General features: G+C 46.8%; 1 protein-coding gene across 1 annotated transcript; it reads right to left on the bottom strand.

Moving 5' to 3' along the window:
• Window positions 1–16423: 16423 nt before the first annotated feature.
• PLCD4 (phospholipase C delta 4) lies at window positions 16424–117232 on the bottom strand. The gene is made up of 17 exons (XM_040358180.1): window positions 117130–117232; window positions 92171–92326; window positions 81565–81620; window positions 76640–76798; window positions 70092–70320; window positions 54397–54526; window positions 48981–49212; window positions 43887–44088; window positions 40641–40785; window positions 35807–35959; window positions 34239–34403; window positions 32187–32343; window positions 30727–30843; window positions 29476–29654; window positions 24965–25100; window positions 18500–18649; window positions 16424–16904 (listed from the first exon to the last, which is right to left on the bottom strand). The coding sequence occupies exons 3-17, from the start codon at window positions 81584–81586 to the stop codon at window positions 16789–16791; spliced, it is 2292 nt and encodes a 763-aa protein (XP_040214114.1). The 5' UTR covers window positions 81587–81620; window positions 92171–92326; window positions 117130–117232; the 3' UTR covers window positions 16424–16788.
• Window positions 117233–121896: the final 4664 nt, after the last annotated feature.

The raw sequence follows: 121896 nt of genomic DNA on the forward strand, positions 1-121896 counted from the left end.
ATGGAGTTGGCTCACAGTCATGCTGGAATAGAAAATGATCCATCCTCAGCAAAATGTTACTACAAGGTTGGAAGAGCACCTTATCTCAATCATTTGGAGGGGTATTCACATACATTTGCCTATATAGTACATATCGCCTCTGGGGCTGATCATGTGATTATAGCAGGAAGGCCCTCCCACTTACCTCCCCTACAGGAAGCTCACTAACAGGGATTATATCAGTTCTTAAAGAGCAGAAGCAGGTAATAATTCACAGTCACCTTTGTTACTAGCCATAATGTACGTCGTTCAACTGGAGTGGATTTTTTCTGCAAAATAATTTCACTTTAAGGATTTTTTATTTTATTTTAGCCATCAACAGGCAGATATTTGCACTAGGTTACAATACTTTTGGATTAAGTTAATACATGATCAGAGTGGAGATTGGCTGTTAATGTCCTCTCTACATAAAATGTTACCTGGTTTATATGAAATAGTCTAAAAATGTTGAATGTGTACATTTCAGGAGAGTGTCATGGTTGAAGATATTTTATATAAAGTTGTTATAGTGGGGGAGTAAACGGATGAAGAATTTCACTAAATAAGCTGAGACTCCGGTGGGTGTAACAAGATGTCCGCTTGCCGCCTTCTCACTATACTGTGGAGGAGTGCGGGGTGTAGCAAGATGGTGGCGGCGGAACGTCACTTCTGTTACACATTCTGACGGGTCGCCTAATCTGACAAAACACTGGCTCCTTTCTTGTACTGAAACGTCTTGCTCTGATTTCACTGCACACTGTGAGCTTCTCTCAAGAAGATGCCGCAAGCAAGATCGATCACGCCTCATTTCCTGGCTGGAGGATATCCAGCATCATCTAGCCCACCCCTGTCATTGATTAGATGTCAGTTCTTTTATTCATAGAGGCTCAGCATCACGTGGGTGTTACCGACCTACTTACCTAGCTACTCTTTTTCAGACTTTAACCACTTAAGGACCGCCTCCTGCACATATACGTCGGCAGAATGGCACGGCTGGGCACAAGCACGTACCTGTACGTCCTCTTTAAGTGCCCAGCCGTGGGTCGGTCCGAAGCTCCGTGACCGTGGACCCAATCGCCGATGGAGTCCCCGCGATCGGTCCCGGAGCTGAAGAACGAGGAGAGCTGTCTGTAAACACAGCTTCCCCGTTCTTCACTGTGGCGCTGTCAGTGATCGCGTGTCCCCTGATATAGGGAAACACGATCAATGACGTCACACGTCAGCCCCGACCCCCAACAGTTAGAAACACATATGAGGTCACACTTAACCCCTTCAGCGGCCCCTAGTGGTTAACTCCCAAAACTGCAATTGTAATTTTCACAGTAATCGGTGCATTTTTTATAGCATTTTTTGCTGTGAAAATGACAATGGTCCCAAAAATGTGTCAAAATTGTCCGAAGTGTCCGCCATAAGGTCGCAGTTAGGAAAAAAAATCGCTGATCGCCGCCATTAGTAGTAAAAAATTGTTTTTTTATAAAATGCAATAAAACTTTCTTTCTCGTACATCACGGGACACAGAGCGGCATATTCATTACTATATGGGTTATATGGAGTACCTTCAGGTGATGGACACTGGCAATCTCAAACAGGAAGTTGCCCCTCCCTATATAACCCCCTCCCATAGGAGGAGTACCTCAGTTTTTTCGCCAGTGTCTTAGGTGTTGGTCACGGAATAGCTTGCCTCCATATCCTTAGGATTTTGCAGGCTAACCGGATCTGTCAGAGTGCCGAAGTGGACAGTACCCGGGCCCCAAAATCCGTGGGGTTTTGCCTATAATGCCCTCTCTGGAGGGCTGGACCCTGGGCCCAGGACTTGGAGCTTTTTTCCAAAGCCAAAAGTACCCTGTTTGCCGGGGTGCTATATAGGTCCAGGACAGCGGTTCCTTCCAGGACCCCAGTGCCTGATGGTCTACTACACTACCCACGGAGATGGGAGAAGATTGGACTGTGTTTGCTTGCAAACGTCTGCGGCAATGGAGCAGGGAAGGGTGGGGAGCCTGCGGAACTTGGTTCGACAGCGGGCTCCCCAGGGGTGATCAAAAAGGGGGGTAGCCTGAGTATGCTCTGCATGGGCACCTTGGTCACTATGTCTGTGTGTAGACAGGATGATCTGACCCCCCCCCCCCTCTCTGGTTCCCCTGTCCAAGTGAATCTTTGCTGGCTACCTGCTGGTCAGATAGGGTCGTTTTTGAGACCTATTCTGGACTAAAAAACTGAGTCCTTAGAGTCTCTGTTGTGTCTACCTGTCCGGGGGTTCAAATTTGCCGCCCTGCAGCCGTCGGCACGATCCTCTCTCCCTGCTTCTGTGGGCCGCCTGGGGCGCGTCTCCATGTGTCTCTCTCCCCTGACAGGTGCGTGGGCACGCCAAAATAGAAAGGTTTCGCGCCGTTCGGGAGGGGGGAGCGCGCAGGAAGAGGCGTGCCTTCGCCTCTGTTAAGAACAGACAGGCTACGTTCATGGCTCAGTCTGAGCTGATCTGGAGGAGAGAGGACGCAGAGCGGCACTCCGGTGGACCCACGGTGGCAAGAAAGGGGTAGTACATCCTAGGCTTGGCCTATTTTCTTCTATTAAGCCAAAAAAATTCCCCTTTGCAGCAGGTGGAGGCTGGCAAAGAGATTTGGTGGGGCCGTATGTTGTAAAAAAAAAAAAAAAAAAAAAAAGAAGATATCATATTGGAAAAAAAAAAAAAAAAAAAAGATTTTATTTTGATAAACATACTCGGCCTCACCAGGGGTTTTGGACACTAGTAATCCTGCTGTTCCCTAAACCTCTTAACTATTTCCTAGCTGCAAACAGTCAGTTGTTGCATGCAGGGGTACCTCGGTATTGTACCATGGCTCCCAAAGGCTCAGGATCAAGGGGGACAAAAAATGCCAAAAAACAAAAGGGCTCCCCCTCGGATGCTTACCTTCATGTGCCAATTTTTCAGCCACATCAAGTATTTCTACGCTTCTCGGTGGCCTCAACGTCATTTCCAATTTGTGGCGCTCCCTTCGGGTTGGCTACGGCCCCCCGGGTATTCACGAAGGTCCTAGCTCCAATCCTAGCCAATCTAAGGACCCAAGGGGTCACGGTCCTGGCTTACCTGGACGACCTCTTGGTCGTAGACCACTGTCTCCTGGCCTGGAAGCGAGCAGTGGCCCTCACAGTTCAGTACCTCGAGAGGTTCGGCTGGGTCCTAAATCGAGACAAGTCAGCATTCCTGCCCACAAGGCAGCTGGAATATCTCGGTATGAGATTGGATACAGAACAAACAGAAGGTGTTTCTGCCCTTATTAAAGGTCAAGGCCATCAAGGAGCTAATACAAATAATTCTAAGCAAGAGAAGGCCAACTGTTCGCCTATGTATGCGGCTACTAGGCAAGATGGTGGCCACATTCGAGGCGGTTCCATACGCTCAAAGCCACACTCGCATCCTGCAGGCAGCCATCCTGTCAGCATGGAGCAAGAGGCCTCAGGCCTTAGAAATTCCTTTGCCACTCTCACCAAGGGTGCGACAAAGTCTATCTTGGTGGTTAAACCCTCAGAATCTCCTGAAGGGAAAGACTTTCAGTCCTGTGACCTGGAGGATAGTAACCACAGACGCCAGCCTGATGGGCTGGGGGAGCCATTTTGGATGGTTGCACTCGCCAGGGCACTTGGGCAGCGGCAGAGAAGCAGTTGCCCATCAATATCTTGGAGCTCAGAGTTGCTCGACTGGCCCTCAGGGCTTGGACGTCCAAACTGCAGGGGTTCCGGTGAGAATACAATCGGACAATGCCACGCGGGTGGCGTATATAAATCACCAAGGGGGAACCAAGAGTCTAGCCGCTCAGAGAGAAGTGAGCTTAATTCTCTTGTGGGCGGAGGCCCATGTGCCCTGCATATCGGCTATATTCATTCCCGGAGTGGACAACCTACAGGCGGACTTCTTGAGTCGCCAGACTCTGTTGCCGGGGGAGTGGTCTCTGCATCCACAGGTCTTTCAGACACTCTGCCAGAAATGGGGAGTGCCGGACGTGGATATCATGGCATCGAGACTGAACAAGAAGCTAGACAGGTTCATGTCCCGCACAAGGGATCCCAGAGCCTGCGGAACTGATGCGTTAGTTTGCCCTTGGCATCAGTTCAAACTTCTTTATGCATTTCCCCGCTCCAGTTACTACCCCGCCTGCTGCGCAGGATCAGGGGTGGAGCACATACCAGTCATCCTGGTAGCTCCAGCATGGCCAGAAGGGCATGGTATTCACTAATCCTAAAGATGGTAGTGGGAGACCCTTGGACTCTTCCTCTACGGCCAGAACTGCTATCGCAAGGTCCGATCCTCCACCCTGCCTTACGGCATCTAAATTTGAGGGCCTGGAAGCTGAATCCCTGATTCTCAGGGGTAGAGGTCTGTCTCAGAAAGTAATCTCTACCCTAATCAGGAGCCAGGAAAACCGGTCTCTAGGGTGATTTATTACAGGGTCTGGAAGGCCTATGTAGGCTGGTGTGAGTCCAAGCGATGGCTTTCTCGCAAATTTACCATCGATAGAGTATTACGTTTTCTCCAGCTAGGAGTGGATAAAGGACTGGCATTAAGCACAATCAAGGGACAGATTTCAGCTTTGTCAGTGTGGTTTCAGCGGAGACCTTCCTTCAAGGGGTCTTACGTATTAATCCTCCAGTTAAATCCCCGCTTTGTCCGTGGGATTTAAATCTTGTTCTGTCAAGTTTACAGAAACAACCTTTTGAGCCGTTGGCTGAAATTCCTTTGTTTTACTGACAAGGAAGTTAGTATTTTGGTCGCCATGGTTTCCGCCAGAAGAGTATCGGAACTGGCAGCCTTATCCTGTAAGGAACCATATCTTATTTTACATAAGGACAAGGTCGTTCTCCGCCCTCATCCTTCCTTCCTACCAAAGGTTATATCCAGTTTTCATCTAAACCAGGATTTGGTATTACCATCCTTCTTTCCTAAACCTACTTCCAGAAAGGAAGGGTTGCTGCATACCTTGGATATTGTCAGGGCCATGAAGGCCTATCTTAAAGCTACAGAGAAGATCCGGAAAACAGACGTGTTGTTCATTTTACCGGATGGGCCCAAGAAGGGGCAGGCAGCTGCAAAATCCACCATCTCGAGGTGGATTAAACAGTTAATCACTCAGGCCTACGGCTTGAAAGGGTTGCCTCCTCCGTTATCATTAAAGGCTCATTCTACTAGGGCCATGGGCGCCTCCTGGGCAGCACACCACCAGATCTCTATGGCTCAAGTTTGCAAGGCCGGCAACCTGGTCTTCTGTCCACACGTTTACAAAGTTCTACCAGTTGGACGTAAAAAGGAATACTGATACAGCCTTTGGGCAGGCAGTGCTGCAGGCTGCAGTTTGAGACCCTCGGATTCCGGGGCTCCTCTTTTGAGATAATTTAAAAATTATTTTTCTCAACTAAGTTGGATTTATTATGATTTGAGTATATCTCTAAATTAAATCCTTTTGTCTTGGGAAGATGTTCTCCCTCCCCTCATTGTAAGCATTGCTTTGGGACATCCCATATAGTAATGAATATGCCGCTCTGTGTCCCGTGATGTACGATAAAGAAAAAGAGATTTTTAATACAGCTTACCTGTAAAATCTTTTTCTTGGAGTACATCACGGGACACAGAGCTCCCACCCCTCTTTTGGGGACCATTTTGGGAGGCATACTGCTTGCTACAAAACTGAGGTACTCCTCCTATGGGAGGGGGTTATATAGGGAGGGGCACTTCCTGTTTGAGATTGCCAGTGTCCATCACCTGAAGGTACTCCATATAACCCATATAGTAATGAATGCCGCTCTGTGTCCCGTGATGTACTCCAAGAAAAGGATTTTACAGGTAAGCTGTATTAAAAATCCCTTTAGTGTTAAATATACAGAGGGTGGGGGTTGGTGAAATCATGTGAACAAGGGGTAGAACAAAGAGGGCATATTAAGGGCAGGTTAAGGGGGGAGTAAAGGTGGTAGTAGGCGGGCGGACGGAGAGGGGGGAGCATAGAGGATTATATACTTTTTTTTTTTTTTTTTTTTTTTTTTTTACTCACTTCTATTTTTTTTCTTTTTTTTAGGGGTTTTCCCTTTTTTTTTTTTTTTTTTTTTTTTCAGTTTGTAAGGCACTGGTTTTGCTACTAGGGTCAGTAGCAATACAACAATAATGGCATTAATAACTAATAACTAAATACACTTAATACACTCTAATACACTCTACTATCAAGACACAGACACACACAGCACATAATGCACATAACGCACAATTCAACAGGAAAGTCGCACACAGATTATAAACACCAACATTAGACACAAATAGGTCACATTAAGGGCACAATAGGCCACAATAGGCCACAATGGGCCGCCGCTGTGGGGCACAAGGTGGGGGGGTCTGATTGTGGGCCCAATCGCAGAGGTTCCACCCCCTTTTTTTTTTTTTTTTTTTTTTTTTTTTTTTTTCTCACCTGCACTAACGGAATACTACACAGGAATGTATACGCCCGAATTGGGGGCCACGAATAAGGGCTAGTGGGATGTGGCTTTTTTTAGAGGACACAGCACTCTTTCTCTAGAAAGGTTTTTTTTTTTTTTTTTTTGTTTTTCTTCCTCTCTCTTCCTCTTCCCCTCCCCCTTTTCTTTCCCCTTGTATGCGGTATAGGTAGGCGTATGAGTTTGCGCGTTAAGGCGTAAATATATACAATATATATACACAATATATACACAATCCCCGATAAGCCACCTACCTGTAATGATCACATGGAAGTTAAGACTCAGTTGGGAGGGGGAAAGAAAAAGGAAAAGTCCCCCCCCCCTTTTTCTTCTCGTTTCTTTTTATCTATTTTTTCTGTCTGTTTTACGCGGTAACCATATCATTTTGTCTATCCCATTCGATTAGAAGGGGGAGTGGGGGAAGAGGGGGAAAATGGGACATGTATATGAGCGCATATTAAATGTATGCATAAATGTATATAAATGTATGTAAATGTAAATTTATTTAAATATATATCCCATAAGTTAAACATACTAATGTACTAGTAAGGGGATAGGGGGAGGGGGGTAAAGGCAGAACATGTAAAGGAGGGGATGATGTAGCAGAGAGCAAAGTGAATGTAAGGATTACTATTTGAATGTTTGGTTGGTGATAGCTCTCATGCTCTTTTGTGAATCTTGCTGACCCCCATCTTGTACTGTCTCTATATGCCACCCGGGCATGATGACATGTAAGGAAAATGGGTTTATTTTCCTCTCTTTTCTTTTTTTTTTTTTTATTAGAATGAGGATATGGGAGCCGGCCCCTCAGTACTCCTTTCAGTATCCTTCTTTTTTCTGTTTTTTTCTTTTTCTCTCTTCTCTTTTTTTTCTTCTCTTTCTCAGATGAAGCGAGGAATATAGAGCAACAAAGTGCAACATAGTGCATTATGACTATTGTTTCTGTTTTAAGGAGTCTAGAAGGGTACCGTGGAGAGGCCCAGCTCCAAGCTCTCTCTTTTTTTTTCTATTCTGTGGCTAGCTTGAATAGTGGTTCCGCTTTCTTTTTTCTTGTTTTTTGGTTTAGAGCCAGGGGAACTGCTGTTTTGTGCTGAACTTTTATTTTTTCTCTCTTTTTTGTCTCCCTCCTGGGGAGGAATACTCGCGCACGCCTGTGTTCAGAGGCCCTCGGATACCGGTTCAGCTTTATGGTGTGAACAGGCTCTTTGAGGGGGTTGGGACGCAGGGGGGCACGGGTTCTACCTGGGGTACACGCCCCTAACCATAGGCTGACGCTCAAATACCGTGTATACGGTGAGTGTTAATTAGCAGATTGCTAAATATTAGAGTTTGATCCTACTCTTTTTTGTATTTTTTTTTTTTTTTTTTTTCTTCTCTCCCTTTTCCCTCTCTCCCATTCCCCCCTCCCGCCCATATCCTCCCCAATACGACTAAAGGGAATTGAGATGGAGGCTTTAAATATTCTGTCACTGAACGTAAAAGGATTGAACTCACCAGAAAAAAGGAGGGTCCTTATGCATGACCTGCAAAGACTAAGGGTAGACATGGCATATATACAGGAAACCCACTTCAGAGAAGATAAAACCCCGATCTTAAAAAACAGGTTTTACCCAACTGTATATCACGCTACAAATCAAGAGTCAAAGTCAAAAGGGGTATCTATCCTTATAGGATGGAGAATTAAGTGGACATACACGGATATGATGAGAGACACGAAAGGGAGATATCTATTTGTGAAAGGTAAAATAGGAGGAATCGGGGTAACATTTGCCAACGTATATGCACCGAACGAGCAACAGGAAACTTTCCTGGGTAAAACGATTAAACGTCTTCAAGACTTCTCAGAAGGTCACCTGATACTGGGAGGGGACTTGAACATCCCGCTAGATCCCAAGATGGATACATCAACGGGAAAGTCATCTATCTCTTGTGGGGTTAGAAATCGTCTCAACCAAACTCTATTTAAAAACCAGTTGACTGATATATGGAGATTGCTACATAACAAAGAAAAAGACTATACATTCTACTCTTCACCACATAAAACCTACTCTCGAATAGATCTTTTTCTTATCCCACATGCCCAATTACATTCAGTACGATCAGCTAAAATAGGATCTATTACATGGTCAGACCATGCCCCGATTTTTCTGGAATATGAGATACAAGATTATAGACAGACTAGATCTAACCAGTGGAGACTAAATGAAAGTCTATTGCAAGACAAAAAAACTCTAGAAGAGGTAATTAAAGAATTGGAATGTTACTTTAACACCAACGATACCCCGGAGTGCGATCCCGGAATTATCTGGGAAGCACATAAGGTGGTCATTAGAGGGGTTCTAATTAAACATGGGTCTATAATAAAAAGGGAACGTACGGAAAAACTGAAAAAGTTACTGGAGGAATTGGCCATGTTGGAGAGTAGACATAAGCAGGCAGGATTTACAACAGGAGAGGAAGAGGTGGTGAGGAAAAGAAGGGAAATTACAGATCTTTTGTACTATAAAGCTCAAGCAGCAATACAGAGGTGTAAAAAGTATGCATACGAATCAGGAGATAAGTGTGGGAAGGGATTGGCTAGATTATTACGTGAACAGAAGACGAGTAACTATATCCCATGTATCAAACCATTAAAGAAACAGAAAGTTTTTAAACCAAAGGATATAGCGAAAGAGTTTCAAGAATATTATAGCTCTCTCTATAATATAAAAAGTAAACCCCCGATCAAAGGAAAGATCGACCAGTATCTTATGGAATCAGCAATACCAAAACTAATGGAAGCATATAAAGAGAAGCTAGATGCCCCTATAGTTGAAGAAGAAATCAAAGTAGCAGTTAATTCAATGAAACAGGGGAAAGCGCCTGGGCCCGACGGGTATACGGGTCAATACTATAAAACTCTATTCCCATCGCTATTGAAATATATGACGAAATTCTTTAACGCACTAGGGACATCAGCTAGCTTTACGAAAGAAACTTTACTGGCCTATATTTCGGTGATACCGAAAGAGGGGAAAGACTTGAGTTTGTGTGAAAGTTATAGGCCGATTTCGTTACTAAATTTAGACGTGAAAATCTTCGCTAAGATCCTGGCAAATAGAATACAACAATATATCCCAGAACTGATACATTTGGACCAGGTGGGATTTGTCCCCACACGGGAAGCACGCGACAACACGATAAAAGCCATTAACTTAGTACAGATTGTAAACAAAACACAGACACAATGTGTACTATTAAATACAGACGCAGAAAAGGCCTTTGACAGGGTGAATTGGAGCTATATGAGGGCAGTTTTACAACATGGAGGTTTTGGAGATAAAATGATAAAATGGATACTGTCTATGTACTCTGGCCTGACGGCCCAAGTTCGGGCCAACGGAATAGTATCAGAACCCTTCCAGATATGGAATGGTACAAGACAGGGGTGCCCCCTGTCCCCGCTCCTCTTCGCCCTGTCGCTAGAACCCTTCCTGTGTACCGTACGCTTAAATAAAAATATATCAGGAATACACATAGGAAAAAACCATTGCAAAATATCTGCATATGCAGATGACATGCTGTTCACACTCACGAAACCACTGATCTCTATCCCGAACCTAATGAGGGAATTCGAGAAATATGGCTCTCTCTCGAACTTAAGCATTAACTTCAATAAATCAGAAGCAATGGGAATTAACGTCCCACAAACATTAATAAATCACTTAAAACAAAAATGTAAGTTTAAATGGACAGAAAAAGCATTAACATACCTGGGTATACAACTTTCAGGGAGAGTAGATAAGATTTTTGAATTAAATTTTCCACCATTGCTTCAGAAGGTGAAGATACTACTGGATAAGTGGAACCAGGGGTTCCACACCTGGTTAGGCCGATGTAATGTCATTAAGATGAGTATACTTCCAAAAATCCTTTACTTATTGCAAACATTACCAATCCATATCCCAGCGCAGTTTTTCAAACAATGCCAGAGAGTCATCTTCAAGTTTATTTGGGCACACAAAAATCCCAGAATACAAAGAAAACAACTAATGTATACCAAACAACAGGGAGGTCTGGGAGTGCCAGATATACGGAAGTACTACTATGCTGCCCACTTGAACAGATTAATAGACTGGAATAGGCACGCAGACACTAAACTCTGGGTACAAATTGAACAATCCCAATCTAAAACGCCATTAGAAAGGGCACCATGGTGGTATGCTTCATTTCCAAAAGAACTTAACAAAAACCCGATACTGGGAAATACAGTGAAGATATGTGTAACAGCTTTTTCCATGATGGGCATGGACCCTAGGACCTCTCCACTATACCCAGTACTGGGAAACCCCCTTTTTCCCCCGGGAGATGAGGATGGAGTTTTCCGAGACTTAAGGGAGGGGGGGTGTAGACAGGTAGTGAGTTATATACGAAGGGGAAGATGGCTCACAATAGCTGAACTGATGGAACAAGGGGGGGGATTCCATCTAAAGTTTTGGAATGCACTCCAGATGGTTCACTTTTTGAATACATTACCAAACCCAGGGGTTTTCAAAAGACCAATTACGAGAATTGAAAAAATGTGTAGCGAGAGGGGAAGATTACAACATACACTATCATTATGTTATGATATATTGACACAGTCAGGGAATCATCCTCTGAAATGTGTCCAGGATTGGGAACAGGAACTAAAAAAGGTATTTAGCACGGAACAGCGACAATGCATATATAAACGAATACATAAAACATCAATATGCGCAAGGACACAGGAGACAAATTATAAGATATTCGCGAGGTGGTACAGGACACCGGAGAGATTAAACAAAATCTTCCCGGAGGTGTCAGATAAATGTTGGAGGTGCCTGGGGAATAAAGGGACGTTGTTACACATATTCTGGGACTGCCCTTTGATAAGGAGCTTTTGGCTGGAGATTAAAAGGATACTTCAGATATGCTCAGAATATGAGATACCGGAAGATCCAGAATTCTACCTCTTACATGTGAACCAAATACAAGAGAAAGCATATAGGGAGACAAGTCTAGGTCATCTATTAGATGCTGCAAAAATGTGCATAACAAAAAAATGGAAGTCCTCAACATCACCCACAATAGAGATGTGGATAAATAAAGTAAAAGAAATCAGTAAATTAGAAGAATTAATACAAACAGCACAACACCAAAAGGAAAGATATTTAAGAATTTGGACACCCTGGAAATCTTTTATAGACTCCAGGGCTTGAGGGGGGGGGAATGGGGGTGTGGGATAATGGAGAGAGTATGGGCGAATTTTTTTTTTTTTTTTTTTCTCCTTTTCTTTATGGTTTTGTTCTCTTTTCTGGTTTATATATCTTTTTTTCTCTTTCTTTTCTTCTCTTTGCTCCTCTAACAGATGGGTAGGAGTGTTTAGGATCACATCCATAGGTTAGAGGGGATACGCTACAGAACGCAGTGGCAAGGTCAACCTATGTGAATTGTATATATATATAATGAAGATGTGTACAACAACAGTATCTTAAAAGTAATAAGCACTGCTATAATTGTATAATGTATAATGTTTTATTAATGTGTATCTAAATAAAACAAAATAATCAGAAAAAAAATAAAAATCCCTTTATCCCCTATTTTGTAAATGCTATAAATTTGGCGCAAACCAATCGATAAACGCTTATTGTGATTTTTTTTTACCAAAAATAGGTAGAAGAATACGTATCGGCCTAAACTGAGGAAAAAAAATGTTATATATGTTTTTGGGGGATATTTATTATAGCAAAAAGTAAAAAAATATTGAATTTCTTTCAAAATTGTCGCTCTATTTTTGTTTATAGCGCAAAAAATAAAAACCGCCAAAAGAAAGCTCTATTTGTGGTAAAAAAAGGACGTCAATTTTGTTTGGGAGCCACGTGGCACGACCGCGCAATTGTCTGTTAAAGCGACGCAGTGCCGAATCGCAAAACCTGGCCTGGGCCTTTAGCTGCATTTTGGTTAAACAAGTGTTTAATATCACTTTAATACCCATCTGGGGGCATTCTTGCTGCTCCTGTTAAATTCTTTATAATAAAATATAAATCAGCAGGAGTGGTGGGGGCTCCTTTAATAGCCACAGCAGGTCAAGAGCAAGAGATCTCGTTGTAAGTCTGCAAGCGATACAAAAATCTATGAGGCAGTTTGACTCTCCGGGACCCATCATTTCCATTTTGGGTGGACTGGTTCTTTAAAAAATGTTTTTTTTAATCAGTTGTCACAATTAAAGCTGAACTCCGGGAGAAGCAATTATTGTCTAAATCCATTTTAATGTGTATTCTTCTTGAATCTCGGTGAGCTTTGTGTATTTCTTCCAGATCTGTGCAGAAATCCAATGTGAGACTTCCTGTAATAAAGACCGCTCACTGCTGCTCTCTCTCCTTGTGCAGGGGGACTGGTCTTGTCTCCGCCCCCTCCTGTAGAGAGTGGAGTCTGCTGGGCCCAGCCCACAGCTCTGCTCTCTCCTTGTGCAGGGGGACTGGTCTTGTCTCCGCCCCCCTCCTGTTGTTTTCTGCAGGCAGCCTGTAGTGGGTGGGGCCTTCTGGGCCCCTCCCACAGTTCAGTGATGATGTCACTGCTAATTTTACAAGATAATAACCATTGGCAAAGGCATTTGCTGCAGACAGAAGATTTATATGCTTTGTGGCTATTGAAGAGTATATTTCAATTAAAGTTTTTGTGCCCGGAGTTCAGCTTTAAGGCTACACCAATCTAACTGGGTTGTGTTATATATTTATTGTTTTTTTTTTTTAATTAAGTAACTTAATTGAACTCTGCATTAAACAAGACTGAAAAATACCTGGATGTGTGTTCTTTCAGGATTTTTGGTTGATATTCTGTTTCTATCATTTAACCGCTTCTCCACCGCCGGCCGTCATATGACGACCGGACGGTGGAGCTCTCGTTCTGGGCGTGCGTCATAGGACATCCTCGCCTTCCTGAGCCACTAGGGGGCACACATGCTGCCAGCAGCGTGCACGCGCTTCCGCCGCGTCACTGGGAACCCGATGCGCGTGCCCCGGCGGCCGCAATGTCCGCTGGGCACCCTCGATTGCCCAGTAACAGAGCAGGACCGTGGATCTATGTGTGTAAACACACAGATCCACGTCCTGTCAGGTGAGAGGAGACCGATGGTGTGTTCCCAGTACAGAGGAACACCGATCGGTCTCCTCCCCTTGTGAGTCCCCTTCCCCTACAGTTAGAATCACTCCCTAGGACACATATTTAACCCTTTGATCGCCCTCTAGTGTTAACCCCTTCCCTGCCAGTCACATTTATATAGTAATCAATGCATTTTTATAGCACTGATCGCAGTATAAATGTGACTGGTCCCAAAAATGTGTCAAAAGTGTCCGATCTGTCCGAAACAATATCGCAGTCACGATAAAAATGGCAGATCGCCGTCATTACTAGTAACAAAAATAAATACAAATGCTATAAATCTATCCCCTATTTTGTAGACACTGTAACTTTTGTGACCTTCCAATACACAGAGCCCCCCCCCCCCACCTCCTAGCACCCTCCTAATTCAAGAGCTCCTCCCACCTCCTAGATCCCCCCCAGTACACAAAGCTCACCCCGTCTCCCTACCCTCCAGTACAGAGCGCCCCCCCCCCCAAGAACAGACGTACCCCCTATTCCCCATTGCAGCGCTACCCCACCCAAGAGCACCCCCAATATACAGATCCCCACCTCCTAGTACCCCCAATACACAGATTTCCTCTCAACTCTCCTAATACACAAATCTCCCAACACCCCCTTGCACCCCCAATAAACAGAGCTCCCCCACCTCCTAGTACCCTCTCAATACACAGAGCTCCCCCCCCCCACCTCCTAGCACCTTACAATACACAGACCTTCCCCAATACACAGAGCTCCTGTCACCACCTAGCACCCTCCTAATACACAGAGCTCCCCCCACCTTCTAGAACCCCCAAGACACATCGCTCCCACCACCTCCCAGCACCCCTAAATACACAGAGCTCCCCCACTTCCCAGCACCCCAGTATGCAGAGCTAGCACCCCCAAAACACAGAGCTCTCCCCACCTCCTAGTACCCTCTTAATACACAGAGCTCCCCCCAACCTCCTAGCACCCTCCCAATACACAGGCCTTCCCCAATACACAGAGCTCCCCCCCCCACCTCCTAGCACCCTCCCAATACACAGGCCTTCCCCAATACACAGAGCTCCCCCACCTCCTAGCACCCTCCCAATACACAGGCCTTCCCCAATACACAGAGCTCCCCTTACTGCCTAGCACCCTCCTAATACAAATAGCTCCCCCCACCTCCTAGAAACCCCAAGACTCCTACCTACTTAATGTCTGTTTACCGGCACTGTCATCATTGTAGGGGCCCCAGAGTATTACTTTGCCCAGGGGCCCATGATGCCTTTTAAGACGGCCCTGTGTAGTGCATCTCTGTAATACATCATTATTTCACCTATGTTATGGTGCATGTGCCAAAAAATACCCGTTGATCTGCTCCTAACTTCCTGCAGTGAGCCATCAACACTGCCTCCTTATGCACTGAAATCCCAAGTACTGTAGCTATCCCTGCCTCCTACTGGACTACAGAACTCCTTCACCTTATGTAATAGAGATGAGGCAAGGAGGAGGTGTTCTGTAGTCCAGGAGAAGAGAACTGGGCAGGGCCCCCAACTACTTGGGATTTGAGTGCAGCATATCCACTTCCCGACCCGCGTATTGTAAATGTACGTCCTCTTTTTAAACATGGATATCTCAGTAACGGCAGCAGCTGCTGCCACAACTGAGATATCCATGTTTTCAGCGGGCAGGCCGTGTAAACGATAACGGCGGTCTCCGCGCCGTTATCGGTGGCGGGAGAGGGGCCCCCCCCCCTCCCGCCGCTTTTCCGCGCCCTCCGCCGCTTACCGGAGCCGTCGGTAGCGGCGGAGGAGATCGGATGTTGCCGCCTGGAGAGTGAGGACTTGAGTGAGGGCAAGATGGCCCCCACCCGTCCTCATAGCTCTGCTGGGCGGAAGTGACGTCAAAACGTCAGTCCCGCCCAGCCTCTTAAAGAGACAATTTTTTTTTGTCATTTTTTTAAATGACAAATTTTCCTTTTTTTTTTTTTTTTCTTGCATTTAAGCCTAAATATGAGATGTGAGGTCTTTTTGAGCCCAGATCTCATATTTAAGAGGACCTGTCATGTTTACATTCCTTGTAATAGGAATAAAAGTGATCATTTTTTTTTTTTTTATATTTTAGTGTAAAAAATAATAAAATCAATAAAATCAATAAAATTAAATAAAAAAAACAAAAAATTTTTTTTTTTAAAGCGCCCCGTCCCGACGAGCTCGCGCGCAGAAGCGAACGCATACGCGAGTAGCGCCCGCATATGAAAACGGTGTTCAAATCACACAAGTGAGGTATCGACGCGAACGTTAGAGCGAGAGCAATAATTATAGCCCTAGAGCTACTCTGTAGCTCAAAAAATGCAACTTATAGAATTTTTTAAACGTCGCCTATCTAGATTTTTAAGGGTAAAAGTTTGACGCCATGCCACGCCACAAGCGGGCGCAATTTTAAAGCGTGACATGTTGGGTATCATTTTACTCATCGTAACATTATCTTTCACAATATATAAAAAAATTGGGCCAAATTTATTGTTGTCTTATTTTTTAATTAAAAAAAGTGATTTTTTTTCCAAAAAAAGTGCGCTTGTAAGACCGCTGCGCAAATACGGTGTGACAAAAAGTATTGCGATGATCGCCATTTTATTCTCTAGGGTGTTAGAAAAAAATATATAATGTTTGGGGGTTTTAAGTAATTTTCTAGCAGAAAAAAACTGTTTTAGTCTTGCAAACACCAAATCTGAAAAACACCTAAGGTCTTTAAGTGGATATAGAACAGGTATTTTTCTGTATAAAAACAATTGCTTACGCTGTTATATAAATAAAAATCACACCGATTCAGAGCAGAGAACTCAGATAGCGTTTAATACTTCTTGGTTTATCAACACTTTCTTGCACTGCGAGATCAATAACACTGTTCATACTGCAGGGGGCAGCGTAATAGTCCATAGTCAATAACATTAGCGATGCTAACCAGCAACAAAAATAAAAACAGTTTAAATAGAATAGCACCAGAATATACACCTGTACAATAAATATTAGGTAAAAAATAACTAAACATATTTATACATATATAATATATACAAATTAGCGTTCTCTAGGGGGTGTGCAAAATGCAGCTGGACAAACAGCGATGAAGCTGGGCGTTCAGGACTGGCGCCGAGGCTCTGCGTAGAAGACATCGAACGTCAACAGGAGTCTTTTAGACCTCAGTACCCTGAACGAGACTTGCCACGTCCATGATACGGATAAAAACAAACAGGGAGGCCGGTGCAATCTTCATGCCGTCTTTAGATAGGAGGTGAATATGGCGGTAACCTGTGGAATGGGGCACAAGATTAAAAAAAAGAAACATTTTACAGAATATTTAAAGACTAAAGTGGATGTAAAACTCCTCTCTTCCTTTCTAAACTCCTCCCATAGTGCTGATCTATAAGGATATAGATGCCTCCTACATGTATCCTTACCTGTCACATGTCTCCCCTCTGTCTGTTATGAGAACTGAAAAACTGCAAATTCTGTGGGTGGGTCTGTTGTCTGGAGCTCGGTGGGTGGGGTTGTGATGTCAGTAGACTCCCCGCCCACCTCTACACTCCCTTTGTTAACAAGCATTTTCTCCTGTGTATTCCTTACACTGAATTCTGCTATGATCACCAACATCCAGTCAAATGCCAGAGAAGTAACCACATGACTTCAGAAAAGGAGTGGGGGTGGGAATTAAAAAATAATGCCACACATCGCCTCTGTGACCCGCTGCCCCACCGAGAAAAGGTAAGGGGATTTAAACTGGCAGTATTTGATGGGCACACTGGCAGCAGTTGATGGGCACAGTAGCGCAGTTGATGGGCACAGTGGCGGCAGTTGATGGGCACAGTGGCGGCAGTTGATGGGCACAGTAGTGGCAGTTGATGGGCACACTGGCAGCAATTGATGAGCACACTGGCAGCAATTGATGGGCACAGTAGCAGCAATTGATGGGCACAGTGGTTGCATTTGATGGGCACAGTGGCTGCGTTTGATGGGCACAGTGAGCCGCCACTGGATCCTGACGTCATCAAGACCAAAGCAGAGTCTATAGCCCTGCATTGTTTTGAAACCGAGAGTCAGTCCAACACCAGTGTGGGGGAGCGCCGCCTGCTGGAGGAGCTGAGGATCAGATACCGTATTTATCGGCATATACCGCGCACTATTTTGCCCTGAAAATCAGGGCAAAATCTTGGGTGCGCGATATACGCCGATACCCGCTTTCCCGCCACGAGTTTGAATACTGCGCCGGCATATACCGAGCGCAGTACACTCGCGAATCTTCGGGCAGTCTCGGCGCCTCTCGCACTGACGTCCTGAGCGTACAGGACGTCAGCGCGACAGTTGCCGAGCCTGCCACGAGTGTACTGCGCTCGGTATATGCCGGCGCAGTAGTCAAACTCGTGGCGGGAAACGAGCGGGGAGGACGCCGCAGAAGGACGCGGGACCCGCCGAAGAGGACCCCTGACCCGCCGAAGAGGACCCCCGACCCGCCGAGGAGGACACCGACCCGCCGAGGAGGACACCCGACCCGCCGAAGACGGACGCCGGACCCGCCGAAGAGGACACCCGAAGCCGCAGAAGGACGCCGGACCCGACGAGGCCGCCGATGGACGCCGCGCAAGACACCAAAACTGTAAGTACAAAAAAACAAAAAAACTTTTTTTCCACAGGATTGGGGGCCACTTTAGGGGTGCGCGGTATACGCGGGAGCGCGTTATACCGCGATAAATACGGTAAGTAAAAATGTTCCCCTTGTCCCCTAGACAAAACAAGCAATTAACTCTTGCAGTGCAGGCACAGCCCCACTGCAAGGGATCTTTTTTCCTAGAGTTAGGCTTTAACTCCTGACACCACTGACAAGTCAAACCCAATGTGATGTTGCTCACCTGATTTGATACTCTTGAAGGGTAGAGTATACTGCCCAACAAAGTCATTCCTTGTGGTCTTGTCATAATCCTCCACCACAAACCTCACCAGGGCCAGCTCTGGAACGTGGATTTTAAAATGCAGCTTTTCGTTCCACAATGGGTTAAATCCTTTGAATGTAGAGGGAGAGGAAAACAATGTTAATTTACCATTTCAATGGGATGTAAATTTTCTACAGAGACACATCTATAGGAATTTGTGGATTACCAAGATATAGACGTAAACACACGACTGAGACATTTTTTTACAATTTTTTTTATTGGAATGTAAATAAAAGTTACCCTGACATCCCTAAGAAGATGTGCTGTAGGACGAAACACGTAGGGGCGGAGCCAACCAGTGACGTCATCACGCCGGCTCGGACAGGCGATGTTTATCAGTGTTTTGCCTGATGTATATTCCTCCCTTTTGAGTAAACTGATTCTTTGCCCTGGGTGAAAGAATGTCTGACTTTGCCACTGGTGTAGCGATTTTCTAATCGGTTTATTAAAGAGAGGTACCTCTCTTTAATAAACCGATTAGAAAATCGCTACACCAGTGGCAAAGTCAGACATTCTTTCACCCGGGGCAAAGAATCAGTTTGGTGCCCCCCATATTGAGATAAGATTAGACTGGAAAGTGAGAAACTCCCAGGCCACAGCTGTTGAGTCATCTGTCTGTCCCCTCACCAAGTGCTCCTTTCCCCCTACCCATGCTCCTCTAGTCCCGCCCTGCTCCTCTGCCCCCCTGCTCCTCTGGTCCCACATATGCTCCTCTGGTGCCCCGTGTTCCTCTGTTCCCCCCTGCTCCTCTAGTCCTCCTGTGCTCCTTTGGTACCCCCTGCTCTGCTGGTTCCCCCGTGCTCCTCTGGTCCCCCATTCTCCCCTTGTCCCCCACATACTCTGCTGGGGCCCAGAAGGTGGGAGCAGAGGAGGGATTTTTTTTCCATTTTCGAGGTGTAGGCACTTGTTGTAGATTTAGGCGGGGTTGGGGGGGCTGTATGGGGCCCCATGATTTCTAACCGTGGCCCTCGACTGGACCCCCATGAGCACACCTATGAATACCTGTATAAATAATAATGCATTTAGCTGTCTGCAATTAAAGCATTTTGTAAGTCTTACTAGTTAACAATTGCCTGTATAGTGTACAGCAGGGGTAGGCAACCTCGGCACTCCAGATGTGGTGAAACTACAAATCCCATCATGCCTCTGCCTCTAATGCCGCGTACAGACGGTCGTTTTTTGTGATGAAAAAAAATGTTGTTTTTTGTAATGAAAAAAAACGACGTTTTTCAAACTTCATTTTCAAAAACGACGTAGCATACACACCATCGTTTTTTCCAAAAGCTCTAGCAAAGCGCAGTTACGTTCAGCACGTACGACGGCACTCTGTTCCATTCAAACTCGCGTCCTAACTTGCTTCTGAGCATGCGCGGGTTTAAAAACGTTGTTTTAAACGTCGTTTAGCCTACACACGGTCATTTTTTATGACACAAAAAACGACGTTTTGAAAAACGACATAAAAAATTCAAGCATGTTCGAATTTTTTTTTTGTCGTTTTTTTGAAGACATAAAACGACGTTTTGCCCACACACTATCATTTTAAATGACGTTTTTTAAAACGTCGTTTTTTTTCATCACAAAAAACGACCGTCTGTACGCGGCATAAGAGTCATGCCTGTGATTGTCAGGGTCTTGCAATATCTCATGTGACATGTAGTTTCAAAACAGCTGGAGGGCGGTGTTGCCAACCTACCAGATTGAAATTTACTGGCACGACACCCAAAATTTACTGGCGCAGCCACGTTTTTACTGGCATTTCACAAAAGTTACTAAATTACATATTTAGGTGCACATATCAGTATTTAGGCTACAAACAAGTACTCTAGGGTCTAGGCAAATAGCAATGTGATTAGATATTAAGGTAAAAAAAAATTGATAAAATAAGGGCAAATTATTTAGTCACATCACCCCCTGCCTTCATCCCCCTCTGCCACCAACACCCCCTGCCTTCACCCCCCTTCTGCGGTGCTACAATCTCCCTCTGCCTCCAATCTCCCCCAGGCCCCCTGCCTCCAATCACCCCCTGCCTCCAATCACCCCTCTGCAGTGCCACCAACAACCCCTCTCTCCATCCCCCACCCTCTGCGGTGCCTCCAATCTCCCCCTGCCTCCAATCTCCTCCTGCCTCCATTGCCCCCCGCCTCCACCCTCCTCTGCGGTGCCACCGCAGCCACCATCACCCCCTGCCTCCAATCTCCATGCGCAGTTCCAAGCCAAACCGATCTCGGCTATTTTTGCTGGCACATTCCCGCAACCACGGACATTTACAAACAGAGGGGGGGGGGGGTGCCCGTTTTTACGAACTGTCCGTAAAAATACGGAGGGTTAGCAACACTGCTGGAGGGTCGAGGTTGCCTATCCCTGGTGTACAGTATATGATCCCTTGTTCCACTGTACCCCTAAAGCCAATGGTGCAAGTAGCAAATGGCTCCCTAGGCATTGGTCCTGGCCCAGCCCCTCCTGCACCATGGGCCATATTCTCGTAGATCGGCGCATATTTACTCAGGTGTAGCGCATCATAGATGCGCTACGCCGGCTTAACTTGGAGAGAGCTCTCCCATATTCCCGTACCACATGCGTCCTACGTTGCGCTCGCGGAGCTGAAATGTGTCGGCGTAAGTAGGCGCAAGTGACGGTAGGAGGGATGTGGGCGTGAAGAATGCTAATGAACCGTGACCCCATGCAAATGATGTCCAGACCGAACGGAGCATGCGCCGGACGTGCCCCGTCCTCCGCGCATGCGCAAAACAACAGTAGTCGTAAATCCCTGCTGAGTTGGGCCGGCCCAGTGCATAAAAGCGTCACCACATGCGCCCAACGAGTGCAAAGTGACTCCATTTATTCTGTTGGTGGTGTCCGTGAGATTTTGTTCTTTAGCTTTGCAATGCCTGGACCCAGGAAGGAAAGGAGAAAAAAAAATTTCAGCCAAGATGAGAGGGCCATCATAGTCTCTGCCATGGAGAGATACGATTCAAGACTCCATGGTGCTGACAGTGGCAGCACAAGTAAAACAAAAAAGGAGGAGATCCTTAGGAAAGTGACTGCCCAGGTCAATGCCTTAGGCCATGAGGCAAGGACCCCCCAGGACATTCTTAAAAAAATGAATGACCTGCGTGGTGTGGTCAGGAACAAGATGGCCATCATTGCAAAGCATGCCAGGGGCACAGGAGGGGGGCCACCCTGTTCTACCCGGCTCACTCAAGAGGAGGAAGTGATTGCCCACTGCCTTCGGAGGGAGCAGGTGGAGGGCCTGGAGGGCCATGACTCAAGTGAGCCACCCATGAGGACAGGTAAGTGTGTTTTATCTTCTATCTGGTGTGTTGCATGTGTGATGGGGGTGGTGGGTTATGTGACAAATGTGTGGGTCCACCAACATGTGAATGTTTTTTGTCATCCACAGGTGAGCAGGATGAAGCGGGGCCATCCAATGCTGCCAGTGGCCGTCACAGACCATCATCCACTGAGCAGTCTGCTTCTGTGACTGACCTCCTGGGAAGCCAACAGGCCTTGGTGGAGGGGAGTGGTCAGTCCTCCGCGCAGGAGGTTGTTGAGGAGGAGGTCCAGGAAGAGGTGGTCCAGGTCCTCACCCTATGCAAGGGGCCCAGCCACTCCTGTCCCCAGGAGGGCAACCCACAGGACAAGGGGTGCGGCAGAAATGCTGCATGAGAATCTGGCCAGGCAGCAGGACCAGCAAAGCCGTCATATGGGGGAAATCTTGGTGGAGTTGAGGCGCCTGTCCGACAGCTTGGTCTCCTTGGGAGCAGTACCAGATGCTCTCCAAGATGTGGCTGGAAACAGCGCAGCCACAATCACCAGCCTGGGTGAGCTGCAGACTACAACTGCCGAACTTGTGGGGGAGGTCAGGTGCCTGCGAAGGGCTGTTCAGGCCCAGACAGCTACCCAGGAGTCATTGCTCACCCGCATAGCACTAGCTTTGGAGGGCAGACAGGCAGGCAGGGAGGCACCTGGGGATGTTCCTCCACCTGGAGATGTTCCTCCACCTGATGCCCCAGCTCCCCCAGGCAAGTGAGGGCCAGGAACCTGGGCACCAGGCGTAGCCCGCGCCGGGGCAAGTGATTATTTATTCTTCATTTGCTCTGGTTAAGAGTTTTATTTAATATTTGCTCTGGTTAAGAGCTTTTTTAATTATTTGCTCTGGTCAAGAGCTTATTTTATTATTTGCTCTGGTTAAGAGCTTTTTTAATTATTTGCTCTGGTTAAGATCTTATTTTATTATTTGCTCTGGTTAAGAGCTTTTTTTTTAATTTTGGGTGCTGCACACAGGCAGTGTTGCAGAGTACAGTGTGAATGGTGTGTGAATGTGGGGTGGTGACATTCCTGCCAATAAGGGGGGTCACCCTAGGGCGCTGGTGATAAGTTCTCCCCAGGTCCGTATGAATGACGTATGAATGGACAGCAACATCATTGGGGCCTTGACGCGGCGTTGCTGCTCCTTAGTACCGTGCGGTGTACTTCGGTCTAATCCAATGTTCTGTGCATGTGGGGTGTGTGTTAGGGACCACAGTGGTGTGCATGCGTGCATTTTCTGTGTGCCATGTTTAATGTGTGTGTTTAACGTTCAAAGATTCGCTCCACGAGACATCTCCTGACTGCTGTACCATCAGCAGACAGGGTAGCCTCGGTTAGGGGGGGACATGGTGGTTGGGGGGTCAGGTCCTCACGTAGGTCAATCTGCAGGCCCTTTCTCACTGCGAAGTTGTGCAGCACGCAACATGCAGCGATGATTTGGCACACGAAGTTGGGGGAATACAGCAGGGTACCCCCAGTCTTATCCAGGCATCGAAAGCGTGACTTAAGGAGGCCAAATGTTCGCTCAACCACTGCACGGGTGCGTGCGTGTGCTTCGTTATATCTTCTCTCTCCTGGTGTTTGCGGATTGCGGAATGGAGTCATGAGATGAGGTCCCAGGGCATATGCAGAGTCACCTGGAAGGGAAAAGACAGGAGGATGTTAGTCATGCATGTGCCCCTCGTGATGTCTGCATCATGGGGGGGGACAGTCATACCTGACACCCATGTCACTCACCAACCAGCCAACTGTCCCCATACACATTCTGCTCAAATTGTCTTGGGATGTCACTTTGCCTGAATATAAAGCTGTCATGGCTGGATCCGGGGTGTTTTGCACGGACGTGCCATATGAGGCCATGTGCATCCACGATCACTTGGACATTGATGGAATGCCAATGTTTTCTGTTGCGGTATATGTGCTCGGTCTCGTGGGGGGGCTGTATTGCCACATGGGTACAATCAATTGCACCCACAGTGCGTGGGAAACCATCAATTAGGCAGAAATCTGTCATTGCCTTCAGCCGCATGTCCTCCTGGGTGGGTCTGATTATGTGGTGCGACATGCGTCGGAGTATTGCGGGGACAACTTGGTGCACGCATCTACTCATGCTGGTTTGGGATATCCCAACCACGTCTCCACTGGTTCTTTGAAAAGAGCCTGTGGCAAGAAAATGCAATGTTGCCAGGACCTTCACCAGTGGCTGCACTGCATGGGATCGTTGTGTTGGGCTGCTGATGTCATTCTGCAGGGCTCTGGTAATTTCAAGGATGGCATCAGGGCTGAATCTATAACGGTGATACACATCCACATCAGCCATGCCAAAGAGGCTAATGCGCTGTGGGTAGATCCTCTCACGTGCCCTCCTACGTGCCCTCCTCCTTCTAAGTGCCTCTTCCTCCTCACACACTAGCAGTGCTAAGACCACGCCTGCCCCTGGCATGTTGGCATACGAATGTGTTGTCCGAAAAATTTGGTTGCTCAGCTCGTCCGGGATGGTGCTGCTGTATTTGCTTTTTTCAAGCTAACTTACTCAGGTCTGGAGCAAAGTTAACCGAGCTTTATAAGGGGTAACTTTCAGCCGGACAATCGTCTTACGCGCACAGCGCGTAGCCTAAGCCGATCGCGCGTAGGTTCGGGAATCAGCGCATCTACATCATTTGCATATTTGAATACTAATTCTATGGCAGCCTAGGATGCCATCAGCTGAAATATACGCCTACGCTGCGTAAACTTAAACTAGTTAAGACGGACAGGAGTAGCCTGATTTCTGGCGGATCTGGTTCTGTGACTACGGCGCATAGATAGGACGGCGCATCTTTACACTTACGCCGCGCATCTCCATATACGCCGGTGTAACTTGTTTGAGAATATGGCCCCATGTGTTTTACTATTCGCCCATTGCTGTGATGGTCATAACCACAAAAAGAAATAGGAAAGACTCAAGAGTGGTTGGTAAGGGGGTGAGCCATTGGCTGAAAACCATTGCCGCATTGTCCAAGCCATTTGACCTCTACAGTAATTCAAATGAAATGAATAGATGACCCGATGGTGGCGACACTCCACATAACTCACCATTGTTGTCTATATACTTGGTTTCCTGCTTCGTTTGGTCGATGGGAACACCAAAGATCTCCACTCTTACCAGAGGATCTACAATGGAGCCTTCCTTACTATTCTCCACCTTAGGCAGCTGCTGAGCGCTAATCACCTGCACACAAGAACATCATTGTCAAAATGATATATAAAAATAAATAAATTACACAGAATCTGGTCATTAATGTTTTTACAAATAATCAATTAATTTAAGGTTTATCCAAAACCAAAACTTTTTTTTCCCTTTGTGTTGGATTGAGTAGGGAATAGTTGGGGACCCCTATCTGTGTCCCCACTGGGGAAATTCATCCTTTCTACTTGTCCCAGTGACCATTATCACCAGGAATAAAAGTGATGGGAAATCCAAGATTTTGACTTGTGACCAGAACAGAAATAGAGGTGAAATCTTCCATTGAGGATGCTTGTTGCTGAGATATCTATGAGAGGATTACCTTCAGTTTGGAGAGATTCCCCCTGTAACAGGCACTCTGCGCGCCTGTTACTTCCTGCTAATCAGGCGCTTTCAGCGCCATAGTGCGTTCCACTCTGGAACGCATACAGGGCTCGCGCGATGACGTCATCGCCCGGCGCCGTGTGCATTCCAGCTTGGAACTCGGAAGTGCGTTGTGATGTACGGCGGTCATTTGAATTAGTGCTGATGCACTACGCCTGGATACAACTGTTCCCTGCCTATAAAGGCATTAACTTCACATAGGAACAGCGTTCTATTATTGTCAGCCGTTCCGGCCACGCTACAACATTATGGCCAGCTAGCATTAGAGCCTTATTGAGTCCAGGCGGCCTTCGCTCCCCATGCTGCTACACCACTCCAGGCAACAACTACCTCTTTAGTGCTATTGCACCTACTACTACACAGCATTGCTGGGAACAACCTTTGAGGCCTTTGCTGAACACCCTACACCACGGATCCCTATCTCCTCCATTGAAGTCTGCGAACGGATAGGTAGCCATTCTATCACTTGTAGTCCTATAAGAAGATCTACTGCTAGTGTACCATCTATTACAACTATGTTACTAAATATGCCTTGTGGATATCAAGATACTTATTGGGATATACTGCTGTGTTAAGGACTGTTTGCTAAGGAGTACCTTAAAGGGTGAGCAACCCTCAAATTACTTGTGCAATATTCGCCTCATATGTGCAACTATAATTGCCTGAGCTATCTTGCCTCTCAATGCAACTATTGTTACCTGAGCTATAATTGCATCTCATTGCAACTATTGTTACCTGAGCTATATTGCCTCTCAATGCAACTATTGTTACCTGAGCTATATTGCCTCTCAATGCAACTATTGTTACCTGAGCTATAATTGCATCTCATTGCAACTATTGTTACCTGAGCTATATTGCCTCTCAATGCAACTATTGTTACCTGAGCTATCATTGCCTCTCATTGCAACTAGTGTTACCTGAGCTATAGTTGCTTTTCAATGCAACTATTGTTACCTGAGCTATCTTTGCCGCTTATATGCAACTATTAGTAGTCGCTACAACTTCTATCGTTACTACTTGTACTCTCAAAGTACCTAATTGCTGCTCTTACGCAACTATTAGTTGTCACTACAACTAATAGTTGCGTAAGAGCAGCAATTAGGTACTTTGAGAGTACACGTAGTAACGATAGAAGTTGTAGCGACTACGTGCTGACATAAGTGCTACTATATAAGGGCTTATGCCCTAAAGTTGCGGAACATGTTCGCCTAAAACTTTCTACGCTAAGGGCTGACGTATTCTATACCTTCTCCCTTAGTCGCCTAATGCACAACGCTATGTTATACTCATAATCACTAGCGTACAATTGTGCATTGCAATCTTTTAGTACATAATATAATTTTAAACGCTAAGCTCTGGTCGCGTGTTGTAATGCGTCCATTCTTAGTAGCTCAACACCTTTCTTTATGTGACACAGAGATGATGTATAGATCCCCCAAACTCCTGTTGCGAGGAGTGACGCCTGGGGCCCAATACTGAGTTGTCGCATAGAGAATCGCATTGAAATCCTTGCATCCGCAGTTGTGGTTCACTTCGTTCACCAGTGCTGTTACACCCCCTCATTTCCTGCTTTGTCTTCAGGAGAAGAAGTAAGGAGAAATCTCCCCCAAGCAGTGCCGGATTAAACTCTGTGGAGGCCCCTAGTCAGTCGTAACATGGGGCCCCCTTTCGCAGGTTTCTTGTGAGCCCCCTTCAGTGCCGGGGTCTCCAAATTAGGGCAGGTTTTCTAGGCTCCCGATCATGAGTATGAAACCCTGAGCTGTTGGTGACAGCTCGGTCTTTGTGGTGGGAGTGTGTTACGGGGTACGCTTTCAGCACAAACCACCGATGTGCATACAGTAAAACCTTGGATTGCGAGCATAATTTGTTCTGGAAATATGTTCGTAATCCAAAGCACTTGTATATCAAAGCCAATTTCCCCATAAGAAATAATGGAAACTCAGATGATTCGTTCCACAACCATTTATTCATAAGCCCATCAGTTTATAGTTCATATAAAAAGATTATAGCAATGTGATAGATTGTGTAACCATAAAATGTCCGTCCACAAATGGAAGCCTCCACAAGGGGATTAGAAGAAAAATCCAGCAGGAGCTCCAGAGTGTAAAAGAGAAGAGAGGTGCCTCTAAGTGTAGCAATATGGTTACATTTAATGAAGGTACAACATTTAGCAACTCACATGGTTGATGATTAAAAGAGGCCCATTTAAGTATCGCAGGGATCCGGGGTAAAGCGATCCGCATAGACCGTCCTCTGCACCGCAAGCTCTCACCGATATCAGTCTGCAATGGTGACCGGGAAGACTACCCCGCAGTAGAGCGATCTAAAAGCGAGGTGCTAAATGTTGTACCTTCATTAACCACTTGCTTACTGGGCACACATACCCCCCTCCTGCCCAGGTAAAATTTCAGCTTTCGCTGCGTCGCTTTAACTAACAATTGCACGGTCGTGCGACGTGGCTCCCAAACAAAATTGACGTCCTTTTTTCCCCACAAATAGAGCTTTCTTTTGGTGGTATTTGATCGCCTGTGCGGTTTTTATTTTTTGCGCTATAAACAAAAAAGAGCAACAATTTTGAAAAAAATACAATATTTTTTACTTGTTGCTATAATAAATATCCCAATTTAAAAAAAAAAAAACGTTTTCTTTTCTCAGTTTAGGCCGATACGTATTCTTCTACATATTTTTGGTAAAAAAAAAAAAATCGCAAGAAGCGACTGGTTTGCGCAAAAGTTATAGCGCCTACAAAACAGGGGACAGAATTATTATTTTTTATTATTTTATTTTTTTACTAGAAATGGCGGCGATCTGCGATTTTTATTGGGACTGCGACATTATGGCGGACACATCGGACACTTTTGACACATTTTTGGCGCCATTCACATTTATACTGCGATCAGTGCTATAAAAATGCACTAATTACTGTATAAATGTGACTGGCATTGAAGGGGTGAGGAAGGGGTTAAATGTGTACCCTAATTAGTGTTCTAACTGTGGGGGAGGGGGGGTGACTGGGGGGGGGGGTGACCGATCTGTGTCTCTATGTACAAGGGACACAGATCGGTCTCCTCTCCAGAGAAGGGACGCTGTCTCTGTGTAAAACGGCAATGAGAGATGATCTCATATGTTTACATATGAGATCATCTCTCATTGGCCGCACAGATCGCATCGCAAACGGCCACTCTGATTGGCCGTTCGCGGCGATCTGTGATTGGCTGTGTCCAAGGGACACGGCCAGCACAGCAGTTCCCCGCTGCGCGCTCAGGATCGCCCATGGTAACCATATTGCTACACTTAGAGGCGGACGCCCATGGTAACCATATTGCTACACTTAGAGGCGCCTCTCTTCTCTTTTATACTCAGTTGTGACATAACGCTACTTGTATATCAAGACATCGCTTGTTTATCAAGTCAAAATGTATTAAAAATTTAGCTTGTCTTGCAAAACACTCTCAAACCAGTTACTCTCAAACCAAGGCTTTAGACCCCTTTTACACTGGGTCGATTTGCAGGCACTATAACACTAAAAATAGCGCCTGCAAAGCGACCTGAAACACCCGCTGCTGTCTCTCCAGTGTGAGGGCCACGAGGGCTTTCACACTGGAGCGGTGCGCCAGCAAGACGATGAAAAAAGTCCTGCTAGCAGCATCTTTGGAGCGGTGAAGGAACGGTGTGTATACCGCCCCTCCACCTCTCCTGCCCATTGAAATCAATGGGCACCGCGGCTTTACCGCCAGCAAAGCACCTCTACAGAGGCAGTTTGCAGTGGTTTTCACCCTTTCTCAGCCGCTAGCGGGGGGTAAAAGTGCCCCGCTAGCTGCCAAATAGTGCCACGAAATTGATGGTAAAGCGCCGCTAAAAATAGCCTTGGAGGATAGCCCACTTCCGCGATGCTGCATATATGGGTGACGGGTTAACATACCAAATGCAGAACCATTTTACTTTCTGACTGTAGAACAGCTGGGAAGTGCCTTACCTGTATGGACAATGTGACCGGAGAATAGCCCTCGGTGTCCAGAGGCTGATCCGGGTTGTAGTTGGTGTCTACGCTTCTCATGAAGGGGGGTTTCAGGACATAACCGCAGCGAGCGTTCTGCTGGAAAAGTCCATCGTTCAGATCCATCTCCACTCCGGCTGTCTGGAAATTCAGCGCCACTGAGGAATCAAAGGACAGTTCTTAGTGCCACTTACATTAGCTTTGGCTGCAACAAGGCTTTTTCTACTCCCTTTTATATGTAGTATGTGCATATTTTATAATTCGCGCTACACTCTCTAGAATTACAACTAATGAATCTGAATTAATTTGGATCATTCTTTATGCCATTATGTTATTTCGGATGCTTCAAACATTAACAAAAGGCCCAAACTATCGCATCATGTCCTCTGAATTAAACAAATTAAAGCGGAGTTCCGGCCACAATTTCACTTTTTAAATATAAATACCCCTGTAATACACAAGCTTAATGTATTCTAGTAAAGTTAGTCTGTAAACTAAGGTCCGTTTTGTTAGGTTGTTACAGCATTTAGACACTTTATAAAATAGAAATTGACTGGGGCCATCTTAAGTGTGGGCATCATGAAGCCAGACTGTATGACTTCCTGGATTTCAGCCTTGCAGACCTCGCACATGCTCAGTGCTGCACAAGCAGTGTCAGATCAGGTTTCAGCACCTGTGCTGTCCAAGTCACATGATTCTTTGAGACTGGGGAGTGCACAGACTCCTGGAAAGTTACACCCACTACATTCCCAGGAGTCTGTGCGGTGTAGGTTAGGAAGCATTAAGCACCTAGGTGCAGGAAGTGGGAAGATTAACTATTCTGCCTAGCAACAACACTTTGAAGGCATCTAAAAAAAAAAAAAATTTTCGTAAAGGACTAATGACATTTTTTTAAAACTACTGATGTAATGTTATATTTATGGGTGGAACTCCACTTTAATACAAATTCATTTGTTGTTTTCATTATAATTTATTTCGGATTCTTTGAAATTTGTTACTATTGTGATTCGGAGATTCGGATACATCCAAATAACGAAACTTCCATCTGAATTTAGTTTCATAACAAAACAGATTGCACATATCTATTAATGTTAACCACCAGGTGACAATAAAGAAAAAAAACAAAAAAAAAACGAATATCAATGAATGATATGCTGAACATTTATAAAAAAAAATTCTTGGGTGAAATATTCCTAAAATTCTTATCTCCTGATGGAATATGAATCTTACCCATTTGGCATCCAACATTCCACATTTCCTGCGGGTTGTAGTTTGAAGAGTCCGTCCTGAGCCCAGTGGGGTAAATCCGCGTCAGCTGCCAGGCGTTATGTCGGACAAATTCATTACCTAATCAGAAAATACAGACCTCTATTAGACTACAGAATAGGCAAGGCAAAAGATAAAACTACTAAACTAAAAAAAATAACAAACCATTATAACTATATCAAAATAAAGACAAGAAATATCTGTATAAATGTATTTAAAGTGTATATCCATCAAATAACTTTTTTTGGGAACAGTTGGGAGAACCCCGGTCAGGTTTTAATTGCTGAGTAGGAAGATTGCTTGATTTTTCACTCTTAGCATGTACATCTAAAGGGATCAGGCCCGTCGCTACAGGACAGGCAAAACAAACAATTGCTTGGGGCCCCGAGCTGGCCTGGGGCCCCCAACTTCCCCTTCCCAGGCTGTAGCGTGGCCGAGCTTGTCTTCCTTCCACCTGGAGACCTGTCAGTCTGACCGGGTACCGCACGTGGTACAGGAGATTCAGTTTTCTGTTCCCGGCCGGACTGACAGGAAGTGCACACTGAGTGCTCACTTCCTTTCAGTCCGGCCGGGAAGACAAGAAACTGAATCTCCTGTACCACGCGTGGTACCCGGCACTATCTGATAGGGGACTGGGGAAGAGAAGCTCGGCCACGCTACAGCAGCAGCCTACAGGGAAGAACGGGAGGTAAGAATAGAAAAAAAGGATTTTTGTACTCACCGTAAAATCCATTTCTCTGAGTTCATAGACGGACACAGCCTTCATTGACCTCTGGTAGGAAGAAGCATAACCCTAAGGTCAATGAAGGCTGTGTCCGTCTATGAATGAAAGAGAAAATAAATTAGTGTAGCATTAACGTAGGCTTTGCATGCGGGGGGGAGGGGTGCTTGGGGCCCCCAAATTCCTTCAAACGGCCCTGAAAGGGATGTGTTGTTTCATATAATGCTTGGGGAACAGCAATACAGGAACTGATGCCAACAGTAAGCACCCCAAGAGAAAAAGTGTTGGATGGCTGAGAAAGCTTATAGCAGTGAGAGGCGGGCCAATGACAGTATATATCGGGAGGAGCGGGGAATTGACGGATGATTGAAGCCCTTCCAACAGAAAATGAAGGCATGCTCAAGACCAGTGGCGTCACTAGGGGGTCAAGACTGCTTCCAAGGGTTACATTGCAAGTTTGCAAGGAATTGAGAGTAATCAGTTTCAAGAGATGACTTGCTACAAGTGTAGAAAAAAAAAAGGTAAGGCTGGAGATCAGCTCTCTGCTCATCTTCCCCATTGAGTCCAAAGCATTTTGCCAAAATGGCGAAAATTTGGTCAAAACCATTCTAGCAAGTGTCAGATTAGCCCATTGGCAGGTCAGGCTCTGGGTATTCTGTGTATTCCGTACATGTTGGAAAAGACATGCGTCCATCTGCCTCACCTGGCTCTCGGACGAGTTTCCTGGCCTTGTACTCGGTGAAGGAAGACATTTCATACAGCTTGTAATAGGTTTTCGAGTGTTTGAAGTTCTCAAACTGAACGCTCTTACAGTAAATGATGCAGTCAGACAAAGCCTGAGAGAGACGTTCTTTGGACTTCTGTAAAGAGAAAAGTAGAGAAACATGTTGGCATAATCCTAAATAGTTAGTCCACCCACAATTGATATTTTATATTCAGTATATGATGGAAAGTTACATCTTTAGATTTTATTTTTAATATCTCTCAGGAGTTCTACTGGTGAGATCTAGGCACTGAATTCCCAGGTCTGTACACTTGCTGTGCAGGGGTTTCTTTAATGTTGATTGGACCCTGGGCAAAAAATGTCTTGGCCCCCCCATGTAATTTTGCTCCCCACCTGCTCTGAGACATACAATAAATATCAGCTAGACTTAAAATCAGCTTACTGTATCAGATCAGGCAGTGATTGTGATTTGTTGCCAGAGGTTACAGCATATCATTCCCACTTACTGACTGGTCGCTAGAGGTTACAGCACACATTACGGCTCACTGATTAGTTGCTAGAGGTTGCAGCACATGATTTCTTCTTGTTGACTTGATTGGTTGCTAGAGTTTACTGTACAGTAATACTGCTCACTGATTGGTTGCTAGAGGTTACAGCACATATCTTCACTGCAGAGGGGCATGATATACATATGAATGCTGCCTTTATTTACATATGAATGTCGCCAGCCTCAGCTATTTACATATGAATTCTCCCGTTATTTACATATGAATGACGGTTATTTACATGTAAACACAGGGTCTGCAGGTGAGTCATCTGTACACAACAATAGGGCAGAGCTAGGCAGCATTAGTAGCAGCACTTCACACTGAGATATCTGGACACAGCACAGGACCAAAACTATAAGGGACAAGGGAATTTAAACTGGGATAGTTGGCAAGTATCAACAATGACAGCTGCCCCTTTTGCCCTGCCTTAAAAATGGCCCTGTTGCTGTGCCCATTATAGGGGGTTCTTTTCATCCCTGTATGGAGTTCCTGGGTCTGTACACCTGATGTGCCCATTATGAGGGGTTCCTTCAATCCCTGTGCTGAGTTCCTGTGTCTTTACATCTGGTGTGCCCATTACAAGGGCTTTCCAGCAGCCCTGCACTTAGTTCCCATGTCTGCATACCTGTTGTGCCCATTATGATTGATATTTTATATTTAGTATATGATGGAAAGGTAAACCTTCAACATTTTTTTGTTTATATCTCTAAGGAGCTCTATTGGTGAGATCTAGGCACTAAATTCCCAGGTCTGCACACCTACTGTGCCCATTATGAGGGGTTCCTTTCATTCCTGTATTGAGTTCCTGGGCCTGTACACCTGCTGTGCCAAATATTATGGGTTCCCTCCATCCTTGTGTTGAGTTCCTGGGTCTGTACAGGTGTTTTGCCCATTATGAGCGGTTTCTTTTAATCCCTGTGTTAAGTTCCTGGGTCTGTACAACTGCTGTGCCCATTATAAGGGGTTCCCACCATCCATTGAGTTCCCGGGTACAGTATACACACCTGCTGTGCCCATTATAAGGGGTTCCTTCCATCCCTGTATTGAGTTCCTGGGTCTGTACATTCGTTGTGCCTATTATGGGGGGGGGGAGGGGGTCCCTCTATTCCTGTGTTGAGTTCCTGGGTCTGCACACCTGCTGTGGCCATTATGTGGGATTCCCACTATCCCTGGCCTGAGTTTCCGGGTCTGTACACCTGATCTGGTCATTATGTGGGATTCCCACTATCCCTGGCCTGAGTTTCCGGGTCTGTACACCTGATCTGGTCATTATTGGGGGTTCCCACTAGCCCAGTGCTGAGTTCTGGGTCTGCACACCTGATGTGTCATAATAAGGGACTCTCACCATACCTACACCTCTGGTCTGCACCAGTTATTTTGTCTTTTTAGGCAGACATTGGTTTATGTACCGTACCTTATACTGTATAGACATCATTTAAATAATTTATTGTTCAGAAATGATGTGTGATAGCTTTGAACATGCCTTTAGAGTCCTCTTTTCTTCATTTCGGCTGTTTTCCTCCTCTGTCCCTCCACTGTCCTCCTCGTCTGATAGATCCCCAATATAAGAGCCTTCACGCTGTTCCCCCAGACAGTCCTCCAGACTCCCAATTTTCTTCCCTTTCAGGAGGATTTTACCACACAGCTCCTGGGCAAAGCAAAATATATATGTTATACATTGTCAGAGTTTTTTCGGTTAGGTATACAACATTTTTTAAAAAATAAATGTATTTCCAATAGTTTTTTTATTAGGATTTTACAGATTTAAAAAACGCATTTAACCACTTAAGGACTGAGCCTCTTTTTGAGATTTGTTAAAAACAATTTTTTTTGCTCGAAAATTACTTAGAACCCCCAAACATTATAAAAAAAAATTCTAACACCCAGAAAATTACTTAGAACCCCCAAACATTAATAAAAAAAATCGAACACCCTAGAGATTAAAAGGGCGGTCGTTGCAATACTAAATTGTCACATTGTGCAGCAGTCTTACAAGCGCACTTTTTTTGGAAAAATTATTATTTTTTAATTAACAGTAAAGTTAGCCCATTTTTTTTTTTATTGTGAAAGATAATGTTACACCGAGTAAGTTGATACCCAACATGTCACGCTTCCGCTCGTGGAATGGCGACAAACTTTTACCCTTAAAATCTGCATAGACAACGTTTTTTTTTTTTACTGGTTGCATGTTTTGAGTTACAGAGGAGGTCTAGGGTTAGAATTATTGTTCTCGATCTAACGATCGTGGTGACACCTCACATGTGTGGTTTCAACACCGTTTTCATATGCGGGCGCTACTCATGTATGTGTTTGCTTCTGCACGCGAGCTCGGCGGGAACAAGGCTGGTTTAAATATATATTATTTTTTTCTTATTAATTTTACCTTTCATTTTTATTTTTTACACTGCTCTTTTAAAAAAAATGGTGTCACTTTTATTCCTATTACAAGGAATGTTAACATCCCTTGTAATAGAAAAAAGCATGACAGGTCCTCTTAAATGAGATCTGGGGTCAAAAATACCTCACATCTCATATTTAGACGAAAATGCATAAAAAAAACCCAAAAAAAATGTCCCTTTAAGAGCTATGGGTGGAAGTGGCGTTTTGACGTGGCTTCGGCCTGCTATGGTATGGAGACGGGTGGGGGCCATCTTCCCCTCACTCGTCTCCATACCTAACACCGAGAAGGACCCAATCGCTTCCGCCGCTGCCGACGGCTCCCGTAAGCGCCGATAAAAGTGATCTTGCTGCGAATCTGCCGCAGAGACCACCATTATCGGAAACCGGACCGCCGGCTGAAGAAGAGGATACCGGGGTTATGGCAGCTAGCTGCTACCATAACAGAGATATCCCTCTTCAAACAGCCGACGTATTCCGGCGTGCGGCGGTCCGGAAGTGGTTAAGGATGTATTATTGATTACAGAGTTGTATTAATTTTTTCTTATATATATCTGCCTGAAGTTCATACAAATATATAACACAGATACATTTTAATGCGATCAGATGTTTAAATAATAATAATACAATTTTTTTTTTGAAAAGTTCACGTACCTCAGGGGAGGGTAAGTGAGTAGGGATCCGCCCATCCAGAGTGGATGTCACAAGTTGTTCTCCCAGAATGCTCTTCAGGTGTTGTGCCATGGTATCTTGCTGTTCCACACTGCAGTGGTTTTCCAAGGACAGAATGACCGGAAATTTGGATGCCTAGGTAAACACAACGCCATAACCCCCTGAGTGCCAGTGCTGCTCCGTCCCGTCCTGTTACACGTCTACCACTCTCCTGGTGTTACTTTTCACCACCTGTTCATTAATTGTAGATCACTTTTAAGGGGCCATGTAATATTTATTGGGAGGACGGATTGGCTTTCCTCCGTCTGAGCTGCGGCTCACCTGATAAGCGATGGTGACACTGATGGATACTTTCGTCTGGGGCAGGGAAGCTTGGCCATCATCCTTTCGCTATCTCAAATCAGCTGGCACCCATTCAGGCTGCCCATGGGTGAAGTCAGGAGGTCTGGCATGACTCCTGTAATGTGTAACCTAGCTAGACTCAGTGGGCCAGATCCACAAAAGGGATACGCAGGCGTATCTGCTGATACTCCGTCGTATCCCTGTTTCTATCTATGCGGCTGATTCATAGAATCAGTTACGCATAGATATTCCTAAGATCCGGCAGGTGTAATAGTTTTACACTGTCGGATCTTAGGATGCAGTACCGCGGCCGCCGCTGGGGGCATTTCTTGTCGAAATTCCGCGTCGGGTATGCAAATTAGCACATACGGAGATCCACAAAGGTTTTTCCCTTCGTTAATTCTCCGTAAGTGTTAGTTTGCCGTCGCAAAATTAGGGCTGCTTTTAAAAAGTGTAAACTTAGTACACCATGTAAAAGTATACCCTTCTTTCCCGCGTCGCTGTCAATTTTTTTTTTTAAAAATGTTTTTCCCGCCGCATCTCTTTTTTACTCGTCACGATTCACAAAACTCGGCGCAACGTAACGGAAAGCACGTCGGGAGCATGCGCAGTACGTCCGGCGCGGGAGCGCGCCTAATTTAAATGGGACTCGCCCCATTAGATTGGGCCCGCCTTGCGCCCAGTGCTTTGTGGATCGGGCACTTAGGTAGAAATTTTGCGGCGGTGTAACTTAAATCGGAACATTTAAGTTAAGCCCGCTGGTTGTGGATCTGGCCCAGTGTACCTGTCAGAACCAATGTTCAGCTTTTTTGTTGCAGCCATAATCCAATTCAGTGTAGTCATATCAAGTAACTGATCATTTACAATCAAGAAATTATATTTTACCATCTCAGATAGTCCTCTACAGTTTAAAATGAGGCCTGTGTTTTTATTTGGCGCCATCTTAAACTCAAAATGAGGCTTGGTTCTTTTGGGAATGCATCCATGGCATGTGGAGGATATTTAGCGCATGATGGCCATGCATAGTGATCCATGCCCTGAAAGATGTCAACTCTGACGAAACGTGTGAGCGGAGTCTGAAGTGGAAAAAAAAAACCTCTGACGAAATGTGTAGGGTGGAGCCACGCTACATGACGTCATCAAGCTATTCAACTCCTTGGTGGCTGAATATATCTACCCATATACTGTATGGCTTTCCCCACCCTCCCCTAACCCCCCCGCCGGGAGAAGACAGTGGCCGATTCCCCTGTCAGCACTGCCTGTGTTGATGGGGGAATCCTGCAAATTCGTGTATTTCGCGCCTTAGTAAAACTGGAGCACAGAATCTGGTGTAGTTGTACATAGCTTTTAACTTCAGCTTGTTCAATTAAAATGGTTGTAAACCGTTCCATATACCCGGTGACGTGACTGGCCTCAGGTAATACACAGAGATGAAACAAATCCTCCTACATAAGTTGTACCTGCTTATCTGCAGTCTTCTCTACAGCTGTTCAAAGTGCAGAATTTGTCTGAGCTTTAAAAAATGCACAGGGCGGGTAGCTGAAGTTGCACTCTGCAGAGCTCAATGAGAGTTGATTAAAGGGAAGAGACACAACCCTCCTTCCTTCAAACAGTACACAGGAACAGAGCTAGGGGCTGTCAATCGCAGGCTGTGTTCTGGAGCTCCTTTCTCTGTCACCTTTTATCTCTTGGTGTCAGGAAGACTTGTGATTCCTGTAGATAGCAGAGGAAGGAGGCAGCAGACAGAAACGACACCTATGCCCTGTACACACGATCGGTTCGTCTGATGAAAACGGACCGATGGATTTTTTCATCAGATATCCGATGAAGCTGACTTTCATCAGTCTTGCCTACACAGCATCGGTTAAAAATCCGATCGTGTCAGAACGCGGTGACGTAAAACACAACGACGTGCCGAGAAAAAATAAGTTCAATGCTTCCGAGCATGCGTCGACTTGATTCTGAGCATGCGTGGATTTTTGACCGATGGATTTCCCCACAGACGATCGTTTTTTTCTATCGGTTTTTTATCCATAAGAAAAATTTAAAACAGGTTCTATTTTTTTTCACCGATGGGAAAAAAAACGTTGGGGCCCACACACGATCGGTTCGTCCGATGATAACGGTCCATCGGTTCGTTTTCATCAGACGAACCGATCGTGTGTACAGGGCATTAGTGCTCTGGATTGAAACAGGTGCACACTATAGAGCGATATGCTTTGTTCATTTTTCAACCACTTTAAGCTTTGACAATAAAACCTGGACGCTGATTGGTTACTATTAGGCCCCATACACACGATAGAATTTATCCGCGAATACGGTCCAGCGGACCGTTTCCGCGGATAAATCCTCTCGTGGATTTCGGCGGATTTTCATGCGATGGTGTGTACACACCATCGCATTGAAATCCGCGCCGAAATCCTCTGGCGATGACGTGTCGCGCCGTCGCCGCGATTATGACGCGGCGACGTGCGCGACGCTGTCATATAAGGAATTCCACGCATGCGTCGAATCATTACGACGCGTGCGGGGAATCCCTTCGGACGGATGGATCCGGTGAGTCTATACAGACCAGCGGATCAATCCGTTGGAATGGATTCCAGCAGATGGATATGTTGTGCATGTCAGCAAATATCCGATCTGCTGGAATCCATCCCAGAGGAGATTTCTCCGCGGAAACAGATCCGCTGGAGTGTACACACCATAGGATCTATCCGCAGAAACCCATTTGCTGGGATTTATCTGCGGATGGATTCTATGGTGTGTACGGGGCCTCAGTGTTGCTCACGAATATTCGTATTGCGAATATTCGGCTCGAATATGGCATATTCGAGTATTCGCGAATATATCGAATTTCGCGGCCAATATTCGCTATTCCGAATATTCGCATTTTTTCAATTTTATTTTTAAAACAGATCACATCCTAGTGATCTCCATCGACGTCTAAAAGCATTGCTGGTATGATTAGAGACACTGGGCCGAGTAGCTGAAGCGATCATTTTATATTGCCGAATATTCGCAATGCGAATATTCGGCAATAGGAATATTGCGCGATTATTTTCTCCGCCCTTCTTTTGCATCAGAGTTCTCCTACCACAGTTGTTAAAATTTCGCTATCATTTTCGCATCCGCATTAGCGAAATTTCGCAATATTGTTTTTTGGATAAAATGTCACGAATATTCGATTTCAGAATATTAGCGAATACTTTCTCCGCCCTTCTTTTGCATCGGAGCCAATCAGAGTTCTCCTACCACAGTTGTCGAAATTCCGCAATCAATTTCGCATTCGCATTTGCGAAATTTCGATAATATATCACGAATATTCGATTTCAGCATGAGCCAATCAGAGTTCTCCTACCGCACTTGTCAAAATTTCGCAATTATTTTCGCATTCGCAATAGCGAAATTTTGCAAAAATTTAATTTGGATAAAATATCACGAATATTCGATTTTAGCGAATATTTCTCGAATATTCGGCTATATATTTGTGATATATCGCGAAATCGAATATGGCGTATTCCGCTCAACACTAGTTACTATGCACATCTGCAACATATTCGACCTTCACCAGTTTTAGTAAATCCCCCCCAGTGTTTGTTCTGTTGACTCTGGCTGATCGACTTGCACTGAGAGAGGAGCAGTGAGGCCCAATGACTGTATAGCACTTCTAAGCCAGGAATAAGGGGCCAGATTCACGTAGAATCGCGGCGGCGTAATTTATCCTAGATAAGTTACACCTCCGCAATTTTTCATTGCAAGTGCCTGATTCACCAAGCGCTTGCGATGAAAACTACGCCTGCGGCCTCCGGCGTAAGGCGGGCCAATTTAAACGGGCGTGTGCCATTTAAATTAGGCGCGCTCCCGCGCCGGACCTACCGCGCATGCTCCGTTTCCGAACTCCCGCCGTGCTTTGCGCGCCGCGACGTCATTTTTTTGAACGCCGACGCGCGTAGCGTGCTTCCGTATTCACGGACTGGCTTACGCAAACGACGTTGATTTTTAAATTTCGACGCGGGAACGACGGCCATACTTTAGACAGCAATACACTTGCTGACTAGAGTTAAGGCACCAAAAAAAAGTGTAACTGTGCGATGGGAAACTTGACTACGGACGACGTAGCGAACGCGAAAAACCGTCGTGGATCCGCCGTAGCTCCTAATTTGCATACCCGACGCTGGTTTACAACGCGAACTCCCCCCAGCGGCGGCCGCGGTACTGCATCCTAAGATGCGACAGTGTAAAACAATTACACCTGTCGGATCTTCGGGCTATCTATGCGTAACTGATTCTGTGGATCAGCCGCATAGATAGAAACAGAGATACGCCGCTGTATCAGGAGAAACGCCGTCGTATCTCATTTGTGAATCTGGCCCAAGGTTTTGGGGTCCCCCCCCCATATTTATTCTGACAGGTTCCTTTGACGCATTTTGTTATTTTGGGAGTATAAGTCTTCCCTCTTTCTTATATTACACACCCTGAATGCATACTTGTTGATGACTGACACCACGTCACGAAAGAGGATTTTGGAAGTAAAGGTGTGCCCGTGATACACAATGGGTTCTCCATTGGGGCCGTCCCAGGTGTCCACCTCCACGCAGCGGCAGCCTCTCTTCAGTGCCCTGTACGGGGAAAACATGACATTGTAGGATATGTGATCATATAAGCAGAGCTTTTCATAACTTTACATTCCTGAGATGCCACAATATACACCAGTGGTCTCCAAACTGCGGCCCGGGGGCCGGATGCCGTCTTTTTCTTGCATATATATGGCGCTTGGGGCACTTTCCTCCCACTGACACCAACAACGGAGTTATATTCTTACACTGACATCAGCAATGAGGCACTACTCTTACATTGACATCAATGATGGGACACTATTCTTCCACTGACACCAATGATGGGACACTATTCTTCCACTGACACCAATGATGGGACACTATTCTTCCACTGACACCAATGATGGGACACTATTCTTCCACTGACACCAATGATGGGACACTATTCTTCCACTGACACCAATGATGGGACACTATTCTTCCACTGACACCAATGATGGGACACTATTCTTCCACTGACACCAATGATGGGACACTATTCTTCCACTGACACCAATGATGGGACACTATTCTTCCACTGACACCAACAATGAGGCACTATTCTTCCAACGGAAACCAACAATGAAGTCAAATTCCTGCCATTGACACATACGATGGGACACTAGTCTTCAACTGACATCAGCAATGAGGCACTACTCCTCCCATTGACACCAACAATGAGGCACTATTTTTCAACTGACACCAACAATGGGGCACTATTCTTCCACTGACACCAACAACGAGGCACTATTTTTCCACTGACATCAGCAATGAAGCACTATTCCTCCCATTGACACCAATGATACGGGATTATTCCTCCCACTGACAACAATGATGGGGCACTATTCCTTCCACTGATACCAATGATGGGGCACTATTCCTCCCACTGATACCAATGATGGGGATTATTCCTTCCACTGACACCAATGATGGGGCACTATTCCTCCCACTGACACCAATGATGGGTAATAATATATGTAAACAATAATGTAAATATAATTGTATCCTTACTGATAATGTAATGCAAAGCAGCGACACAGATCTTTGCCTACCCTTAGTAAAAGCACTTAGCCCACAGTACACAAGCACAGGCTAGGAACACAGTTAACCCTTTAATTGCTCCTGATGTTAACTCCTTCCCTGCCAGTTTCATTAGTACAGTGACAGTGCATATTTTTAGCACTGATCACTATATTAGTGTCACTAGTCCCCAAAAAGTGACAAAAGTGTCAGTGTCCGATTTGTCCAGCGCAATATCACAGTCCCGCTGTATGTCGCTGATTGCCGCCATAACTAGTAACAAAAAATAAATAAATATCCCATAGTTTTATGCAAACCAATCTGTAATGGAATGGCCCGTGACACCCAGAGACCTTTGAAGGATGTGGGGTACTCCTGTGCCAGCGTCACTAATGACTCTTGAGTCTAGGGTCAATTCATGTTTTGCAGGATATCTTGGAATATTACAGTTTGGTTAATGCTGACCCCCAACCGGTCAATAAGAGTGTCTACTTCAATGTTTAACCTAGGCTGTTGAGGTGCTAACTAAGTCTGCTACTGTAGTGATGAAAGCTGTGATTGCATTCTGTTGTGCTAATTAGGTCTGCTCCTAAGACATTCCATTGTGTGATGCTAATGACACTGTTTGTGTGAAAAGTCTATTGATGATAGATATGTGTTGTGAGTTTGCAGTCTAAAGGTCAGACGTCTGACTTAAGGAATTATAAAGCAGGTGAGAACAGCTTGGCGGAGCCAGGCTGTCTGAATAATGTGTAGTAATTAGCCCATCTGAAGGTGTATTGAAGCCCCATTGTGTGTTGCTGGGGGTGAGAGTTTCATTTTCCTTGTAACTACTGAAGCATGCTTTGTAACTGTATAAAAACCTGAGAATTTTCCATTAAAGCGTTCATACATTTTAAAACCAGAGAACAGAGCGTATGTCTCGTTTATTCTGGGAAATTGGATGGATCGTGTCTGATGTCTGTTGGATGGTTGGAGTGTCAGATAAGCTGTCGTGGTTGATGGAATGGAAATCGTAAACGGTGGTGACCGTTACACAATCATTATACGCTTATTGGGATTTTTTTTTACCAAAAATAGGTAGCAGAATACATATTGGCCTAAATTGATGAAGAAATTCTTTGGGCCAGATTCTGAAAGGACTTACAAAGGCACAGCGCCATGTACGCCGTCGTAAGTCCTAATCCGACCCGTCGTATCTATGCGCCTGATTCTTAGAATCAGTTACGCATAGATATCCATTAGATCCGACAGGAGTAAGTCTCTTACGCCGTCGGATCTTAACTGCATTTTTTTGTTGACCACTAGGTGGCGCTTCCGTCGAATTCCGCGTTGAGTATGCAAAGTAGCTAGATACGCGAATTCCTGAACGCACGCGCGGCCGACGCAGTAAAGGTACGAGGTTTACGTTAGGCTTTTCCCTGCGTATAGTTGCCCCTGCTATATGAGGCATAAGTGCGGCGCACCAATGTTAAGTATGGCCATCGTTCCCGCGTCGAAATTTGAAAAAGTTACGTCCTTTGCGTAAGTCGTCCGTGAATGGGGCTGGACGTCATTTACGTTCACGTCGAAACCAATGACGTCCTTGCGGCGTACTTTGGAGCAATGCACACTGGGAAATTCCACGGACGGCGCATGCGCCTTTCCGCAAAAACGTCAATCACGTCGGGTCACAGTAGTTTTACATAAAACACGCCCCCCTGATCCAAATTTGAATTAGTCGGGCTTACGCCGGCCGATTTACGCTACGCCGCCGCAACTTACGGAGCAAGTGCTTTGAGAATACAGCACTTGCCCGTCTAAGTTGCGGAGGCGTAACGTAAATCAGATACGTTATGCCCGCACAAAGTTACGCGGGGCTACGAGAATCTGGCCCTAAATGTTTTATTGGTTGTGTTTTATAGCAGAAAGTAAAATATATATATATATATTTTTTGAAAAATTGTCGCTCTCTTTTTTGTTTATAGCACAAAAAATGTAATGGATCAGCTTTTCACCTACATTGTATGATAGCATAGGATGCAGCCGAATGACTCTGAAGTGGAAAAAAGGCACAACATGCTGTGACCCCAGACAGTAAAGGAAACGGGTGTACTATCACTCACCGGATGTAGCCCTCCACACTGCTCTGCCCCCGGAGCTGGTCCTCCATCAGGTAGGTATTATGGGAGGAGGAGATGAAATAGCGGCACAGTGGCTGCGTCATGTCCTGGTAGAGCAGCGTGTGGCTCACGTTAAATATGGATCCCTCCGCAGACAACAAATATATGAGAAAGCCGTCAATGCTCAGAGCGTGGAGCTTCTTCGCTACAAAGCAGAAATATATCTGCATTAATGAACTTGTCTCAGTTTAGCTCAAATAAAGCCAGGAAACATACAGATGCAACTGACACATTGCTAATTCCATAAATCTACCCTGCTACCATAGGCGTGCGCACAGGGTGTGCCAGGTGTGCCTGGGCACACCCGAATCACCTTGTGCAGTGCAGATTGCCACTTCGTTCCTCTTCTCTCCCAAAGGCTGCTGCTGCTGCTGGCACACACTGGGGAAGTTTTAAAAAGAGTGGGGGAAGGGGCCGGTAAATATATAATTTACCGGCCCCTTTCCTTTGTGAATAAACACAGTAAGTGATCGGTACCATATGTGTTTGAGCTTTGGAGTGCACACCCTAATGCAATAGGCTGCGCACACCAATGCCTGCTACCCTAATCTCTCACAGCTGGACATGTGACCAGATGCCCAGGTATTTGTCACCTGACCTTTGCTGAAAGGATTTAGATCAAGGGTAGCCAACCTCGGCCCTCCAGCTGTGGTGAAACCAGGGTTTTTTTTCAGGGGGAACTTGGGGGAACTCAGTTCCACCACCTTTGGCTCAGACCCATTGGTGCCTGCTCACCACAATCACTTGTAAACACAGAAGTCTGGTTTCTGTGTTTACAAGTGACAGATCTGCACTCTGTGTGTAACCCCCCTGAACTCTGCACCCTGTATGTAATGCAATCCTGGTATTTAATGCCCCTTTAATACCCTTCTACTGTTTGTGAAATCTGAACAGGGTCGTGATTGAGTTCCTGCACCTATTTTCTGAGAAAAAAAGCTCTGGGTGAAACTACAAGTCCCACAAGTCCCATGAGACATTGAAAGACCCTTAGGCATGACTCTTAGAGGCAGAGGCATGATGGGATTTGTAGTTTCAGCACCGCTGGAGTGCTGAGGTTGCCTATCCCTGGTTTAGATGCTTGGTGGCCTTGCATAAGCAGGCATTTGGTCATATGGCCAGTTTTTGTCAAACACTAGACCCAAACTATGTCAATAACCATAAACAGTAGCTTGACCTTTTGACATACAGTGGAACCTCGGATTGCGAGTAACGCGGTTAACGAGCGTTTCGCAATACGAGCGCTATATTTCTAAAAATCCTAACTCGGTTTGCGAGTGTTGTCTCGCAAAACGAGCAGGAGTCAGGCCAAAGCGGTGTGCAGTACCGCTTTTGGCCTGAGTTGGGGGGGCCGTTCCGAAATGCATGGAAAAGCCAGAGGACAGTTCGACTGACCTCGGCAAACCTCAGAAAGGCTCGTCAACAGAGTCTTTCCGAGGTGTGCCGAGGTCAGCCGAACTGTCCTCGGTCCTTTCCGGCTGTTTTTTCGAGGCTCTCCGGCACCCCCCCGCCTCTGGCCACATGCGATATTGCATGACATTGAAGTCAATGCGGAACTAATTATTTTCGTTTCCATTGACTTCAATGGGGAAACTCTCTTTGATATGCAAGTACTTTGGATTACGAGCATTCTCCTGGAACGGATTATGCTCGTAATCCAAGGTTCCACTGTATTTGACCATGGCATGGATGAATATACATTGTCCTCTGGTATTCGGAGATGGGAAATTTTTCCCTCAAAATAAACTGATGTAAAGAGTTGATGGAAGTAGAACGTGTTAAAACCCATGTGAAAATGGCTAACAAACAATCTAAATTAGCCAGCAGCACAAACTGGAAGGGGGTCTTCTTGGGGCAACATGAAATGTACATTACAAAAGAACCAGATCAGCATACCGCTTTCGTTCGAAGGCTTGAAAGTCCTGTTCAAGGAGGAAATTGTGGACCAGCTATAACAGAAGCTAAGTGATTTTTAGTGTGCCCTTAGTGCATACATACAGCTGGCATTTGGTCACATGATCAGTTGCCCTGAAAACCCTGAGCGCACAATTGAACATGACTAGTATTTGATTTGATAAAATGGGGAAATAGATGCTATTGTGCAATATTGAACAATGGAAACTGTTGGCCAGGCAGTGTACACATTTTAAGCTATTGCAATTGTTTTCGAGGAGCCTTTGTCAAACACTGGACCCAAACTATGTTAATAAAGATAAACAATCGCTTGACCTTTTGACATATTTGACCCATGGCATTGTATAATACTACTGTGTCATCTGGGGTTCGAAGATGGGAAATGCTTTCCTTAAAGAAACTCATGAATGACTAATGCCGCGTACACACGACCGTTTTTCATGACGAGAATTTTTTTTTAAATTGGTTGTGAAAAACGGTGGTGTGTAGGCTCCAGAGCATTTTTCTCGACGTGAAAAATGCCCGTCATAAATTTAGAACCTGCTCTATGTTTTCTCGCCGTTTTTCACGTCGTCCTTTTTCACGTTGTGAAAAGTGGTCGTGTGTAGGTTTTAACGAGGGAGAAAAACCGTGCATGCTCAGAAGCAAGCTATGAGATGGTGGAAATTAGCAAAAGCAGCTGAAAGGGTGGCACCATTCGAATGGAACTTCCCCTTTATAGTGGCGTCGTACGTGTTGTACGTCAGCGCGCTTTGCTCGAGCATTTTTTTCACAAACGTGTGTATACAAGGCAGGCTTGAGAGGAATCACGACAAATCACGTTGAGAAAAACATTTTTTTCCATGACATGAATAACGGTCGTGTGTACGTGGCATAACATACAAAAAAAGCAGCACAAACTGGAAGGGTGTCTTTCAGCTTGGGATGACACAAAATCTACACTACAAGAGAACCAGATCAGCATACCACTTTCATATTGCATGCTTAATGCCCCGAAGTCCTGTTCAAATTGTAGACCAGCAATAACAGAATCAAAGTGATTTTTATTGTACTCTTAGACCCCTTTCCCACTGAGGGCGTTTTTCAGGCGCTATAGCGTTAAAAATAGCGCCTGCAATCCTCCCTTAAAGGGGTGTTCCAGTAATTTTTAATGTTTATTAAAAGTCAGCAGCTACAAAAAGTGTAGCTGCTGGCTTTTAATAAACATACACTCACCTGCTCCACGTTCCAGCGACGCGCCGGCCGGGGCTCCGCTCCTCTACCCCCTCTCCGGCCGGCGTCTTCATTCTAAGTGTGGGCACCGGACCGTGACATCTTTCGGCTTCACGGCCGGGCGGCGCTGCGCCATCCAATTGGACAGGCGATCGCCTGGGACCTGTCACGTGTCCCAGGCGATCGCCTACAGGGAGGGGCTGCCAAAAGGCGATTAGACTATTCGTCTTAGTCCCACTCCTCCTGAAGCCCCCACTCCCCCCCAAAAAAATTAAGGGGGCGAGGAGTGGATTAAGCGGAAGTTCCACTTTTGGTGCTCCTCACACTCCAGTGTAAAAGCCTGAGGGCTTTCACAATGGAGTGGTGCACTGGCAGGGCGTCAGAAAAAGTCCCACCAGCAGCTTCTTTGGAGCGCATTAGCAGCGGTGAACTCACCGCTGCTAATGCGCTCCTGCCCATTGAAATCAATGGCAATACGCTGCTGTAGCAGCGCATTGCCGGCGTTATTAACCCTTTCTCAGACGCTAGCGGAGGTTAAAAATTTACATTTTATTTATGATTATATAAATGTTTTCCAATTACATTTGAGCCTCTGAAAATGGGGAGACTGTGTATAAAAACGGTTGCAGTTCCTAAAATGTGATATTTACATTCAAACCCTTGATTTAAACCTGAAAGTCTGCACTTCAAATGAATTTGGATTGTTTTGTTTTAATTAAATTCTGGTGGCATACAGAGCCAAAAGTGCGAAAATTGTGCCTGTGTCCAATTATCTATGGACCTAACTGCATATACTTATACTTATATAAGATACAGTAAAACCTTGGTTTGCGAGCATAAATGCGTTCCTGAAACATGCTTGTAATTCAAAGCACATGTATATCTAAGCATTTTTTTTACAGGGTATAAAAGAGAAGAGAGGCACCTCTAAGGCCGGGTACTAACGAGCAAACATGTACGATGAAACCGGTCCGTCGGACCGTTTTCACCGTACATGTCTGCCAGAGGGCTTCTGTACGATGGCTGTACTAACCATCGTACAGAAGTCCGCGCGTAAACAATACGCGGGGCGTGTCCGCGTCGCCGCCGCGACGATGACGCAGCGACGTGGGCGGGCCTGCAATTTAAAGGCCTCCACGCATGCGTCGAAGACATTCGATGCATGCGAGGGACGGCGGGCGCTCGGACATGTACGGTAGGTCTGTACTGACGACCGTACATGTCCGAGCGGGCAGGATTCCAGCGGACGGTTTTAAAACACGTCCAGGAATATTTGTCTGCTTGGAAAAGGCCCGGCGGGCAAATGTTTGCTGGAATTCGGCCCGCTCGCGCCTACACATGACCAAACATGTATGCTGAAACTGGTCCGCGGACCAGTTTCAGCATACATGTTTGGTCGTGTGTACGGGGCCTAAGTGTAGCAATAAGTTGCTAAATGTTGTACCTTCATTAAATGTAACCATCTTGCTACACTTAGAGGCTCCTCTTTTCTTTTTTATACTCAGTTGTGACATGACGCTACTCTTATATCAAGACATCACTTGTATATCAAGGCAAAATTTATTAAAACATTTAGCTAGTCTTGCAAAACGCTCTCAAACCAAGTTACTCTCAAACCAAGGTTTTACTGTACAAGCAAAACAGCTATAAGCAAGTGTTTCTAGGCACACTTACATCATCACCTCTGCCAATGAGCGATCCCTGCTCCTTTGCTAAGTGATCTACAGAGAGCTCTGTACTCGAGTTTGGTTTTCTCTCACACTGAAGTAAACCGGGCTGGGACCACCTCTTACAACTGTCCCCGAGCAAGATACAGAGCACTCAAACTACACAAAGTGGACCAAGAGGGTGATCCCTATCTGGGCACAGTATAAACTGCCAGTGTGAGGGCACCCATAGTCACTGTTATCTCACCGGTCTCTGAAGGCTCATATCGAGCAATAAGGTCCATGGCAAACTCCTCCGGGTTCTCAGACTCCAACTGCTCTTGACGCAGAAAGTCCACGAACTCCAGCAGTGTCAACTTCTTGCCGTCCTTGGAGAAGTCTTGAAATATCTTCAGGACCTCATCACGCTGTGTCAGAGCTTTGTAGAACAAAACAAACTCGTCCCCCTCCAGAGTGCCAGACTCTGATTTATCGGCCATCTGAGGACATTGAAACAAAGCATTTCATGAGTATGAGAGTGAATGTATAGGTCCCAAATGTCCCTCATTTCGAGGGACTGTCCCTCTTCTGTACCTAGATCCCTCGTCTCCTAATTTTTCCTCAGTTGTCCCGCTTTTTGGTGTAATGTACAGGGGGGCCCCGGGTTATGAACAAGATAGGGACTGTAGGTTTGTTCTCAAGTCGAATTTGTTTGTAAGTCGGAACAGCGGCGCAGGAAAGAGCAGTGATCTGCAGGCTTCACTAGGCCGCACAAGGCCGCGGCCACGACGGGCAGGCCACCGGATCATACCAGGCCTGTGGATAGGCAGGCAGGATGACGAAGGGGGCCCCTTAACTCGCAGCCAGGCTAGGATGTCTTACCCCAGCAAGGCACAGGCCAGGAAGCGGCCACGGGTGTGCGGGATCGCCGCAATACAGGCACAGGACACAGCAAGGTATGGAGAGGAACAGGCAGGCAGGTAATAAGGTTGTTTTTCAGCGTTTATGTGCAAGGATGGCTAAGGGTGGAGTGCAGGATTCTTGGAGCTCCTCACTAGTAGTAGGAGTCGTTCGCAACTCGGATGTTCGTATCTTGGGGACCCCCTGTATACACCTTCATTACAATTTACTCTTTAAAGTGGAGGTTCGCCCTATAAAAAAATTCTAACAATACATCCAGCCCAGTCCTCCATATAAAATGACACTGACCTTTTTTTTTTATTTGCCGTAGATAGCGTTTAGCCGTGGAATTCACTGCGGCTTCCGGGTAGGGAATCCCGCGGGAGTGGTCGTTCCTATTGTCATGCCAATTGATTGACATGCTAAACGACGGCGCACACAGCGCGTCCACGACTTCCCGAAAGAAGCTCGGGTCGGCTCGGCTCTATTCGGCGCCTGCGCACCGGCGCGGAATAGAGCCGAGCCGACCCGAGCTTCCTTCGGGAAGTCGTGACGCGCTGTGTGCGCCATCGTTTAGCATGTCAATCAATTGGCATAACAATAGGAACGCCCACTCCCGCGGGATTCCCTACCCGGAAGCCGCGGTGAATTCCACGGCTAAACGCTATCTACGGCAAATAAAAAAAAAGGTCAGTGTCATTTTATATGCAGGACTGGGCTGGATGTATTGTTAGAATTTTTTTATAGGGTGAACCTCCACTTTAAATACAAGGGGCCGGATTCAGATAGATTAGCGGATCTTTAGATCCGCGTAATCTATCTGATTTACGATCCGCCGGCGCAATTTTGCGAGGCTAGTGCATGATTCATAAAGCACTTACCTCGCAAACTGCACCGTCGGATCCTAACTCCCCCCGGCGGAATGCAAATTCCGCGGCTAGGGGGAGTGTACAATTTAAATCAGGCGCGTTCCCGCGCCGATTTAACTGCGCATGCGCCGGGGCGAAAAAGCCCAGTGCGCATGCTCCAAATGACGTCGCTACGACGTCATTGTTTGCGGCGGGTACGTCGTTTGCGGCCATCGGTATTCCCGATCGCGGTACGCAAACGACGTAGAAAATTTAAAAATCGGCGCGGGAACGTCGGCCACACTTAACATTAGCTACCCCTCATAGAAGCAGGGGTAGCTATCCGCCGGAAAAACCTGAACGCAAACGACGTAGAAAACGAGCGACTGGCGGGCGTACGGACGTGAATCGGCGGTTTTCCTCATTTGCATATGCGACGGGTAAAAAATCGCGACGACACCTAGTGGCCGGCGGGAGATTACAGCCTAAGATTCGACTGGTGTAAGTCACTTACACCAGTCGGATCCAAGGGAGATCTATGCGGAACTGATTCTTATGAATCAGTCGCATAGCTCCGACGGTGGGATCTCACAGATCCGACCGTCGGGTCTCACAGATACGACGGCGGATCAGGAGATCCGCCGTCGTATCTATTGATGAATCTGCCCCAAGAAGTGTTATACTACACTAAACCTTTCATCTCATCTCTAAACTAATAAATGTATTATTTTTAAAAGTCAGTATATTGGAAAAGTAGTGGTCATACAAGGCATTTGTAGGTTCGACCAATAATTTTAGCATATCAATTATTTGTGATCCCCCTATCTGTGGGGTGTGGTCAGGGTGTGTCCTTTGTCTACATAACTTGTGCTATAAGTTGTTCCTCTTCTCATCACAGAAAGTTGGAAGGTTTGAACAAAAATTATAATTTTTTCTTTGGATAGTATCAGGAAAGATTAAAACCCCTATCAACCTATTTTTGCAGTCTGTGTCCAATTGCCGAGATTCCCTTTCACTTTCTTTCTTGGAGACACAACAGGTAGTGAAAGAAAGTCTCTACCAAGTCAAGCTCTACAAAGTACGGGATATCATCTTTTTTTACAGGGCCATGTTAAGTCCTCAGCACATACCACTGGGAGATATGGAAAAATCAATTCCTTATAGGAAAATCTGAGTGGCCCATGGCTGTAAGAGGGCCCAGATCTTGGATAAACCTATTTCTGTCATTTTTATAGCTATGCGTTAAAGAGCAACTTCACTTTTAAAGTTGTATTTTAATAAATCCCCCACCCCATGGTGTAGCATGGGGGAAGCTGGTGCGGTTGCCCCAGGTGCAACATTTAGAGGGGAGCAGGAGAGCAGGCTCACGCTGGATTTAAAGAGTGGGCTCAACATAGGTGTGTGCAGGGGGTGGTACCCTGATCCAGGGGCAGTGCCAGGGAGGTGCTTGGGTTCATCCCCATCTCTGCGACCATCTGTGTCTTGGGGTTATGTTAAGGTTCAGGCCTAGGGGTTAATTTGAGCTTTAGGGATAGATGTTGGTTTGAGGGTAAAGCAAACATGTGAAGGAAGAGGTACTAGGCCCACAATTTACAACCACCTTCTGAAAATTCTACATGCCTGGCTGCTGTGCTGACTCGATGTCTTCAATGTTTTTCATTGACCCATAACAAGAGTAATGTGCCTGTCTTTACAGTCTTTTTCTGGTTCAAATGGGTTTTGTATTCCCATACATGTCCGACCGTGTGTACGGCCTAGCGGACAGGTTTCCTGGCCTAGCAGACAGGTTTCCAGCGGACAAAAGTTTCTTAGCAAGCTAAGATATGTCCGATGGTTAGTACACCTAATCGGACATGTCCGCTGGTTATGACGTGTAACCAGCGTCCTGAAATCCCGCGCATGCGTCGAATTGATTCGACGCATGCGTGGAAGCATTGCACTTCCGTGTTTGAGAACATCGGTGTCTTCTACGTCACCGCGTTCTCTGTCCGCAGGGATTTTGGTCTGATGGTGTGTACACACATCAGACCAAAAGCTCCCAGGAGACATGTCGGATGAAAACGGTCCGCGGACCGTTTTCATCGGACATGTCTCCTCGTGTGTACGGGGCCTAAGGGAATGCAAAACCTACTTGAAGGTCCAATGCAGGTTGGAAAGAGGCCAACTCAATGAATTCTAAATGATTTTAGAAGCCTTTTATAAAAAACTGTTGCCCTCAACACAAGTCTAAAGCCTATTCACACAGGTCCTGAGGAAGGTTACTGAACATGAGCAGGGTGGGACTCATTTTATTGCTCCACCAAGGACCGAATATCATGAATTTGGAATTTGGATGTCCTAAGTCAAATCCGAATCTCACAAATGATTTGGGTTTATTGATTTCCCATTTTGAGGAAGCTTCTTCTTTTACCTTATGCCTCTTCTGCTTCTGCCTGACCACCCCAAGAGTGATAACAGCTTTTAAATGACTTCCTCTTCCGTTGCTTCTGTCTGTATTTCTACAGCTACGAACTGAGTACATCAAAACCCATTGGACAACATTTTCAGAACGGTTTACAAGTAAGGACTTTATGAACCAACAGGAGCTGCTACTGAGGTAAAACCCTTGGTACTAGAGATAAGCTTGGGTTTCTTCCTCCAAACTCATCTCTAGCTGAACTCCAACCTCATGCTTTTTTTTTTTACACCAATAAGCTACAGGCTGGGTCATTCCCACACTGAGGCTCCATTCACACCTCCGCGACAAGATACGCCACGTACGAGGCGTATTTTGCCGCGAGTGTGTAACTTTTTTTTTTTTTTTTTTTCTACAAAGCCTTGCCATTGCTTTGTATGGCCGAACGCCAATGCCGCCTGAAAAAAAGGGTCCGGGACTTTTTTTCAGGCGACAGGCGTACGGCGTCTATGAGATGTGAACCATCTCCATAGACAGCAATGGGAATTCTCCCCTCTAGCGGCACAAGCGTCCGGCGTCGGGCGTTTTGTCGCCTAGATGTGAATGGGCTCTGAAGCCTGCCTCTTTGTTTATGTGGGCTCCAGGGCAGGTTTATTGGAGTTAAAAAATAGTGCGAGTTCAGAGTTCGGTTAGAGATGAGTTCAGAGGACACCCAAGCTCGTCTCTACTGGGTAGTACAATACCAAAAATCCCACACCTAATATTAGGGTGACCAGACATCCCTGGTTTCCGGGGACAGTCCCCGGATTGAGGACACTGTCCCTGGATTGAGGACCCTGTCTCCGAACCAAGTCTGTCCCCAGTTTTTTTCCCGGATTGGATTTGAACAGGGGCTAGGGCAATTTCAGAGACAGTCAGTGCAGAATAAAAAAAAAAAAATCTGAATTACACCCCCCCCTGCTCCTACTAGCCTAGAGGGGGGGGGTGTATTTTTTTCCATTAAACTGTGCCCCTTTCTGATGAACATTTGCCCATTCATCTCCGCTCGCATGTTCTTCTGCCTTGATTCAGATCCCGGCCAGCCGCCTGTTTATCTTCTTGCCTTCCCTGGAGGAGTGATATTCCTCCGCTCCCCACCCAGTAGTAGCCGGGGCCCGGAGAGTAAGACTTGACAGGCTGTGAGCGCGCGACGGGCAGAGAGTCACTAATTGCAGCCATTACTAGTAAAAAAAAAAATATGTCCCCGGATTTCATTTTAAAAATCTGGTCACCTTACTAATATCCTAGACTGCATCTCAATTTTACCAGATTTTGGCCCAATCATCTCATCAGGCAGAGCTGCCAGGAGCTTGCCAAACCATACCACACACTATTGTATAACTTGCTGCTTTGTAATACACATTTTTGAAGCCTGATTTGGATTCTCAATGGGACTATCGGTTCTGAAATGTAGAATTTCGAAGGTGCTTGAAAACCACAACTGATCAAACTTTTCAAAAGTTCTCATCTCTACTTAGGAGTTACAAGAAATTATATTGTACCTGAAAAAGGCGATAGGCGTGATGTTCGCTCATGTCTACATTCATCATTTTCAGCAGATCCTGGACCTCCTTGAAGTTCATCCTGCCATCATTGTTCTTGTCGGCCTTCTTAAACCAGTCCCATATCCATCTGAGTGGCAGGTCAAGGTAAAGGCTGGGTACTTTAATAACAAACCACCCACACTCAATCACCAACTGACCACTGTTATCAATGAGATGGTCTTTAAATTCAAGGAAGGGGGCTTCAAAACTACAGTCTATGCTTATCGGAAACTTCTACAAGGAGAACTATGGAGGTTGCCATTACTATAATTTTAAAGCTAGTTTAGGCTTTCACACTGATCCAGTGTTTTTCAATAAAATCAGCAAAGGAAACTTCCATTCTCTCTTATATGTGGGCTCCAATTGTACAGAAAGACCTCCATATTTCTCATATGAAAGGTAAACTTAAATTGTACATGAAGACCTCAATTTGTCTCTATCTGTCTATAACTGGTTTATTCCAATTGTACAGAAAGACCTCCATGTTTTTCATATAACAGGTATACTCCAAATGTACAGAAAGTTCTGAAAAAGCAGATTAAATGCACTTATAATTAAGTGACTTGGTCAGCACATATCATCAGTTCAAATCATCTCAAGGAATCCTAGGCCATGCCAACAGATTATTATTCTTATTATACAGGATTTATACAGCGCCAACAGTTTGCGCAGTGCTTTACAACATCAGGGAAGACAGTACAGTTTCAATACAATTCAATACAGGAGGGATCAGAGGGTCCTGCTCGTTAGAGTTTACAATCTAGAAGGGAGTGTCAAGTGGAACAAAGGGTAGTAGATGTGGGGGGGTGATCAGATGGACAAAATGAAAATACAGTTGTTGTGGGTAGGATAGGCTTTTCTGAAGAGGAGGGTTTTCAGGGATCCTCTAAAAGCTAATAGAGAAGGAGATAGGCGGACAGATTGGGGTAAGGAGTTCCATAGGCTTGGAGAGGCTCTGGAAAAGTTCTGGAGACGAGCATGGGAGGAGGTGATGAGAGAACTAGAGAGCAGGAGGTCTCGAGAAGAACGAAGAGAATGATTAGGTTGGTATTTATAGACTAGGTCAGTGATGTAGCTGGGGGCAGAGTTTTGGATGGCATTGTAGGTAGTCATTAGTATTTAGAATTTAATTTGTTGGGTGAGCGGAAGCTAGTGGAGTGATTGACAGAGAGGAGTAGCAGATACAGAGCGGTTGGTAGCGGGATGAGTCTGGCAGCAGCATTCATGATGGACTGAAGGGGGGGGATAGAGTATGCAGAGATAAGCCAATGGGAAGGGAGTTACAGTAGTCTAGGCAAGAGATGACCAGGGAGTGAATTAGGAGCTTGTGGGGTCATTGGTTAGAAAGGGGTGTATTTGGAGATCTTACGGAGGTTGAGGCGGCAAGATTTGGACAGTGATTGGACGTGGGCCTTAAAGCAGAGTTCAGAGTCCAGGACTACTCCTAGGACCTTGGCACGTGGGGATGGGCTTATAGTTGTGCCATTGATTTTGACAGGCAGATCGGGAAAAGAGGCACGTGGGGGAGGAAAAATTATTAGTTCGGTTTTGGATAGATTGAGTTTGAGGAAGTGGTGTGACATCCAAACTGATATATCTGATAGTAAATTAGTAATAAGCGAGCAGAATGAAGGAGCGAATTGAGGGGCAGAGATATAGATTTGAGTGTTGTCAGCGTAGAAATGGTATTGGAAGCCGTGGGAGGCTGACCCAGGGAGGAGGTGTAGATTGAAAATAGGAGAGGTCCAAGAACAGAACCTTGGGGGACCCCGACAGAGAAAGGAAGAGGAGAGAAGGAAGTAGAATTGTAAGTAACGCAGATACTCTCACTATGTAGCCAGAGAGGTCCCAAGTCAAGATGGATACTTTGTGGTGGACACTGGGAGGACCAAGTGGAAGAATCTAAAATAATGTCCAAAGCTGGAGCAGAAGGGTGACCAAAATTGCATCCTAGATGGTAAAGTACCTCCAATTTACTGACATACTTTGGGGTCTTGTCCCTTCTCTGGGGTTCTTTCTGAAGAAGAGACATGGCCCTGAAACATGTACAGTGATGATATCACCACTACTGTTACAAGGTAAAAATTTGGCTTTGCAAAGGTATCTGGTGCACACAAAGTGGAATCATGTCCCCAGGGCTGTAGGATTTCGATCGAGGTGTGAAGGAATGTAATTAACATAATGATAATCATAAAAATGCCTATTGTCTTATGTGTATACATGTTTCTATTCAATTCCTTACTTATTATATAGCATACAGCTTTACGGCTTTGCTTTGGAACTAGCAATGGCAACTACACCCTGCTGCCCACGCACTGAATGAATGAGGAAGTGATGAAATAGCAAGCTTCGGACATCAAGTTCCTGCATTCTTCTTCCAGCCAATTAAGATGTGCTTTTAGACTGATTACATTTGCATAGTAGTAGTGACATATACTCTATCGTTCTATGGCCCGGATTCACGTATCTGATTTACATTACGCCTCCGCAACTTACACGGGCAAGTGCTGTATTCTCAAAGCACTTGCTCCGTAAGTTGCGGCAGCGTAAATCGGCCGGCGTAAGCCCGACTAATTCAAATTTGGATCAGGGGGGCGTGTTTTATGTAAAACTACTGTGACTCAACGTGATTGACGTTTTTGCGGAACGGCGCATGCGCCGTCTGTGGAATTTCCCAGTGTGCATCGCTCCAAAGTACGTCGCAAGGACGTCATTGGTTTCGACGTGAATGACGTCCAGCCCCATTCACGGACGACTTACGCAAACGACATAACTTTTTCAAATTTCGACGTGGGAACGACGGCCATACCCCAGTTGAAGTCTTTTTGAGACGAAACCGGTAGGGTGATTGATCCTTGCATCTCCACTGCATTTTTTTGGAATACTCCATACACCTATCCAGGGTATCCAAGTTTTTTCAGTTTGCTTTTTTCCTTACATGTGTGACTTTGATAGTTTTATTTGGTTTTATTGGAATTTTTACTGAATTTTGTCACTTTTGTGGAAATTTGGATATTTTTTATGAATTAAATCATTTTTTACACTATGAGGAGCACCTCTTCTTCTTTTTTTCTCCTTGCGATTGGGGGTGTTTGAGCAACCATCATCAGCCGATTGTCTATCCAGCTATTCCTCCAGGACAGCGGAACAAAGTTTGGACTACCCCGGCCCAGGAATACTACCCTGAGGACATCCAGACCAGACAGACGGTCATTCTTAACATTGTTACGCCGCACTTATGCCTCATATATCAGGGGCAACTATACGCCGGGAAAAGCCTAACGTAAACGTTGTAACTTTACTGCGTCGGCCGTGCGTACGTTCGGGAATTCGCGTATCTAGCTAATTTGCATACTCAACGCGGAATTTGACGGAAGCGCCACCTAGCGGTCAAAAAAAAAATGCAGTTAAGAGCCGACGGCGTAAGAGACTTACGCCTGTCGGATCTAATGGATATCTATGCGTAACTGATTCGAATGCCCCGTACACACCATCACTTTATGTGATGAAAAAAAACGAAATTTTTTAAAACGTCACTTTAATTGACCGTGTGTGGGGGAAAACGTCATTTTATGTCTTGTAAAAAACGACCAAAAAAAATTGAAGCATGCTTCGATTTTATGTGTCGTTTTTCAAAACGTCATTTTTTACTTCACAGAAATTGACCGTGTGTAGCAAAAAACTTCGTTTAAAACGACGTTTTTTCACCCGCGCATGCCTAGAAGCTACTTATGAAGCAAGCTTCAATGGAAAAAGTGGTGAGAACGTAACCTCGCTTTGCTAGAACATTGTGAGAAAAACGATGGTGTGTAGGCAACTTCGTCTTTGAAAATTGAAGTTTCGGGGGCGTGACCGGAAGCCAGCCTGGAAGGAAGCATCCCTTGAGAGCTCCTCTCCAGCCCGCAGCACTTAGGCAGAAAACCGGGGGATTCTGCAGCCATCCATGGGCGGATCGCGGACCACCAGATCCACAAAGGCACGGGGATCGTCCCAACCCCCGCCAGGCTCCTCCACGACCTTCGAGCGCTACTTTAAGCCACCCGAAATGCCGCCGGGTGAAGGGGACAAGATGGCGCCGGACGCGGCCACGTTCAGCATAGGGACATCTCCCCCTCGCTCGCCTCAGACCTGCCATCCAGAGCCATCCCCGACCCGATCACGGACCTCGGCCTTTTCCGAGAGCCCGGATGGCTCCCAGCAACGGGTGAGTGGATCCCCGCACCCCTGCCCCCCGGCCGCGGACCATGCGGCACAGGCCGCAACCATCCCCGACCCCCGAGACCGGGACACCCAATGTACAGGGGCCTTCCCCCGTCTGCTCCGCACCGCCCCGGATCAGGACTTCCAAAACGGGGCCCAGCTCTCCCCCTCTCCCACGTTCACCGGGGAGGACTTTCCGGCTCTCCAAGCCCCCACCAACTCCCAGGCCTCCATGAGCTCCTCAGAGCAGGGCAGCGTCTCAGCCAGTGCTAGGCCTCAATACACCTCCCCTGCAGCCAGGGGACAGATCCATCAGGCCATCCAACCCGAGGTCGGAGATCGGAGAGGGATCTCTCCCCCCTCATATGCATCCATGGCCAGCAATAGCACCCCGTGGCACGGAGGGGCCCCCACCTCACTGGGGGATCAGGCTGAGGCCTGGTCCGCACCATTGGACTCATCCCATCAACCCCCCCCCCCCCCCCCTAGAGACCAGAAGGCATGCAGAATCGGTCTCCAGCCACCGACCGTCCCCCACCGATCCACTTTATAACCCGACCGACACCAGAGGAGCTCCCCAATATCCTCCACCGCCATGGCAGTCCTATATGCAGGCCTTCCCCACGAAAGAGGATTTCAAACAATTGATTGAAGATGTTAAGGCGACATGCCGCACTGAAATACAGGCCCTACACACAGGCCTCAAACACTTAGCTGACAGAGTGGAGATGGCGGAGGAGGAGATACAAGAGACTAAACTGGCGGTTCACCGCACCCAAACCCAGGCGTCAGACCATCACCTTATGCTCAGGGATATGCAGCGGCACATTGAAGACCTGGACAATAGGGGGCGCTGCAACAATATCCGCATACGCGGTCTCCCCGAAGTCGACGGGGCGGAGGACCTCCAGCTGACCCTCCAGAATTTATTCAACGACATACTGGGCGCACCAGCTGACAAGCCCATTGAGATGGATAGAGCCCACCGAGCTCTTAAGCCAAAGGGTCCTGCCTCCAAACCGCGGGATGTTATATGCCGTGTAAACTCCTACCCGATGAAGGAAGCTATAATGCGTAAAGCACGCCCCATTCGCAACTTAATCTTTCACAACAACCCATTACAGCTCTACCCGGACCTCTCCTGGATCACCCTGCAGAAACGACGGCTACTACAACCCCTGCTCCGTACCTTACAGGACAGAGACATTGTCTACCGATGGGGCTTCCCCTTTAGCTTGTCCGCCACCCACCAGGGGAGCTCTGCCACCTTGCGTTACCCGGAGGACCTAGACGCCTTCTGCAGAACCCTGGACATCCCCGTCCCCCAGTTGCCGGATTGGGACCTTGTGGCCACGCCGCCCCCTCCACCAGTGGTCTGGCAGAGAGTCCCCCCGCCCAGACGCCCCAGGGGACGTGACCCTGCCCGAAAATCCCCCAGGCACAGCCCCACTTGAGACGGCCGCCTTGGCCACAAGAGCCGCCCAGAAAGCTACATGAAGCCCTCTTGACTTATTTTTGTTGTTATTCTGTTACTTTACCCCCCGGTTGCCCCAGCCCTACCTTAACGCTACACATCGGGCCTGTCTTGGACGAGACACCGTAGAGGCTGCCCTTCTGATTACGGACCCCCCCCATGGCTGATAGCCTGAGAGTTCCTTCCTTCCCAATCCCCCTAGTGGAATCTCTCCACGCCACCCCCTTGCCCCCCCGACCCACATTTTTGGACATTTTGGTCGGGAGGTCCTTAAGGAACTGTTGGGACCCGAGGGCCCCTAGGCCACTCGGGCCCCCGTTGTTGAATGTTGATGTGTGCTTTTTATGGTCTTTTGCTCTCATCTTTCTCTTTCTTTTCAGACACCTCTCTCTCCCCTCCCCCGCAGGCAGGACCCGACGGCGCGTCCAGGTGGCTGTCGGCCCGGCGGCTCCTCCACTCGCCCTCCCAGAACCAAATGCAACGCACCTGACTCCAGCTAAGTATGAACCACGGTCACTCCACCCACAGTATGGCTAAGTTACTATCCCTGAACGTCCACGGGCTCAACTCCAACAGATAACAACAAAAACCTGGGGATTGCCCAGGGAAAAACCAAGCCTACTTACCGACCAGCTAGCAGACAACCAATTAACCTGTCTAACACTATGCGTTAAAAACAGGGGTCTAGTCCGCACGCATTTGCAAACGCATGCGTGAGCCACAGAGCCGCGCCAAGGCACCCTGTAATATCTGTGGTCCTAACACTAAACAATAAGTGTCCCCACAGTGGAGGCACATGCATTTTAATGGATAGATAGGGGCAGGTGGACTGAAGGGGAGCCACCCCTTCTTAAAGGTACAAGAGCACACCAAACACCCAGCATATAGCACAGTGGCTGCAAAGGTGTTGGTGCACTGCTGGACACTACAAGCACCATAGGTGAAACACAAACATGTCCACCGCCCCCATCTATAGCTGGCTATCGCAGTAAGTAGCATTGGAAGGCTAAAATAGATAACAACAAAAACCTGGGGATTGCCCAGGGAAAAACCAAGCCTACTTACCGACCAGCTAGCAGACAACCAATTAACCTGTCTAACACTATGCGTTAAAAACAGGGGTCTAGTCCGCACGCATTTGCAAACGCATGCGTGAGCCACAGAGCCGCGCCAAGGCACCCTGTAATATCTGTGGTCCTAACACTAAACAATGAGTGTCCCCACAGTGGAGGCACATGCATTTTAATGGATAGATAGGGGCAGGTGGACTGAAGGGGAGCCACCCCTTCTTAAAGGTACAAGAGCACACCAAACACCCAGCATATAGCACAGTGGCTGCAAAGGTGTTGGTGCACTGCTGGACACTACAAGCACCATAGGTGAAACACAAACATGTCCACCGCCCCCAACTATAGCTCCAACAGGAAACGTCATCTGGCACTTAGGGAATTTAGGCAGTCAGGGGCGGAGATCGTAATGGTACAGGAGTCGCACTTCTCTAAGGGCGACTCCTTTGCGTTCGCGTCCAGATATTTCCCCTTAATATATCAGGCCTTTAGTTCACGGAAACAAGCAGGGGTAGCAATTTTGGTAAAAAGGGGCACCCCCTTCACCTGCACAGACTCCTACATAGACCCCCTAGGCCACTTCATTATCCTGCGGGGAACATGGCACTCACGGGACATAACCCTATGCACTCTGTACGCCCCCAATGCACATCAGCACAGATTCCTGGGTCGGGTCTTTGCCCGCCTGGCCAGATCCCCCCACGACCTATTGGTAGTAGGAGGGGACTTTAATTTACCCCATTCGGCTACCTGGGATCGCCTGGTGGTGAATCCTCGGGCCTCGCAGGCAAGGGCCTTGCGGGACTCTAGGCTCTTCCGCCAGCTAACGAGGAAGCATGCTCTGTTTGACGCATGGAGGGCGCTTCACCCAGGGGACCGCCAGTTTACATTTTACTCATCCCCCCACCATACGCACTCGCGCATAGATTATTTCCTAATAAACAACACCACGTTACGTGTTACTGATACAGCACGGATTCTGCCCATTTCCTGGTCCGACCATGCCCCCATTACCTTGACCCTTGACCTGAACGCCCCCACCCTGTAGGCCCTATAACTGGCGTCTAAATGATTTCCTTCTGAAGCACACCCCCTCTAAAATGGAAATAGACTCTGCCCTCCAACTCTACTTTAGCGAAAATGACACACAGGACATCTCCACTGCCACTCTGTGGGCCGCGCATAAAGCGGTAATCAGAGGACGCTGCATGGCCATCTCCTCGGCCCTAAAACGGAACGCTCAGTCGGCTAGAGAGCAGGCGGAAACGCAGCTCCGAACCCTAGAAACTCGCCTGCAGACCTCACCTTGCCCTAATGCTCCTTAAACGTATTGCCCTGGTACGGTCAACACTCCGGGACCTGGCGCTGGGTCGAGTCGAGAAAGCCCTAGTTCGCCTACGACAGGTATATTATGACAAGGGCAACAAGGCGCAAGCTTTATTGGCGAGGAAACTAACAGACCGCACACTCGCCTCCACCCCGCACCAGGTCCAGGACAGATCGGGTAATATTGTATCACACCCTCAAAGTATTGCGGATGCATTCGCAGCATTTTACGCGGACTTGTATAACAAGCCAGAAATCCCCCATAACCCGCCCTCCCCCGACCTGTTAGATAGGATGACACAATACCTGACACAGGCGGGCATCCCTCGGCTAAAGCCGGAGGACCTGGCCTCCCTAAACGCTCCCATTACAGGAGAGGAACTGACCTTGGCCATTAAGGCCCTACCCGCTCGCAAATCCCCGGGCCCAGACGGGTTCCCATACGAATATTACAAGACCTTCCTCCCCACACTCCTCCCCCATATGACGAAGCTCTTCAACGCCTTTCTACAACGAACCCCCATCCCGCAAGACATGCAGCGATCATTTATCACCCTTATCCCTAAACCAGACAAGTACCCCGCATTATGCGCCAGCTACAGGCCAATAGCCCTGCTGAACTCAGATCTTAAGATCTTTACGAAGGTCCTCTCCCTCCGCTTAAACGTAGTCTTACCCTCCCTGGTCCATAAAGACCAGGTGGGCTTTGTCCCCCTCCGCCAAGCGGGAGACAACACGAGAAAGGTGATTGACCTAATTGACGTGGCGCGCAGGGAGGGCTCGGAGTCCTTGCTCCTGAGCCTAGACGCAGAAAAGGCGTTTGACCGCCTTGGCTGGCCCTTCATGCTCGCCACGTTAAGACATATGGGTTTTGGGGGACCTTTCCTTCAGGCGGTCCGACACCTCTATACTAATCCGATCTCACAGGTGAAAACTCCCTTTGCCACCTCATCCACCTTCCCCGTTACTAATGGCACTCGCCAGGGGTGCCCTCTGTCCCCCCTCCTCTTCGCCCTTTGCATAGAACCTCTAGCAGCAACGATACGCGGCAACCCGGATATTCGGGGTATCCCAGTAAGGGGAAGGGAATTTAAAATTTCCCTCTTCGCCGATGACATCATTCTGACACTGACGCGTCCCCGCATCTCCTTACCCAACTTACAAAGGGAACTGGAACGCTACGGGGCCCTCTCGGGTTATAAAACCAACACGTCCAAGTCTATGGCCATGCCAATTAACATGCCCGGACCCGAGGCCTTGCACTTACAGTCCGTTTTCCCGTACCACTGGGAGCGAACCTCCCTGAAATACCTGGGTGTCCAGCTGACCCCGAAGTTTGCATCCCTGTACCAGGCCAATTTCCCCCCCCCTATACAGCTCAATAAGGGCGTTGATCCATAAATGGAAGTCTCACCAGATATCCCTTTTGGGCCGGATAGCAGCCATAAAGATGGTGATCCTGCCAAAACTGCTGTACCTTTTCCAGACCCTACCAGTCCCGGTCCCGTGCGCCCACCTGCGCGCCCTACAAGCGGACCTCCTCCGGTATGTGTGGAACTACAAGCGCCACAGGATCCCACGTTCGGTCATGACGGCCGCGCGTACCGAGGGAGGTCTGGCTTTCCCAGACCTGGTCAAATATTACCAGGCCTCACAACTCCGAGCGGTGGCATCATGGTTTCCCCAGAAGTCCTACAACAGGTGGACGGAGGTGGAAAAGATTTGGCTGGCCCCAATACACCCCAATAATCTCTTATGGAACGCGAACGCGACGGTGGAGCCCGGGCGATTGCTGGGCTCCATGCGGCAGCTGCAAAGTATCTGGAGGAGGCTAGCCCAAGACTGTCGACTCACGTCTGATAGCTCCCTGCTGACCTCCTTCCTTTATAACCCTAAACTACCGACGAGTCTCACCCACCAGATGTCATGGCCCTGGGCATCGCGAAATCTATTTCACTTTGGTCACCTAGTAGACCCCAGATCCCGCACCCTGCACTCCTTCACTGAGCTCCAAGCCAAACATGACATTCCACGACAAGCTTTTTTCAGCTACCTACAGATCCGCCACTACGCCCACACGATAGCCCCCCGGCTCCTTTTCTCAAAACCGACCCCATTTGAGCGTATCATACTCGAGGGCACAGCCCGCAGGGGCCTCATATCAGATATCTATCAAATTCTAAATGAATACCCCTTACAAACTAAAGGCAAACACACCTACATGCTCCGTTGGGAGAGGGAGCTGGGAGGGGAGCTCGAAGAGGATGAGTGGAGGGCGGTCTGGAGGCAGGCGGCCAAGAGCTCGATCTGCACCCTCTATAAGGAAAACACATATAAAGTGCTGTTCTTTTGGTACCTGACCCCAGACGTCCTCCACAGGATTTATCCTTCCACCTCTGACCGATGCTGGCGGTGCAACCAGGCCAGGGGCACATTGTTCCACATCTACTGGACCTGCCCCTTGATAGTCCAGTTTTGGACTCGGGTGCAAGAGCTCCTGACCCGCCTCGTGGAGGCACCCATACCCCTCTCCCCGAAGCTGTTCCTACTGGGCCTATCCCAACCCCGCATAGCTAAACCCTATAAGAAACTCCTGAGACACATAACCACAGCTGCGAGGTGCCTGATAGCACTTTATTGGAAGAAACCAATACCCCCACCCCAAGAAGCCCTTTATGCTAGGGTCAAGGATGTAGAGCTTATGGAAAAAATGACAGCTAGGATTCGGGATAGGCTGGAGGACCATGACCTGGTCTGGGAGAGGTGGCATTCGGTGGAGGACCCGCCGTGAGCCGACAACAGACCACCAAGGTAAACTACCTCACCCGACACTCCTGCCTGCTCCCCCCCCCTCCTCCCTGTCTCCCCCCTTCTCTTTCTTTTTTCTCTCTTACCTCCCCCCTTTTTTTCCCTATCTCCTTCTCCTACTCTACCCTCTCACTTCTCCTCCTCTCCTCTTTGTTACCTAGTTGTTTTATACGTTACTGATTGTATAACCAAGAATGAAGCCGCTGTGTAAGCACATTCAGCTGGAATTTTTGTATTACCTCTTTTATCTTACACTTGAAATGCTGCTACATTTTGTATTGACCTTTTTTGAAAATAAAAAAAATCGTTATTTGAAAAAAAAAAGAAAATTGAAGTTTCAAAAACGTCATTTTTTACTTCACAGAAAATGTCGTTTTTTTTCATCAAATAAAGTGATGGTGTGTACGGGGCATAAGAATCAGGCGCATAGATACGACGGGTCGGATTCGGACTTACGACGGCGTACATGGCGCTGCGCCGTCGTAAGTCCTTTCAGAATCTGGCCCTGTGTGTATAAAAGTTGGGCACCGCCCACGATAAACAGAGATGAGGAGGTGATTGAACTGAACGGACTCAGTGTAATTACTTCTGACGTGCACGTGCGTCTACATTTTATAATTAGGAGCAGCAGCAGATATTCAACCTGAGCCCCATTGCGGCTCTGATCCATCACAGAGGCATAAATGATATAAAGAAAATTTGGAGATACATTTATGCTTTGATTGTATGGCTCATTCTATGGAACCTTTTTCTTCAATATTTGCCATCTGTTAAACATTGTTATGTGCTATCGGTTGTATTTTAGACTCAATAGTCTAATAAATTTCCCATCTCTCTCTGACAGCAGAGAAAATACGAATGAAATATTGATGCAGATTAACAAGAAAGAATGAACTGATGACAATCTCTGCGATTATTTGGAAGAAATGTGAAGCTGCGTTTGCCATCCATCATATTACGCCCACGGGACTCTCTCCTAATTGATTGGAGACATTTTACCATTTAATCCCCTGAATTCCCAAATGCATTGTACAGTGAATTATAGTTAGTAATAAAATCATGAAACTATCCACTTAGCATACAAAATATTCCGAAATAAAGTGCAAAATGAAATATGAGAAGGAAGGAATATTGATTGTAGTCTGTTTTACAAGGTGGGGTATGTTTTTTGTACAGAAAGTGGACTGGTGATATCTGCAAAAAACACCCGAAACTGAAACAGTTAGCAGAAAGCATATGATTACATTGGGGTGGACAGTGCAATCACCCTGGAGTCCATGAAGTCAAGGGGCACGATTATACTGTAGCTGTCCAATGAGACTTAAAGCGGAGGTTCACCCATGGAGAACACATTTTCCCCTTAGATTAATGCTCGTTTTGTCTAGGGGAATCGGCTAGTTGTTTTAAAATATGATCCGTACTTACCGTTTACGAGATGCATCTTCTCCGTTGCTTCCGACGGTCGCATCCATCGCGTCACGATTTTCCGAAAGAAGCCGAACGTCGGTGCGCAGGCGCAGTACAGAGCCGCACCGACGTTCGGCTTCTTTCGGCTACGAGTGACGCGATGGATGCGACCGTCGGAAGCCTCTCGGAAGACTGTCAATCAAGAAGGAACGCCCGCTCCCGAAGACCCATACCCGGAAGCGACGGAGAAGATGCATCTCGAAAACGGGTAAGTACTGCTCATATTTTAAAACAAATAGCCGATTCCCCTAGACAAAACGAGCATCCAGCTATGGGGAAAAGAGGAAAAAAAACACAAATGGGTGAACTCCCGCTTTAAACAGGAAAAAAAATTAACAGGGTTTTAGCCATAACCCTAAGCAGGGCAATAACTTCTCCGCAGGATGTGGAAACCTTGCAAGAAGCTTTGAACAAATTAATGGGGTGGGCAACTACATGGCAAATGTAGGGAGGCGACGTTCTGACGTCACCGCGCTTTGTGATCTGACCCGGAAGATAGGGGCTGTTTGTTTCTGAGTGCCGGTGACTTGTCCTCAATGTTCCCCTACGGGGGAAGTTCCTCCACTGACTGCGCAGGCGCAAGCTTCCCAACGGAAATCCCCGAACCTCGCCCGGCATCCAGGCTCATTCTTTAACATCCCCGTGGATTGGAGGATGTTAAAAAAAGAGCCAGGAGGCCGAGCGAGCGAAGCGAGCCGTCCGAGCGCAGCGAGGACGTGAGGCCGACTGGCCACTTTCCTCTAAGTCCACGTCGCCCTGGATGCCGGCCGCCGTTCGGGGATTTCCGTCAGCAAGTTTGCACCTGCGCAGTGCTTGAAGGAACTTTCCCGATGGCTGGAACCATCTCTGCGCCTCAGTTCGCGCATGCGCTGGAACTTCCGTGATACCTGGAACCAGCACGGCAGATCACCGGCTGGCTTATTTTACTGGATGCTTTATATCTTTTGATTTGATGTAAGTGCAATTCCTTTTACTTCGTATTAAACTTGAGGATTTTACACTATGTGAGTCCCTTCTTCCTTCCATATATCCTGTATTGGCATACCGATTGAGACCATCCACCACTCTGATCATCCCGAGCTGGAGATATCTTTCTAGGATCTTATCGTATATGCTGGTATTGATCTCCTATAATTTAGAGATCATTGAAATTTGGTAAGAGGCTGTGTGTGATCTTGGTGGAAGTGCCTTTCTTATCACCTTCTTCCTGGGATTTTTTTTGATGACCCTTTTCACTGAGGAGTTTATCTATTATGAACTTTCTGTCTTTTATGGTGGACCTCTACATTAGATCATGGTTTATTTGTGATCTTTCACTGATTTCTTCACAATTATTTTTATGCATTCAATGTATCACATTTGATTGAATATTGTTGTATATTCTCTCACAGTCACCATTATTTTATTATTTTGTTTATAGTATTCTTGGTTGTTTTCAGAACATAGAGCCAATTTGCCACATTAGCGCGACCTTTTCCCTGTTCATACATGGCAAATGAGATTTAATGTGGAAAAATGTAAAATAATGCATTTGGGTGGCAAAAATATGAATGCAATCTATACACTAGGGGAGAACCTCTGGAGGAATCCAGGATGGAAAAGAACCTGAGGGTCCTAGTAGATGATAGGCTCAGCAATGGCATGCAATGCCAAGCTGCTGCTAAGAAAGCAAACAGAATATTGGCATTAAAAAGGGGATTAACTCCAGAGATAAAATGATAATTCTCCCACTATACAAGACTCTGGTCCGGCCGCACCTGGGGTATGCTGTCCAGTTCTGGGCACCAGTCCTCAGGAAGGACTTGCTGGAAATGGAGTGAGTCCAGAGAAGGACAACAAAACTAATAAAGGGTCTGGAGGACATTAGTTATGAGGAAAGATTGCGAGCACTGAACTTATTCTCTCTGGAGGAGAAACGCTTGAGAGGGGATATGATATCAATTTACAAATACCGTACTGGTGACCCCACAATAGGGATAAAACTTTTCCGCCGAAGGGAGTTTAATAAGACACGTGGCCACTCATTAAAATTAGAAGAAATTAGATTTAACCTTAAACTACATGGAGGCATCTTTACTGTAAGGCCCCGTACACACGATAGAATCCATCCACTGAAAAATCCCAGCAAATGGGTTTCAGCGGAGAAATCCTATGGTGTGTACACGCCAGCGGATCTGTTTCCACCGATATTTCTCCCCTGGGATGGATTCCAGCAGATCGGATATTTGCTGACATGCCAAACAAATCCATCTGCTGGAATCCATCCCAACGGATGGATCCGCTGGTCTGTATAGACTCACCGGATCCATCCGTCCGAAGGGATCCCCCGCATGCGTCGTAATGATTCGACGCATGCGTGGAATTCCTTATATGACAGCGTCGCGCACGTCGCCGCGTCATAATCGCGGCGACACGTCATCGCCAGAGGATTTCGGCGCGGATTTCAATGCGATGGTGAGTACACTCCATCGCATTAAAATCTGCTGAAATCCTCGAAAGGATTTATCCGCGGAAGCGGTCCGCTGGACCGTATCCGCGGATAAATCCTCCCGTGTGTATGGGGCCTAAGGCCTGGTACACACGATAGGATTGATCCGCGGATACGGTCCGCCGGACCGTATCCGCGGATAAATCCTCTGCGGATTTTAATCCGATGGAGTGTACACATCATCGGATTAAAAACCGCGCCAAATTCCCATCGCGCGACGCTGTCATATAAGGATATCCACGCATGCGTCGAATCATAACGACGCATGCGAGGGATGGGTTCGGACGGATCGATCCGGTGAGTCTGTACAGACCACCGGATCGATCCGCTGGTGCCGATTCAGCGGATAGATTTGTAAGCATGTCTACAAGTTTTTATCTGCTGGAAATCGGAAATATCAGCGGATAAATATCCGCTGGAACGTACACACCAGGGGATCTATCCGCTGAAACCGATCCGCTGAGATTTTTCAGCGGATGGATCCTCTCGTGTGTACGGGGCCTTAGAGTGGCAAGGATGATGGGGAGTCTCCCCACAGGGATGTAGTCCCAAGGGAGGGGGCTAGCACGCTGACTAACCCCCAGCCAGAACGGCTCGGATGATGGGGGCAAGCTTACTGAGGAGGAACAGGAAGTGAGAAATTCAGACAAAGAAAAAAAAACATTTAGAAGGGAAATGGAAGGAACCAACAATGCACTCGCTTAAAGGAACCTATTTAGAAAATAAAAAAATGAACCTTTACAACCCCTTTAAGGAACAAAAAGATATTAGCAACACCCAGTGAAATAAGAACACTGCGCGTCCGGATCTGGTGAAAGGATACTGATCCAGCAGCTCCTTCTGGTCCATGTTTTTCACGGTCTCTATGAGCCTCTCCAGGCCCTGAATCCAGCACTGGGCCTCCTCGGGGGTATTCGCAATGAGGTCCAGGTTCCCCCGTCGGCCATGGAAAACGATGGTAAAGCAAAGCTCCGGCTGGAACTCATCCGCAATGCTCTGCAGGACCTCGGACTGGTGGCCGTCTCGGACGGTCTCGATGTCGCTGATGGAAACTGGAAGTAAAAATATGTATATATAAAATATATGAAAGTAAATATAAGTAAAATATGGTTACACCTAGACGGGAAGACAGGAGATGGAGAGGTGCGCAATGGTATTTTTTCTGTTAGTCTTCATCATCTTTTGCATACAGTTTTGGTATTTAACCCTTTCATTGCCAGAGCCGTTTAAAAAATCAGTTTAGGACAGAAGATTAGTTAAAACATCCAAACATTACATACATGTATATTTACTGGTAGATTTATTGTCAGTTTTCTTTTTATGTCACATGATATTAACACAACAGTTTATAAAACGCAGAATTTCAGTAATACAATACGCTAAAAGATCATTTTAGGGCACACAATTGCAGTATACAGTGGAACCTCGCATTGCGAGTAACCTGGATTTACAAGTGTTTTGCAAAACAAGCTATTTTTTTTTTTTTTTATTATGACTAGATTTGCGAGCTTTGGGCCAGATTCACCAAAGAGATACGACGGCGTATCTGCTGATACGCCGTCGTATCTCTGTTTCTATCTATGCGACTGATTCATAGAACCAGTTATGCATAGATATCCATAAGATCCGACAGGTGTAATTGTTTTACACTGTCGGATCTTAGGATGCAGTACCGCGGCCACCGCTGGGGGGAGTTTGCGTCGTAAACCAGCGTCGGGTATGCAAATTAGGAGTTACGGCGGATCCACGACGGATTTTCGCGTTCGCTACGTCGCCGCTAGTCTAGTTTCCCGTCGGAAAGTTAGTCGTCGTTTTTGGTGTCCTAACTTTATTCAGAAAACGTATTGCTGTCTAAAGTATGGCCGTCGTTCCCGCGTCGAAATTTAAAAAATAACATCGTTTGCGTAAGCCGAATACGGAATTACGCCACGCGCGTCGCCGTTCGAAATAAATGACGTCACGGCGCGCAAAGCATGGCGGGAGTTAAGAAACGGAGCATGCGCAGTAGGTCCGGCGCGGGAGCGCGCCTAATTTAAATGGCACACGCCCATTTGAATTGGCCCGCCTTGCGCCGGAGGCCGCCGGCGTAGTTTTCATCGCAAGTGCTTTGTGAATCAGGCACTTGCGATGAAAACTTGCGGCGGTGTAACGTATCTATGATACGTTACGTCGCCGCACTTCTACGTGAATCTGGCCCTTTATTTTTTGGCACCCTGAAAAAATGTGGTTTATAGCACTACTTTATAGAGCTCTCATATGGTGCACACAGGTTGGGTACCTCTGCACAGCAATGAGAATCCTCACCCACCTGTCCATCTATAGTTTATTACAAGTGCAGCTGCCGTGTAAAATAAAACCCGGAGACGTAAACGCAATAGGTCAATATTTCTTTAAATAGATAACAGAAGTGGCGCAGAGCGTGAGCGATGTCTGACTCTACAGAATCAGAAGAGCACGTGTGCTGCCAGCCAAGCAGCTCAATGATACTGTGTACTGTCTGCTCCAGGCACATATAAGAAAAGCACTGGTTACTGCAGTTACTAAACCACTTCAATACCAGCACTTTCACCCCCTTCCTGCCCAGGCCAATTTTTAGCTTTCAGCGCTGTTGCACCTTGAATGACAATTGCGCAGTCATGCAACAATGTATCCCAATGAAACTTTTATAATTTTCTTCTCCACAAATAGAGCTTCATTTTGGTGGTATTTGATTACCTCTGTAGTTTTTATTTTTTGCTAAACAAATAAAAAAACACCGAAAGTTTGACGGGCACTGATGAGGCGGCACTAATATGCAGTACTGCAGTACCATGCACCTCTTATGTCTAAATCAATCACCCTATGTCCATTAGGGGCATAGGGTGACTGAGAAATTATATCTTGGACTACTTAAAATGGGACAGTAATATTTATCCACAATATCACCCAGGATATATGTAAAAGACTATTCTTAATTTGTTTGATTCTGAACTCAACAGGTTAATTGAAAGAGGCTGATGTGTTCAACTCCAGCCACCTGTCTATCTGTTATGATGTAAATGAGTCCAGGCTAACTTCTAAGGATCTTTTTATTGTGGCTTGTGCTAATTGACCCTGTATTGTATGAAGGAGTCTTGTGATAATGTGTATTGTAGTTTAGGAGACAGCCAGGCTGCTTAAAGGGATTATTTAATTAGCTCATGTTAATTAGGTCTGGTGTATTTTCAGATTAATATGAGCAGAATATGGATGCACCTCCTCTTTTGACTGTGTATAAAACTTGTATTTTCAATAAAGATTGACATTCCTGCTTGAACCTCATACAGAGCGCCGTCTCGTATCTGGGGGAGAATTATTCGTATGGGGTCTTATTCGGCTGGTTGGAGTGTCTGGTAGCTGCCTTGTGTTCGGGAATGGAATATCCTAAACGACGTTAACCCCTCTCCTGCATGGGGTGTTCGTTACAAGCTCCCCTATGTGCATTTCAATTGATTGCCTGAAGTTCATCTTAAAGTGGAGTTCCACCCATAAATATAACATTACATCAGTAGTTTTAAAAAAATGTCATTAGTCCTTTACAAATTTTTTTTTTTTTTTTAGATGCCTTCAAAGTGTTGTTGCTAGGCAGAATAGTTAATCTTTCCACTTCCTGCACCTAGGTGCTTAATGCTTCCTAACCTACACCGCACAGACTCCTGGGAATGTAGTGGGTGTAACTTTCCAGGAGTCTGTGCACTCCCCAGTCTCAAAGAATCATGTGACTTGGACAGCACAGGTGCTGAAACCTGATCTGACACTGCTTGTGCAGCACTGAGCATGTGCTAGATCTGCAAGGCTGAAATCCAGGAAGTCATACATTCTGGCTTCATGATGCCCACACTTAAGATGGCCCCAGTCAATTTCTATTTTATAAAGTGTCTAAATGCTGTAACAACCTAACAAAACGGACCTTAGTTTACAGACTAACTTTACTAGAATACATTAAGCTTGTGTATTACAGGGGTATTTATATCTAAAAAGTGAAATTGTGGCCGGAACTCCGCTTTAAGTTTTTTTTACTGCAGTACACCCAGTCCCCCCGCCCCCCTTCTATTACTGGAAATACAACGTCTTGCACACTCATCCTCAGAAGTCAATATTTCATGCATTGGGGACGCCGTGTAATGCGAGTTCTGTCTAGCTGCCAGAAAACAGTTCATCTCTCAGGATTTCCAGACTAACGATCAGCAATGAACTTCATCCAAGTCAAGGATCATTAGCAAAGCCAAGGGACCAGTAATATCACAGAGCTGCTTGTAGTCTCGCCGGGCCACTTGTATCAAAGTGTCAGTGCTAATAACTGTCTGTATTGCCCCAAAGCCTACAATCAGAATTGAACATGCCCTGGAAAATGACAGTTGGAATCCACTAGTTGGGGGTCCGAAGCAATAACCCTAATAAGCCTTTGATAAGCTGTAATATCCCTCGGTTAGAGTTGGTTAGCTGTGAGCAGCACAAGTTGTTATATCTCCAGTGTTGGGTTAAATTACACTAGATGTCCACAAACTTATTATTAACCCCTTTATGAAGTTTCAGATTATTTATTACCCCCTACCAAACATTTATTACATTAAAATAATTTAATAAATATTACTTTAACCACTTAAGCCCGGACCAAAATGCTGCCTAAAGACCCAAGGGGTTTTTACAGTTCGGGACTGCGTCGCATTAACAGACAATTGCGCGGTCGTGCGACGTGGCTCCCAAACAAAATTGGCGTCCTTTTTTCCCCACAAATAGAGCTTTCTTTTGGTGGTATTTGATCACCTCTGCGGTTTTTATTTTTTGCGCTATAAACAAAAATAGAGCGACAATTTTGAAAAAAATGCAATATTTTTTACTTTTTGCTGTAATAAATATCCCCCAAAAACATATATAAAATTTTTTTTTTCCTCAGTTTAGGCCGATACGTATTCTTCTACCTATTTTTGGTAAAAAAAATCGCAATAATCGTTTATCGGTTGGTTTGCGCAAAATTTATAGCGTTTACAAAATAGGGGATAGTTTTTTTGCATTTTTTTTTTTTTTTTTTTTTTACTACTAATCAGCGATTTTTTTCGTGACTGCGACATTATGGCGGACACTTCGGACAATTTTGACACATTTTTGGGACAATTGTCATTTTCACAGCAAAAAATGCATTTAAATTGCATTCTTTATTGTGAAAATGACAGTTGCAGTTTGGGAGTTAACCACAGGGGGCGCTGTAGGAGTTAGGGTTTACTTTGTGTGTGTTTACTAGTGTAGGGGGGTGTGGCTGTAGGAATGACGTCATCGATCGTGTCTTCCCTATAAAGGGAATGACGCGATCGATGCGCCGACACAGTGAAGCACGGGGAAGCCGTGTTTACACACGGCTCTCCCCGTTCTTCAGCTCCGGGGAGCGATCGCGACGGAGCGGCTATAAACGAATAGCCGCGCCGTCGTCCCGGATCGCTCCTGAAGCCACGGGGACCGCCGCATGTACCGGGGGGGGTCCCGATCGGACCCCCGACCCACGTCAAGCAGAGCACGTATATATACGTGGATGTGCCTGCCTGTGCCATTCTGCTGACGTATATGTACATGCGGCGGTCCTTAAGTGGTTAAATATTACTTTTAATAAAAGTGCTTGAATATTAGTAATATTGATTATAATAGATCACAATATTCTTGTAAACACTGTCAACATTCCCATTTGGAATTTGTAGTAAATGCTCAGCACTCCGGGGGGTAATCCACAAAGATCCGGCGTAACTTAATTTTTCCCATTTAAGTTACACTGCCTTAAAATTTCTACCTAAGTGCCCGATCCACAAAGCACTTACCTAGACATTTTTGGCTGTGTAACTTAAATTCCGCCGGCGCAAGGCGTTCCTCTTCTCCGGGGGGCGATTCCCATTTAAATTAGGCGCGCTCCCGCGCCGGCCGTACTGCGCATGCTCGTGACGTCATTTTCCCGACGTGCATAGCGCGAAATTACGTTACGCCGAGCTTTGTGGATTGCGACAGGTCAATAAAGTTGCGTCGGAAAAAAAAAAAGACACGGCGCAAAAAAAAAATTCAAAACAAAAAATAAATCGCGTCGCTGGACAGAAGGGTCTGCTTTTACATGGTGTAAACAGTTTACACTTTGTAAAAGCAGCCCTAATTTTGCTTGTGCAAACTAAAACTTACGGAGAAAAAACGAAGCTGAAAAGCTTCGTGGATCTCCGTAAGTGCTAATTTGCATACCCGAGGCGGCATTTCAACACGAAATGCTCCCAGCGGCGGATGCGGTACTGCATCCTAAGATCCGGCAGTGTAAGTCTCTTACACATGCCGGATCTTCTGCCTAACTATGGAAAACTGATTCTGTGGATCAGTTCCATAGTTAGAAACAGGGATACGACGGCGTAACAGCAGTTACGCCGGCGTATCCCTTTTGAGGATCTGGCCCTCCATTCTTTGGCACAACTCCTATCACCATGGATGGGCGTATTCACTGGCTTTTAAACTAAGGTGACCAGATTTTTTAAATGAAATCCGGGGACATATTTTTTCTTTACTAGTAATGGCAACAATCAGCGACTCTCCGCCCGTCGCCGCCCGCCTCACAGACTCTCAAGTCTTACTCTCCGGGCCCCCGGCTACTACTGGGTGGGGAGTGGAGGAAGATCACTCCGCCAGGGAAGGCAAGGAGATAGGCAGGCGGCTGGCCAGGATTTGAGCCAAGGCAGAAGAACATGCGAGCAAAGCTGAATGGGAATGCGCCCGAAACTGAAGAAATATTCCCTCCGCTCCGACCAGCACATGATCATCAGAAAGGGGCACAGATAATGGGAAAAACACAACCCCCCTATGCTAGTAGGCACGGCGGAACGGGGGTGTAATTCAATTTTTTTTATTTTAACTCTGCACTGACTGTCTTTGAAATTGCCCCTGCCCCCTATTAAATCCAATCTGGGGACAAAACCAGGGACAGACTTGGTCCGGGGACAGTGTCCTCAATCAGGGGACTGTCCCCTGAAACTGGGGGTGTCTGGTCACCCTATTTTAAGGAAGATAAAAGCAGATAAGCATGTACAGCTGGGAAGTTATGGATTCCCACAGAAATCTACAAGGATGCAAAAGGAGGTCAACTATAGGCCAAATGTATTCTGAATGATCTCAAATGTGTCTCCAATGAATGTCAAACTGATGCCTTCAACAAAAGCTCAAAGCCCATTGGCACAGGCCCTGAAGCAGACCTGTTGCATGGACTTGTCTACTGGCACCTCCGGCATTGCCCAATATTGAGCCCGGCATCATTAGTGAATTTGGCTTTCAAGCTTTGGTTACAATGCACAATAATATAGTTGTTCGCTGTTTTTTGCTGCATCTCAGATAACTCACATGTGGATTTGGTGTTGCCGGTCTTCTTGGATTTGTACCAGATGGTCATGCAGTCCTCTTGCAGCTTGAAATACCTCTGTTTCTTCCAGCTGCGTGATTTGACTTTTCTCATCATAGACCCGACCTGCATGAGCTGCAGGGTCTCATCCAGCTGCACACCTGCAGAAACCAACATTTTGCAGATTTAGGTCTCGTTCATGCCTGATGCATTGGCATGCATTTTAAAAATGAATGGACAAAAGAGAATACATTTTTTTGTAACTGGACTAATTCCCACCAATCACTAATTCCCCAAAAAATCTTATGTACTGTATTATGGGTGTGATGATCTGGGTCTTGTCAAGTTATTTCAATTTCTAAAACCCTTAATGATAATGTAGTACTACCCCTACAGAAGCCGCACATTTTTTGGGCCTATGACCCCGTTCACAGCATGCAAAGACAAGCACACAGCATTTACTCACTCAGCCACCAGGATCATTGTTTACCTCCTGCTGATATCCTTCCAGGCAGGGCCATCTTAATGCATAGGCACCCCTTGGCACTATGCAGGGGCCCCAGATGCATGGTGGCCTCATGACAATCTTGCCTTACCAACTGTCCCGAATTTGCTGGGACAGTTATGTTTTTTACTAAGCTGTCCCAGGATGGCCACATCCCGTCAGCATCCTACTGGGCCTTCCTGATTTCCCATGTACTGTGCCTTTCTGACCTCCCCTGTACTGTGCCTTCCTGACCTCCCCTGTACTGTGCCTTCCTGACCTTCCCTCTACTGTGCCTTCCTGGCCTCCCTTGTACTGTGCCTTCCTGACCTCCTCTGTACTGTGCCTTCCTGACCTCCCCTGTACTGTGCCTTCCTGACCTCCTCTGTACTGTGCCTTCCTGACCTTCTCTCTACTGTGCCTTTCTGACGTCCCCTGTACTGTGCCTTTCCGGCCATTCCCTCTACTGTGCCTTCCTGGCCTCCTCTGTACTGTGACTTCCTGGCCTCCTCTATACTGTGCCTTCCTGACCTCCTCTGTACTGTGCCTTCCTGACCTCCTCTGTACTGTGCCTTCCTGACCTCCTCTGTACTGTGCCTTCCTGACCTCCCCTGTACTGTTCCTTCCTGACCTCCCCTGTACTGTGCTTTCCTGACCTCCTCTGTACTGTGCCTTCCTGACCTCCTCTGTACTGTGCCTTCCTGACCTCCCCTGTACTGTGCCTTCCTGACCTCCCCTGTACTGTGCCTTCCTGACCTCCTCTGTACCGTGCCTTCCTGACCTCCTCTGTACTGTGCCTTCCTGACCTCCCCTGTACTGTGCCTTCCTGACCTCCTCTGTACTGTGCCTTACTGACCTCCTCTGTACTGTGCCTTCCTGACCTCCCCTGTACTGTGCCTTCCTGAACTTCCCTGTGCTGTGCCTTTCTGACCTTCTCTCTACTGTGCCTTTCTGATGTCCCCTGTACTGTGCCTTCCTGGCCTCCTCTGTACTGTGCCTTCCTGACCTCCTCTGTACTGTGACTTCCTGGCCTCCTCTGTACTGTGCCTTCCTGACCTCCTCTGTACTGTGCCTTCCTGACCTCCTCTGTACTGTGCCTTCCTGACCTCCCCTGTACTGTGCCTTCCTGACCTCCTCTGTACTGTGCCTTCCTGACCTCCCCTGTACTGGGCCTTCCTGACCTCCTCTGTACTGTGCCTTCCTGACCTCCTCTGTACTGTGCCTTCCTGACCTCCTCTGTACTGTGCCTTCCTGACCTCCCCTGTACTGTGCCTTCCTGACCTCCTCTGTACTGTGCCCTCCTGACCTCCCCTGTACTGGGCCTTCCTGACCTCCTCTGTACTGTGCCTTCATGACCTCCTCTGTACTGTGCCCTCCTGACCTCCCCTGTACTGTGCCTTCCTGAACTTCCCTGTGCTGTGCCTTTCTGACCTTCTCTCTACTGTGCCTTTCTGATGTCCCCTGTACTGTGCCTTCCTGGCCTCCTCTGTACTGTGCCTTCCTGACCTCCTCTGTACTGTGACTTCCTGGCCTCCCCTGTACTGTGCCTTCCTGACCTCCTCTGTACTGTGCCCTCCTGACCTCCCCTGTACTGTTCCTTCCTGACCTCCCCTGTACTGTGCTTTTCTGACCTCCTCTGTACTGTGCCTTCCTGACCTCCTCTGTACTGTGCCTTCCTGACCTCCTCTGTACTGTGCCTTCCTGACCTCCCCTGTACTGTGCCTTCCTGACCTCCTCTGTACTGTGCCCTCCTGACCTCCCCTGTACTGTTCCTTCCTGACCTCCCCTGTACTGTGCTTTTCTGACCTCCTCTGTACTGTGCCTTCCTGACCTCCTCTGTACTGTGCCTTCCTGACCTCCCCTGTACTGTGCCTTCCTGACCTCCTCTGTACTGTGCCCTCCTGACCTCCCCTGTACTGGGCCTTCCTGACCTCCTCTGTACTGTGCCTTCCTGACCTCCTCTGTACTGTGCCTTCCTGACCTCCTCTGTACTGTGCCTTCCTGACCTCCCCTGTACTGTGCCTTCCTGACCTCCTCTGTACTGTGCCCTCCTGACCTCCCCTGTACTGTTCCTTCCTGACCTCCCCTGTACTGTGCTTTTCTGACCTCCTCTGTACTGTGCCTTCCTGGCCTCCTCTGTACTGTGCCTTCCTGACCTCCTCTGTACTGTGCCTTCCTGACCTCCCCTGTACTGTGCCTTCCTGATCTCCCCTGTGCTGTGCCCTTCTGACCTTCTCTCTACTGTGCCTTTCTGATGTCCCCTGTACTGTGCCTTTCTGCCTTCCTGGCCTCCTCTGTATTGTGACTTCCTGACCTCCTCTGTACTGTGCCTTCCTGACCTCCTCTGTACTGTGCCTTCCTGATCTTCCCTGTGCTGTGCCTTCCTGACCTCCTCTGTACTGTGCCTTCCTGACCTCCTCTGTACTGTGCCTTCCTGACCTCCCCTGTACTGTGCCTTCCTGACCTCCTCTGTACTGTGCCTTCCTGACCTCCTCTGTACTGTGCCCTCCTGACCTCCCCTGTACTGTGCCTTCCTGACCTCCTCTGTACTGTGCCTTCCTGACCTCCTCTGTACTGTGCCTTCCTGATCTCCTCTGTACTGTGCCTTCCTGACCTCCCCTGTACTGTGCCTTCCTGACCTCCTCTGTACCGTGCATTCCTGACCTCCTCTGTACTGTGCCCTAGATTTTATTGAAAGTACTACACATTACCCAGTCCATACCAGTGTAGATATCCAGCATGGAATTTTTCCTCATTGAGATTTGATGTGTTTTCAAAGTGTTCCTTAAATTTTTTAGAGCAGTGTATATTGTATGAGCCACACACATTATGCATTATATACAGTGGGTCGCCCCCCAAAATATGTTGGGCTTACATTCCTAATGCACCTGTGAATTGCAAAAAAAAATTGGGATGTGGTCAAAAAAATGCCTATTAAATGCCTTGGGTGGCGCCTCTTCTTCAGGCGCTTCAGGAGGGGGAATCATTCACACCTTGGCGTTCCTTTTTGCGTTTGGAAGCACTGCGATTCTGCCCGACGGTTCCCGCTATTTTGAATGGCACCAAATCTCTGCGCGATCCCGTTACTTAAAATGCTACCAAATCGCCGCACGATTTTGCAGCCATTTTCGCCCGACAAATCGCGGTAAAAATGTGGAAGAACTTTTTGTTTGGCGTCTGGCGTCCCGCGATTCTGTTTGAGCGGTTTTACCGCAATTTTACCTCTATTCATCGGGCGATTAGAAGGAAAATAAAAGTAAATAGAAGTAAAATACTATTACTTTTCTAAAACTTTTAATCAAAAAGGAAAACAAAACTGCAGCGAGGCAATTTCTCCTCCTCTGTGTCAGTTTCATTCAAGGACAATGTGTTGTCCTGGAATGAATGTGCCCGGCACAGACCAGCAAAATGCGGGACTGTCTCGGGCAATCCGGGACACGTGGGGGGAAAATAGGGCCAGATTACCAGCCGCTCCTGCGGGGGGGAAGGGCTACCCAAGTATGGTGACCCATAGATTTACCAGGCAAGTTTCTACCTCAAAAGCCTAATCAGTTTGTATCCTATACACTACATACAGTTAGCTGTTAGTAGATCTAAAGAAGATTGTACAAGCATATAACAATGTGTATGTCCTGCTGGGTTCCATGGTACAGATACAGTGGAACCTCGAATTACGAGCATAATCCATTCCAGGAGAACGCTCGTAATCCAAAGCACTCGCATATCAAAGCGAGTTTCTACATTGAAGTCAATGGAAACGAAAATAATTTGTACCGCATTGACTTCAATTGCATGCAATACCACATGTGGCCAGAGGTGGGGGGGGCGCCGGAGAGCCTTGGAAACACACGGAAAGGCCCGGGGACAGCTCGGCTGACCTAGGCAAACCTTGGAAAAGCTTGCGAGTTTTTTCGAGCATTTCTAACCGGCTCCGCTCGGCTCCGGCGCCCCCCCCCCCACAGGCCAAACGCATTACTGCACACCGCTGTGGCTTGAGTCAGGATTTTTAAAAATACAGCGCTCGTATTGGGAAACGCTAGTTAACCACGTTACTCGCAATCCGAGGTTCCGCTGTATTGCGCGTCTATAAAATGTATGGCGAGTTTTCCTTAGTGATAAGTTACTGGCACACTTGGAGTTTCTTTGATCCGGAGGTGAATGCAGTAAATAGTGATTGATTGATGACACAGCCTGCTGTACATTGAATTATACACTAAAGCAGGGATAAGCAATCAGCGGACCTCCAGCTGTTGCAAAACTACAAGTCCCAGCATGCCTCGGCCTCTGGGTGGCATGCTTGTGACTGTCAGGGTCTTGCAATGCCTCATGGGACTTGTAGTTCTGAAACAGCTGGAGGTCCGCTAATTGCATATCCCTGCACTAAAGCCGATTGCTGGAAACCTCTGCATGGCATTCTCCCTGCTAATGAGCGGTTCTACTTACGGACGTAACACGGAGCAGTCATCGTTCAGGCGTCACGCACTCAGCTCTCCCGTCATCTGAAGATAAAATACATATGGCTGAAATAGATGATTATCATACATCACATGGGCCTGTGTCATGAATAATGAAGATTGCCTTTGTTATTGGAAAGGCACCATGGTTACAGAAAAATATGAGCAAATCAGTTCATTCCAAATAAGGGGGGGGGGGGGGGGGGGGGGGGTTCCAACTGGATGGTGTCCCATGGTACACAAAAGTAAGTACACCCCTCACATTTTTGTAAATGTTTTCTTCTATCTTTTCATGTGACAACACTGAAAAAATAACACTTTGCTACAATGTTGTGTAGTGAGTGTACAGCTTGTATAACAGTGTCAATTTCATGTCCCCTCAAAACAACTCAACACACAGCCATTAGGCTTCATTTCCACTGGCGTTTTTACAGCCACTTTTCTGAGCGTTTTTTACAGCTTAAAAACGCCTGTCCATGTTATTCTATGGCATCATGCCCACATAGGCGTTTTTGAGCTGTAAAAAAAAAAACGCGGGACCAGGGAGTTCTGTGTCTCCAGCAATAGAGCTGTAAAAACGCCAGACATTAAAAAACGCTCAAAAACGCGCAAAAACGCTCAAAAGCGCTACCGCGGCGTTTTTGAGCTCCAGCTTTTTTTACAAAATAAACATGGACAGGCGTTTTTAAGCTGTAAAAAAGGCTAACAACAGTGGCTGTAAAAACGCAAGTGGAAATGAAGCCTTAATGTCTAAACCGCTGGCAACAAAAGTGAGTACACCCCTAAGTGAAAATGTCCACATTGGGCCCAAAGGGTCAATATTTTGTGTGGCCGCCATTATTTTCCAGCACTGCCTTAACCCTCTTGGGCACGGAGGTCACCAGAGCTTCACAGGTTGCCACTGGAGTCCTCTTCCCCTCCTCCATGATGACATCACTGAGCTGGTGGATGTTAGAAACCTTGCGCTCCACCACCTTCCGTTTGAGGATGTCCCACAGATGCTCAGTAGGGTTTAGGTCTGGAGACATGCTTGGCCAGTCCATCACCTTTACCCTCAGCTTCTTTAGCAAGGCAGTGGTCATCTTGGAGGTGTGTTTGGGGTTGTTATCATGTTGGAATACTGCCCTGCGGCCCAGTCTCTGAAGGGAGGGGATCATGCTCTGCTTCAGTATGTCACAGTACATGTTGGCATTCATGGTTCCCTCAATGAACTGTAGCTCCCCAGTGCCTGCGGCACTCATGCAGCCCCAGACCATGACACTCCCACCACCATGCTGGACTGTAGGGAAGACACACTTGTCTTTTTTCTCCTCACCTGGTTGCCGCCGCACACGCCTGACACCATCTGACACCAAATAAGTTTATCTTGGTCTCATCAGACCACAGGACATGGTTCCAGTAATCCACGTCCTCAGTCTGTTTGTCTTCAGCAAACTGTTTGCAGGCTTTCTTGTTCATCATCTTTAGAAGAGGCTTCCTTCTGGGACGACAGCCATGCAGACCAATTTGATGCAGTGTGCAGCGTATGGTCTGAGCACTGACAGGCTGACCCCCCACCCCTTCAACCTCTGCAGCAATGCTGGCAGCACTCATATATCTATTTCCCAAAGACAACCTCTGGATATGACGGTGAGCACGTGACCGCAACTTCTTTGGTGGACCATGGCGAGGCCTGTTCTGAGTGGAACCTGTCCTGTTATACCGCTGGATGGCTACGGTGGTGCTGCAGCTCAGTTTCAGGGTCTTGGCAATCTTCTTATAGCCTAGGCCAGTGATGGAGAACCTTGGCACCCCAGATGTTTTGAAATTACATTTCCCATGATGCTCAGCTACACTGCAGAGTACATGAGCATCATGGGAAATGTAGTTCCAAAACATCTGGGGTGCCAAGGTTCGCCATCACTGGCCTAGGCCATCTTTATTTAGAGCAACAATTCTTTTTTTCACATCCTCAGAGAGTTCTTTGCCCTGAGGTGCCATGTTGAACTTCCAGTGACCAGTATGAGAGAGTGAGAGCGATAACACCAAATTTAACACACCTGCTCCCCAGTCACACCTCAGACCTTGTAACACTAACGAGTCGCATGACACCGGGGAGGGAAAATGGCTAATTGGGCCAAATGTGGTCATTTTCTGTTAGGGGTGTACTCACTTTTGTGGCCAGTGGTTTAGACATTAATGGCTGTGTGTTGAGTTATTTTGAGGGGACAGGAAATTTACACTGTAAGGCCCCTTTCACACGGGGCAGATCAGTAATGATCCGCCTCCATATGCTCCGTAAGCTCAGCAGGGATCGCTCCGTTGATCCCCGCTGACCCGCTTTTTTGGCATTTCGGCCAGCAGGGGGCATGCGTGTGCTGCCGGGGCGCCGCTTTTGCTGTGAATATTCACAGCAGAAGCCAATCGTTGGTAAAGAACACAGATAGCCGATCCGCCTACTGTATGTAAACAAGGCAGATCACCGTTCTGGCAGAGGGGAAGGGATGGATTCTGTGTTCCTGCAAAGCAGAGACCTAAATCTATTTCTTTCCCCTAGTAAAAACAGCACGCTGTGTACACTGAAACCCTGGCTAGGCACACAATTAACTCCTAACAGGATCTAAACTTTCTAAACAGTATATAAATGTGAAGACAGCAGGTATACATATAAAACTTATGTAGGGAGATTTGGTTCATCTCTGTGTATCATCTGAGGCTATTCACTTCACTGGGTGTATGGAGGGTTTACATTGACTCTAATTGGTTTGTCTCATTCCTGTAAACTGATACATTCTGCTGGAGAGCTTGTGCTTTTGAAAAACAATAGACTTGCTGTCTGGTTTACCAGATAAGAATAGAGGAAATAAAGCTTAACCACTAGTCCACCGGGTCTATTTTGGCACTTCTCTCCTTCATGTAAAAATCAATTTTTTTTGCTAGAAAATTAATCAGAACCCCCAAATATTATATATATATTTTTTTTAGCAGACACCCTAGGGAATAAAATGGCGGTCATTGCAACTTTTTTTCTCGCACGGTATTTGCGCAATCATTTTTCAAACGCCTTTTTTTGGGAAAAAAAACCGGTTTCATGAATTAAAAAAATAACAAAACAGTAAAGTTAGCCCAATTTTTTTGTATAATGTGAAAGATGATGTTACGCCGAGTAAATAGATACCTAACATGTGACGCTTTAAAATTGCGCACACTCATGAAATGGCGCCAAACTTCGGTACTTAAAAATCTCCATAGGTGTCGCTTTAACATTTTTTACAGGTTACTAATTTCTAGTTACAGAGGAGGTCTAGTGCTAGAATTGTTGCACACGCTCTAACGCACGCGACGATACCTCACATGGGGGGTTTGAACGGTGTTTACATATGTGGGCGGGACTTGCATGCGTGTTCGCTTCTGCGCGCGAGATAACGGGGACCAGGGGCGTTTTGAAAAAAAAAAAAACATTTTTAAATTTTATTTTTATTTTACTTTTTTTATTTTTACACTTTTTTTTACATTTTTTTTTTTTATCACTTTTATTCCTATTACAAGGAATGTAAACATCCCTTGTAATAGGAATGTGTGTGACAGGTCCTCTTTATGGAGAGAGGCGGGGACAATAAGACCCCACATCTCTCCTCCAGGCATACAAGCATGAAATCGGTGAAAAAAAAAATCAACGATCACATGCCGACAGCCGCGATTGCGGCTTTGTTTACTTCCGGGTACCGGGCGCAGGACTCAAGTCCTACGGGAACGCGTGGGAACGGAGTTCCTGCACTTTTTTGACAGCAGGAACTCGGTTCCCTTTGCAGGACTAGAGCAGCCGAGCCGCCCGAGCCAATCTTCACTAAGCGGCGATGCCCAGCTCCAGTCACTGTCAGGGGCAGGCGAACCTTAGTAATCCTTTATGTTACTGGCCGCTTCCTGTATATGGATTCATCGGGTAGTGTGCGGGTATTCCGTCACTTCCTCGATGCCGCAATGACTCCTGGGAGCTTTTGTCATTACGGAGGTCTGCCGCGAGTTATCGCGGGATTTAGAAGGAACTTGCGGTTTAGTAATTATGCATATGAGTGTATCATTTTTTTTTTTTTTTTTGGTGGGGGAGTGGATATTGGGTGGGAGTTCCCACACTTTTTTCCCCAGGACTTGACCCCTGACCGGGCGTGACGTCATAACGTCGCGCCCGGGCCTCCGACAGTCATAGAGATGACTGGTGACCATCTGGTCACCAGTCATCTCTATGCTTTCCAGCAGCGCCGACCGATTCGCTCTCCGGGCCCCCGATGGCACGGGAGAGCCCGGAGAAGCACCGGATGGCGGCGGGAGGGGGGGAGACGTCCCCTCCCGCTGCCTATAAGAACGATCAAGCGGCAGCTGAAGATGGTGATATCTGAAAGATGCCTGTAGGGACCATCATTCAGATATCACCGCACAAAGCCGAGGACTTTGACATCCTCCCGTGGACAAGTGGTTAAAAAATAAAACTAGTGCAGCCATCACATCTTATGCTGCGTACACACGGTCGTTTTTGTGATGAAATAAAACGACATTTTAATTCATGAAACAAAACAACGTTTTTCAAACTTCATTTTCAAAAACGACGTAGCATACACACCATCGTTTTTTCAAAATGCTCTAGCAAAACGCGGTTACGTTCAGCACGTACGGCGGCACTCTGTTCCATTGAAGCTCGCTTCATAACTTGCTTCTCAGCATGCCAGGGTTTAAAAACGTTGTTTTGCCCACACACTATCATTTTAAATGACACAAAAAACGACGTTTTGAAAAACGACACAAAAAATTGAAGCATGTTCGAATTTTTTTTTGTTGTTTTTCAGAAGACATAAAACAACGTTTTCCCCCACACACGGTCATTTTAAATGACGTTTTTAAAAATGACGTTTTTTTTCATCACAAAAAGTGATGGTGTGTACGCGGCATAAGAATTGTTAAAGCGGGGGTTCACCCTTAGAGGGCACATTTTCCCCTTAGCTTCCTGCTCGTTTTTACTAGGGGAATCGGCTATTTATTTTAAAATATGAGCTGTACTTACCCGTTTACGAGATGCATCCTCTCCGTCGCTTCCGGGTATGGGCTGCGGGAATGGGCGTTCCTTCTTGATTGACAGGCTTCCGAGAGGCTTCCGACGGTCGCATCCATCGCGTCACGATTTTCCGAAAGAAGCCGAACGTCGGTGCGCAGGCGCAGTATAGAGCCGCACCGACGTTCGGCTTCTTTCGGCTACGAGTGACGCGATGGATGCGACCGTCGGAAGCCTCTCGGAAGACTGTCAATCAAGAAGGAACGCCCGCTCCCGAAGACCCATACCCGGAAGCGACGGAAGAAGATGCATCTCGAAAACGGGTAAGTACTGCTCATATTTTAATACAAATAGCCGATTCCCCTAGACCGAACGAGCATGAAGCTAAGGGGAGAAATTTTTTTTTTTTACAAATGGGTGAACTCCCGCTTTAAGCTGCAATATAATAAATGTTTGCTTTTGAGTTTAATACCACTGTAAAGGCTCTTGGGTGCGAAACGCATCGAGTCAGTTTTATGGGCCTTCCTTCATTCAGTTCACATGGGATATGTGAAATGCTGCAATGGAAGGTCAGCGTTACAATAAGTGAAGAGTTTTCCTTGAATAGATTCTGACATGAGAGCTCTGTGTTGCCGGCCGCACAGCTTCAGGTTCAGATCTCGGTTAGCAGGTTAAAGGTACGTTCATCATCCATCATTGTGCTCATCCGGATGAAGGCAGATGGGATAGAAAATTACATTGCTGGACAAATAATAAGGTTAATCCGGGCCAGAGATTACACCGGACTCTCCAGCGGGCACAGCGGGATATTCTCTACTGAACACGGAGTGCGCAATTACTACTTAAGGCAAGGTGATTGAATTTGTAAAATCCTCAATCTAAAGAGCCCCAGAAAAATAATAAGAAAAAGGTTTAACGTGACCCTTGTATGTATATATACCTGTATAATGTGTTCTCTATACAGATTCTTTAACTACTTTAGACCCGGGCCATAGTAAAAAGACGGCCTCCAGGTGGCTCTATAAATCCAGGAGGCTGTCTTTTTACGGCCTTGCGTCCTCCGGCCACTGGGGGGCGCGCGCACCCGGCGCGTCCCCGAGATGCCGATGCGCATGCCTGGCGGCCGCGATGTCCGCCAGGTACCCGCGATCGGCAATGACAGAGCAGGGACGTGGAGCTCTGTGGGCCGGATTTAGATACATTGCAGTATCTGCCGGCTCGGCGTAATGTATGTCAGATACGGTACGCCGCCGTAACTTTGGGCGCAAGTTCCGTATGCAGAAAGAACTTGCGCCCTTAGTTACGGCGGCGTAACGTATGTGTGGCGGCGTAAGCCCGCCTAATTCAAATGGGGATGTTGTGGGCGTGTTTTATTTAAATTTAAGATGACCCCGCGTATGTTACGTTTTTTGTGAACGGCGCATGCGCCGTTCGTGAAAGAATCCCAGTGCGCATGCTCCAAATTACGCCGCAAAGCCTCATTGGATTCGACGTGAACGTAACTTACGCAAAGCCCTATTCGCGAACGACTTATGCAAACGACGTAAAATTTTCAAAACTCGTCGCGGGAACGACGTCCATACATAACATTAGCTACGCCTCATATAGCAGGGGTAACTTTACGCCGGAAAAAGCCTAACGTAAACGATGTAAAAAAATGCTCCGGCCGGACGTACGTTTCTGAATCGGCGTAAATACCTAATTAGCATATTCCTCGCATAACTATACGAAAGCGCCACCTAGCGGCCAGCGTAAATATGCAGCCTAAGATACGACGGTGTAAGACACCGGTCGGATCTTAGGGAAATCTATGCGTAACTGATTCTCTGAATCAGGCGCATAGATACGACGGCCCGCACTCAGAGATACGCCGTCGTATCTCGTATCTGAATCCGGCCCAGTGTGTGTAAACACAGAGCTCCACGTCCTGTCAGGGAGAGGAAACAGATGCTGTGTCCCTTGTACATAGGGACACAGCATCGGTCACCTCCCCCAGTCAGTCCCCCTCCCCCCACAGTAAGAATCACTCCCAGGATACACATTTAACCCCTTCCTCGCCCCCTAGTGTTAACCCCTTCCCTGCCAGTCACATTTATACAGTTATCAGTGCATTTTTATAGCACTGTTCGCTGTATTAATGTGAATGGTCCCAAAAATGTGTCAAAAGTGTCCGCCACAATATCGCAGTCCTGACAAAATTCGCAGATCGCCGTATTACTAGTAAATTTTGTAGCCACTATAACTTTTGCGCAAACCAATCACTATACGCTTATTGCGAATTTTTTTTTACCCAATTTTTTAAAAAAAATTGGATATTTATTATAGCAAAAAGTAAAAAATATTGGCCCGGATTCAGAAAAGATATACGACGGCGTATCTCCTGATACGCCGTCGTATCTGTGAGTCCGGCCGTCGTATCTATGCGCCTGATTTATAGAATCAGGTTACGCATGGATATCCCTAAGATTCCAACAGGTGTAAGTGACTTACACCATCGCATCTTAGGCTGCAATTCCAGGCCGGCCGCTAGGTGGCGCTTCCGTATTTTTACTCGAGGAATATGCAAATGAGGAGTTACGCCGATTCAGAAACGAACGACCGCCCGGCGCTTTTTTTTTACGTTGTTTGCCTTTGGCTTTTTCCGGCGTATAGTTACCCCTGCTATATGAGGCGTAGCTAATGTTAAGTATGGCCGTCGTTCCCGCGCCGAGTTTTGAAATTTTACGTCGTTTGCGTAAGTCGTTCGCGAATACGGATGGACGTAATTTACGTTCACGTCGAAAGCATGACGAATTGCCAACGTCATTTGGAGCATGCGCACTGGGATTCAGTCGCGGCCGGCGCATGCACAGTTCGTTCGGCGCAGGGACGCGCTTGATTTAAATTAGGGTTGTCCCGATACCACTTTTTTAGGACTGAGTACAAGTACCGATACTTTTTTTCATGTACTCGCCGATACCGAATACCGATACTTTTTTTAAATGTCATGTGACAGTTTTCAAACCACAATACAGACTAAGGATATTTTCTTTAGAATTATGAAGAACTAACTCAAGACATTATAAAAGAATAAAAATGAGTAAAAATGAATAAAAAAAATGTATTTGCTTGTCACGCAGTAGTAAAAAACTCAAAGAATTTTCATAGAACATGTTGATAAATACAAAAAAAGTATTCTATCAGGCATCGGGAGCATTTGCGCGAGTACAAGTACTCCCGCAAATACTCAAATCAGTCAGGACGCCCACTAACACACAGCTCCTTTCTCTATCTGCAACGTAGAGAGCGTCCTGACTCTCCTGTAGTCCAAGGGAGGGGGCGAGCACGACACTCCACACCAGGGAGAAAGCCTCGCATTACTGTGTGGAGTTACAGACAGAAGAACAGGAAGTGAGGATTTCTCAGAAGAAATAAAGACATTTAAAAGCAAAATGGAAGGATGAGGTAAGTGAAGGAGGACTGCACTAAGGGAAAGGAAGATATTTAGGGAAAAAAAATTGTACCTTTACAACCCCTTTAAAGACGGCCTTGAGTTGGGAGCTATGATATTGAACCCTACAGCCTAAAGCCCCATACACACGGTCGGACCTTTGTCCGACCAAAATTACATCGGAGTAAAAGAGAACATGTTCTCTATCTAAACTCCGACAGAATTCCTCGGAATTTCCGATGGAAATAATCCAATGGGGCATACACACGGTCGAAATTTCTGATGGAAAAAGTCCTTCTGACTTTTTTCATCGGAAATTCCGATCGTGTGTACGGGGCATTAGACTGGGATGCCATTAAAGTTCATCATGGCCCAGATTCACAAAAGAGATACGACGGCGCATCTCCAGATACGCCGTCGTATCTCTGCCTAGCGCCGATGTATCTATGCGACTGATTCATAGAATCAGTTACGCATAGATATTCAGTAGATCCGACAGGCGTAAGTCTCTTACGCCTTCCGATCTTAACTGCAATTTTTTGTTGCCCGCTAGGTGGCGCTTCCGTAGATTTCCCCGTCGAGTATGCAAATTAGCTAGATACGCAAATTCCCGAACGTACGCGCGGCCGACGCAGTAAAGTTACGGCGTTTACGTTAGGCTTTTCCCGGTGTAAAGTTGCCCCTGAGTCTATAAGGCACAGTCAATGTTAAGTATGGCCATCGTTCCCGCGTCGAAAATTTATAAAATTACGTCGTTTGCGTAAGTCGTCCGTGAATGGTGCTTGACGTAATTTACGTCCACGGCAAAACCAATGACGTCCTTGCGACGTCATTTAGAGCAATGCACACTGGGATATTGTAGGGACGGCGCATGCGCAGTTCGTTCGGCGCGGGGACGCGCGTCATTTGAATGATACACGCCCCCTACCCCGCCGAATTTGAATTCCGCCGGGTGATTTACGTTACGCCGCCGCAACTTTACACGCAAGTGCTTTGTGAATAAAGCACTTGCCTGAAAAACTTGCGGCGGCGTAACGTAAATGAGATACGTTACTCCCGCACAGAGATACGCCGATCTCTGTGAATCTGGGCCCATGTGCGTGTAAAGGCAGGTGTCCCAATACTTTTGACAAGATAGTGTATTTGCGGCACAGTGATGATTTCACTTCTACGATTACAAGGGCAAGGGCATTTTTTCTGCCCACAAAGTGGATTTAAATCTTATGCGGCTATTGAGGAATGAAAGTTTGTGTGTGCGGAGTTCAGCTTTAAGGGCCAGATTCACCAAAGAGATACGACGGCGTTTCTCCTGATACGCCGTCGTATCTCTGTTTCTATCTATGCGACTGATTCATAGAATCAGTTACGCATAGATAGCCAGAAGATCCGACAGGTGTAATTGTTTTACACTGTCGGATCTTAGGATGCAGTACCGCAGCCGCCGCTGGGGGGAGTTCGCATCGTAAACCAGCGCCGGGTATGCAAATTAGGAGTTACGGCGATTCCCGACGGTTTTTCGCGTTCGCTACGTCGCCGCTAGTCTAGTTTCCCGTCGCAAAGTTACACTTTTTTTTTGGTGCCTTAACTTTACACAGCAAGTGTATTGCTGTCTAAAGTATGGCCGCCGTTCCCGCGTCAAAATTTAAAAATCAACGTCGTTTGCGTAAGCCGTCCGGGAATACGGAAGTACGCTACGAGCATCGCCGTTCAAAAAAATTACGTCACGGCGTGCAAAGCACGGCGGGAGTTCAGAAACGGAGCATGCGCGGTAGGTCCGGCGCGGCAGCGCGCCTAATTTAAATGGCACACGCCCATTTGAATTGGCCCGCCTTGCGCCGGACGTATTTACGATACACCGCCGCAAGTTTCCAGGTAAGTGCTTTGTGGATCGGGCACTAAAACTGGAAACTTGCGGCGGTGTAACGTAAACGGGTTACGTTACACGGCCGGAAATGTATGTGAATCTGGCCCTAAGTTTCTAGTTTTTGTTTGGAAATGTCCGTTAAAATAAAAGCGCACACACACATCGGCCACCAACTAGGGCGGCCCCGTTAGCCGCGCTCTATTTTTTGTTGTAAAGGGAATGGGGCTGAAAGCCTCCACTTTCTACAGAGAAGACGAGGAGCGTTGCTGCGGACTGACCTGATAGAAAGGGGAGCTGGCTGCCTCCCAGGTCTCAGGATTCCGGTCGGCTCATATTTCCGGCACACCAATAACCAGCGGCTTAATGAGCTTTCTGCATCAGATCCACCTTTGTGTGTCATTTAATTAGGATGGGTCCTGGCAGAGCGTGCCTTCCTGCAAGAGGGAGAAAAAATCGCATTATTGTTAGCGGGAGAGACGTCTCTCGTATGAAGCAGGGATGTACAGAGCCTAGGGAATACCCACAATTACTGACTGATGGACTGGCGGCATGCGTACAAGGTTACACGCTAACGCAGGAGTGGAAAGAGGCTTCGGTTTCACCCTCGCCGCTTGACGAAGCAACAAAAAAAAAGTTTGAAACCATGTGATCAGGAATACTAAAGTGTGTGTACAATGCAGGCCGACGCTTATTTCTGCTGAAAGATATTTTTGTAAAACGTTTTTCAACCCCAAAAAAATATATTGCAGCTTATCAATCTTTACAGTAGATGTGGTGGCTGCATTAGTTTTCTTTTTCCATTAGGCTCCGTTCACACATAAGCTTAATTACAGCGGCGGCCCGTAATGCAGGGCCAGTGCTGATCCTGACCTCCCTGGGGCCCTAAGCAAAATGACATGTCACATTAAATATTAACGTTGAGAAGCCGGTGGGGGTGTTCTGCTATCGGAACTGACATCTTACATTAAAGTGAGAAGGCGGGGGTGCTGACTTCTTACCTCTTCTCCCATGCAGCCAGCGAGTTGAGAAGCGGGGTGAGGGGCCAAAAAATGACTTCTCACCAGGCGGGGCCTCTAGTAATTTGGGGGGCCCCATGCAGCTTTGTGGGGCCCTAAGCGGCTTGCATAGTGAGCCTATAGGGTGGATCGGCCCAGCGCTGGGCGCAGGGAATGCAGCTCCACCCCAATCCATGCGCCCGACCCCCTAATCTACATGCGGGGCGCCGGACACATGGATTCCAATTGTGGTATATATTTTTTTTAAGCATGTGATTAGAGTCTGAAGCTCTAACAGGCTTCAAAAAAGGGTGGGCTCAGGGCGCAGAGCACTGCGCCCCGAGCCCATTCGATTGTGTGACAGTATAGGGTTGCCACCTTTTTTTGGGCAATGCACAGTGCGAATGCATCGCACATATGTGAACCAGCCTCATTGAAATCAATGTATTTTATAATGTTATGCGAATTGGATGCGGTTTAACCCCCACTCAATTCGCATAGGTGTGAACCCGGCCTAAAGCAGGGTTAGGTTATAAAAAAATATCCCAAGCTTTGAACATCTCACGGATCTCTGTTCAATCCATCATCCAAAAATGGAAAGAGTATGGCACAACTGCAAACCCACCAAGACATGGCCGTCCACCTAAACTGACCGGGCCGGACAAGGAGAGCATTCATCAGAGAAGCAGCCAAGAGGCCCATGGTAACTCTGGAGGAGCTGCAGAGATCCACAGCTCAGGTGGGAGAATCTGTCCACAGGACAACTATTAGTGGTCTCTCCACAAATCTGCCCTTTATGGAAGAGTGACAAGAAGAAAGACATTGGTGAAAGAAAGACGTAAGAAGTCCTGTTTGCAGTTTGTGAGAAGCCATGTGGGGGAGGGGACACCGCAAACATGTGGAAGAAGGAGCTCTGGTCAGATGAGACCAAAATTTAACATTTTGGCCTAAAAGCAAAACACTATTAGGTAGATTCAAGTACAATGCCGCAACTTTGCGGCGGCGTAGCTTAAGGAATTTAAGCTACGCCGCCGTAAGTTAGCGAGGCAAGTACATGATTCACAATGTACTTGCCTGCTAACTTACGGCAGCGTAGCCTAAATCGGCGGGCGTAAGGAGCGCCTAATTCAAATGTCTTTGAGGGGGGCGTGTTTTATGTCAATGAGGCTTGACCTCACGTTTTCTACGTTTTTTTTTACTGCGCATGCGCCGGGCGCCTACATTTCCCAGTGTGCATTGCGGCTAAGTATGCCGCACGGGTCTATTGATTTTGACGTGGACGTAAACGACGTAAATCCCGATTCACGGACGACTTACGCAAACAACGTAAAAAATTTGAATTTCGACACGGGAACGGCGGCCATACTTGACATTACTATTCCAATAGGGCCTAGCTCTAACTTTGCGCGGCCTATCTCTTATGTAAACGGCGTAAAAGTACTGCGTCGGACGGGCGTACGTTCGTGAATCGGCGTATCTACTCATTTACATATTCTATGCCAACCGCAATGGAAGCGCCACCTAGCGGCCATCCAAAATATTGCAATCTAAGATAGGACGGCGCAAGCCGTCGTATCTTAGATATGTTTAAGCGTATCTCTGTTTGAGCATACGCTTAAACATAGGTCGGCGTAGATTCTGAGTTAGGTCGGCTTATCTACTGATAAGCCGGCCTAACTCTTTGTGAATCTACCTATATGTGTGGCGGAAGACTAACACTGCACATCACCCTGAACACACCATCCCCACTGTGAAACATGGTGGAGGCAGCATCATGGTGTGGGGATGCTTTTCTTCGGCAGGGACAGGGAAGCTGGTCAGAGTTGATGGGAAGATGGATGGAGCCAAATACAGGACAATCTTAGAAGAAAACCTGAGTCTGCAAAAGACTTGAGACAACGACCCGAAACATACAGCCAGAGCTACAATGGAATGGTTTAGGTCAAAGCATATTCATGTGTTAGAATGGCCCAGTCACAGTCCAGACCTAAATCACATTGAGAATCTGTGGCAAGACTTGAAAATTGCCAATCACAGACGCTCTCCATCCAATCTGACAGAACTTGAGATATTTTACAAAGAAGAATGGGCAGAAATGTCCCTCTCTAGATGTGCAAAGCTGGTAGAGACACCCCCAAAAAGACTTGCAGCTGTAATTGCAGTGAAAGGCGGTTCTACAAAGTATTGACTCCGGGGGGCGCCATACAAATGTACCCCCCCACACGTTTCACATATTTATTTGTAAAAAAAAAATGTTTTATTCGTTTATCATTTTCCTTCCACTTCACAATTATGTGCCACTTTGTGTTGGTCTGTCACCTAAAATCCCAAAAAAATACATTTATGTTTTTGGTTGTAACATGACGACATGTGGAACATTTCAAGGGGTATGAATACTTTTTCAAGGCCCTGTGTACGCTGAGTATACAAAGGGTGAATGTTAGGGGACTACAAGAGAGGACTGGAAACTCGTGGACGTCTAATCCTCAGGTAGGAAAGTGACACTTCTCTGAAACGCATTGATTGACAGCTACAGGTCGCCACACAGCGCATGCAAGGGGCTCTCTACTGACCTATGAGCTTAAAGGTTAGGAGCAAACGGTGTCCTATCAACAAATAGACTCAACATGAACCCTTCTCAGTATTACAGCTTCGAACGGAACATCAGAGGATTTTTCCTAAGGAGGCACTTTTACTGTTGTGGATTAACGAGCACTCCTCCTCTTAGGACTTGTGCCGTGCAGCACTGGGGCTCCTGGTTCATATCCTCATCAGGATACCACTGTGTCTGCATGGAGTTTGCACGTCCTCCCTGTGCTTGCCTAGGTTACCTCCCACAAGACATGCTGGTAGGCAGGGCCGCCATCAGGGGGGTACAGGCAGTACACCTGTAAGGGGCCCGGATGGCAACCCCCTTTAAGGGGGTCCAGAGGTTCCCAGGGGCCCAGAGGCCCACAGGGCCCCAGATGGCAACCCCCCTTTTTTTTATTTATTTTTTTATAAAAAAATATATATATTTTTTAATATATTTTTATTTTATTTTTTATTAAAGGGCCAATTTTATTTTTATTTTTTAGGGCTCCGGATATATATATATATATATATATATATATATATATATATATATATATATATATATTTTTTTTTATAAAAGGGCTCAGAGGTCCCCAGGGCCCCATGTGGCAAACCCCCTTTTTTTATTTATTTTTATTAAAGGGCCCAGAGGTCCCCAGGGCCCCAGATGGCAACCCCCCCCTTTTTTTTTATAAATGTTTATTTTTATTTTTTTTATATTTATTTTTTATTAAAGGGCCCAGAGGTTTCTTTTTTTTTTATTAAAGGGCCCAGAGGTTTATTTTTTTTATTAAAGGGCCCAGAGGTCCCAGATGGCAACCCCCCTTTTTTTGTAGTTTCTTTTTAAAAAAAAAAAAAAATTGTGTGTGTGTATATATATATATATATATATATATATATATATATATTTTATAAGGGCCCAGAGGTCCCTAGGGCCCCAGATGGCAACCCCCCTCTTTTTAAAAATAAATACATTTAAATATATATTTTTATATATATATATTTTTTCTTTTTATTAAGGGGCCCAGCCAGAGGTCCCCAGGGCCCTGGATGGCTGCCCCCCTTTTTTATATTTATATTTTTCTTTGATTCTTATTTTTTTATAAAGGCCCCCCCCCCCCCCGGTTCTCAATTCGTGGCAGCCTCCCCGCTTCTCAGTTTCAGGCGGCAGCACCCTCCCCCCCCCCCCCCGGTTTTCTTCTCCAGGGGGCCCATGCCTGAAGCTGTGGAAGGGGCCCCATAATTCCTGATGGCGGCCCTGCTGGTAGGTAACTGGTTTCTGCCTACATTGGCCCTAGTATATGTGTGTATAGCTCCCGACTGTCCCTGATTTGGAGGGACTGCCCCTGATTTGGAGGGACTGCCCCTGATTTGGAGGGACTGCCCCTGATTTGGAGGGACTGCTCCTGATTTGAAACAAAGTGCCTCTGTCCCTCTTTCCTCCTCATTTTTCCCTCATTTTGGTCTGATCTATATAGTTGTATATAAAATGCACTTTTTTTCTTTCAAAAAGTGTTTCCCAGCGCTAAACCTTTCATCCAATTTCTAAATTATTGAAATTGTAAATTCCAAAAGCCAATATAAAGGAATAGCAGTGGTAATCCATTTTTTGTATATTTCTCCTTTAACCACTTGCCGACCGCCGATATACGTAGAATGGCACGGGCTGACAAATGGTCGGACCTGTACGTCCCTTTAAATTTGACGGCCAGTGGGCACGCGCCTCGTGAGTGCGCCCGCGGGAACTCGATGTTCCCGGGCGGCCCGCGATTGCGGTCGACAAAAGCAGAACAGGGGGATGCCTTTGTAAACAAGGCATTTCCCTGTTCTGCCTAGTGACACGTCAGGGATCTACTGTTCCCCCGTGATCGGGAACAGTGATCGCTGACATGTCACTGGTAGCTCCTCCCCCTAACAGTTAGAATCACTCCCTAGGACACACTTAACCCCTTCGGCGCCACCTAGTTGTTTTTCAGGGGTTCGGTTAGCCCCCTTAGTTCCTGTGAAGGGAACTTTTAAAGTGGTAGTATACTCTGTACTACCACTTTAACCTACAGGTAAGCCTATAATAAGGCTTACCTGTAGGTATAAAGAATATCTCCTAAACCTGTAAGGTTTAGGAGATATTCCCCCCGCAATGCGCCGCTGACAGCCGGACCTTGTCCCCGGAGAGAAGTCTCCCGCGCGCATGCGTGGGAGTGACGACATCGCCGCTCCAGCCAACCACAGCGCTGGAGCGGCGATACCCGGAAGACACGCCGAAGGAAAGATGACATCTCCCTCGGCGTGGACCAGGGAAGTTCCGAGGTAAGTATTTCATAATGAGCTAGTATGCGGTGCATACTAGCTCATTATGGCTTTTGCTTTTCATGTTTGAAAAAAAAAAACAGCGGGTTTACTGCCGCTTTAAGGCGTCAGCATACCAAGACATTTTGGCCAATTTCATGCTCCCAACTTTGTGGGAACAGTTTGGGGACGGCCCCTTCCTGTTCCAACATAACTGCCCACCAGTGCACAAAGCAAGGTCCATAAAGACATGGATGAGCGAGTTTGGAGTGGAGGAACTTGACTGGCCTGCACAGAGTCCTGACCTCAACCAGATAGGACACCTTAGGGATGATTTCAATCAGAAAATAATTTGATTGTTTATCAAAGCCTGCATGACCACCATTATATTGTAAGCTCCTTGAAGGCAATGATGTAAATGAATAGCCTGTAAGGTGTGGGCATTATATAAATGCTGGCAATAAATAAGTTCAGGGTCAGATCCTAATGGCTGCCGAGTCTGATAGTAACAGCTGCATTATAGAGCAGCCATTAAAATCTAACCTGTGTGCTAAGTGCTATCAATAATCCCCCCGTCGGCTTCAGTAAGTAACTCCGGTCGATACGCGACATTATGTCCTCCCCCACCCTCTGCATTATGCATGACGCCATATTTGTAAGTTTAAAAATAAAAATGGGATGGACGTGTCCCAAGTCCTCCTTGGCCGGATGCAGAGTGGGCTTTTAACTCCGGTTATGTCTGAGGAAGGTACGGCGTGTACTATGGTCACAACTTGCTCATTAGTAGGAGCTGCTGCCGGCCCGAGTAGACCGCGCAGTCCAGACAGACTTACCCCAGGTGGCTGACCGGAATACGCAGATGGCAGAAGATAGATTTAAAGCAGTAATAAACCCGAAAGCAAACATTTATTACATTGCAGCTTACCAATTCTTAGATGTGATGGCTGCATTAGTTTTCTTTTTTAGAACTTTCTTTCCTTTACCCATTAAAAATTGAAAAACACGTTCCTGCACTCTCTTGGCCAATGTTCTTTTTGTATAGTCAATGTATTGCAATCCGCATGGGCACTCCATACCATATAAGTGCTGTGCAAATGGTTGGCGCTATATAAATCCTGTATAATAATAATAATAATAATAATAATATGCCACCCCCTCTGTATGGCACCCAAGCTGTCCTGCAGATGTAGCAGTTACAGGGGTCAGAAAATGTATTTACCACTGGCAGGGGTGCTTGCAAGGTACAGCTTTTATTATATTCCAAAAGGCAAAAAGCTGTCCGCTGTAACTGATTATAAAGTGAGAGCTGAAGTTTGGCTTCAGTTTGTTAGTGTATCTATCTCTGCTAATACATCTAACACTCCCCTCCCCCTAGACTGACAATGCTGCTGAGCAAAGGTGCCCCATGTGCTCCTTCATCCAGAGTGGAGGCTCTCTAATACAGGAGGAGTGTTAGGCTGGCCATACATTATACAATTTTCCTTCAGATTTACCAAACCACATAATATGAGGTCAAACCTAAACACTTTAAGATCCAGATTCAGGTAGCTTGGCGTATCGTTGAGCGGGCGTAGCGCATCTCATATGCGCTACGCTGACGTAACTGTGAGAGGCAAGAGCAGTATTCACAAAGCACTTGCTCCCTAAGTTACGGCGGCGTAGCGTAAATGGGCCGGCTTAAGCCCGCCTAATTCAAATTTGGAAGGTAGTGGGCGTGCTGTATTAAAATTAACCGTGACCCCATGTAAATGAATGGCCGAACAAACGGCGCATGCGCGCGCATGCTCAGAATCACGTCGCATATACTCCCTAAGAAACGACGGCTCAATGCCTACGACGTGAACGTAACCTACGCCCAGCCCCATTCACGTACGACTTACGTAAACGACGTAAAATACGACGGCTGTTCCGTCGTCCATACCTTAACATGACTTACCCCTGCCTTCGGTGGAATAACTTTACGTCGGACGTACACCTTACGTAAACGGCGTAGCTTACTGCGACGGGCGCAAGTACGTTCGTGAATCGGCGTATCTAGGTCAATTACATATTCAACGTGTAAATCAATGGAAGCGCCCCAACGGCCAGCGTAAATATGCACCCAAGATACGACAGCGTAGGAGACTTACGTCGGTCGGATGGAGCCAGAATTCAGGCGTATCTGGTTTCAAGAAAACGGCGCATAGATACGACGGCGCATCCGTGGATTTACGCGACGTATAAGAATATACGTCGGCGTAAGTCCTACGTGAATCTAGCTCTAAATTTGTATGCAATCAGGCAGTCCCTTGTACTACATAACTGAAGGCAAATTGATAAGAAAATTGTATAATGTATGGCCAGCCTAACACACATTCTGTATTAAGTGCCTCCACTGGGAATGAAGGAGCACAGGGGTATTGTCAGTCTGGGGGAGGGGAGCATAGCTCCAAATTGTCCCTGATTTCGAGGGGCTGTCCCTGGTTTGGAACAAAATCCCCCTGTCCCTCTTTCCTCCTCATTTTGGTCTGATCTACGGTGCCTTGAAAAAGTATTCATACCCCTTTGACTTTTTCCACATGTTGCCATGTTACAACCAAAAACTTAAAATGTATTTTATTGGGATTTTATGTGATAGACCAACACAAAGTGTCACATAATTGTGAAGTGGAAGGAAAATGATAAATGGTTTTAAATTTTTTTTACAAATAAATCTGTGAAAAGTGTGGGGGGTACATTTGTATGGCGCCCCCCGGAGTCAATACTTTGTAGAACCTCCTTTCTCTGCAATTACAGCTGCAAGTCTTTTTGGGGATGTCTCTACCAGCTTTGCACATCTAGAGAGGGACATTTCTCCCCATTCTTCTTTGTAAAATATCTCAAGCTCTGTCAGATTGGATGGAGAGCGTCTGTGATCAGCAATTTTCAAGTCTTGCCACAGACACTCAATGTGATTTAGGTCTGGACTGTGACTGGGTCACCCTAACACATGAATATGCTTTGATCTAAACCATTCCATTGTAGCTCTGGCTGTATGTTTAGGGTCATTGTCCTGCTGGAAGGTGAACCTCCTCCCCGGTCTCAGGTCTTTTGCAGACTCTAAGGCCCCGTACACACGGCCGAGGAACTCGACGTGCAAAGCACGTCGAGTTCCTCGTCGAGTTTTGGGATGAAGCCGCCGAGGAGCTTGGCGGGCCGCCTTCTCCCATAGAACAACGAGAAAATAGAGAACATGTTCTCTATTTTCTCGTCGAGCTCCTCGGCGGCTCCATCGAGCCAAAACTGTACAGACGACAGAGTTTCTCGGCAGAATCCGGGTTTTGACCGAGTTTCTCGGTGAATTCTGCCGAGAAACTCTGTCGTGTGTACGGGGCCTAACAGGTTTTCTTCTAAGATTGTATTTGGCTCCATCCATCTTCCCATCAACTCTGACCAGCTTTCCCTGTCCCTGCTGAAGAAAAGCATCCCCACCACATGATGCTGCCACCACCATGTTTCACAGTGGGGATGGTGTGTTCAGGGTGATGTGCAGTGTTAGTTTTCCCCACACATAGCGTTTTGCTTTTAGACCAAAAAGTACAATTTTGGTCTCATCTGACCACAGCACCTTCTTCCGCATGTTTGCTGTGTCCCCTCCCCCACATGGCTTCTCACAAACTGCAAACAGGACTTCTTATGGCTTTCTTTCTCCAATGTCTTTCTTCTTGTCACTCTTCCATAAAGGGCAGATTTGTGGAGAGACGACTAATAGTTGTCCTGTGGACAGATTCTCCCACCTGAGCTGTGGATCTCTGCAGCTCCTCCAGAGTTCCCATGGGCCTCTTGGCTGCTTCTCTGATGAATGTTCTCCTTGCCCGGCCCGGTCAGTTTAGGTGGACGGCCATGTCTTGGTAGGTTTGCGGTTGTGCCATACTCTTTCCATTTTCCAATGATGGATTGAACAGATCTCTGTGAGATGTTCAAAGCTTGGGATATGTTTTTATATTCTAACCCTGCTTTATACTTCTCCACAACTTTATCCCTGACCTGTCTGGTGTGTTCATTGGCCTTCATGATGCTGTTTGTTCACTAAGGTCCTCTAACAAACCTCTTAGGCCGGGTACACACGAACAAACATGTACGGTGAAAGCGGTCCGTCAGACCGTTTTCACCGTACATGTCTGCCAGAGGGCTTCTGTACGATGGTTGTACACACCATCGTACAGAAGTCCGCGCGTAAACAATACGCGGGGCGTGTCCACGTCGTCGCCGCGACAATGACGCGGCGATGACGCGGAGACGTGGGCGGGCCTGCCATTTAAAGGCTTCCACGCATGCGTCAAAGTCATTCGACGCATGCGAGGGACGGCGGGTGCCTGGACATGTACGGTAGGTCTGTACTGACGACCGTACATGTCCGAGCGGGCAGGATTCCAGCGGACGGTTTTAAAACACGTCCAGGAATATTTGCCCGCTGGGAAAAGGCCCGGCGGGCAAATGTTTGCTGGAATTCGGCCAGCTCAGGGAGACTTTTATGTTTTGGGGGACCTCTGATGTGATGAGGGAACTTCTGCTATGATGGAGGAACCTCTGATGTTATGAGGGAACCTCTGATGTGATGGGGGCTCTGATGTGATAGGGAGATTTTTGTGTTTTGGGGGACCTTTTATGTAATGAGGGAACCTCTGGTATGATGGAGGAACCTCTGATGTGATAGGGGGACCTCTGATGTGATGGGGGACCTCTGATGTGATAGGGGACCTCTGATGTGATGGGGGACCTCTGATGTGATAGGGGGACCTCTCATGTGAAGGGGGGACCTCTCATGTGAAGGGGGGACCTCTCATGTGAAGGGGGGGGTTCTGGGGTGATGGTGGGCCTATTATGTGATGAGGGAACCTCTGGTATGATAGGGGGACCCCTGATGTGATAGGGGGATCTTTGATGTGAAGGGGGGGGGGTTGGGGTGATGGTGGGCCTCTGATGTGATGTGATGTGAGGTGATTGGGGACCTCTAATGTGATGGGGGACCTCTGATGTGATAGGGGGACCTCTGATGTGATGGGGGACCTCTGATGTGATGGGGGACCTCTGATGTGATAGAGGGACCTCTAATGTGAAGGGGGGGGGGGTTCTGGTGTGATGGTGGGCCTCTGATGTGATGGGGGTCCTCTGATGTGATAGGGGGACCTCTGATGTGATTGGGGACCTATGATGTGATGGGGGACCTCTGATGTGATAGGGAGACCTCTGCTGTGATGGGGGACCTCTGTTGTTATAGGGTAACCTCTGATGTGATGGGGGAAACTCTGATGTGATTGGAGGACCTGTGATGTGATGGTGGAACTTCTGATGTGATTGGAGGACCTGTGATGTGATGGGGGACCTCTGATGTGATAGGGAGACCTCTGATGTGATGGGGGACCTCTGTTGTTATAGGGTAACCTCTGATGTGAAGGGGTGATTCTGGTGTGATGGTGGGCCTCTGATGTGATGGTGGAACCTCTGATGTGATTGGAGGACCTGTGATGTGATGGGGGAAACTCTGATGTGACGAGAGGCCTCTGATGTTATGGGGGGGGGGGGCTCTGATGTGATAGGGGTCTCTATTTAAAAAAAACATTAAAAAAAATTAAAAAATAATAATAAAAATAATTCTAAGAATTGGAAACAAATATTTTAAAGAAGTTGTATTTTTTAGTCATTTGGGGGGGGGGGGGGGGGGGGGCTGGTCAGGTAGGTTGTATGGGACCCTGGGATTTCTAATGGCAGCCCTATGTTAGACACGTGTTTTAGAGAGAAAAGCTATCAGGGGGAGTACTGTGACCTTAGTGAGGGGTAATAAACACCTACAAGTGTCACATTTACGAATGACTTAGTAAGTACGCCCCTGCCATGTAATACATATCTGGTTCACTACTTTAAACCAATATGACCGTTCTCTGCATGCAATTGTAAAAAACACCGAGATGTTCTCCGTCCATACTGTATAGAAATGCTGTGAGCACAGGACTGTATATCCTCTGGGAAAAGACGGCAGACCACACCCTGCATCAACCAAGGCAATGTGATTAGTAACAATTGCGGTAAGATGGAGATATACGGGAGATGTCACATGGTCTCCCAGCGCAGAAAGAAATGTCATGATCAATTCTGATGTGATTTCTTCTTAGACGCCCCCTCCATTATGCGCAGTGTCCTCACAACCCTGACAGTGAACCCGCTTCCATTTATCAATATAAAAACTCCTATAGATTGTAAATCCCCAGCGATCTATAATACAGATTGGAAATGTTTTAGTTGCGGAGATATAACTGTCACATTGTTGCCAAATCTATCATTTGCTGGATTAGCTCAGTGCAGAGCGGATACATTTCTAACCATCAAAGTGCTGATTTCATTAATATATGCATTGAGCAACGCAGGGCCGCCTATTTTATGTCTGTGTGTCCGCCAACTACCCCCGACTCCCAGAGGAAGGACCGAGTCTTGGGAACGTGGAAACGTGGCTGGGGTTCAGTCTGGGACAGCTGCAAATAACATTCTGTGGAGTGGCTGCCTGTCCATATGGGGTGCAGGGGCGCCACCCCCCCCTAATCCATACCCCCGGCCCCTAATCTACATGCAGGGCGCCGGACGCACGGATTCCAATGGGGTTTTTTTTAGTTTGAAAGCACGTGATTAGAGCCAGAGGGCCAGATTCTCAAAAGAATTACGCCGGTGTATCTACAGATACACCGGCGTAATTCGAAAATCCCGCCGGCGTATCATTGCTTTGTATTCTCAAAACAAGATACGCCGGAATTAGGCTAGGATGCGACTGGTGTAAGTCACTTACACCGTCGGATCCTAAATGCAATACAACGCTGGCCGCTAGGTGGCTTGTACGTCAAATTCACCGTCTCATATGCAAATGAGCCGAATACGCCGATTCCCGAACGATTTTGCGCCGCCTCGTCGTCGTTTACGTCGTTTCCGTAAGCGTAAGGTTACCCCTGCTATATGAGGGGTAACCTTACGTCGGTCCGCCGTATGCCATGTTAAGTATGGCTGTCGGGACGGCGTCGGGTTTTTCCGTCGTTTACGTAACTCGTCGCGAATAGGGCTGTGCGTTAATTACGTTCACGTCGAAACCAATTGATTTACAGCGTACTACGGAGCATGCGCACTGGGCTACGTTTAAGGCCAGCGCATGCGCAGTTCGTTCGGGACAGGGGGCGCGCTTAATTTAAATACAAGCCGCCCCCTTTGAATTACGCGGGGATACGCCGGGCCATTTACACCACGCCGCCGCAAATTACGGAGTGCTTTGAGAATACGGCACTTGCTCCACTAAGTTGCGGCGGCGTAGTGTAAATAGCTTACGCTACGCTACGCCGGAATCTACGTGAATCTGGCCCAGAAGCTTTAATTGGCTTTAAAAAAGGGTGGGCTCGGGACGCAGAGCACTGCGCCCAGAGCCCACCCAGTTGTGTGGAAATAGTGAATTAATATTCGTTATTGTCTTCCTGATTCTCCACCCGGCCTATCAGGAAGCAGGTCCTGTGTGTATGTATATATATATGTATATATATACACACACACCCATGTGTTTGAGCTTTGGGGTGAACACCCTAATGTAATAGGCTGCGCACACCTATGGGTGACACTGTGATCCTGGTACATTGGGACTGAGGTCCAAGGTGCGGAACTGTTCTAGACAGTTAGGGCCAGATTCTCGTAGATTGGAGTAAAACTATGCGGGCGTAACGTATCTCGTTTATGCTACACGGCTGCAAGTTTTCACGGGCAAGTGCTTGATTCACAAAGCACTTGCCTGTAAAGTTGCGGCGGCGTAGCGTAAATTCTCCGGCGCAAGCCCGCCTAATTCAAATGATCCAGGTAGGGGGCGTGGATCATTTAAATTAGGCGCGTTCCCGCGCCGATCGTACTGCGCATGCGCCGTCCCTAAAGTTTCCTGACGTGCATTGTGCTAAATGACGTCGCAAGGACGTCATTGGTTTCGACGTTAACGTAAATGGCGTCCAGCGCCATTCACGGACGACTTACGCAAACAACGTACTTTTTTAAATTTCGACGCGGGAACAACGGCCATACTTAACATTGGTTGCCCCTCATATAGCAGGGGCAACTTTACGCGTCGCAAAAGCTATGGAAACGTTGTAAATTCACTGCGTCGACCGCGCGTACGTTCGGGAATCTCGCGTAAATAGCTAATTTGCATAGACGACGGGGAAAACGACGTCGGCGATATCTAGCGGCGGGAAAAAAAATTGCATCTAAGATCTGACAGCGTAAGAGCCTTACGCCTGTCAGATCCAATAGATATCTATGCGTAGGGCCGGGTACACACGAACAAACATGTATGGTGAAAGCGGTCCGTCGGACCGTTTTCACCATACATGTCTGCCAGAGGGCTTCTGTACGATGGTTGTACACACCATCGTACAGAAGTCCGCGCGTAAACAATACGCGGGGCGTGTCCGCGTCGTCGCCGCGGCGATGACGCGGAGACGTGGGCGGGCCTGCCATTTAAAGGCTTCCACGCATGCGTCGAAGTCATTCGACGCATGCGAGGGACGGCGGGCGCCTGGACATGTACAGTAGGTCTGTACTGACGACCGTACATGTCCGAGCGGGCAGGATTCCAGCGGACGGTTTTAAAACACGTCCAGGAATATTTGCCCGCTGGGAAAAGGCCCGGCGGGCAAATGTTTGCTGGAATTCGGCCCGCTCGCGCCCACACACGACCGAACATGTATGCTGAAACTGGCCCGCGGACCAGTTTCAGCATACATGTTTGGTCGTGTGTACGGGGCCTAACTGATTCTAAGAATCAGTCGCATAGATACGCCGGGCCAGATTAGGACTTATGACGGCGCAAATGGCGTTGCGCCGTCGTAAGCCCTTTGAGAATCTAGGCCCTTAGCTTCTATGGACTTTGTTGATTGAGTTTACATTCAAATGCAGTTCCAGTGATCTGGGGGTCCCCAAGGAATTTTCAGGGATTTCCTTTCACTTCCTCTTTGACTATGGGACAGAAAGTAAAAGGAAAATCTCCCCAATGGGGACACAGATGGCGGGAAAAAAAATCTGACAGGGGTTATAACCCTCCGTGGCTCTATCCAAAATGTAAAAAAAAAGTTTTGCCTATAGTTCTAATTTGTTGTTTTTTTGTTTGTTTTGTAACCCATCATACTTACCTAGGTGGATGCTGCATTGGTCCCCTGGCGTCTCTGCACTGAGAACCGAGACTACGAACACCGCCGATGACTCTGTTCTCGCAAGCTCCCCGAGACGAGAGCTGCTGCCTGTCAATCAGCGTCTCTCCACGCTCATTGGAGCGCTGAGCTGTGGAGGGGCGGGGAGCGGCCATCTCACCGTCAGACATCAGTCCAGGCACCTGGTGGATTCAGACCTTATTGTCAGAATGACGCGGTGCCTGGACTCATTCCAGTGACATCAGCAGAGAGCGGACTTCAGACCGATAGGATTGCCATATGTTCGGGATTCACCTGGACAGTCTTGGATTTAAATCATGTGTCCGGGTTTCAGGTGGACCGAAACCCGGACACATAATTTAAAACCCGGACTGTCCGACATTATTCAGGCAAGAATGTGGCTCGGAATAGGGCCCGACAGGAGGGTGAGGGGGCGCTATTACTATTATCTTTGGAATGTCTAAAGATGTCCCAGGTCTGTTACAATACTACAGTGTATACAAAATAATAATAATTGCTTTGCGCAGCTAAAGTGTTTAGGTTTGGCTTGAAGAAAAAGTGGCAACCCTACAGACCGCTCTCTGCTGAAAACGGGTCACAGGAGTGCAAAACGAGCTCAGGCTGGACTTCTCCTTTAACCACTTAACCCCCGGACCATATTGCTGGTCAAAGACCAGAGCACTTTTTGCGATTCGGCACTGCGTCGCTTTAACTGACAATTGCGCGGTCGTGCGACGTGGCTCCCAAACAAAATTGGCGTCCCATTTCCCCACAAATAGAGCTTTCTTTTGGTGGTATTTGATCACCTCTGCGGTGTTTAGTTTTTGCGCTATAAACAAAAATAGAGCGACAATTTTGAAAAAAAAATTATATCCCCCAAAAATATATAAAAAAACACATTTTTCCCTCAGTTTAGGCCAATACGTATTCTTCTACATATTTTTCGTAAAAAAAAATCGCAACAAGCGTTTATTGATTGGTTTGCGCAAAAGTTATAGCGTTTACAAAATAGGGGGTATTTTATAGGCATTTTTATTAATATTTTTTTTTTACTATTAATGGCGGCGATCAGCGATTTTTTTTCAGTACTGCGACATAATGGCGGACACATCGGACACTTTTGACACATTTTTGGGGCCATTGGCATTTTTATAGCGATCAGTGCTATAAAAATGCATTGGATTACTATAAAAATGCCACTGTCAGGGAAGGGGTTAACACTAGGGGGCGAGGAAGGGGTTAAGTATGTTCCCTGGGTGTGTTCTAACTGTAGGGGGGGGGCCTCACTAGGGGAAATGACCGATCTTCTGTTCATACATTGTATGAACAGAAGATCAGCATTTCCCTCCCTGACAGGACCGGGAGCTGTGTGTTTACACACACAGCTCCCGGTCCCCGCTCTGTAACGAGCAATCGCGTGTGCCCGGCGGCGATCGTGCCCGCCGGGCACACGCACGGGAGTCGGGGGCGAGCAGGGGGGCGCGCGCCCCTAGTGGCCTGCGCGAGAGCCGACGTAGAGCTATGGGCTCTCGCGCAGGGGAGCCAACCTGACACCGTAAAATGACGGCGGCAGGTCGGCAAGTAGTTAATTAAGCTCTGGATCAACTACACTTTGTAGAATGCAACTAAAGTTGCAAAGTGCACAGACTTTTATAGCTAGATTCACGTAGGGTTACGCCGGCGTATCAGTAGATACGCCGTCATAACTCTGAATCGACGCCGTCTTAAATTTAAGCGTATTCTGGAAACCAGATACGCTTAAATTAGGCTAAGATACGAGCGGCGTAAGTCTCCTACGCTGGCTGCTAGGTGGCGCTTCCGTTGAGTTCGGCGTAGAATATGCAAATGACTAGATACGCCGATTCACGAACGTACGTGCGCCCGTTGCAGTAAAGATACGCTGTTTCCGTAAGAGGTACGCCGGCGTAAAGATAAAGCTGCCCCCTAGGTGGCCTAGCCAATGTTAAGTTTGGCCGTCGTTCCCGCGTCGGAATTTGAAAATTTTACGTTGTTTGCGTAAGTCATCCGTGAATGGGGCTGGGCGTAATTTACGTTCACGTCGAAACCAATACGTCCTTGCGGCGTACTTTGGAGCAATGCACACTGGGATATGTACACGGACGGTGCATGCGCCGTTCGTAAAAAACGTCAATCACGTCGGGTCACCGTCCATTTACATAAAACACGCCCACCTCATCCTCATTTGAATTAGGCGCGCTTACGCCGGCCCCATTTACTCTACGCCGCCGTAACTTAGGAGGCAAGTGCTTTGTGAATACAGTACTTGCCTCTCTGACTTAAGGCGGCGTAAGGTAAATACAATACGCTACGCCGCCTAAAAGATGCGCCCATCTACCTGAATCCAGCTATTAGTAAATTAACCCCTCTAAAGGGAGAGCTTGCTGCTCCAGATAGGAAATGCTATTGGTGACCAGACAGAATATGTTCCTGTAGTCCCTTCCTAATTATAGCCCTGACCCCTGAGGGGGGGTAATGGAATGTACAGATCACATGTATTGGGTAATTGTATACCATCGACCATGAGACTTCGCAGGATATTACATAAAGTACGTCCCTGAGCCTCTTTCTTGACAGGTGACTGCGTCTCCCCGCCAAACCTCAAACTTAGGCAGACGGTTTAAATCTGTTTTCCATGCGGAGTTGGATGAACGACTTATCTCTCCTTAACCCAGATACCAAGGCGGCTCTAACAATGTAACAGGGAACTCATTGTAATTGTAACCCAACTATAGAGAGGGAAACAAAGAAGAAAAACTAAACCGAGTCTGGAATAGAAGGTATTGGAGGAGAGATGAATTCTGATTGGTTAAGATGCTACATCTTGCTTTATTCCTTATTAAAAAAAGACGATAAAAATGCTTATAAAATGATCTCATATAGGGCTAAACGTTTCATTTGCATCTCCCTCATAAAAATACCAACATGTGTAAAAAGTGTACAGAACACAACACACTTCCAGGTAATACCCCACCTTGGCTTCTCACACACGAGACCGGATCCCTACCGGATCCTCATCAATTCTATCCCTCTACCCTTACCGCCAAGACCACCTTTTGCAAATAATATGCTGGTGCCCAAAAAAATTTTGTGGGGGGCGCAAACAAACAAAAAAAAAAACATCAATTGCAGCCTCACTGTGCCATCAAACGTCGACACTGTGCCATCAAACGTCGCCACTGTGCCATCAAACGTGCCATGCCATCAAACGCAGCCACTGTGCCATCAAACGTGCCATGCCAATAAACGCAGCCACTGTGCCATCAAACGCAGCCACTGTGCCCATCAATTGTCACCACTGTGCCCAGCAATAGTCACCACTGTGCCATCAAACGCAGCCACTGTGCCATCAAACACAGCCACTGTGCCATCAAACGAAGCCACTGTGCCCTTCAATTGTCACCACTGTGCCCAGCAATTGTCACCACTGCACTGTGCCCATCAATTGTCACCACTGTGCACATCAATTGTCACCACTGTGCCCAGCAATTGTCACCACTGTGCCCAGCAATTGTCACCACTGTGCCCAGCAATTGTCACCACTGTGCCCATGAATTGTCACCACTGTGCCCATCAATTGTCACCACTGTGCCCAGCAATTGTCACCGCTGTGCCCATCAATTGTCACCGCTGTACCCATCAATTGTCACCACTGTGCCCAGCAATTGTCACTACTGCACTGTGCCCAGCAATTGTCACCACTGTGCCCATCAATTGTCACCACTGTGCCCAGCAATTGTCACTACTGCACTGTGCCCAGCAATTGTCACCACTGGTGCCTGTCAATTGTCACCACTGTGCCCAGCAATTGTCACCACTGTGCCCATGAATTGTCACCACTGTGCCAAGCAATTGTCACCACTGTGCCCATCAATTGTCACCACTGTGCCCAGGAATTGTCACCGCTGTGCCCATCAATTGTCACCACTGTGCCCAGCAATTGTCACCACTGTGCCCAGCAATTGTCACTACTGCACTGGTGCCGGTCAATTGTCACCACTGTGCCCAGGAATTTTCACCACTGTGCCCAGCAATTGTCACCACTGCACTGTGCCCAGCAATTGTCACCATTGTGCCCTGCAATTGTCACCACTGTGCCCAGCAATTGTCACCACTGCACTGTGCCCATAAATTGTCACCACTGTGCCCAGCAATTGCCGCCAGATTGCTTCCCCATCCCCCAGCACTTACCTTTCTTGGGTCAGCCACGCTCCCTCGATGTCTTCTCCCAAGTCCCGCCCTCGATGTCACTTCAGCCAATCAGGTTACCGGTAACCAGACACGGTGAACCTGATTGGCTGAGACGAGTGTCAGTGTTAACCAGGGAACACACACCCCCTGCGTCCCCTGATTAACTATTTGGAAGCCGCTTAGAGCCAACAGGCTGTAATCCGAAAGCCGCTAGCTCTGATAGGCACTTCCAAACACCAACAAACTGCTGTTATTCAGATGGCCGGCGCTCACCAGGGGGCCGCCCATCTGAATAGTGGGCGGCATCGGCGACAATACATAGAGATTCATGCATTGCATGAATCTCTATGTATTGTACACCTGACGGCGCAGACGCACCGCTGCTGTATATATATATCAGCAGCAGTAAGGAAAAGGGTTGCACTGTGATGTAAGGGAGAGTTGGGGACTCAACTTCTGAACTACTGAACATGCGCGAGTCGCGCTGTGCCATTCCCACTGGTTCCCGTTGTGTTCTGGGAGCCAAGTGTTTCCCAGAACACATCGGTGACGCGGAGGGGCCGGACTCCCGCGGGAGTCTATACCAGGAAGTGGTGCACAGGTATCTGCACCCCCTCTCCCCTGAAAGGTGTCAAATGTGACACCGGAGGGGGGGGGAGGGTTCCGAAAAGCGGAGGTTCACTTTTGGGTGAACCTCCGCTTTAATAAAGGAAATAAATGACAGAATGACAAAAAAACACATGCAAGCCGCAGAAAAACGCAAGACAATGCACACATAAACGCTTGCTAAAAACACATGAATGTGCTTGCAATTTCAATGTGTTGCATGGAGTTTTTATGTGTAGCATGGTGATAAAGGCAGTGGGGTAGATTCAGATAGATTAGCGGATCTTTAGATCTGCGTAATCTATCTGATTTACGATCCGCCGGCGCAAGTTTTTGAGGCTAGTGCTGTATTCAGAAAGCACTTACCTCAAAACTTGCGGCGGCGTATCGTAAAACCCCCGGCGGAATTCAAATTCCGCGGCTAGGGGGAGTGTACTATTTAAATCAGGCGCGTCCCCGCGCCGATTTAACTGCGCATGCGCCGCCGGCTAAATTTCCCAGCGTGCATTGCTCCAAATGACGTCATTGTTTCGGCGTGAGCGTAACTTGCGTCCGGCCATATTCTGAATCGACTTACGCAAACGACGTAAAAATTCAAAACTCGGCGCGGGAACGACGGCCATACTTACATAGGATACGCCGCATATAGCAGGGGTAACTATCCACCGGAAAAAGCCGAACACAAACGACGTAAAAAAAAAGCGCCAGGCGGGCGTTCGTTTCTGAATCGGCGGATCTCCTCATTTGCATATTCGTCGCGTATACAAACGGAAGCGCCACCTAGCGGCCAGCGGGAGAATGCAGCCTAAGATCCGACGGTGTAAGTCACTTACACCTGTCGGATTTTAGGGAGATCTATGCGTAACCTGATTCTATGAATCAGGCGCATAGATACGACCGTCGGATCTCAGAGATACCTCTCTATCTGAATCTGCCCCAGAGTTAATTTAGTCGATTAAAATGACTAAAACATTTTAGTCGATTAAAATATGACTAAAAGGAAAACAATCGAGATGACTAAAATACGACTAAGCCCTGGTTCACACTGGGTACGATTTGGAACGATTTGAGATGCGATTTGACATGTCAAATCGCATCTCAAATCGGCGGCAATTGTCGGCAATGGCACTGTCCTAATCAGTGCGACGCCACATCTGCGATTTCAAAAAGTAGTTCCTGTACTACTTTTTGCGATTTCGGGCCGCGATTTACATTAAATTGCGGCCGAAATCGCGGCAAAATCGCAGCCGCGAAAAATCGCGCATTTTCCCGCGATTTGGAATTCGCAGCAGTGTGAACCTAGGCTGAAACTAAAATGCCATTTTGATCAAAAGACTAATGCCGCGTACACACGATCATTTTAAATGACGTTTTTTACAAGCCGAAAAATTATCGTGTGTACGCGGCATGAGACTAAAACTGTAGTGCGTGTTCGTACCTCAATACCATAACTAATAACATGTTCGATTTTTCACTCCAGCCGTATATAGTGAGTTTGGAAATTGTAGAGAAATGTTAACTAATGCATTACAATTTAATTACACTCATTCGATTTTTAGACGACTAAAATGTACTGGAGATTTAGTCGACTAAATGCGACTAAAACTAAAACAATTGCAGAAGACTAAAATAGGACTAAAACTAAAATGACAAAGAATAATTCCGCGTACACACGACCGTTATTCGTGTCATGGAAAAAAACAAACCCACACACGACCGTTTTGCATGACGAGAAAAATGCCTTTTTTCTTAAATTGGTCGTGAATAACGGTCGTGTGTACGCGGCATAAGACTAAAACTGAATCGAAATTTGCTGCCAAAAATAACACTGGACACAGGGGGCCAGATTCACAAAAGAGATACGACGGCGTATCTCCTGATACGCCGTCGTATCTCTGAGATACGATTGTCGTATCTATGCGCCTGATTCATAGAATCAGTTACGCATAGATAGCCCTAAGATCCGACAGGTGTAAGTGACTTACACCGTCGGATCTTAGGCTGCAATTCTAGGCCGGCTGCTAGGTGGCGATTCCATTGCGGTCGGCGTAGAATATGCAAATGACTAGTTACGCCGATTCACGAACGTCCGCTTTGCCCGTCGCTCTAAATTTACTTTGTTTCCGTAGAGATACGTCGCGTAAAACTAAGCATGCCCTCTAGGTGGTCTAACCAATGTTAAGTATGGCCGTCGTTCCCGCGTCGAATTTTTAAATTTCACGTCGTTTGCGAAAGTCGTCTGTGAATGGCGCTGGACGCCATTTGCGTTAACGTCGAAACCACTGACGTCCTTGCGACGTCATTTAGCGCAATGCACGTCAGGAAATTTTAGGGACGGAGCATGCGCAGTACGTTCGGCGCGGGAAGGCGCCTAATTTAAATGGTCCCCACCCCATTTGAATTAGGCGGGCTTGCGCCGGGTGGATTTACGCTACGCCACCGCAAGTTTACAGGCAAGTGCTTTGTGAATCAAGCACTTACGCTGAAAACTTGCGGCGGTGTAACGTAAATGTAATGCGTTATGCCGCCGCAGCGTAGGGCGATTCTACGTGAATCTGGCCCAGGATATGTACCTTGTATACCTAATAGTATACCTTAAAGGGGTTGTAAAGGTACAATTTTTTTTCGTGCTCGCCCCCTCCCTTGGACTACAGGAGAGTCAGGACGCCCACTAAGGCCCTGTACACACGACCGGTTCATCCGATGAGAATGGTCCGACAGACCGTTTTCATCGGTCCACCGATGAAGCTGACTGATGGTCTGATGTGCGTACACACCATCAGTTCAAAAAACGATCGTGTCAGAACGCGGTGACGTAAAACACAACTACGTGCTGAAAAAAACGAAGTTCAACGCTTCCAAGCATGCGTCAACTTGATTCTGAGCATGCGCGGGTTTTGAACCGATGCTTTTGTGTACTAACCATCGTTTTGGCCCGATCGGGTCTATTATATATTATATTATATTATATATATATAATATATATATTATATATTATATTATATTATATATATATATATATATATATTATAGCTATTTAGGGAAAAAAAATTGTACCTTTACAACCCTTTTAATTACACCCATTCGATTTTTAGACGACTAAAAATGTCCTGGAGATTTAGTCGACTAAATACGACTAAAACTGAAACAATTGCAAAAGACTAAAATGGGACTAAAACTAAAATGACATTTTAGTCCTAAGACTAATACAGCAGACACACATCTGTTTTTTGGGTTCTAAAAAATTATGTTTTAAATGGTTTAAAAAAAACGGCGTTTTTTCAACCCGATCGTTAAAACGGCCTTGCCTACACGCGATCGTGAAAAAAAAATGCTCTAGCAAAGCGCGGTGACGTACAACAAGTACGACGGCACTATAAAGGGGAAGTTCCATGCGGATGGCGCCACCCTTGGGGCTGCTTTTGCTGATTCCGTGTTAGTAAAAGACGATTCGCGCTTTTCTGTCTGTTACAGCGTGATGAATGTGCTTACTTCATTACGAACGGTAGTTTTACCAGAACGAGCGCTCCCGTCTCATAACTTGCTTCTGAGCACGCACGTTTTTTTCACGTCGTTAAAGCCCACACACGACCCTTTTTTACGACGTTAAAAACGACAACGTTGAAAACGACAACATTAAAAACATTGTGAAAAATTTGAGAATGTTCAAAATTTTTAATGCCCATTTTTTACATCGTGAAAAATGCTCTGGAGCCCACACACCATCGTTTTTAATGACATAAAAAAAAAAACTTCATTTTTTACAACCGTGTGTACATGGCATAAGACTAAAACTGAATTGAAATTTGGGGCCAGATTCACAGAAGAAGTACGCCGGCGTATCTACTGATACGCCGGCGTACTTTCAAATTAGCCGCGTCGTATCTTTAGTTTGAATCCTCAAACCAAGATACGACGGCTTCTGGCTTCGATCCGACAGGCGTACGGCTTCGTACGCCTTCGGATCGTAGGTGTAATACTTCGGCGCCCGCTGGGTGGAGTTTGCGTCGTTTTCCGCGTTGGGTATGCTAATTAGCTGTTTACGGCGATTCACGAAGGTACGCGCGGCCGTCGCATTCTCTTACGTCGTCGCTAGTCGGCTTTTCCCGGCGTATAGTTAAAGCTGCTATTTCTTGGCCTATCTTTAGACTTGCCATGTTAAATTATGGCCATCGTTCCCGCGTCGAATTTCAATTTTTTTTTTTTTGCGTAAGTCATCCGTGAATAGGAAAGGACGTAACTCACGTCGACGTTCAAAAAATGACGTCGGTGCGACGTCATTTCGCGCAAAGCACGGCGGGAAATTTCAAAACGGAGCATGCGCAGTACGTTCGGCGCGGGAAAGCGCCTAATTTAAATGATACAAGCCCCATTTGAATTAGGCGGGCTTGCGCCGGACGGATTTACGCTACGCCGCCGCAAGTTTACAGGCAAGTGCTTTGTGAATCAAGCACTTGCCCATAAAACTTGCGGCGGTGTAACGTAAATGCGATACGTTACGCCGCCGGAATTTTACGTGAATCTGGCCCTTCATTTTGAACATTAGATTGATGCTCATTTTGTGAAGGAGAATCGGGTGTTTTTTTTTTTTTAATCGAAGCCATACTTACCGTTTTAGAGATAGATCTTCTCCGCCGCTTCCGGGTATGGGCTGCGGGACTGGGCGTTCCTATTTGATTGACAGGCTTCCGACGGTCGCATCCATCGCGTCACGATTTTCCAAAAGTAGCCGAACGTTGGTGCGCAGGCGCCGCATAGGGCCGCACCGACGTTCGGCTCCTTTCGGCTACTCGTGACGCGATGTATGCGACCGTCGGAAGCCTGTCAATCAAATAGGAACGCCCAGTCCCGAAGACCATACCCGGAAGCGGCGGAGAAGATGTATCTCAAACGGTAAGTGCGGCTTCGATTTAAAAAAAATACACCTGATTCCCCTTCACAAAATGAGCCTCAATCTAATGTTAAAAAAAAAATGTTTCGGGTGAACTCCCGCTTTAATAGTATACCTTAAAGCGATAAAAACTCTATAAAGGAAACATTTACAAAGTTGGACAAAGATGTCATTTCTATTGTTGTTTGTTGTTGTTTTTGTATATTGTACTTTGTATTCTTTGGTGTTTATGAAATGATCTTGTGTTGTTGTATTGTCTTTCCTTGTTTACATATCATGACATTCCTAATATTCTACTATTACTAATACTAAAGATAAAAGTAGTAGTAATTGTAGGATGAATTTTAGACTTCAAACCATTCAGAAATCTATTATTCTATTCTAGAGAAAAGGTTGAGACTCAGATAACAATAGACTAGGATCCCTATTGTCACCCAGTGATGCATAGAGCAGTATGTGGTATGGTGTATGGTGTATGGTGTAGGGTGTAGGGGTACCTGGGTCAGGGTCATGCCTCCAGGCGGTCCAGCAGCTCCTCAGCACAGCAGGACAATTCCCCGTTGCGCAGCCTGCGACTCTCTCCAGTACACTGTGTAAGAGGATGAGAAGGACACACTATAAACTCCCCATCCAGCCCTGCCCATTCCTTGTCTGCTCTCCCTATCCATTCTTAAAGACGTACTCTCAAGTGTCTGCTGCCAGCCCGGCGCAATCCGCCTCCCTTCTCTCATAACTGACCCTCCATCGCCGGGGTCTGCTGGCCGCGCTATTGTTACTATTAATCCTATAATTCATAACAGTCATTTTACAGAGATCTGGAAAGTTTTTTTTTTTTTAAACCACTTAACCCCCGGACCATATTGCTGGTCAAAGACCAGAGCACTTTTTGCGATTCGGCACTGTGTTGCTTTAACTGACAATTGCGCGGTCGTGCGCAAACAAAATTGGCGTCCTTTTTTCCCCACAAATAGATCTTTCCTTTGGTGGTATTTGATCACCTCTGCGGTTTTTAGTTTTTGCGCTATAAACAAAAATAGAGCGACAATTTTGAAAAAAAATGAATATTTTTTTACTTTTTGCTTTAATAAATATCCCACGAAAATATATAAAAAACTATTTTTTTTCCTCAGTTTAGGACGATACGTATTCTTCTACATATTTTTCGTAAAAAAAAATCGCAATAAGCGTTTATTGATTGGTTTGCGCAAAAGTTATAGAGTTTACAAAATAGGAGGTATTTTTATGGCATTTTTATTAATATTTTTTTTGACTAGTAATGGCGGCGATTAGCGTTTTTTTTTCGGTACTGCGACATTATGGCGGACACTTCGGATACTTTTGACACATTTTTGGGACCATTGGCATTTTTATAGCGATCAGTGCTATAAAAATGCATTGATTACTATAAAGATGCCACTGGCAGGGAAGGGGATAACACTAGGGGGCGAGGAAGGGGTTAAGTATGTTCCCTGGGTGTGTTCTAACTGTAGGGGGGGTGGCCTCACTAGGGGAAATGACTGATCGCTGTTCATACATTGTATGAACAGAAGATCAGCATTTCTCCCCCTGACAGGACCGGGAGCTGTGTGTTTACACCCACAGCTCCCGGTCCCGCTCTGTAACGAGCGATCACGGGTGCCCAGCGGCGATCGCGCCCGCCGGGCATGCGCACGGGGTCGGGGGCGAGCGGCCCTAGTGGCCTGCGCGAGAGCCAATGTTATATTACGTGCTTTCGTGCAGGGGAGCCGACCTGCCGGTCGGCAAGTGGTTAATACTCTATTATTTTTTTGTAATATTCTTTTTTTTTTTTTTTTATCCAAATGAAATAATTTGTATCTGAAAGTGTCATAGGCATTAATGTTTACATTTTTATTTTTTTATTTTACCTCTTAATTTTAAAGCTACTTGTACTTTGCATCTTATTTTTTTTTTAATCTAATAATATAAGGACAGTGATGGAGAACCTTGGCACCCCAGATGTTTTGGAACTACATTTCCCATGATGCTCCACTACACTGCAGAGTGCATGAGCATCATTGGAAATGTAGTTCCAAAACATCTGGGGTGCCAAGGTTCTCCATCACTGATATAGGATGTGATATTTTATACAATGTAATATTAACCCCTAGGCGCCACATTTACTAATAAAAAAAAAACATTTATAATTTTCCTTCCACTCCACAATTATGTGCCACTTTGTGTTGGTCTATCACGGGGGTCTCCAAACTTTCTAAACAAAGGGCCAGTGTACTGTCCTTCAGACTTTAGGGGGGCCGGACTGTGGCCATTCAGAGTAAAGGTTGTCCTGGCATCACTGGAAATAAGCAGTGTACCTTTGGCATTAGGGGGAGGAATAGTGCCCCATCATTGGTGTCAGTGGAAGGAATAGTGCCCCATCATTGGTGTCAGTGGGAGGAATGGTGCCCCATCATTGGTGTCAGTGGGAGGAATAGTGCCCCATCATTGGTGTCAGTAGGAGGAATAGTGCCCCATCGTTGGTGTCAGTAGGAGGAATAGTGTCCCATCATTGGTGTCAGTGGGGGGAATAATGTCCCATCATTGGTGTCAGTGGAAGGAATAGTGTCCCATCATTGGTGTCAGTGCGAGGAATAGTGTCCCATCATTGGTGTCAGTGGGAGGAATAGTGTCCCATCATTGGTGTCAGTGGGAGGAATAATGTCCCATCATTGGTGTCAGTGGGAGCAATAGTGCCCATCGTTGGTGTCAGTGGGACCAATAGTGCCCCATTGTTGGGAGGAATAGTGCCCCATCGTTGGTGTCAGTGGGAGGAATAGTGCCCATTGTTGGTGTCAGTGGGAGGAATAGTGCCCCATCATTGGCGTCAGTGGGAGGAATAGTGCCCCATCGTTGGTGTCAGCGGGAGGAATAGTGCCCATCGTTGGTGTCAGTGGGAGGAATAGTGCCCCATCAATGATGTCAGTGGGAGGAATAGTGGCCCATTGTTGGTGTCAGTGGGAGGAATAGTGTCCCATCATTGGTGTCAGTGGGAGGAATAGTGGCCCATCATTGGTGTCAGTGGGAGGAATAGTGGCCCATCATTGGTGTCAGTGGGAGGAATAGTGGCCCATTGTTGGTGTCAGTGGGAGGAATAGTGTCTTGCATCATTGGAATTAAAAATCCCTCAAGTACCAGATAAAGACAAGCAAAGGGCCGCATCCGGCCCGCGGGCCGCAGTTCGTAGGCTACTGGTCTATCACATAACATCCCAATAAAATACATTTACGTTTTTGGTTTGTAACATGACAACATGTGGAAAATTTCAGGGGGTATGAATACTTTTTCAAGGCACTGTACCATTGCTGTAAGCTCTGACACCAACCGACATGGAGCTTACACACAGATAAGTCCCAATACTCCATCAGGGGGGGGGGGAGTATAAATGGTGGTAAGGGGGACTTTCAAGAGAACCTGTCATTGTTTCCTGAATGAATAGTCCAAGTGATGGATCCTCTTTTAGGCGGATGTCTTTCACTTGTACATTAGAAACATTGCCCTGGATTCAAGAAGCAATTGCGCCTGCGTAACCATAAGTTACAGAGCGCAATTGCTTACTTGCCCCGGCGTAACGAATGCTCCTGATTCAGGAAGCTCGATACGCCGACTGCAGCCTAAGATATGCGCGGCATAAGGCTCTTATGCCCGCATATCTTAGGCTGCATTCTTCCGATGGCCGCTAGGTGGCGTTCCCGTTGTGCTCAGCGTATAGTATGCAAATTGCATACTAACGCCGATTCACAACGTTGTGCGAGCCCTGCGTACGCAATTTACGTCGTTTCCGTACGGCGGTTTTCGCGAAAAAGGCTGCCCCTGCTATTAGCAGGGGCAGCCAATGTTACGTATACCCGTCGTTCCCGCGTCGCGAAATTTGAAAGTTACGTAGTTTGCGTAAGTGAATCGTGAATGGCGCTGGACGGCATTCACGTTCACTTTGAAGCAAATGACGTCCTTGCGACGTCATTTGCCGCAATGCACGTCGGGAAAGTTTCCCGTCTGAGCATGCGCTCTACGCTCGGCGCGGGAACGCGCCTAATTTAAATGAATTCCCGCCCCCTACAGGATCATTTAAATTGCGCGCGCTTACGCCGGGCATTTTGCCGGCGCGCCCACGCCTACTGCTCCGTGAATCAAGGGCAGCGCAGTAAATTTGCGGGGGCGCAGGGCAAAAACGTTGCCCTGCGCCTCCGTAAAAAATAAGCAAATCTACTTGAATCCGGGCCATTAGAAACAATAGAGTTGCGGTTGGGGACGGAGAAGGCGACTGTAGAACGCAGAAAATGCGCATCAAATGAAATCCTTAATAATGCGGAGAACTTCGCCCCATGGCTTTATCTTCTATAGAGCAATACATTACACTCGCCATGAATATGACTTCTTTTTCTTGCCAGCGCTTGCAGCATTTCTCATCACAGACGCGCACGCGCGCCCTTTCGCTGCATTTTGCTGATGGGGATTTTTTTTTTTTTACCATCTGAGATTATCATATGAAGAAATGTTTAATTACACTGAAAGGTTTTGGGATGCGGATGATTAGTGTGGTCAGCCTGGACAGCAGAGCGGGCATAATCACGGATAATGCAATGTGCCGGGTAATCTGAAGGTTTTATGGGACGTCTGGGAGAATGGAGTGGATCCAATCCGCCTCCTGCATGAACCCGGGCGCCCCTGGCAGCTCTGACACGATGCAGATACACGGCCATGTTCACCATAAACAAATATATATGACAAATGTGACGTCCCTTATCCTTAGAGATGGCAAAGAGCAGAACCACTGACCCGATAACGTCTCGTGCTCTCTGAGTGTGCTAACTGTTATCATCGCTCGCAGCTATCATGGTGGACTACAGAACACCTCCCCCCCTGTGCTGTGCCAAGGAGGAGGTGTTCTGTAGTCCTAATACTTTCTGTCGTAGGGTGACAACACTGTCCCTCCATAGATACAGTACAGTGAGTGAGCGTTGTCACCCTCAGGCTGAGTTCACACCTGAGCGTTTTTGGGTGTTAGTTTGCGCAGCCTTTAAGGCATTTTTTTACGTTAGTGTTTTTTATTTCCAGTGCTGCTGGCTTCCATCCTCTCCTCCGGCCCCCCCCCCCACTGCAGTACTGCTGGCTTCCCTCTTCTCCTCCTCCGCCCCCCCCACTGCAGTACTGCTGTCTTCCCTCTCCCCCTCACTGCAGTGCTGCTGGCTTTCCTCCTCTCCTTCCCCCCCCTCCAGTGCAGTGCTGCTGGCTTCCCTCCTTTCCTC

The sequence above is a fragment of the Rana temporaria genome, chromosome 6 (assembly GCF_905171775.1).
Source record: "Rana temporaria chromosome 6, aRanTem1.1, whole genome shotgun sequence".
Taxonomy (NCBI): domain Eukaryota; kingdom Metazoa; phylum Chordata; class Amphibia; order Anura; family Ranidae; genus Rana; species Rana temporaria.

What these genes read in the sequence shown, in the direction of transcription:
- PLCD4 (XM_040358180.1), bottom strand. Translation starts at nt 81,586, where the DNA reads ATGACTGCTCCGTGTTACGTCC. An exon ending in CTCACTTACCCTCCCCTGAG is followed by an intron (nt 34,404 to 35,806) that starts GTACGTGAACTT and finishes TGCTTTGCCCAG; the next exon opens with GAGCTGTGTGGTAAAATCCT. An exon ending in AAGAAAAGAGGACTCTAAAG is followed by an intron (nt 32,344 to 34,238) that starts GCATGTTCAAAG and finishes TTCTCTTTACAG; the next exon opens with AAGTCCAAAGAACGTCTCTC.